General features: G+C 34.2%; 3 protein-coding genes across 11 annotated transcripts; all 3 read left to right on the forward strand.

Annotated features, from left to right (window-relative positions):
* The first annotated feature begins 23,457 nt into the window (after positions 1-23,457).
* On the forward strand, positions 23,458-98,649 carry LOC110109695 (protein SUPPRESSOR OF PHYA-105 1). Of its 9 annotated transcripts, none has more exons than XR_002304607.2 (11): positions 23,458-23,707; positions 23,941-24,127; positions 24,231-25,954; positions 41,529-41,686; positions 44,130-44,958; positions 59,190-59,336; positions 60,926-61,243; positions 61,351-61,410; positions 79,459-79,730; positions 79,847-79,923; positions 80,123-80,314. XR_002304607.2 is itself a non-coding variant. In XM_020840890.2 (9 exons), exons 3-9 carry the CDS (start codon positions 24,359-24,361, stop codon positions 79,648-79,650), a joined length of 3,300 nt encoding a protein of 1,099 aa, XP_020696549.1. In that variant the 5' UTR covers positions 23,458-23,707; positions 23,941-24,127; positions 24,231-24,358; the 3' UTR covers positions 79,651-79,994. The 9 variants fall into 9 exon arrangements, 2 of the variants coding, with proteins under 2 accessions (XP_020696549.1, XP_028547556.1); XR_002304608.2 differs by having other exon boundaries at positions 80,129-80,314; XR_002304609.2 differs by having other exon boundaries at positions 79,862-79,923.
* Positions 90,363-108,849, forward strand: LOC110109697 (ubiquitin-conjugating enzyme E2-17 kDa). Its single transcript, XM_020840893.2, has 5 exons — positions 90,363-90,501; positions 90,585-90,665; positions 92,281-92,408; positions 107,089-107,193; positions 108,435-108,849. Exons 2-5 carry the CDS (start codon positions 90,596-90,598, stop codon positions 108,576-108,578), a joined length of 447 nt encoding a protein of 148 aa, XP_020696552.1. The 5' UTR covers positions 90,363-90,501; positions 90,585-90,595; the 3' UTR covers positions 108,579-108,849.
* A 29,028-nt stretch (positions 108,850-137,877) lies between these two features.
* LOC110109687 (exosome complex component RRP41 homolog) lies at positions 137,878-143,042 on the forward strand. Its single transcript, XM_020840878.2, has 11 exons — positions 137,878-137,984; positions 138,083-138,129; positions 138,259-138,319; positions 138,523-138,561; positions 138,962-139,029; positions 139,118-139,196; positions 139,273-139,309; positions 140,308-140,424; positions 140,516-140,601; positions 141,909-141,998; positions 142,821-143,042. The coding sequence occupies exons 1-11, from the start codon at positions 137,928-137,930 to the stop codon at positions 142,866-142,868; spliced, it is 729 nt and encodes a 242-aa protein (XP_020696537.1). The 5' UTR covers positions 137,878-137,927; the 3' UTR covers positions 142,869-143,042.
* The last annotated feature ends 1,137 nt before the right edge of the window (positions 143,043-144,179 follow it).

The following is a 144,179-nucleotide window of genomic DNA, read 5'->3' on the forward strand; positions in this document are numbered from 1 at the left end:
TTTTTGATTTTTTTAGTTTTTGACTTCTTGTTGGTTGATGATTAAATTGTAAAATTAGGATGATTTTATTTTTAATGTTGTTTAGTGTGAATTTATGAAGTTTCTTTTTTTTTTTCAAAATACATATTACATGCAAATGCAATTTGCCAACTTGTGAGCCATTTAAAAAAGAATGCTATTTAGCTTTTATGTTTTTTAGTTTTTCTAATTACGCTTAATCTTAGCTAGTCAAATCTTGGCCTTTTTACAATAATCTCTCTGGAACTATGAAATATTCATCTATGTTCAATAACCTTTTCAAATCACTGTAAAATGAAAGTATTTTTCTTGTGAATATTATATGATCTTGCTTGATGTGCTCCTTATTGCAGCATTTTTTTATTATGAATATCTTATCATTACTTTCCAGATTTCCAAGAAAAAGCTTTACCATTGATATATCATCAAAAAACTATCTTGATCGGGCACAAATTTTGAGGCAAAAATCAAGTTAGAAGCTTCAAAAATTAAATTCGGGACAATTTAAACTCTGATTTTAGCAAACTTACAGTCAAACTAAACGTCTAGGAAATACAAATCCAATGACAAAAAATTCGACTCAATCCAAGCCCAAATTAGTCCAAATCAAAGACCCGAAGCACATTTGAAAAGTTCAATCCATAATTTGAATTACTAAACAATTTTCAAATATAGCGTGCTTATAGTCAAACTGAGCGTCTTGACGAGACAAATCCATCAAGTCCAAGACTGACAAATTCTAACATCATTGGAGTCTTCAAATTCCTGATAAATGGTCCATGATCAAGAGATTCAATATTGGTTGTCCATTCAAACCACTCTCAATTCATCTTCCTATTTACTGGCAATACCACTCTCAAAAAATTATAAATAGTCCCCTCATTTCTTTTGAAAGGGAACCCAAGAAAAAAGAGATGAAGATAAGAGAAAGAAAAAGAGAAGCAAGAAAAAGAAGAGAAGGAAGAAACTCCTCCTCGACCACCATTGGACTTTCACCCAGCAACCAACCGACGCCGGAATTAAGCAAGGAAGCAAGAAAAGAAGCAAGCGACTCCTCCTTAACCAACTGCCGAAGTTCCATCCAAACTCCAAGTGACGTCGGAGTTCTGCCCGACCTTCAAGTGATGTCGGAGTTCTACCTGATCACCCAACATCGCCAGAATTTTGATATCTATTTATAAATGAACTTCAACTTGAGAGTTGTAATCTGATCATCCTCAATTTCAAGGATAACTTAATCATTTGTAACTTAAGTAAACACTAGTGGAATATTTTCAACTATGCATGGCTCCGTGATTGTTCCCTTTACAGGGTTCTCCACGTAAAAATCATGATGTTCCTTTTTTGTTTTGTTTGTGTGCTAGATATCAATACAATGCTGAGACAACAAATTTTTAACTCTATCGTTGTGTATATTCTATCCCATTATAGTTTGGCAATATCTGTGGGAAACACTATCCCATAATTCTAAGTGTTGCTTCAATGGCCAACAGGCATATTAATCGTATCTTGGGAGCTTCCTACTCAAACTCCCACCAATCCAGGAATAAGTCTATGAATCATGGATACCCAGTATCTGCCTCTTTTTATCCTGGAGGGAAAATGATGTAGAAGAAGGAACCTCAAGACCTTCCTTAGAGAAGAAAATATGATAGGTGGAAGAATCTCAGAATGAGATCCTTCAACTCCTTCGTGAGACTCAACATCTGGTGCTAGTACAATAGGAGGATATTCTTCTCCCTCGAGATCCACCACTAGCCGAAGGGGTTCAACACAACATCTTCATATAGAGTTCCCTCTTCCTTTGTCAAGGAGGCATCTATAATCACATAAAGAAAATGAAGTTGCTAACACAGTAAGTTCTACCCATCCTTTACACACAGGTCGGTAACCTCGCCTCTGAAGACTTAGCCTGATCGCACATTGCTGAGCTCCCTCACAATGTCATTCGTCATGAACTATAAAGATTGGTCCAAGAAGGGTTTCCCGTAGGAGGTGTAAGGAAACCTCTTCATCAGTGGGGCTTCTAGGAGTCATTACGCCTCACTGAAGCCATTCCTCAACATCCCATTATAGCAAGATTCAAATTATCGAGTATTGATTCTTATAATGGGACATCTCACCCGTACGAGCATATTGATCATTATAGAACCATAATGCATATCTAGCAAGCCTCGAATGCACTCCTCTATCATATTTTTCCTTCTACCCTTAAAATATAAGCTCGAATGTAGTTCTATTCACTTCCAGCCAAAACATTCCTTTCATTCATCAAATTGGCTAAAGTGTTTATCAAATAATTTATTGTCAATTGAAGAATTACTAAGGATTCTTCTCATCTCTTCGAGATCCACCAAAATGAAGAAGAATCATTGAAGGAGTATTTTTAATAATTTTCCACTAAGGCTCAAAAATTCTAGGAGTAGATCATGAATTGCTGAGATGAGTCTTTGTTGGAGGCCTTTGTCATAACCCCTTCTATTAGACACTAAAGCGAGATATAGTTCATTCATATGCCGACCTGATCAATCGCGTGCAGGCACAATCTCTACAGATGAAGCCATAAATGCTCATAAAAAGTAGTTTGAGCAAATAAATGAAAAATGTAAAAGTACACATGGGATGGATAATTCATTTTCATAATGAAAGAAACAAGGAAACAATAATCTACCTTGTAAGCCTCCATTGCCACAACAGGAACTTCAGCAATAGAATGAGTTTACACCACTCAACACATCTTGATAGAAAGTGTTGATGTCCATTCAAGATCAAGATACTGTAAAATGACCAAATCCTTTAAAGCCAAATACAGGAAATCAAGATTAATACAATCATTTTCTTTATAGTCATGGCTACACTATCGAGGCCTATATGTAGCTCAAGGATGAAATTGAAAGGCTTATCCACCAAGATTATCTTCAAAAGTTTATTTGAGATCCACCTACCCAAGAGGAAGCTCATCCCACTCGAGGGTAAAATTAACAACAACATAGACAACCATTGAATAATTGTTTAACAGTTGGTGAGATTGAGACCATCCACTATAGGAAAAATGGCAAATACCGGCGGTTTATAGACCGTCGGTATTACCGACGGCTCCGCCGGCGGTTAAGCCGTCGGACTATAACGACGGCCAAATCGGCGGCTTAGCTATGATACACCGCCGGTGTTACCGACGGTCTATAAACCGCCGGAAAACGCTGGATATCAACGTGAACCGGCGGTTTTCCGGCGGTCTACACCGCCGGTGATAAGTGATTTTGTTCCGGCGGTCTAGACCGCCGAAAAATCGCCGGTAAAAGCCCTAATACGAGCCCCCTCGCTCCGCTCATTTCATTTTCACTTTTTCCTTCTCTCTCTCGGTCGCTCGCTCTATCGTATCCTCTGCTCGTCTGATCAGCCCCCGACGAAGGAACTCCGACCGCCGACCTTGAAAAGTTCAATCCATAATTTGGATTACTAAACGATTTCCAAATATAGCGTGCTTATAGTCAAATTGAGCATCTTGGCGAGATGAATCCAACAAGCCCAACACTGACAAATTCTGATATCATTGGAGTCTTTAAATTTCCGATAAATGGTCCATGATAAAGAGATTCAATATCGGTTGTCCATTCAAACCACTCTCAATTCATCCTCCTATTTACTGGAAATACCACTCTCAAAAATTTATAAATAAACCCCTCATTTCTTTTGAAAGGAGACCCAAGAAAAAAGAGATGAAGAGAAGAGAAAGAAGAAGAGAAGCAAGAAAAAGAAGAGAAGGAAGAAACTCCTCCTCGACCACCATTGGACTTTTACCCGACAGCCAACCGACACCAGAATTAAGCAAGGAAGCAAGAAAAGAAGCAAGCGACTCCTCCTTAACCAACTGCTGGAGTTCCATCCAAACTCCAAGTGACACCGGAGTTCGGCTGACCTTCAAGTGACGCCAGAGTTCTACCTGATCACCCAACATCGCCAGAATTTTGATATCTATTTATAATTGAACTTCAACTTGAGAGTTGTAATCTGATCATCCTCGATTTCAAGGAAAAGTTAATCATTTGTAACTTAAGCAAACACTAGTGGAATATTTTCAAATAGGCATGGCTCTGTGATTTTTCCCTTTACAGGGTTCTCCACATAAAAATCATGGTGTTCCTTTTTCGTTTTGTTTGTGTGCTAGATATCAAAACAATGCTGAGACAAAAAATGTTTAACTTTATCGTTGTGTATATTTTATCCCATTATAGTTTGGCAATGTCTGTGGGAAACACTATCCCATAATTCTAAGTGTTACTTCAATGGCCAACAGGCATAGCAATCATATCTTAGGAGCTTCCTACTCAAACTCCCACCAATCCAGGAATAAGTCTATGAATCATGGATATCCAATATCTACCTCTTTTTATCCTGGAGGGAAAATGGTGATGGAGAAGGAACCTCAAGACCTTCCCTAGAGAAGTAAATATGATAGGTGGAAGAATCTCAGAATGAGATCCTTCAACTCCTTCATGAGACTCAACAACTGGTGCTAGTACCATAGGAGGATATTCTTCTCCCTCGAGATCCACCACTAGTCGAAGGGGTTTAACTCAACGTCTTCATATAGAGTTCCCTCTTCCTTCGCCAAGGAGGCATCTATAATCACATAAAGACAATGAAGTTGCTAACACAGTAAGTTCTACCCATCCTTTACACACAAGTCGGTAACCTAGCCTCTGAAGACTTAGCCTGATCGCACATTGCTGAGCTCCCTCACAATGTCATACATCATGAACTACAAAGATTGGTCCAAGAAGAGTTTCCCGTAGGAGGTGTAAGGCAACCTCTTCATCAGTGGGACTTCTAGGAGTCATTACGCCTCACTAAATCCATTCCTCAACATCCCATTCTTGCAAGATTCAAATTATCGAGTATTGATTCCTATAATGGGACATCTTACCCGTACGAGCATATTGATCATTATAGAACCAAAATGCATATCCAGTAAGCCTCGAATGCAATCCTCTACCATATTTTTCCTTCTACCCTTAAATATAAGCTCGAATGTAGTTCTATTCACTTCCAACCAGAACATTCCTTACATTCATCAAATTTGCCAAAGTGTTTATCAAATAATTTATTACCTATTGAAGAATTACTAAGATTTTTTATCATCTCTTCGAGATCCACCAAAATGAAGGAGAATCATTGAATGAGTATTTTTAATAATTTTCCACTAAGGCTCAAAAAATTCTAGAAGTAGATTATGAATTCCTGAGATGAGTCTTTATTGGAGGCCTTTGTCCTAACCCCTTCTATTCGGCACTAAAGCAAGAAATAGTTCATTCATATGCCGACCTGATCAATCGCGTGGAGGCACAAATCTCTATAAATGAAGTCATAAATACTCATAAAAAGTAGTTTGAGCAAATAAATGAAAAACACAAAAGTGCACATGGGATGGATAATTCATTTTCATAATGAAAGAAACAAGGAAAGAATAATCTACCTCATAAGCCTCCATTTCCACAACTGGAACTTCAGCAATATAAGGAGTATACACCACTCAACTCATCTCAATCAAAAGTGTTCATGTCCATTCAAGATCAAGATGCTGTAAAATGACCAAATTCTTTAAAGCCAAATATAGGAAATCAAGATTAATACTATCATTTTCTTTGTAGTCATGGCCACACTACCGAGGCCTATATGCAGCTCAAGGATGAAATTAAAAGGCTTATCCACCAAGATTATATTCGAAAGTTTATTTGAGATCCACCTACCAAAGAGGAAGCTCATCCCACTTGAGGGTAAAATTAACAACGACATAGACAACCATTGAATAATTGTTTAATAGTTGGTGAGATATTAACTTTGGAAGGCCACTCCAGTCAATCCTTAAGATTATCACTTCCATCCCTAACCTTAAGATGGAGTTCCTTACCCCAATAGAAGTTAGTGTAGTATGCGGAGATCAACAAAAAGCATAAACCTGCTATCTTAGGTAGGTTAAATAATGTCCAACAGTTACCCTGAGCATCTTGGACTTTAATCTCCGGAGTGAGGATATCCCTTAGAGAGATTCTCCTATAAAAGACCTCATTATTAAATCTATATCAAAAACATATCCTTCAATGACTGTGAAGATTAGATCCCTTCTCTCAGACAAAGTGAAGAAAAAATATGTATATATTCTATGAAAGAATCAAGATGTTTTTGCATGGAGTTTAGTACATATGCCTAGAATCGACCCTAAAGTGATCGTGCACTCCTTCAAAGTCAACCAGAAGTCCAAGCCAATAATCTATAAGAAATAAAATTTTGAGTTAGATCATCAGCAAGCAATCGAACAGGAAGTGGATAAGCCTTTGGTAGCTAGATTAATACGGGAAGTGCACTACCCCCCATGGTTGGTGAATGTCATCATTGTATAGAAGGTAAGAAGAGCTTTGGATAATATGTGTAGACTATACAGATCTAAATAAATCATGTCTAAAAGATAGCTTTTCTCTTCCTCGTATTAACTAATTGGTCGATTCCACCTCCGAACATCATATGTTGAGTTTTATGGATGCCTACTCTAGCTATAATTAAATAAAGATGGATCTCGTAGATGAGAAGGTAATGCCTTTTCAAACAGACAAAGGGTTATAATTTTATCTGGTTATAATGTTTGAGCTTAAAAATGTTGGAGCCACATATTAAGGCCTTATGAATAAGGTTTTCAAAGATCTTATTAGATGCTCTATGGAAGTATATATTGATGATATGCTGGTGAAAATTCTTAAAAAATCTCAACATATATCTAACTTAAAACAATGCTTCCACCTACTATGACGATACAACATGCGACTCAACCCTTCCAAGTGCACTTTGTAGTTGCCTCTGAAAAGTTCTTAGGATTTATGGTAACCCATCAAGGAATTGAAGCAAATCCTTAGAAAATCAAGGCACTAAGAGACATGGTGCCCCTAAAGAATATTAAAGAAGTCCATATACCAAATGGAAGGATTAAAGCATTGTTTTGTTTCCTGGCTTGTTCAAGAGATAAAAATTTGCACTTCTTCAAGATACTCAGAGGTGCTTGTAGCTTAAAATACCAATGGATCGATGAATCTCAGAAGCCTTCGAACAACAACAAAAGTATTTAGCATCTCTGCCACTACTTTCCAAACTAATACCTAGAGAAAAACTATATTTATATTTAGTTGTTTCAGCCTAGGCAATAAGTTCGGTCTTGATTTGAAAAGAAAATATTATACAATATCCAATATACTATGTTAGTAAGATTTTATCTGAAATAAAAGGATGTTATCCCCTAGCTAATAAAATATCTTTAGCATTAGTTTACTCTTTCAAGAAACTACACCCTTACTTTTAAGCCCATACAACTATAATTTACACAAATCTACGGTTGAAAAGTATCCTGTAAAAGCTAGAAGCATCTGACAGACTCATCAAGTGGTCTGTAAAATTATGAGAGTTTTACATCCACACTTTCCTAACTCTAATATCAAATCTCAGTCCCATATAGATTTTATGCTTAAATGTACCATCCCCATAGCCAATGAGTCACTGAATACTTCTCCTTCCCATGCTGGACTTTATATGTTGATGAAGCTTTTGGTACTTCAGATGCTGGAGCAAGAATAATGTTGATCTCTCCATAATAAATTACTCTATAGTATGGGCTTCAACTTAAATTTCCTGCCACGAATAATGTAGCAGAATATGAGGCCCTTATTACTAGACTGAGGCTAGCAATTGACTGTGAGGTGTAGAACTTGGTCGTTCATACTGATTCATAATTGGTCACCTCTCAGGTGGAGTGGGAGTTTAACATCCATAACCCACAACTAGCCTAGTACTATAATATTATAAAGTTTCTCTTAGCTCGTATAAAATGTTGTGAATCTAAGATTATAGATTAGACTTTTGATGATATCAAACATTCATGTTTTTCTACGACTGTCTTGCCTACTAATTTTTTAGTTCCACATGATCGAATGCAACTCAAGACCAGCTCAAGATTGGGTAGATTTAGTTTAAGTCAGTCAGTAATATTTTTCTTTTTCTTGAGTAAATTATAAAAGTGGTTCCTGATGCTAAGTAATCTTGCACACACACACTTGAGGGATTTTCTTTTTTTATTCTATTTTGAGTATATTGGCCTGGACGATGTTAATATCATCCAGGACGATCTGTCTAAAAATAGAAACCCTAATTAGGGCATCCTGGTTAAGGCAGCCGTCATTAAGCACCTCGTCCTAGACGATCCTTATATTGGCCAAGACGATAGGCTTAAATCAGAAAGAATTAGCCACCATGATTAACTTAGGTATTGTTTATTTCAGGACATCGTCCAGGATGATCTCCACATTGGCCTGAATGATGCAGCACAATTTTGCCTAAATTAATCTGGTAATTATGGAAAGTAATTAAGGCTGATTGATACGATCACATCGGCCCAACCGATTACAAGATCAGTCGTGATGATGTCCTGGATGATTGACATCGACCAGACTCTTTCTGGGCGATGTTTAGGATGATTGTACTTGGATTTGAACTAATCGGCTAGGATGATATTTTATCAGCCTAGACGGTGTAACCAATTTTCTTTTGTTCGTCCCAAATCGTCCCGGCTGATTGAGCTTATTTTGTATTGATCAGCCAGGACGATATTCCTATCATCCTGGATGATAATGTCGGTTCTTGAAATTCTATTTAAAGGACCCGAATTTCTCATGCAAAGTAACCTTTAGTTGATGTCTTGACTAGAGAGAGCCAAGAGGAGAGGGAGAGAGAGAGAGGGAGAGAGAGGGAGGAACTTGTGAGGGGGAGTTTGTGAGAGGGACTCACAAAGGTTGCTCCAAGAAAGGTTCCAATGCATCTTCTCCAGTCTTCGTCCTTGTAGGTTCAAGGGAGGTAAGCTTCATCAATGCCTTCTTCAGGAGGAAGCAAAAGGAGTCAAGGTTCTCTGCCTGCTTCAGGAGGAAGCAAAAGGAGTTAGGTTCTCTACCTGTTTCAGGAGGAAGCAAAAAGAGTTGGGTTCTCTGCCTGCTTCAGGATGAAGCAAAAGGAGTTGGGTTCTCTGCTTCGCCAGGGTTAGCGGAAAGGAGTTTTTGTGAGGGCTTCTCTACCTTGCTATGGGAGTAAATGGAAAGTCACTTTTATAGTCCAATACTCATAGGGTGCCCTCGGGGAGTGGACGTAGGTCGAGTTGACCGAACCACTATAAATCCGGTGCGATCTTTCTTTGTTTTGATTTCCGCATTTATTTTTCCTTACTTTCATTTCTATGGTGATTTTGGTTTATGATTGTGATTTGATTGTAAGAAGATTTTTTTAAAATACTAATTCACCCTCCCTCTTGGTTAGCCTTGGGCTAGTTCTTAAGGGCTTAACATCCCTAACAAACTTTCAAGTGGTATCACAGCGGGATTCATAAAAATTAAGCTTGAAAACCTTTTGAATTTTTATCCATGGCTAACAACGGTAATCATAATGCAACGGAAGGATATTCTATAACACGACCACCTTTTTTTGATAATCTTCCTTTTGATTTTTGAAAAACTCGCATGTCTACTTTTTTACAATCGATTGACTATCGTAAGTGGATGCTTATTAAAGAAGGATATTCTCCACCTTCTCGTGAACTTAATGAAATTAAAATAGAAGTACCTTTTACTGAATGGACTTTTGATGAAAGAGATTTAGCACAACTTAATGCAAAGTGTTTAAATTATTTTTTTGTGCTTTAAAATCTAAAGATTACATGCGTGTTTCAACTTGCACAACTAGTAAATAAATTTGGGATAAATTGTGTATCACCTATGAAGGCACTAATGAAGTTAGGCAATCCTGATTGAACATTTTCTTGTATGATTATGAACTATTTCATATAAAACCTCATCAAATAATTTTTTAAACGTATACAAGATTTATTTAGATTGTTACTTCATTGCATGCATTAGGAAGAGAACTTACTAACTATGAAAAAGTGAACAAAATTTTAAGATGTTTGCCTTCCTCTTTTGATGCTAAAATCATTGTAATTTTTTAGTCTAAAGATTTAAATACAAATTCGATCGATAACTTACTTCGTTCACTCATTGCTTACGAGCAAGGGGTGAACCAAAGAAATCTTGCTGCAGGTGAGAGGAAGAAGGAGAAAACGGTGGCACTTAAGGCGAACAACTCGAACACTGACTCCTCTAGGTCTGAAAGCGATGAAGTTTCCTTCATTACTAGGCAATTCAAAAATTTTCTAAGGAAGAGTCACAAGCATCATTAGAATTGGAGAAAAGGTAAGAATAACAAAAATTTTAAAAGTTCTTCTGATATTGTTTGTTTTGAATGCATGAAGTCTAGACATGTCAGAGCTCATTGTCCTACACTTCAGGATCACTCAAGCAAAGAAAATAATAAGGAGAAACCTAAGTTCATAAAGGATAAGAAGCGAGCCCAAAAAGCTTTCTCGGTGGAGTCTGCATCTGACTCATCTGAGACTGAGCCTGAAGATGAGACAACAAACTTGTGCTTAATGGCTGATGATTTTGAACAATCTGACTAAGAAGAAGTATGCCAACCAACCTATGACCAATTGCTTGAAATATGTGAGAAAATTCATGCATCATATAGAAAACTCGCGCTAGTTTGAAATTGGAGTTTTTGAACTTACAAAAAGATCATGAAATTTTGAGTAAAGTTCACTTTCAAATTGATAGTAATCACATGTCTCTACTTGATGAATTTGATGATTTAAATAAAAAGCATTCTAAATTAATAAATGAGCATGATTCTTTGAAAGCTTCCTACACCTTACTTGAATCTGATTTTAAAGCTTCTACTAAAGAATATGAGCATAAAAAGCACTGTTTAGAGATTGATTTAGAAATTTCTCACTTGAGGTTTAAAGCTGAATTGGATGCACTTAAGAAAAATTGGATGACACTCACATTTGATCCAAAGCTAATAACTAGGAAGAGGCATTATAACCCGAACCAATTAAGAAATCATTTTTCTGGAGTTAGATGTTTTTCATGTGGCATGTTAGGACACATAAAACATACTTGCACCATTCATCGTAGTACATATTGGGTATGGAGACCCAAATTGCATAATTCACTATATAACACTCATGCATCACATTCTTCTTTTCATAAGAAGGAAGCCAAACCTGTTTGGGTTCCTAAATCTGACATTTGATGATTTTGTAGGTGTGCTCTCACCAAAGATCTCGTGAGAGCATATGATACTTGGATAAAGGCTCACGGCTCATAAATTGCTTAAATTTGCTGCTAAATAAAATTTTGAATTGCATGCTAACTACTCTATTGAGTGTTATTATTTTCTACCTTAGTTTTTGTGTTAGCTTTTCATATTTTCTATTATAGTTGCTTTTACTTTGGTTTCTTTCTGCTTTATGATATTTTCACCTTATTTTTATTTTTTGAAGATTTATAGTCAATGTTTTAACATCTCAAAATCAATTAAAGGGACAAACACCATTGATGGTTTCCCTCACTCTAACCTCTTTTAGTGGTATAAATTTCTTTTATAAATAAAAGTCTATCTCAAATTAACAACTAGTTTTTGAAATTAACATCTTTTCTATCTTGCTATAATAATATACCTTATATTTATAATATTCAAAATTTTTATATATCATTCAAGTTAATTGAAATCTTGCCATTGCATTTATCATATAATTACTAAAGTCTGCTTTGTGTTCTATTCTTCCTTATGTTAGAGAGTGAGTTTCTCTTCTCTAATATTTGGAAGATCTACTCACAACTAAAAATATTTTAAGAGTTTTTGAAAAGCGATCTTGCTTGCAATAACAAAAAATAAAAAGGCCAATAACGCCAAAAACAAAAGGATGCTCAATAAAGCCAAATTGAAAAATATACACAAAAAGTGCATCAAAAATCAAAATATACGTAAAGAGCGCCATTCAAATTGACAAGAGGCATAAAATGAGCCCACAAAAGACAAGCTTACCCCTCTTTCAAACTTTTAAAATTTTAGAATAATTCATGGGTTACTTGATATTTTCAAATGCTTGATTTCAAATTTCATGATTGAGACAAATTGCTTTGGTATATTATTCTATAAGATATTTTCTTCGGAGCAAGTTTTGAGCAGATCTTTATTTGCCTAATTAGTTTGTTCTGAGTTAGGTCTTTTATTTTTAAAAGATGATTTGCCCTGAAAGAAGTTCGAGCGAGGGTTAACAGGATCGGATATTCTATCATTTTCAGATTTCGACTTTGTTAACTCATTGATCTTACAAATCTTTAAAATTTAATTATTTAGAGCATTTATCATATACATGTCTTGCTAAACTTTAAAAAAAAAATATGTTTCTTTGCTAGTTTTTATGCCTTTTTTCATATTGTATCGTTGTTGTTCTTAGTTAATTTTATTATTTTTGGGCCTTCTCTGATGATCTACATCCTTCCTCTGAAGTTCAAAATTTTGTCACATCATCCTAGCCGATACCTATATCTTCCCAGATGATTTGTTCTTTTTTTATCAAAAACTCCATCTACTGAATATTCTGACTTTTCTGCTCTCATCATCTTGGACGATCCTTTATCATCCTGGACAATATAATCATCCTCTGCTACAATCATCTTGATCATCCTGGCCGATGCATTTATTGGTAATCGTCCTGTCTGATACACCTGTTCGTCCTGGACGATACACATGTCAGCACATTTAAAATTGATAAATTTGCCCGGGACGATCCATTTTTAGACAATCGTCCTAGACGATCCACTATTCATTCTGGACGATACATGTGGTGCATGATTTAAAATGTTTTAAATTTGGCCGTAACGATTCATTATTGAGCATCATTCTGGACGATCCACATAATCGGCTTGTACGATCTGCTTTTTCGACGGTCGTCCGGCTTGACTCCTCGTGACGATCGTCTGTGTCTAATCATCCCGGATGATATCTGATCATCTCGAACGATTGGACCGCCTTTTTGACCAATCATACTTTGCACAATAATTACACCGGATCGGCCTAGACGATCGTGTGATCATCTTGGATGATCTGGTCATTTTATTAAATTGAGCCCCTTCCAGCCATTTATTTTCACATCAATTTCTTTCTTTGGCTTTCTACTTCCTGTTCCTTGCTTTTTCTTGCTAATGGCTGGCGACAAGCGTTCTCGACACACATCTGGAAGCTCCTCGAGGGGCATGCTGGACACTTATTTTTGGGAAGCAGACGATCAGGCTGCCTACCACTGCTACAAGGAATACATCATTTCTCTCTCCCGAATAATCAATCCAGTCCACCTCTCCTATTCGATACTCAACCTTTTTACTCACACCTCTCTGTACTTTATTCTCACCCTCGCAGTCCCCTTTAATTTTGAACTTCTTTTTGAATTTTACACCAACCTTTGCTTCAATTCTTTCTACACTGCTCTCACCTCGTATGTGAATCGACACCCAGTTAAGATCATATACCAAGATTGTGCCGAACTGTTGCAGCTGTCCACCACTGGGATAAGTTGTATACCCTCATTTCTGATCCTGATTTTAACTAGGCTACGACCAATCACTTTCTTTGTCACACCAATGGCCCTTTTCATGTTGGGGAGACTAGCTCTTTACTTAAAGATGCTAGGATGATCCAGCACGTCCTTCACACCTCTGTGATTCCCAAAGCTAGCGATCGTGTCCATATCACTCCCCTTCTTTCACTCACCACTTTTTACATAATGGCCAATCGTTAATTCAATGCAACAAACCTGATCTTTTGCTACATCGAATATTTGACTAAAATTCAAGATCCAATTCATAGAAGGAAGCCCAATCTTACTCTAGGAGACATCTTTGCATATGTTTTATAATTCAAATACAACCTTCAATATCCTGCTCCTCCCGACCTTCAGCCATCCTTCTACTCAAACAGTTCCTTCAACGTCCTTCACAGTACTCGTCTGCACCTCAGGGATGAGGAAGCTTGGGGGGCCGAGGAGGAGTAGGCTCCCGCTCCTCATCCTGCACCTGTTCATCTCTGCCAGCACTCTCAGCTAGATCAGTTAGTGGAGAGATTTGATTAGTGGGAGACCCACTTTGAGGCCTACGTTGTTGCACAGGAGCAGCAACATACTGAGGACATCATCCGCATGTAGTACCAGCACGACCAGGACATGGCCTGGTTCAGATCTCAATTTGCCACATTGACTAGTTACTTTTCACCACCACCTCCTCCATCTGATGATCAGGGTCCCTCGTTTCTTTTATTTTCTTTGTTTCTATTTTTCTGTAGTTTGTTCTTTCTTATGGTTTTTTAATTTATGTTTTATGTAGTTTATTTTCCTTATGGTTGTTTTAGTTTCTATTTTTTTAGTTTCCACCTCCTTTTTGTGATGTCAAAAGGGGGAGTAGTCTGATGTATCTTGTAATGTGATTTTAGAACTTAGTGAACTTTTTTTTTATCACACTGTTTTTACTAAACTGTCGAAACTACTTAAATTTTTATGATAGAGTTTGCCATCATAAAAAATGGGGAAATTGTTGCAAATCTGAGATTATGGATTAGACTTTTAATGATAGAAAATATTCATGTTTTTCTACGACTGCCTTGCCTGCTAACTTTTTAGGTCCACATGATCAAATGCAACTCAAGACCAGCTCAAAATTGGGTCGATTTAGTTTGAGTAAGTCTGTAATGTTTTTCTTTTTCTTGAGTCAATTGTAAAAGTGGTTCCTGATGCTAAGTAACCTTGCACACACACACACTGAGAGATTTTCAGTGTTTTTCTATTTTGAGTATATCGGCCAGGACAATCCGACTAAAAATGGAAACCCCAATTAGGGCATCCTGGTTAAGGCATCCGTCATTAAGCACATCATCCTGGATGATCCTTGTATTAGCCAGGATGATAGGCTCAAATCAGAAAGAATCAGCCGTCATGATCAATTTTGGTATTCTTTATTTAAGGACATCATCCAGGATGATCTCTACATCGGCCTGGACGATGCAGCATAATTATGCCTAAATTAATCTGGTAATTATGGAAAGCAATTAAGGCTTATTGATACGATCACATCGGCCAGGCCGATCGCAAGATCGACCGTGATGATGTCCTGGACGATTGACATCACCCAAACTCTATTTCGGGCGATGTTTAGGATGATTGTACTCATATTTGAACTAATCGATATGGACGGTATTTTATCGGCCTGGACGGTGTAAACAATTTTCTTCTGATCGTCCCAAATCTTCTCGACTGATTGAGCTTATTTTGTACTGATCGACCAGGACGATATTCCTATAATCCTATATGATAATGTCAGTTTTTGAAATTCTATTTAAATGACCCGAATTTTCTCATACAAAGTGACATTTAGCTGTTGTCTTGACCTGAGAGAGCCAAGAGGTGAGGGAGAGAGAGGGAGAGAGGGAGGAACTTGTGAGGGGGCGTTTGTAAGAGGTATTCACAAAGGTTTCTCCAAGCAAGGTTCCAAGGCATCTTCTCCAGACTTCGTCCTTCATCTTTGGGGGTTCAAGGGAGGTAAGCTTTAGTAATTGGTCGAGGTTCTCTGCCTGCTTCAAGAGGAAGCAAAACAAGTCGAGGTTCTCTGCTTGCTTCAGGAGGAAGCAAAAGGAGTTAGGTTCTCTACCTGCTTCAGGAGGAGGAAAAAAGAGTTGGGTTCTATGTCTGCTTCAGAAGAAAGCAAAAGAAGTTGGGTTCTTTGCCTCGCTGGGGTTGGTGAAAATGAGTTTTTGTGAGGGCTTCTCCACCTTGCTATGAAAGCAAAATGAGAGTCACTTTTGTAGTGCAATACTCAGAGGGCGCCTCCGGGGAGTGGACGTAGGTTGAGTTGACCAAACTACTATAAATTCGATGTGATCTTTCTTTGTTTTGATTTCTGCATTTATTTTTTTGCACTTTGATTTATGTGGTGATTTTGGTTTGTGATTGTGCTTTGATTGTAAGAAGATTTTTTTAAAATACCAATTCACCCCCCCCCCTCTTGGTTAGCCTTGGGCCTGTTCTTAAGGGCTTAACGTCCCTAACAAACTTTCATAAAAGAGCACCAAATCATCCACATTCTATGAGAGCAAAAAGCATGAGCCGATGCTCTTTCAAAACTCGTTACATCATTGACATGAGATATTTATAAGAGAAAGTGTATCGAGGAGATCTACTTTTTAAGTATCCAAGGTCTATGGATCATACAATCAATTGATGAACCAAGAGAGACTTCTTAGATCAATTCCATCTTATCCTTTTTATAGGATAGAGTGCTATCTGAGGAGTTCATGGCTACAACATGACCTCGGAGACAAACATCAAATTTCATTCTTATTGGTGGCGAGTTATACAGATGCACTTTCACTGGATCATACCACAAATGTCTTTAGAAGTTGATTACACACTCCGAGAAGTCCATTCAGGAGTATGTGGAGAACATCTATGAGAAAAATCATTAACCTACAAGATCATGAGGTAGGGATTATATTGGCCTACAATGAAATTAGACACACTTGAGTTTACTTAAAAGTGTAAAAACTGCCAAATACATTTCAATATCATCCATACACCCGTTATGGAGCTTACATCACTTCAGAGCCCTTAGCCTTTCACCTAGTGGGGAATTGATATAATGAGACCCTTCCTTATAGCCAATGGAAAATAAAAATTCATCATCTTAACTGTAAATTACTTCACTAAGTGGGTGGAGGCAGAACCTCTGGCGAAGATTACTGAGGCAAATGTCAAATAATTTTTGTGAAAGAATATAGTATCTCATTTTGGCATTCTTGCAAGTGTCATACTGGCAACTGGATATAGTTTAATAGGAAGATCTTTACATCTTTTTATAAGAATTTTCATATTCAAGTAGTCCACATAGCTATCACCCATCCCCAAGCAAATGGACAAATGGAGGTTACAAACTGGATAATTCTGAAAGGGATGATGACACACCTAGGGAAGGCTGGGGGTAATGGGCTGAAAAACTCTAAAGTGTCCTCTAGGCTTATCGGACTACTACTAGAACTCCTATAGCATAAACATTATATAATCTTTTCTTTGGTACAAAAATAGTCATGCTGGTTGATATTGGAATCCCAAGCAATATAGTTCAGACTTTTAACTTTAGTAATAATGAGAAGAAGCTCAGAAACAACTTAAATCTCCTCTCATAAGTAAGAGATTTAGCCTCACTAACGACTACCGCATCCCACTTAAAGGTTACATGTCACTATAATTGGAGGGTGAAACTTTGATCTATCTTTATTAGGGACTTAGTTCTGCGTAGCATCTAGAAAAGGCCCTCAGCATATTAAGCTCTCTCCCCTCTTGGAGGGCCTCTATTTGGTGGCATCTATGGTCAATCCTGATGCTTTTAAATTGAAGGATGATAATGGGAAGATGCTCCCTTGAACTTGGAATGTTAGCAACCTTTTCAAGTATTATCAATAGGTGTTGATAGTGATGTTTATCTTATGTAATGTTCCCCCATATTGATAGTAACATTTATCTTATGTTATTTTCCCCCAAGTTGTTATGTTATCCTTGTGTGTATCCTTCAAGTATTATTTTGCTGACCTTTTGTACATCCCTTGTATATTGATTAGGTTAGAACTCTTCTAGCCCCTGTATCCCTAAATTACATTAGAGAATTATTGCACTGTCTTATATAATATAGTAATGTGATGTTTACTTTGTTATGATATTATCTCCTCCTATAAAATATAAAAACCCATATAGAATTTAGCCTACTTATTCTCAATTTGAGAAATACACAATTTATACTATATCTTAATCACTTGATGATCAATTTCAGGGGGATTTGATCTGACCTCTTCCATACGGGTTATTGTCATCAAGCAAATACTTCGACAAATAACTTTGGATAGGTCAAATATCCTAGGAGGATGTCTCCAATTTCAAATTATTAGATGATCAATCCTAGGGGGATTTGATCTGACCTCTTCCACATATGTTAAATACCATCAAGCAAATGATTTGATTAATAATATCATATTGGTCAAAACATCTAAGGAAGGTGTCTCTCACACCCACTCAAGTCAAAAGAGTCCACTAAAATATTTTTCATCTTACAAATTGAAATAAAACTAAGTAAATTTCATATATATATGAGAAAAAAAAGAATTCCAACAACTTCTAATACATCACTAGATATTATATACATCATATGAAAACATCAACACCAAATATATATAATTATCATTAAAACATATAAAATGGTACTACCAAACCAGAATAATACTCCAAAATCTCAATATCATCATAATCCTCCTCAAGGGAAAAAGACTTCTGCAACTCACTATCCATATCATCACCTCCAAAATATGAAGAAGGGTCACCAGAAGCCTAGCTAGGTGTCAACCCCTCAATCTCCACTCCAGTCTTACCCTACACTAGACAGACGCCCTTCAAAAAAACCTCTGATGAAGCCTTCCTCCATACACTCCAACACTAATGCCTTCACTTCCATATTATATATATGATCACGAGCTTCCTGAATTTGATCCTGGATGATCATCTTGAAGGTAAAGACTTCTTGAACTTTTTATGACTTTAGAAGATGATTGTTCTGACTTGGACATGACTTCATTCTCAGACAACAAACTTTAGTGTCCCTTGACCTCATTCTTAATGGCTATAATCTTCTCTTCAATGACCTGCTGATCTTTAATATACTGGTTGATTACTGCTTATGCATCCACCAACTCAATATGCTGACAATCCATTTGCTGGTTTTGCAAAGAGGCTGAAGTTGCCATAGTAGCTAATTTTGCCCTACATTTTACTAGTTGATCCCCCACAGCCTTCATCTCTTCGATTTTATTATCATTCCTCTTTTGGTACTCTCCCTGGATGTACTTGACCTTCACAAACTCATTATTCCAATCATTTAAAGTCTTAGTCATTACAATTTCAAGATCCATGTATTTCACGAATTGAAATAATAAAAATATTTCATAAGAGATATATTCTTAAGGGAGCATCAAAAGAAAAAGCAAAAAAGAGACTATAAACTCACCAACTCCTTAGTATATCGATGACCAACACATTTATGCTTTAGAACATCTTCCGGAATGTGTGACTTGGATGGAGAGACATGGTGACTTTTACTAGCAAATGTTAAAATCTCCTCCACTTTTTTCTTCTTAGATGTCTTCGAATCGCCCTCATTTCCTGGTCGTTTTGGAAGGAGCCTTTGAAGGTTAAATAACTACCTATAGAACTTTGGCCAACTTCTTTATCATATGAGCATATGATCTCCATGCATAAGTAGATAATCTCACCTTGAACAAATATTCTTCATCTATATATCTACTAATATATCTTAATTCGTAGTGGAGGGTGTCGATATCAGGGAGATTGAGTATCTTGTGTAAGTTTTCTACTCCAACGTGTAAGGGAATGGGCAAATCCTTCACTTTTCTCCATTTTTTCTTGAGATTCCAGTCATTCTGTACAAAAAAGAAATCACTAACCCAGCTTCTTGATTGATCTCAAGACTGGATATCCAACCACTTGAATATAAAAGAGATACGGCCCTGCGTATCACAAATAAGTTTACCCATCCAAGAAAGGCACTCTTGGGATAATACTGCTCCACGATCTTTGAAAAACAGGATCAAATCCATTATGATTGACATAGATCTATAAGAAAGCTGGGGCAAACTCACTTTATATATCACTAAAATGTCAATTAACTTTGAATAAGGGATAAATCGTAGTCTCGCTTACAAACTGAACTCGAACACCATCAAAAATCCTGTTGGAGGGGAACAGGCAGGAGCGGATCTTTCAGGCACTTTCATCACAAGATCATTAGGGAAGTGAAATTTCTTCCTGAAAATGATCAAGGAATCACCAGTTATGACAGATACGACATCATTAGCCTTGACCACTTTCTGAGTCCTCTTCAGACCCTCAGTTCAGACAGCATGGCGATCTCCTTCGGGTGAAGGAATTTTGGTGGAGGTCTTGTCACCCATTTAAACGTCTACACTAAAGAGGGGTACTAAATTTATTATGGGATGTTACCTACCAAAAGTAGTGGAATGCCTCTAGAGTAAGAATGACAATGGGGGAGAAAAAAATAAAAGGCTACAAAATTCTAACTTCTACATAAAGAGAGGGGCTCTAAATTTGAGTATGGGATGTCACCTACTAGAAAATAAGAGAATGTCTCAACTGTAAGAAGGTTAGAATGAGGGAGGATAAAGAAAATGAATGGCTGTAAAATTCCAACTACTACATAAGGAGAGAGGCCCTTAATTTTAGTCGGGGATGCTACCTACAAAAAATAGGGGAATGCCTTAACTATAAGAAAGTTAGAGGGAAAAGGAAGAAGAGGAGAATGTGCAAATAATTCATTACTCCACGAGGGTATTTATAGGATGAAAAGGATGCAAATTTTTTGAAAAAGAGGGGGGAATATTTTGAAAATGAGAGGCAAGAAGATTCTAGAAGCATTTTAAAAAATTTATGAATTTTTTAGGCCAAAAAATTACATTTTTGGAATTAAAAAAAAAATTAAGGGGGCGGCTATGGCCGCTACCCACTTGAAAAAAAAATGAGCCCCACAACTAAAAAAAAATTCAGTTGAATGCAACCGGTTATTAATTGCCTTCCATGACCGGGTGTGCCAGACGGTGCGCTGTTTCAGCGTCGTCGGCGGCCAGTCGGCTGATCGGTCAGTTCGGCCACCTACACATGCCCGGGCTCTAATTTTGGGCCCGGACAGTTCAAATCAGACTTTTTGATATCATGGACCCATTTTTCTACGTTCCGAACTTAATTTTGACACTTTCAGAGCTCAACAGAGCTTCTGTGATCAAGTTTAAGCAAAATTACATTATTTGGAATGCAATGTTTTGACATAGAATCAATTTGAAGTGTTGTGACATATATTTTTATACTCAATAGGCTTTAATGTCCGAAAATAAGAGACCAACTGATATATCATCAAAAAATTATCTTTGATCATGTACGAATCTCGAGGCAAAATTCAAGTTGGAAGCTTCAAAAATTAAATTTGAGACCATTTGAACTCTGATTTCAAAAAACTTATAGTCGAATTGAATGTCTCGGAAATACGAACCCAACGACACCAAACTCGACTCAATCCGAGCCCAAATTAATCCAAATCAAAGACCCGGAGCACATTTTGAAAGTTCAATCCATAAATTAGATTACCAAACAGTTTTCAAATATGGCGTGCTTATAGTCGAATCAATTGGCTCGATAAGATGAACCCAATGAGTTCAAGACCGTCGAATTTCGATATTACTAGAGCCTTCAAATGCCTGATAAACGGTCCACAATCAAGACATTCAACATCAGCCATCCATTCAAACCACTCACAATTCACCCCTAATCTTCCTCCTATTTACTGGTCATGCTACTCTCAGAAAACTATAAATATACCCTACATTTCTCTTGAAAGGGGACCCAAATAAGAAGAGAAAAAGAGAAGAGAAGGAAGAAAAGAATGAAGAAGCTCCTCCTCGACCACTACCAGACTTTCACCCGGCAGCTAACAAACGCCCGAATTAAGCAAGGAAGAAGAAGAGAAGGAAGAGACTTCTCCTCAACCTCCGCTGGAGTTCCACCTGAACTCCAAGTGACGCAGGAGTTCCACCCGACTTTCAAGTGATGCCGAAGTTCTGCTTGATCACCCAAAGTCATTGAAATTCGGATATATGTTTGTAACTCAATTTCAACTCGAGATTTGTAATCTGATCGTCCTCAATTTTAGGGACAAGTCAACCATTTGAAACTTAAGCAAACACTAGTGGAATCTTTTTAACTGGGTGTGACCCCATGGTTTTTCCCTTTACAGGGTTTTCCACGTAAAAATTCTGGTGTTCATTTTTCGTTCTTTTGTGTACTTAATATCCATACAACAGACGAAAATTTTCTAACTCTATCGCCGCGTATATTCTAGCCCGCAACAACCATCATTTTCCTTGTACTTCTAAATTTGTGTCCGTGACACTCAATAAGGATTTGCAAATGTGTCTCTACCATTAGGTTTGATTTTGTCTGTACATGACTTTTTATAGGTTTTAGTAGAATTGCATGTATAAATTATAAGATCTTAAGAAAAAAATTGGTTTTATTTCTCAACTTAGGACTACAAAGAGTTCAGTTATTCAAAATAATACTATATTTAATTTTAAATTTACTAAATTTATTTTTTATATTTTTTGTTCTTTAGATTATTATTATGTTTATTTATTATTATATATTTATAAATTATTTTGTCATTATTATAATATTTAAATATAATAAGTATTTATTATGTTATTCGGTTTGACTCCAATTTAACCCTAATCAAATCTAATCGAACCATCGAAGTGTTAACCTCTCCTATTCGAGTTTGTTATCCAGTTCGATATTCAAAGCCTTGCTTTTTCATTTACAATTATTTTTTTAGTAAATACGATGTGGTTTGACTTTAATATTAAAATAATAATTATAATGATAATACAATGCAGTCGCATAAAGATTTTTAAACATCTTGTACCAACTGCTCGTCATACCAACCATTGAAGACGTAAAAAGTATATGAACCCGCACACTAAAATTCATTAGCAGAGTATCTGTCAATGATGAATGATCAGATCTTTGTTACGGATGTATGAATGGTTGACTTTAGAAGAGATTATTAAGTGTGGAGTTCGAATCGGAACTATGTCTGAATTGTATCAATGTGACCCCACCGGGCTTAGGTGGGTTGGTGGGTGAGTTTGATTGGGAACCCCTCACCCCAAGTTTGAATCCCCTCTCATACGAATTTTTATTAGGTCCGGTGAACGTACGTAGAGCTACATTCGGCCGGCACTGAGATCGCGCCACATAGCAGGCACAAAACGAGAAATACCGAGCAATACCAACAATAACAAGAAATATCATTATGTGAAGACAAAATACCGAGCAATAACGAGTAATACCAAAAAATATCATAGTTTTTTCTAGAAAAACTCGGTATTTTTTTGTATTACTCGGTATTGCTCGGTATTATTCGGTATTGGTCTTCACAGAGCGGTATTTCTCGTTATTGCCAAGCAATACCTAGCAATACCGAGCAAATACCGAGCAAAAACCGAGTAACTCAGTGATGACCGTACGTAGAGCTACGTCCGGTCAGTTCCTCTCATACGACACTACTCCTTAAGTGGAGAGAAAAGAACCGTGAGTCTTGCACCTGTGGGGTTGGTTGCTGGTAGACTCGCCGAGAGATTAATTATGCTGTCAAGCATTTCTTTCTGGAGGTGGTAGTGGATAAATACCCGTTTAAAAAAAAAGTGTGTACAGTAATTACGTTTTAATGTCTGTTAATAATCTCGGGGATGCCGGTGCAACCAAAGTTCCGCATGCGTGGCGGCGTATAGGGCCACAACTGTAGCGGAAAACCTCGGCCATGGGATAATTTTGAGGAATTGTTTTTAATTCGTATTGTTAAAAATCTTTTAAGAACTGCGGTGGAATGGAGGACAGCATCCACGAGTTTAGATTGATTGGACGCACTGTCATCTTCTTGTGCTGTCCGAAGGGCTGAAGCTTCTTTCCTCTTTTTTTAAGTAAGAGGGAGCCGCTCTGCAACTTGGATTTTCCAATTTTGGAAATTTTAGGGTTACTTTAAGCTCCGCACGCGGTTTCGGTCCTTGAGGATAAGTCTTGCAAGGACTATTGGTGAGCATTTCTTTCTTTTTTATTTTTGCTCTTTGTTCTTACTTTTTATTTATGATCTGTTTGATTGATTTTTTTGGCTGGAGTTTTTAGTAAAAAATAGTTCGAGCGGTGGACTTTCAGGGCTTGTTTGTCTTTCTGCTTTAATCCGCTATGTATCTCATGTTTTGGATTGAATGCTTTAAGTGCGCCTTCTTTTCTTGTTTTGATGTTTAAAGGAAATGGTTTTGGTACAGTTTTTGCGGTGGGTACTGTCGACTTGGAGCTGAATTATGCGTTAGTTGAAGAGGAATCTCGCTTTTATGCGGCTTCTGCAAGTTTTTTTGGTTCCTTCGTGCTGATTATTCCGTGTGAGCCCTAGAAATAGTTTCGATGACGGGTTGATGCTAGCAAAAAACGAGTTGAGAAAGAGATGATTAACAGGTCAGATGCATGTTTTTTTCTTGTTGTTATACACCTTTTGAATCTTTTATATGAGATTTCTTCATTGCTGATTTATGCTGATACCTGTGAGTGATATATGCAGCTGCGGTTTTGATTCAGTTCGAACTGAATAATGGTTCTGATGGGGAAATTACCGACCTCATCCAACCATGTTGATCTGCTTTATTAATTTAGCTGATTTGGACGTGGAAAGCCTTCTCCTTGGTTAACATGGAAGGGAGCGCTGAACTTAACGAGTCTATGGAAAACTCAGCCGAGACTCCTCATCTTAAAAGAAAAGAAAATGATCAATTGCACTCTCAAACGGATTGCATTGCATTTCAAATTCAAAACCCAGCTCCAGTTATCTCAGAAGAAACTGGTTGGACTGAGCATCTTTCATCATTGAGATCACCTGAAATGCTACTAGAGACTTTAGCAGGTAAAGGTTCACATCATGATTTAGGACGACATTGTGTTTCAGAACCTCCTGCAAGCTCTTGTCCTTCAAACTATCCTGGAACAGTTATGGAAAAGTTAACATTGAGGAATGTCAATTCTCCCAAAGTATTGTATACTAGTGGTGTCCCTGGCTCTGTGGAAGATTCTCCTATTAGGAAAGGGCTGTGGCACAATTTGACAAGAATAGTGGGTGGATCTAGAACAGATTCAGTGCCCAATGAATTTTTGAGAGTTGGGGATGGAGGAAAAGGTGTTGGATCTTTTATGCCTCAATCTATGGTGAAAAGGAATCTTCAATTCACACAGTTAAACTTAAATCATTTGAAAACCCCTAATAATGTAGTAGAAGGTGATAGCAAGGATTTTTCAAAGAGTGACATTGCTCGTCATCCTACTGTTAATAGTACAAAAGTTTTAAGTGCATCAGGATTTAGACAATTTTTAATGAAGAGCACCTTGAAGGGTAAAGGCATCGCATATAGCCAGCAAAGAACAGATAATGATTCTGGACCTTTTACCCAAAGCCAAGATAATGTTGGTATAGATGATCACAAGATGAAAGCTTCTGAATCATCGCACAAACCAATTGCAAAGGCAGATGAAATGGCCTTACTTGGTGGCAGTGTTGAGTGTGTTGATTCAAATGTCCAGCATGATGGGACTACTTTGAGGGATTGGCTTAAACAAAACCATCGTATGTCTAGCAAATTTGAGAGACTGCAGATTTTTAAGCAGATCTTGAAACTTGTTGATGCTTCACACTCTCAAGGCCATGCTTTACAGCATTTAAAACCGTCACATTTTGTAGTACCTTCGTCAGGATTTGTTAAATATATAGGCTCAATAAATGCTAAAGTGCAGGCAGGGAGTTGGTTGTTTTCAATAAATCATCAAGATATTGGACTGGAGACACATCTTAAAAGGAAGAGATCCATGGAATATGATACAAAGTTGCAGGATTCTTTATCACATAAACAATTAAAACTAGGTTGTGATCAGGAGTTGCAGGGAACTTTATCACGAAAACATCAGAGACTACGTGGAAAGAATCAAACTGTTGTCCAGCTCCAAAAATACCCCTCTAGAACTGCTGATCTGCAGGGAAGTCTAGCTGAGGAAGTCTATGATGGTGATATCAGAACAGCAAGTTTTGATGAAGAATTCAGTGAACAAATTCACTTGGTTGATTTGTACAAGAGTTCTAAAATCCCTGCACGTAAAAATATCTTTGACTTTAGTTTTCAAGAACCTGCATCTGGAATTTTGAGTCTGGAAGACAGATGGTATGCCAGCCCTGAGAAGCTGAATGCAAATTCTTGCCCTTTATCTTCAAATATCTACAGTCTAGGCGTTTTGTTCTTTGAGGTACCAAAGAAAATATTTAAATTATTCATTTTATGTTGAAGTTCCCTGGCAGTCTTTCTCAGTATTGATCTGTAACCATTATGCGTGAACCAACTGTTGGGCAATTAAGGCATGAGCAATTAGTTTGTTTGATAGTTACAGCCTAGCTGTTGGGGTGTACATTTTCTATAATTTCCTTAGTGAGATTGTCCTGAACATTTTTTGTATAACTTGGGGCTTATTTAGCATGGCAATGATGTTTTTGAATGCCATGCTTGCTATTAGTTTTCCTGTGCAGACTTGATTGCAGCATGATAAATTTCTTCTACTAGGCTAGCACTTTGTGTTGCCCTCATTCATATACATATTTCTTACAATGGTCATTATAGGTAAGGTATAGTCACTTTTCTTAAACATAACACCCTCTTGTTTCTTTAATTTGGCGCAATGTAGGGTGTGAAGTAGTTTGTAACTAGTAGATATATTTAGAAATAAGTTTTGATGTAAGATCACTTTTTGCAAATAACTGTTCTAAAAGCTTGGATTGATAGAGAAGACACAACGATGGCTTTATAGCCAATTGCCTAGGCAGCCCATATCCATGTGTGTATTACACTGCTTATGACTCAGTCGTCCACTGAAATTGAATGCCAATTGTGCTATCAAGGATTTCAACCAGTGACTTGTGCTCTAATATCAAATTTATGCCAATTGAACACAAGAAAAATGATATTAGAGAATTATGAGTAGAAGAGAAGAAAGAAGAGATTGTTTTAGGTAGTAATTTTTTATTTCATTCAAAGATAAGATCTTATATCGTACTTATCCTATTTATAGAAAATAGGAATACATTTGACTTCACAATAAAGCAATCATAATGACTAAAATCATAAATAATTCAAATCCCATCATATTATAATCCAAATGGATAAAATAAAAATTAAAAATCATAAAAAAATTAATTAATGGAATACAAATAAGTATCATGAATTAATTTGTTTCAACATTGACTTGAAGTAGGTAAAGAGAAGCATAAAATTAAGTTAAATGTTGAAGAGATGTGGATGCTCAAGTGGATGAGTGATTCTACTCTTAGAGACAAAATGTGAAATGAGTATATTTTTGAAAAGGTTGGAGTAGCTCCACTGGTAGATAAGATTACAGAGAGTTAGATAGTTTGGTCACATAAAACGTCGGCTTTTTGATGATCTGGTTAGAAGAGTAGATGTATTAGATCTAACCTATGTTTATAAAGGTAAATATAGACCTAAAAAAACTTGGTTAAAAAGCATTAGAATTTTTTTTTAATTAGATTTAAATGAGAATTTAACTCTTAATAGGATAGAATGGAGAAAAATGATTCATGTAGCTGACTCCACATAGTGGGATAAAAGCTTGATGTTGTTGTTTTTGACTTGAAATGGGTCATAATCCTTTATTTGTGCTCTTGTGCTGCTATCTTTTTATTTCATAGGGATGAAGATATTATATTAACCTAAATTTTTGTCTCAACTCTAGCCTGTTAACTTAGGTCATCCAAACTTGAACTTTCTAAAAAATTTATCCTCTCAACACCCCTATGTTTTTGCAAGGTTGTTGTATGCTTCCCTAGTGTGTATTATATAATAAGGTGTACAAATTCACAACTTTTAAAAGCTCATGGCTTGCAACATTGTTTCACATTTTCACTCGCAATGGAAGCACCAAACTCACATGTCTTGAAATTGTCCACTTATATAGACATTACTAATTTATGTTAATACTTGAAGTATGTTGTAAGTCATGGTCTTAGATGTTTGGTGTTTGTTCAGGGTATGTTTGGAATCACCATTGTTTTTATTTTTATTTAAAAAAAAACATGTTTGTTTAGTATATATTTTCATCATTTTTAATTTTTTTGGTTTTTAAAAATAAATCATTTTATTTTTTATTTACTCAAAATAACTGATGAGGACATCCGACCTTGGAAAGTTTATCAGAGAAGGAGCCGAATATCTACAGCCATGATTGGACCATTTTATTTTTTAGTTATTATTTGTATTTGATTTATTTAGACATCTTTTATGTGACCCCAAGGAGCACTTTTTTCATTTGATTTGTTATTGTATTTTAACTATTTATAGCCCCCTCATCTTCTTTTTGAGGGATGATGAGTATTATGAAAAGCTATGATGCACCGACACGGACACGGCGACACGGACACGACACGACACGGACACGGCAATTTTTAAAAATATAGGACACGGGTGCGGCGTGGACACGGCATAATAATTTTTTAATATAATATATAAAAATTAAGGTGACATTATAGTAAAAATGTCAAGCAATAATAAATCGAATTTCTCATGATAAGTGAATAACCTGTTAGCTTATACTGAAAGATGTTAGTAACAAAATGTCGTTAGTACAACACTAAATCTAAGCAAACTATTTATTACAACCATGAAGTGTCTCCTAACTACTCAGATAGAGGAAGATAAATCTTAAGATTTTCAGGATCGTTTGGTCTTCGGCACTTCAATATCATCATGCATTGAAGCATATCATTGCTTCCCAACTCTGCGGTTCTCTAGAGAAAGATTGCAACCTTCCAATATCCCATATATCAAGGACAACTCTGAAGACCCCCATCCAGCAACATCCCACTCTCTGTCTATCACCTGTCTATTATAAGTAGTGGGGTTTTCCTGTGATAGACGAGAACGAAGATTATGTCATGTCACAATAACTAAATTCTTCGAGCACATTGTGACCGTTATTTTTAATTCACTTCTTCTGATTTGATTGAATAAATGAGTATGTGCTCCAATTTTTCTCACAACAGGAAGGATTGAATACCTTTGACCAAAAGTTTTATTGCTATGTGTTGAAAGAGGTGCTGAGAGCTCGATGAATCAAACCATCATCATTTTGATCAATCCTGCCAACTACTCACCAAACATTCCTTGATCACTCAATTGGCTTAATATCCAAAGAACTTTGCAAGGTTCTATATTAATTTCTCTCTCTCCTGCATTTGAAAATATCTTTTTTAAGTGCATTATCTTTCTCCTATTTAAAACTTCTAAAATCTTTTTGTGGGTGAGACCGTTGATGTTCTTCTTGAAGCCACTTCTTTAACTTGAATACCTTCAAATAATAAAGCATAGTAAACAATTAAATATTCATTTACCAACAATTTAAATTAAATTATAAAATTAATATAATATACCTTGGATTTATGAATGAGCTAAACATGCAACGGTCGTTTGCTTTTGCTCACCTTCTTCAATGAATATATAGATCAATGCTCCAGAAATGAGTCTTCATCATGTGACTGTTCTTTCAATGCTGTATATAATTTCTTCACTTTGCTAAAATAGAGTCTCACATTCCATAAATCAAATGATAGACAATATTTATCTGGTGTCAGGCCTCTTCTAACATCATCATAAATTAGATCATCGGTGAAAGCCAATGTAGTCTATCATTATCCCCCCAAAAATCATCTAAGACCTTTTCTTAAGCATACCTTGCCTTCCCACACCTCTGCGATAGCAAGACCATTAGCTCACATTAATCACACATAGATTGAAGAGGCATATTGTATCATTTGGTTTGAATCTTCAATGCTGATATTCCGAGGCACAAACGAAGTTTCAGCACAACAGCGAGCATTTTCAATGGAGAAAATTCATTAACATTGAAAGTCTCAATAGAAATGATTCATAAATAAATTTTTTGATCAGAACAGCTATCATCGTGCAACCTACTGTTATCGCAATCGCATTCAGCATAGGATTCATAGCCTCTGTAATCTTGTTTTGTAATCAAATATTTTTATAGAGCAAGATTTATAAGGTGCACAACACAGGGGTTCCAAAATATATTGGGGATGAGAGTTTGCTTCCAATAATCCTCCAGCTCTAACACACGGTGCATTATCTGTAATACCTGCACAACATTTTGAAGGCCTCAATCATGGACTTCACGTCTTTAATCAATTTGGCACTAAAGTTTATCTGTATTCTCCTTCCAAATTCACTGCTTTAATGAACATTGGGTAATCCTCTGTAATGGCCATGAATTAATAGAGGGGGTCTTCTTTGAGGAACTGTCCAAACATCACACACCAAACTAATACCTTTTCTTTCCACCTCCTTTTGTTGGTTCAACGCAATGTCTCAATATGTGCTCTTTTCTCTTTCCAATATTTTGATTAATAAGTGCATTGTACGCCCGGTGACATATCCTGCGAGGTTGTTGTTACATGCAAAAATGAATGCATTTTTATAATGAGGATTTCTTGCAAGGTTGGAAAGAAGTCCCGCTGAAAAAAACATCCTTGCTATTTCACCATCCAATTCCTCTCGCTGCTACAAATTAAAAGACTTCTCTTGAGGACTACTGGCTACTCCTTTTCTTTTCTTTGTTTCATATCCTTCACTTCTAAATGATAAAACTTGATCAACTCTCACAGATGAGGAAGAAGTGTGAGATGAGCCATGAGTAGATGGCAAAGGTACCTTTTTAGGGAGTGTCCTTTGGATCCTAGATTCAGCTTCATCAACTTGTTTGTTCAATTCAATCAACTGCGACGTAGTAATCTTATGACACATTTTTATTCCATGGCCAGAAATTTTAAATAGATATGCCTTCACCCTAGAATAAGATCCTTTACTGGTGTTCAAATGTATTATATTTTTAAATCTTTAGAAGATCTCATCATTCTTCTAAGAAGATCTCATCATTGTGGTGCAAGCAATTTGTGATTATCTTTATCTGAAATCAGGCGGCTTGTTTTCATTCTATCAATAAGATTTTATACTAAACCCTGTTTGAGTTAATAGCCTTAAATTCTGAAGTAAATAACCAAATAGTTTGATTTAATTATTTTAACTCTCTGTCATTCCAAACAGCTTTCAGGACTTAGTAAATTTGGATTTAGAGGATTTAAAATACACTACTTGAGTTATATCCTACTTGCAGTCCAACAACCTATTAATAAAGACTATGAATATGATAACGATTTGTGAGTTGCCGTTGAAGTTTTTTGTGCTTTATAGGAATAGTTGTTAGATTTCATTGTTCAAGATTGTTTATATAAACAAAATCAATTCAATCAACTGAGCGGTACCGAGCATGTACCTAGCGATACCGAGCGGTACCGAGCATGTACATCAGGTTTTTCAATAATGAAGAGAAGAAATGGCGAAATACACTTACAGTTCTTGGCTCTCTTGCACGTAGAAGGTGCTCTGTTTGGCCTTGATTGCAAACTTTGCCTCGAATGACAGCAGAAATAACGCAAGAACGAAGGAATGGGAAAGACGAGCTCTGCTTGGTCGAGCAGAAATGACGAAGGAATGGGAGGCGAAGGCAGCGGGCTCCGTTTGGCATCGACTGTGAGCTCTCCCGGTCCGCCCTAGTAGATTTCTTTCGTAGATTGGAAAAATAGGGCTTCTCATTCGCGAAAAGGCTAAATACAACGGAGGATTTTATCATTTAATAACTGGACACGCGTGTCCGATTTAAATTTTAATGTTTTAAATTCCGACACTCCAATGCCGTGTCGGACACGTGTCCATGCCGTGTCCGACGCGTGTCCGTGTCCGACACGTGTCCGGCACTGCATACCCTCTTTAAGAGGCATGTCGGTGCATCATAGATGAAAAGAAAATTCTGCACTTTGTGTTTGAGAGCTTAAGAGCTCTTGTGAGAGTTGAAGTCCCTAGGTGAGGACAACATATTGCCCATCAGCCGCAAGAAGCATCCGAGATCATGGTCCATCTCTTCCACCAACTTTTTCTCCCTCTTTCTCCTAGCTGCCGCCCATCCTCCTTTCTTTTCCTTGGCCGAAATTCCCCACCCAAACACTTGGCCGACCCCCACCTTCCCCCTTCCTCCCTTGGTCCATCCCAAGCCCTAGGCTGATCCCATCCAACTGCCAGCCCCACCTCCCTTCCCTAAGTCGCCGACCCCATCAACCCTTCCCTTGGATCCAAATTCATCCAAGTATTCATTTCTTTCCTAAATTATCTCATTGTAAATTTGGAAGGTCAATTAATTAAAATTTGAATTTATTTGATTTTGAAATACCTTCTTTAAATAGGATGAGTTATTTTAGGAAAGTTCCTCCAATCAAGGCAATTTAAATTTGAATTTAAATTAGGGAGATAATTGCATTAAAGTCTTTTTCTTAATTTAAATTGGCCTAGATTGATAACCCATGTAAGTCAATTCCCTCAAATCTTCATTAAAGCATGCGGGCCCTTTCCCTTTCTTCCTTGTCCGTCTCTCTCTCATCTAATTATTAAGTTCATTAAAGCTCCCCAATCAATCCATTAATTTCCCATCTAATTGGGCCACCTAGGGCTGCAAGCAAACCAAACTTTTGACGAGCTACTTGTTGCTCGGTTCGATTAAAGCTCGTTTGTGATCATTTAACTAACTAAATAAACAAACTTGAACAACATTTTTAATACTCGATCTTAAATAAACAAGCTTGAATACTAATGTGTTCGGTTCATTTATATTCACGAACAACATCATTTAAAGCTCGTGAAAAAGCTCAACATTATGCTCGATAAGAAGCTTGATAAAAGTTCAATTCGTATTCGATTTAGAACTCGTGAATAAGCTCGATAAATATATTCATATAGATTAATCATATTTTCATTTTAAATAGACAATTGCTTTTATTATAAATTTAATTTAATTTATTTTATACCTTCAATAGAATGAATTTGTTCATAAACAAGAGACATTTCACAAATGGCAATATTTGCTAGATTGTTTGTGTAAGATGTTCATGAACAAATATAAGATGAATCATAGATCGTTTGTTCGTGAACGAGCTCATTTAGTAGCTTGAAAATACTAGTTATGTATATATTCATGATCTTGCTCATTTGATAGCTCAAGAATACACATTAGATTTGCTCATGAATGTGCTTGTTTGATAGTGTTAAAAAATCGCTAAATATGTTCACAAACATAGCTCGTTAAGACTTGTTTGTTCAAAACTCGATAAGCACTAATCAAACCGAACATGAACCAAACATGAACTTAATTAATTTAAACGAATCAAACATGAACACAAAAAATAAATCTGGAATAAAACATGAACCGAACTTGAACAAGCTAATAATAAATGAACTCAAACATGAACACTAACATATTCGGCTCGGTTCAGTCCATTTGTAGCCCAAGCCCCTTTTTTGGCCCACCCCCCCCCCCCCCCCCCCCCCCTTACTTTTTTTGGAAATTCAAAGTCAAATTTCCCAATCACTTTCACCCTTTAAGCTGGAATTAAATTTCAGAATTTTGAGTTGATTTCCCTCCCTTAATCAACACACAAAAATCTGAAATCAATTCCCCTTTCCCTCCTAGCTTTGGCCGCCCACTTAGCCCCACCACCTTCTCTATTTATTTCTTCTCTTGTGTTTGATAGTTCATCTAAGGAAGAAGTAGATCCTCCTCCCTTGAACAAAGACATTCAAACTCCTCAAGCATTGCAACCCTTCAACGACGACAAAGAGTGTTTGCTCCAAGGCAAACCACAGATGAACATCACTCCGATCTTGAAGTACATCGGAGCACAAGTTCATAAGCTTGACGAAGTTTCACATCAAGATTAGAAACTTGACGAAGGTGAATTCTCCTCTAACCCTTTTTTCCTTCTAAACCTCTCCTCGATCGTGGTATCATTAAAAATCATGAAAGCTTCTCTGCTTAGCTGTTATGATGAGAAAGCATGAGGGATTTTAATAGTGACTAGTCTTATTGTTAATCAAGGGATTTCTTTTGAGAACCCCCACGTTAAGCAATGTTGGATTTTCTTTGATTATTCCGTGCTCCAAATTTTATGTTGTAATCAATTGCCTATGCCTAATCATTGCTTTATTGTTTTCAATCTATTGTTTAATCCATGGTAAGTTGAATAACTGCTATTGATCCGTCACAAAGCATGTAATTTCAAACTAATACATTTGCCTATGCATGTAGTTCTACATCAATAACTTTTAGGTGTTTTTAAAAACTACAATCACCATCAATTGATGCCACCACAAGTCGCCGCCACAAACGCCATACTATGTCACCATTGGCCATTGCCATATCGCTGCTGCCGTCCGCCGCAGCAGCTACATCACCCTTGCATAAATAAACAAAAAATAACTCTTTTCAAAATATAAACAAAAGAAAATAAATATAAAAAATAAAAACTAAAATGGGATCCCAAACAGCCCCTTAGTTATCAATAGAACAAGCATTTAGTCAAGTTGTAAAATATAGGTAATTCAAATATACTGTTTGTTTATTTATGTTTATTTACGTTAGCATGCTTAGTGCTTTCAGATAAAGATGGTTTAATATGAACATAAAAATATGATTATTTATAGTTTGATTGGTATCTCAAATTATTAGCTTTTTGTTAAGTTGTATATACATGTTTCCTTTACCTATGCTTAACGATGGGCTTATTAATAGCTGCATAAGTGGAATAGTTGCCCTTGACAAACAGGTTATGTAGCTCGGTCGGTTCATTTGTGCCTTTCCCTTTAGTTTTCAATTTTCAGAAAATTGGAGGAATATACTATTTAAATGTAAGGGTATTTGAATAAAGATAATCGCTCTTACATATACTTTATTTGAATTATTTAAAGGTCAAATGCAACTTAGGCTTGATAAAGGAAAGCAAATAAGATTGTGTTACGCCGGCCCAGGAGGGGCCGGCTGGACCAGGATCGGTCCAGGTTTATACCAGGCGGGGCCTGGCTGAGCGGAAACATCAGGGGGGGGGGAAGCTCCTGTGGGCCCCACTTGGGGTTAAATCAGTTTTGGGAGGGAAATTTTTGAATGAGGGGCTGTTTTAGGGAATTTGCAATATTCCTTTGTCTTTAATTAGGAGTTATGATGAGAGTTTGGCTTTTATCTTGAATTTGAATTTTATTTGAGATTTAGGGTTGTTCTTCGACTCTTGGCATTGTTGGAGATTGTGGAGAGTATTTCCTTCATCTTGAATTGAAGTAAAATTGTATCTTGCAAATGCTTTTCATCTACTATTGGAATAGAAGTGTTTGCTTTGATTTCCTACGAATTTCTATTAAGTTTTTCTCATATTTCCCACTGTTTGGGCTGTTTTCTCGCTGCGAACAGCAATTTTCTTTGCTTAGGTACTTAATTTGGGTTAGGTTTACTTGTGCATACAAGTATTTTCTATCAAATTGGTATCAAAGCATCGATTTGGGACCGTTGGCGGCTGGATTTCTGAATTTTCAGCGGTAGATTTGTATCAATCGGAAGAAGATCTCTCAAGTTGTAAGAAGGAACTATGGCCGGGAGAAAAGTTAAAGTCTTGGAAGGAGAGCTAGGACAATTGAAGACAGATTTCGAAGAGAAGATCTCAGATTTTCAAAATCAGTTTTCATCAATCCATGAGAAGATGGATGGAAAATTTGCCACGCTAGAAGAATTAATGAAAAAAAATGATTGAAGAAAAGCAAAAACCGGCATCATCTGAAACCATCGGCGACCATGGAAGGGGAGGAAACCTTAACCCATTTAGGGGTAGGAAAAATCCGGAAGTGGAAGTTTTAGAGGGAGAAGATGGGATGCCTCCGCTAGAACCGCTTTCGAGGGAGGAGATGAGTAGGGGATACGATAAACGCGAGGCTAATTATGTCGGAAGAAGGGAAGAAATTCATCGCCGAGGTGCTGAATTTGAAAGAATCCAGCGTTGAGGTACTGATTTTGAAGGGGGAAGGGAAGAATTTCATCGCCGAGATGCTGAATTTGAAAGAATTTAGCGTCGAGGGGCTGATTTTAAAGGAAGAAGGGAGGAACTTGATCGTCGAGGTGCTGAATTTGAAGGAATTCAGCGTTAAGGTGATGATTTTGAAGGAAGAAGGGGAGAGTATGAAGAGGGGTTCGAGTATAATCGTCGGATGGATGATCGGAACACTTGGGGAGCGCTTCCCCTTCGAGGAATGAGAGTTTATGGATGATCCCGGGGAAATGGAGGAGATCCAAAGGTGAGGGAGCTGAAGATGCCCATCTTCGAGGGTGAGGATGGCCACGGGTGGATTTATAAGGTGGAGCGATATTTTGCTGTCAATAGACTGACAGAGGAGGAGAAACTGACAGCTGCAGGATTATGTTTGAAAGGGAAAGCATTAGCGTGGTACCAATGGCGGGACATGAGGAGACCCATTCGGAGCTGGAGGGAGTTCAAGGACTATCTGTTAGAGCGTTTCCAAACCAGTAGGGGAGGAGACTTCTACGAACAGTTCTTTGCCCTGACACAGGAGGGGACGGTAGCCGATTACCATGACAGTTTTGAGTACCTCACGAGCATATTAGACCGTCTCTCCGAGACCGTGCTGGAGTGGAACTTCATGAAGGGGCTTAAACCGGAGATCAGGGCAGTCGTCAGGGTAATGAGACCACGTGACTTGGGGGAGGCCATGGAGTTGGCATAGCTAGTGGAGGATCAGAAGCACGTGGAGAGGGGAGCTCGTGGTAGTAGTTCTAGGGGATCCTACAAGATGACAACTACCTTCCTAGCCCCCAAAGGAACTGCACAGGGAGGACAGCGAGAAGCACCAAAGCAGAGGATAGGAGAAAGGGGGCCTGGAGGAAATTTTAAGGGGTTGTGCTTTAGATGTGACGAGAAGTACATGCCAGGGCATAGGTGTAAGGACTGAACTCTTCAGGTTCTCACCGTCTGTGATGACGAGGAAACTGAGGAGGGAGGCGAGAGCGGGATAGGGGAGGAAGAAGAAGATCAGCTACATCTGGATGTAGCTGAGGTTTCTCTAAACTCTGTGGTGGGATTCACACCAAATCACACCATGAAGGTGAGGGGAGAAATAGGGGATCAGGAGGTGGTGGTGTTGATCGACAGTGGATCCACCCACAATTTCATCTCTAATAGATTGTACATCTGTTAGGAGTGAAATTAGTGGATATGGGAGGATATGGAGTGATGATGGGCACGGGGAAGGTGGAGATGGGGAGAGGAGTTTGCAGGGGAGTGGTTTTGTCCATTCAAGGGATCCAGGTCATGGAGGATTTCCTTTCCTTAGAATTGGGGAGTATCGATGTCATCCTGGGGATGAAATGGCTATAGACTTTGGAGGAGACCAAAGTCAATTGAGGTGCTCTGAGGATGGAGCTAATGGTGGAGGGAACAGAGGATGACGATTTAGGGTGATGCAGGGCTATCTAGGGCAGGAGTATCTCTCAAATCCATGATCAGATCCATATAGGAGGTGGGAGGGGGATACTTAATGGAGCTGCAACGCTTGGAGAGGGTCAGTGTGGGGGAAGAAGGAGACATTCCACGGGTGGTGCAACCACTCATACAACAGTTGAAAGTGGTGTTCCAACCGCCATAAGGCCTGCCACCACCCATAGAGCAGGAGCACGCCATCCTTCTGAAGGACGGGGTGTCACCGATTAGTGTTCGACCTTACCGCTACCCTCAGATTCAAAAAGATGAAATTGAGAAGCTGATTAGGGAGATGTTCGAGGCAGGGATTGTCTAACCTAGTGTGAGCCCCTTCTCCAGTCCTATCTTGCTCGTCAAAAAGAAGGATGGGAGCTGGAGGTTTTGTGTGGATTATAGGGCGCTAAACAAGGAGACAGTACCAGATAAATTCTCTATTCCAGTGATCGATGAGTTACTAGATGAGTTGAACGGAGCTATAGTATTTTCCAAGATGGACTTGAAGTCTGGCTACCACCAAATTAGAATGAAGGAGGAGGACATTCAGAAGACGGCATTCAAAACGCATGAGGGGCACTGTAAGTTTTTGGTGATGCCGTTTGGGCTCACTAACGCTCCGGCTACTTTTCAGTCCTTGATGAATAGAGTGTTCCGTCAACATCTGAGGAAGTTTGTGCTAGTCTTCTTTGATGACATTTTGGTGTACAGCCGAACAGAGGAGGAGCACTTGGAGCACTTGAAGGAGGTTCTTAGGATCCTACAAGCCCATCAGCTGAAAGCTAACCTAAAGAAGTGCAGTTTCGCCCAGTCTAGGGTGGAATATTTGGGGCATGTGGTCTCTGAAGAGGGAGTGGCGGCCGACCAGTCAAAGATTGAGGCAATGCATAAATGGCCAATGCCTTGAAACATAAGGGAATTGAGGGGTTTCCTAGGATTGACTGGCTACTACAGAAGGTTCGTGAAGGGATACAGCACCATCGCCTGGCTATTGACTGAGCAGTTGAAGAAGGACAACTTTGTATGGGGGGAGGCGGCAACCCAAACTTTTGAGAGATTGAAGAAAGCTATGATGACAATCCTGGTGTTAGCTCTTCCAGATTTCAATCAGATCTTTATAGTGGAGATCGATGCGTCAGGGTATGGCTTAGGAGCAGTGTTGATGCAAAATCACATACCTATAACATATTTCAGTCAGGTGATATCGACCAAGGCTAGCTTGAAGTATGTGTATGAGAGAGAGCTGATGACCATAGTCTTGGCCATTCAGAAATGGCGCCCTTACCTGTTGGGTCGACATTTCATTGTCCGTACAGATCAGAGGAGTCTGAAATACCTGCTGGAGCAAAGGATGATGACCGAGGAACATCAGAGGTGGTTGTCAAAGCTGTTAGGCTATGATTTTGAGATCCAGTAATGGCCTGGGGTGGAGAATAAGGCAGCTGATGCCTTATCTAGGTGTGTGGGGGAACTTCATGAGGTGGCAGTTTCAGTACCCCTGATGGTTGATTGGGGGGCCATCAAGGAACAGAGCATGCAGAACGAAGAGTTGAAGAAGATCAGGGAAAGTTTGAAGAAGGACAGTAGCAGCCATTCAGGGTACTATCTGGAGGGAGAGAGGTTATTTAACCATGGAAGGTTTGTAATGCCACGAACATCAGTACACATTCCTCACCTAATGCAGGAATTCCATGGCAGTGCAGTTAGGGGTCATTTAGGAGTGCACAAGACATATAGGAGGTTGGCATCATAACTCTACTGGAAGGGGATGCATAAGGATGTTGAGGAGATGGTGGCAAGGTGTGAGGTGTGCCAGAGAAATAAGTACATGGCAATGGCACCAGGGGGATTACTCCAACCATTAGCACTTCCAAACAGAGTATGGGAGGAAGTGTCTATGGACTTCATCGACGGCCTACCCCGCTCAGAAGGGTTCACAGTTATTTTTGTTGTGGTGGATCGACTCAGTAAGTATGCACATTTTATCCTCCTACGACACCCTTACACCGCAGTATCAGTGGCGGCAGCATTTATCAGGGAAGTGGTTCGATTACACGGGATTCCAGAACCAATTGTGTCGGATAGAGACAAAGTGTTCCTCAGTCAGTTTTGGAGAGAACTTTTCAGAATGCAGGGCACAATTCTCAAGAGGAGCACCGCGTACCACCCACAGACAGATAGGCAGACATAAGTGATTAACCGGAGCTTGGAGACATATTTGAGGTGTTTTGCTTCTGAAACACTACCGAAATGGGCTAAATGGTTGCCTTGGGTGGAGTACTGGTATAACACTTCGTACCATTCGGCATCCCAGATGACTCCTTTCAAGGTGCTCTATGGAAGAGACCCCCCACACTTAGTACATTATGGGAAGGGAAACACACCTGTCTCTTCAGTCAAATAGTACTTAGAGGAGAGGGATCGAGTGTTGGAAGAGTTAAAGAAACATCTGGAGAGGGCACAATAAATAATGAAGAAGCGAAGATTGGAGCAGTAGCGTATCGTCTGAAGTTACGCCCCTCCGCTACTATACATTTGATGTTCCATGTGTCACAGCTGAGGAGAGCTCTGGGGGAGCATGCAGTTAGCGCCGAGTTACCAGCAACAATGACGGAGGATTGAGAAGTGATGTTAGAACCCCTAGAGCTTATGGGGGTAAGATCAGATCAAGAAGGCAACAAGGAAGTGTTGATTCAATGGAAGGACCTGATTTCGATGCGACTTGGAAGCCGTCTGAAAGAGTGAAAGAGCAATTCCCCTCCTTTCACCTTGAGGACAAGGTGAGTTTTTGGGAGGGGAGTAATGTTACGCCGGCCCAGGAGGGGCTGGCTGGACTGGTCCAACCAGGACTGGTCCAGGTTTATACCAGGTGGGGCCTGGCTGGGCGGAAACATCAAGGGGGGGCGGAAGCCCCTGTGGGCCTCACTAAGGGTTAAATCAATTTTGGGAGGGAAATTTTTGAATGAGGGGGCTTTTTTAGGGAATTTGCAATTTTCCTTTGTCGTTAATTAGGAGTTATGGTGAGAGTTTGGCTCTTATCTTGAATTTGAATTTTATTTGAGATCTAGGGTTGTTCTTGGGCTCTTGGCATTGCCGGAGATTGTGGAGAGTATTTCCTTCCTCTCGAATTGAAGGAAAATTGTATCTTACAAGTGCTTTCATCTACTATTGGAATACAAGTGTTTGCTTTGATTTTCTACAAATTTCTATTAAGTTTTTCTCAGATTTCCCACTGTTTGGGCTGTTTTCTCGCTGCGAACAGCAGTTTTCTTTGCTTAGGTACTTAATTTGGGTTAGGTTTACTTGTGCATACAAGTAGGAATATTTCCTATCAGATTGAACATTATTTTGAAATCCTTAGAGAAGTTGAAGCTTGGTTCCAGCTTAATGAATGATAACCAAACTGAGCTTGAGCAAGGCAATGAACTTCTCAGGTTATTAATAGTTCATTAACATATTAATTACTAGTATGAAAAGTTGGTTTGATACGAGCATGAAAAAAGATGATAATATATAGTTTGTTTAGTAGTTTAAATTATATCTGCTTTCTCAGTATTCTTTTATAAGTCTGTTTCCATTCTCTGTACTTTAAAGTGGGCATAGTAATAGAGTTAAGTGGCATGGTCACTCTGTAGCTCTGTGACAGCTCATTTGTTCCTTTTCCATTTGATTTTCAAATTTTAGTACAACAACAACAACAACAAGCCTTTATCCCACTACGTGGGGTCGGCTACATGAATCTTTTTTCTCCATTGTGTCCTATTAAAAGTCAAATTTTAGTAAGTAATAAAAAAATGCTATTTGACATACAAAAGATCAATAAGGAATCACTGTAAGCATAGCTGAAAACAAATAGTTCCACTTGCATATATAACTTTTACCTTGTTTGAAGGTCAAATGTAACTCAAGCTTGATAAAAAGAAACAAAACAAGATTGAACTCGGCTTGAAATCTTTAGAGAATTTCAAGATTAACTTCAGCTCAATTAATGGTACCAAGCCAAGTTTGAGTGAGGCAATGTCTTGCTCTGGTCATTACGTTTTTCAGAATTTTCATGGTCTTGAACTATGTAATGTTGAATAATCTAGGTTCAATCATATGTAGAATCCAAGCTTCAAGTTTGTAATAAGATATCTTGAAATTCTTACGTAGTTGATATTGGATCATATATTGCGAAGTAATATGATTTTGTTCAAAGATAACTTAAATTCTAGTATACTTTTTTATTCATGATTTCTGAGAAGGGTTATTGTATGGTTCTTTGTTTTCTCCACTATTGCTTTCCACATTGTTTTAAGAAAAGAGGTTTATTTGCTCATTTAGAACATTTTCCACCAGAAAGGTGCGGGTCCCATCAGCTCTTGACTATACTTCCTAATTATTTGTCAGCTATTCTGCTCTTTTGAGACAGAAGAAGTGCATCTTGCTGCAATGTCTAATCTCCGACACAGGATTCTTCCTCCAAGCTTTTTATCGGAGTGTCCCAAGGAAGCTGGTTTTTGTCTTTGGTTGCTTCATCCTGATCCTTCTGCCCGGCCAAAGTCAAGGCAAGTAGCTAACGTCTTATCCATGTTGGAAACTCATGAATTTAATGGTCCATGATATGCAGTGCAGACAGTTTTTCATCAAGTGGAAAATTTGTTGAGAATTCATGCTTTCTTTCCATGCTTCCATTTTGATGGCTTTTTATCCTTTCATGCTTTTGAGGTATTTTAGCCTTTTCTTATGTTGAACAATTGGCAAGATGACAGGATAAGCAACACTACCGTTTTAGGATCCTTTATTTTAAGGAAAGTTATGATTAACAAGTTGAGTTTCAAGCTGTCTAGCAGATTGATTTTGGGGACTGTTTGCCTTTGGATAAGGGTGATGAAATGGACCATTTTTTCCGTTCTTTTCCTATCCTTTTTTTCCCCTTGATATTATGGCATTTTATATTAAGAATGTTTACTTACTATGACCATTATCCTATCTCATAAAACTATTAAGTTTAATCACTTGTGGCTACTAGCTAACATTTTTTTTCTTTATATTGACTAATGTTTGTCAATGCCGAGCCCATGTAGTGGGATAAAGGATTGATGTTGTTTATGTTGTATTGACTAATGTTTGTCAAAACAAATTTGCATCTTTTTGTTGTCTATAGTTTTAGTTGAGATTTCATTAGGTGACACTAAGGACTGGTTGTTTTATAGTTTTATTCAGTTTCAAGAAGTCAATGACTCAATTGTTACCTACATGTTAGGTTGCAGTTCAGTGTTATATGTCCAACTTCTATATTGTAGTGCTTGCTTGCTTGCCTTATGTCTGCAAGTCAACTCTATTTCTCAGGCAAGAAGAGCATATACTTGATGTATTTCTCATCTTCTTTATTTGTTTTGATTATCTATGTCTAGCTTGGAACTGCAAAAGACAAATAACTAAACCTGAAATGCACCAAACCATTCGATGTAGATGATTTTGGCAGGTCCTTGCAAGGTTGGCTGACTTTCTTAAATTCCTAGAAATCTTTCCTTGGTTGGTACTCAGGATTTTTTGTTTTTGGTTCACGCAACCAGCATAGATTGAGCACCTTTCCTGTTTACTTTTGAAATTATTTTTTCTAAAGGGTTTCTTGGATTGGCGTACCAGTACATGAAGCTTCTGCCAATAAATGTGAGGTTTGGGAGGTTGTTGATGTAGTATGTAGTCTTACCTGCATTTGTAGAGAAATTATTTTTATGACTCAAATTCGTGGACACCAATTTGCAATGGAGACAACCTAACCACGGTTCTTGGAAAAACCTCCAAGTGATGCAACCTTCTAGTCATTTAGTATGACTATTATATAGTATTATGCATTAGGTTAAGTAATAAAGTTTACATCAGCCGTGCTACATTAGACCTGATAAGTCACAAAATAAACTTAGTTTGAATTGCATTGATTTGACAACTATTTCATTTGAAATCTGCTTCCAAGTTTTGAGTAATAAGAAGGATGGTATTTCTTCTTGGTTTGCAATCAAATGCACTCTACTCCCCTCAGCATTGAATCAATTAATCTATTATTGCTTCTATTAATTCTTGGATGTTAGATTTTCTGTCATAACTTCTACCCATTTCATTTTGGGCCCACCTCTCAAATTAGTCAACTCTTATCCACTTCAAGTTTGCCCCATTTGTTATGTTCGTTTTTTTGCCATTTCTTCTTAGTTTACACAATTTTTTTTCCTAAATGCTACTTCAAACATCCTCCGACATACCATCTCGTTTTATTTCTTTTTCTCATATTAGCATTTTCATGTGCACTTCACTTAGTTTGTTTCTTTAACCAAGTGACCTCTTTCTTTGTGCCAGACATAGCGCTCCATACAAGTTGCTAGTTTGTTCCTTTGAACAAACCAAATCTTATATTTATGAAGCCTCAGATGTCAAATAATACTTCAGAGGGAAGCCAACTTTTATATTCTGTTATTTTCAAGCTAAACTAAGCTAGTTAAACCACTTGGTTGTGGTATTACTTGATATACTGACGTAAATGCACAAAATTTTCATTTTATGCATTCTAAGTTTATCAATTACGTATTCCTTTTTTCTTTGGCTCATTATTCCTTCCTTATCCTTTAAAATTCTCTTTTTTTCTTATTTGTTGTAGGAAAAATGCTCTTTTTTCGTTGTTTTTTGTTTCTAGTGATAGACCCTCATTATTTTTATTGAGTCGGTAGAAAGTGTTAAATTTTTAGAGTAAGTGGCTGCTAGCTCCACGTTTCAAGCAGTCTTTTTCTCCTCCCCTTCACCCTATATGCATCAACCTATGCGTGTATGGTGCACACGCCAGTACATGCAGGGCTTTTGCTTTTTATGGGAAGGTAATTAATTTTTTTTATTGGTTTGAGTTTTGTTAGAATCTAGATTAATAATATATTTTCTTTAACTTCATTGTTTGATGCAATTACACAATCCACTGTGTGCTCTATTCGTCATAGAACCTGATTATTTTGTTTATTTCAGGGAAATCTCGTCAAGCAACTTAATATTTGAATGCAACAACGTTTCGGCTATAGATCAATTATCAGTATCTATAGATGAAGAAGATGCTGAAGCATACCTCTTATTACAGTTTCTTTCATCTTTGAAGGACCAAAATGAAAATCAGGCTGCCAAGTTGGTGGCTGATATTCATTGCTTAGAAACGGACATTGCGGAGGTTGAGAGGCGGTATTTATCAGGAGTTGAGTCTATTTCTAATGCCAATGGTTTGCCGGCTAGCTCTAGAGACAACTCAGATGTGTCAATTCAGATTGGAACAATGCTTTCATGGTCTGTATCAAATGTAAACGAAGAAAGATTGATGAAGAATATTGAGCAGCTCAAACACGCATACTTCTATATGAGATCCAATGTTAAACTTTCAGAAACTAATGTTGCAACACGATCTGATATAGGTGTCCTTAGGATTCGTGATAATTTCTCTCAGTTCCAGGATGCGGCTGGTATAAAGGAGGAATCTACCGACTGCCTTGGTTCTTTTTTTGAAGGTTTATGCAAATATGCGCGATACAGCAAATTTGAAGTTCGGGGCAGCATTAGAAATGTGGATATCCTTAATTCTGCAAATGTCATCTGCTCATTGAGCTTTGACCGTGATGAAGAATACTTTGCTGCTGCTGGGGTTTCAAAGAAAATTAAGATCTTTGAATTTGGGGCTCTTTTAAATGAGGCTTTTGATGTTCACTACCCATTGATTGAAATGTCAAGTAGATCAAAGCTCAGTTGTGTTAGTTGGAATAATTACATCAAGAACTACTTAGCATCAACCGATTATGATGGTGTTGTACAGGTGTGTCTACCATCTGCCAGCTTGTCATTTTTTTCTAACCTTCAAATCATTATTGCTTTTGATGATATAGAGGATGAATGCATAAAAACGAAATTAGTTGTGAAACTAGAAATATTCTCTATTTTATCCAGCGTTTTTAAGTTTTCTGAAGTGTAGAAGTGCTATTAGAAGTTGTTCAGATGCGCATTCTCATCAGCTAATTGAGCTCTCTTACATCACTTGAAAGCCCGGTTCAACAGTGTGCTCTGGAGCAGCAAAGTGTTTCACGTAAATAGCACTGAAAATAACCTCTTAATTTTTTTTAAACTTTTTTTTTTTCATTATAGTTTTGGCATGCCACAATTATTTTGTTAAATTTTAGCAAATAATGGATCCATTTTTCTTGCTTCCCATTCTGTTATGATGTAGCTGTGATCTTTTTTTTAGGTTGACTGCTATTATTTCTGCTGGTTGATATGTGCTATTTGGATTCTCTAACTCCTATTTTTTTTTTTTTTTTGAAGTTTTCTATTTTCCTTTTCCGTTTTAATTCTTCTCTACTCTGGTTTTGAACGGCGACATGGTTGTGTGAAATTGGAATGTGCCAGCAGCTCCGGTTTCTTAAATGTATGGTTCTTTATAACAATTCTTGTGCTGCTTTTGATTTTTGAGTCTCTGTTCATGTCCTTGTAAATTCTTTTCTTTTCTTACAAGAAAATTAGATCGTTTAGATTGCAAATATTGTAAAGTTATTTCGAGTGAAAATTTATATACTCAACATCAATTATTAGTTTTGGCCTTTAAGATAAAGGGGCAGAAAAAAAAAAAGTAAAATGATATTCTAGGACTAGATTGAGACATTTAAAAAATATTAACAAAAATATTTTTGAGAATAAGATTTTAGATCTTAAGATTTTGTCTGTGCATGAGTATGTTAATGTTATGTGAAAAAAGTGGCTAGTGATATTAAAAATATTGCAAAAGTTGTGCTTGGAGTATTAAAGTGAAAAACTCCTAATTGTAAAAATAGTTGGTGGAATTCAAATGTTCAAGAAAAGATATAAAATAAGAAGATTTATTATAAAATTAGTTCAGATGTAAAAATTCTGATAATTAGGAAAGATATAAATAGGCATATAAGGATTATAAGAAAGCAATATGCGATGCAAAGATCTTAGCTTTTAATGATTTATATAATAAATTCGATATTAATGAATGAGAAAGATATATGTATAAGTTAGTCAAACAAATAGATAGGAGTAGTAAGGATTTAGTTCATGTGAAGTGTATTAAGGATGAAGATCAAAAAGTATTTTTCTTAAAAGATGATATTCGAAAAAGGCTGATGAAATATTTTGCTAAACTTTTTAATGAAGAATGTGAAAATACAGTTGACTTTAATGACCTTAGCACCCTAAATGAAAATAAAAATTTCTGTTTTTATCGGTGTATTAGTAAAATCGAAGTTAGAGAGACTTTAAAGAAAATGGAGTGTGGAAAAGCTGTTGGACCTGATGATATCCTAATAGAGGTGTGGAAATGCTTAGGAGATAGAAGAAATTTCTTGGCTCACTAAATTTTTTAATACTATTTTGAAGACTAAAATCATTTTGGATTCATGCCGGGTAGGTCTACTATGGAAGCCATACATTTATTGAGAGGTTTGATGGAGAAATATAGAGAGAATAAGAATGATCTACATATGATATTTATCGATTTAGAGAAAGCATATGATAAAGTTCCAAGATAAGTGCTATAGGGAGTTCTTGAAAATAAATGAGTTAATAACACTTATATTCAAATCATTAAAGATATGTATGTAGGCTATTACTTGTGTTTGAACACAAGGTGGTTTGACCAAATATTTTCCTATTTTGGTTGGATTACATCAAGGATTTGCCTTAAGCCCATATCTTTTTGCTTTAGTCATGGATGTTCTCACTAGACATTTGCAAGAGGATGTACCATCGTGTATGCTTTTTGCTGATGATATTCTTCTTGTTGATAAGAATCAACGATTAAAAAGGCAGAAGAGGCGTACGTACTGAGATGCGACTCAAGGCGAGGCAAAGCATTTGCGCGTTGAGGCTTACGCCTCGTTGGATTCGGCGGAGCGTGCGCTTATTTCTCACAGGGCGTAGGCTTTGGTTCGTAACGCCTCGAAGCGAAACGAGGCACCGCTTCGATTTGTCAGTATATAGACCGAGCGGTTGCATTGAGTCGTATAAGTAGGGTCGAGTATTAGGGTTAACTATACGTGCTTCTGCTATCGGTGGAGAACTGAAAGGCTGAATTCTCCGTCGACTTCGATGACACATTCGGTCGTTTGTTTCGAAATCAACTTGGATGGGATCGATTTATGGTAACGAATTATTTCTTTCTCTTTCTTCTTGTAGATCGTTTCCGTCATTTGCTTCATGTCTCGCTTCTTCTTCTCCAGTTCTTCCTGGTATATCGAAGGTCTGGTTTCCGGTCTATGGTAATTGTTTGATCTTCTTTCTCGTTATTTTTGCTTCATTGTCTTGCTTCATCAGTATTGTTAGCATTGCCGGTACTTGCTAGTACATGCTCGGTACGAGGATACGTTTGCTCGGTACTCGCTCGGTACTGAGGCGGTATCATGCTCGGTACTAAGCAGTACATCTCGGTACACACTTCGTACTGAGCAGTCATGCTCGGTACATGCTCCGAGAGCGGGTACATGATGTACACGCTCGGTACAACGCTCGGTACTGAGCAGTAACATCTTCGGTACAACGTCGGTAACGATGATGGAATTGGGTTTACTCTAAGAATGCTGATGTTTCTGAAGTTGAGTAGAAGGAGAAACTCATGTCAATGGAAGATAATGAAGCAACTGCCAAGTATATAAAAGGAAGAAACAAGTGAAGTATTGAGCTTTCAAAAAATTCAAAGGTATTCTTTAATATAATGACTTATTTTGTATGTTTCTATTGTTTCATTTAATAGCTAATGAAATATTAACTGATATATGAGATCAAAAGGAAAATATATTATAGATGAAGAAGAGTTTGAGGATGACTTTGACATTAATTATGAAGATTCTTCTGAAGACAATCAAAGTGATGATGAGCCTGCTTTGGGTCTTGATCCTAAGGGGATGTTTTATTTTTAAGTGAGTTTATTTTAAATCTTGTATTCTAGTAATATTATCTTAAAACAAATCTTCAAATTCATAGTTGACATAATATTTTGTTATTTTTTGTCATTATTTATAATTTTAAATTAATTTATTTTAATCATTTTGAGGCTTACGCCTCGCCTCGTTTAGAAAAAACGCCTCGATTCCCGATTTCGCCTTTTAAAACCTTGATAAGAATAGAGAGGGAGTTGAAGGTAAACTTGAATTATGGTGGTCAACTTTAGAGTCTAAAGGTTTTCGCTTGAGTAGATCTAAAATTGAATATATGGAATGTAATTTTACTATTAATAGATCTAGTGAGGGGATTGTGACTTTGGGTGATCAAGTCATTAATAAGAGTACACGTTTTAGATATCTTGGATCTTTTGTTCACAGTGATGGTGAAATAGATGGGGATATTATCAACAGAATTCAAGTGGAGGAATGCATCTGTCTTGTTGTGTGATAGAAAAGTCCCCCTCAAACTAAAGGAAAAATTCTATAAGATGGTGGTGAGTCTTGCATTGCTTTATGGTGCTGAATGTTGGCCATTAAAAGAGAAGCATAATATTATTAAGTGTTGCAGAGATGAGGATGCTCAGGTGGATGAGTGGCTTTACTCTTAGAGATAGGATACAGAATGAGCATATTCGTAAAATGGTTGGAGTAGCTCTAGTGGAAGATAAGATTAGAGAGAGATGTCTTAGATGGTTTGGTCACATAAAACAGTGGCCTTCCGATGACCCGGTTAGGAAAGTAGAGGTATATAGATTTGACTTATGCTAAGAAAGGTAGAGGTAGACCTAAAAAGACTTGATTAGAGAATATTAAAAATGATCTTTCCTTATTAGATTTAAACGAAAATTTGACTTTTAACAGGATAAAATGGAGAAAAAGGATTTTAATAGCGGACCCCACATAGTGGGACAAAGGCTTGATGATGATGTTGTTGTTGTTGTTATTGTTTTGTCCTTTTAGCATGATGCCTTGAAGATTCAGGACTTATTTTGCTGTAGTCTTATTGATTGCCTTACATCCGTACTTCATTTTTGGTTGTAATTGTGTTAAGTATCTGGCTTGGAAGCTTTGCTTGATATTTTGAACTTCATCATGCTTATTAAATTAGGTTGTTATGCAATGTTTTGAATTGTGATTATACTATACATGCTTAATTATCTATGAAGTTTTTATATAGATGTGCCTTCCCAATGGGTAGCATATTTGACCTTTCTGGATAAATCCCTATTCCAACCAGACTAATGAATAAATTTAACTCAACACGTCATTTATGTTTAATATCTAGAAAAATATTTTTCAGCATTCCAACCTCTTGAACATTGGGCAAATGGACAAAAGCATTTATTTTTTTAATTTTGATGTATGATTATCATTTAATGGTGATATCATTGTCATTATTATTTGACCAAGTGGCTACACTAATCAAATGAGAGTATTAAGGGATTTTTTTGTAAAATTTGGTAGGATAAGGGTGAGAAATGATTATAATAGAGAGCAAGATATTAGTATTTCTTGAAGATTTGAGTGTGGAAGATAGACTTAAGGGCTTCGGGAAATGTATAATAGATGTTAGAAGATGCATCATTGATGAGTAGAAAGAATTAATGTGAAAGAATTTAACAATAGATATTGACTACGTAACAACTTTGATGTTGACTTAACTGAATATAGTGAAAATGATGAGTGAAAGATGCAATGCTGCGTGAATCAGATCTGAAATGCATTGACCAAAAGTAAAAATCTCCCAAATAGCATCCATTTAATGAAATGGATTGCGCCTAGGTGTTCAAAAAAGCAGAAATAGCTTAAATAGACACCAGTATTGCTCAAGTGACCATGTAAATAACTTTAAAAAATTGGAAAATTCACATATGTGCAAGGTTTTGCTGCCAATTTGATTTGTGCGAGATGAATAGAAATGCATTGACCAAAAGTAAAAATCTCCCAAATAGCATCCATTTAATGAAATGGATTGCGCCTAGGTGTTCAAAAAAGCAGAAATAGCTTAAATAGACACCAGTATTGCTCAAGTGACCATGTAAATAACTTTAAAAAATTGGAAAATTCACATATGTGCAAGGTTTTGCTGCCAATTTGATTTGTGCGAGATGAATATATATATATATATATATATATATATATATATTTATGATTATATTATAGCCTCATCAAAAAATTACAAGATAATTGTAAGGGTTTTAAGACATCATGAAAGGGCTATAAGGGTGCAAAAGATCACCAATTCAATTCTAAGAGAAAGACCATTCACTTAATCCTCAAAGCACTTGAACACAATAACATATAATTTTATCACTTCATAATATAATACTCTTACTTGACCATTTCTTATATGAGAAAAATTCAACTGAAGGAAGGGAGTGGTGGCCCAAATATGGATATGTAAGTATTTGAACCAATTGCATTGCATTACAAAGATTCATGACAAGGATGAATGCAGTGGAGGGAAATTGATCTAAATCAATAGTCAAATACAATCTTACAAAATCAATCATGTTTGATTTAGAAAAAAGAGTTCTCATTATTCCACATTGTATTTCCTACCTTGAAGAGAAGGAGGCACACAAGACTTACATGGAAGGTGGATTGCTCTTCAATTAAATACATATTGAGTTCTAATAAGAGAAGGGATGATAATGAGCTTGTGCAATTTTGATTGAAGCTAACTTGCTTGATTTTTATTCTTACATTATTAATTTTTTGAGGTGGTGATTAACCAGACAAATAGGGCTTGGTGATCCAACCCCTTATTCTGTCCACATGCTCCATTTGTTTTAAGTAATTGAACTTTATGCATTTGAGCCTTACATTTTGTAGCTTAATTATTATGTCTTTACTTGGGATTTGATCTTTGTGATGCAAACTTGACCAACTCTACCTATAATAGAACTTCCCCTGAGATAAAATCAATTCAACAACTAGAATCTATGATCAAATTTTGAGTATTTGAATTATTATTTTGGAAGCACATTAATCAAAATTATCAATTTAATAACATATTTAAAATAGCAATTATTATATTAACCAATTCAAAATAATTGTAATGGAAATCATAAAATTAAATTAATTTTATCAAGTTTTTAAAATAATCAATAATAAATCATAGAATTTTATATTAAGTTTTCTGCCATTTTTTAGTTTTAAAATTTACCCCTCCAATTATTTTTTAGGTTACCACAGTGATATTATTATGAGAGATTTTAGTGAAAAACTTTTTTGGCGTGAAAGTAAAAAATTCATATTCCACACGAAATGAATGATGTATAGATTTTGTAAGGGTCTGGGAATCTGAAATCTGAAATCTGAAATCTGATGTTTGATATCTGATAATCTATTCTGTGACGTATCTGCTCTGTTTTATGAATTATCTGATTAGAATTATCTGAGATGAATGTGATTTTATCTGATTTGAGATATGTTCCGTACGATCCTATTATTCTGTACGTTTTGTTCGTTCTGTACGATTTCTGTTTACTCCGTACGATTCTGTCTGTGTTGTGAAATTTGACTCGTGAATTCTATTTTTCTGTATCAGTGATTTGATTTCTGTTGATCAAGTATTTGTATTCTGATGATTATATGATTTCTACATGATTATATGATTTCTGTACGGCAATTTGAATAACTGCTTCTGGTGAATTATCTGATATGTTTTGTCAATTATCTGATATATGATTTCTGATTTCTGTATGATTCTGTTTGTTCTATACGATTCCGTTTATTCTGTTTGTTCTGTACGACTCCGTTTATTCTGTATGATTCTGTTTGTTCTGTACGAGTCCATTGGTTCTATGAAATCTGACTTAAATATTCTGCTATTCATTCTAATCAAGTATCTGAATATCGTATCTCATTTGATTATATATGATTTCTGTGATTATCTGAACGCTGTACGGATTTATGAGTTTCCTGTCATTGCACGATTTCATTAATTTGTCATATTTTACCCGTTACTGAACACAGATACTGATATGGACATTGATACTGCATCGATTCGTTGATACTACCGATACTGATACCGATACTACTGATTTATCGATACTGATAATTGTACTGATCTTATAGCACGTGATACATCGAATGCTGACCTATACGTGTGGTACATGTGATGCACTGACCATATAATATAGAATACGATGTTTACTGTATTGATTGTTCTATGTGATTTTATACCGTTTGATACTATTAACCGGAAGTGAATTCTTTATTGATCTGATTGATTCTATGGATATGGTTGAGTGATGTTGATCGTATTTGATTTGACGGATTTACTAGTACGGACTTAATTTCTGTGTGGATTTATTGTTAATGTACGGATTTGCTGTTACTACATGATTTCACCGTTATAGCATAATCGTTTATGTCGTCATTGGATTGTTACTGATATTGATACATACACTGCTACTACTGATTCACTGAACTGACTTTATGCACGTGATATACTGAACAAGTGACATGTGACTCATTGAGCACGTAATACCAATTACTGAATTGTATATGATTTATTGAGCAAGTGATAAAGAACTGGAATTTGGAAGTATATGTTGGTATGCTGTGATACGATTCTATTACATTGATTCGACTAATGTTATAGACTGATATGATAGATAAGACGACTATTAAAGAGATTTGATGCACGAACTGATTTCTGATTTATTGAGCTTTATGGATTTTCTACTGTTCACTGATTTTATCATTGATGATTTTGGGATTCTATTGTTCATGCATTGATTCTTGTTTCTGTAGCAATTTCCATATCTGCATAGATTCACTGATCATGTGCAACTGACTGTTATGGATTTGATTTGATCATTTGACATGCGTATTACTTTCGTGCCAAGCTTTGATTTCAGTTATAGGCTTTGGTGACCTGCTGGGCTATTTAAGCTCATTATATGTGGTTAACAATTTCAGGTGCAGAGCCTCCCGCGTGAAGCTCCTTTCAGACGCTAGTATGAGTTTTCGTAGTTTATGTTCTGGCTTTGTTTTGTAGCCCGAGCGGCTATTGTACATGTTCTTTTGGACTGTGTATATGAAATGTTGAAATGTGAATTATAGTATTTTGATGTATCTGGTTTCTTTAATGCAATTATCATTTCTGGATGTCTGTATTGGTCTGAGCAAGAAAAGAAAAAAAAAGAAAAAAAAGAGGAAGAAAGTAAGACTGTCAGACGAATCCTTTCACTATGGATGCCTGGGACGTCACACTCTCTCTCTCTCTCTCTCTCTCTCTCTCTCTCTCTCTCTCTCTTTCCTTTTATCTTACTTCTCTCCCTCTCTATTTCTCTTTCTATATCTCTCTATTTATCTAACTCTATATTTCTCACTTCCTTTCTCTCTCTTTATATTACTCTCTCTCCTTCCTTCTCTATTTCTTCCTCTCGTATTTTTTCCTCTCCTGCATTTTCTCCTCTCCCCTTTCTCTCTTTAAAAAAAGAGAAGACTAAAAGAAAAGAAAACTTAAAAAAGAAAAAAAAGGAAAAGGCAAAAAAAGAAAGAAAAGATAATATATATAATATTGCAAATTCATCTCGTTGCCTCGACTGCCCCATCGTTATTGTCATCACCTTGTGTGCAAATGTATAAAACTGAAAACATCCAAAAAAATATCAAAGTCTAGATTGTTATGCATTTGGCATTATGAGTGGAACTTGTGCATGCTTTTCTTAGCACCATAGGAAAAATCGTAGGAGACACTCTTAATGTAGCAGATCCACAATACAAGCACAAAAAGGACAAAATGCCAGCATCAATAAACTCAAAATATAAATGTGCACATTTCAAGGACAAAACATTCACGTGAATAATAGCTACTAGGTCAGGCCCCTAGACATGTTCAATAGTTGAGTTCATGTGAATGATTTCCAAGAGTAGTCCAACCTATTAATAGTCATGGGTTGTACAAGTACCCTAAGCGACACACATAATAAGGAAATCATACACCTCGTAAACAAATAGTATGTCCCATGAACAAACAATATACCCTATGAAAGAAAACTTTTCCAATGTGACAAAACGATGCATCGTTGCATGTTATGGGTTGCACAATTATTTCGATGGGGTGTGTTTGACACATCAAATTTTCAAAAGCAATTTTGTTCGCATGTTCTTCAGATGTATAGTGTAAATGTACTCAGAGTATGCAAATGCTCAAAAAAAAAAAAAAATTGCAAACATACTGATGGGTAGGCATGTGCACTGTAAAAATACTTCAAAGATCATCTGAGCATGTAAGTGTATAAAAAAAATGTACAAGTGCAAATTGTACAAACACCTGCACGTGATTTGATAAATATATTAATTCCCAAACTTGGAGGTTAGAATGTTGATGGGAATAGAAAGAAAAAAAAAATCCAAACTCTTATTCCGAAGAGCATGCTATTGCTATGTAAAACCTACAATCTTTTTTAAAATCGTAGACTCTATTTACTAAATTAAATTTGTCCGCATATGCTTCAACGAACATGCTAAATGCTCATACGTAAAGTCTTAGAACGTTGAGAAGACTGAGAATAAGTTGAGAATAAGTTGAATGCGAATTCATTCCACCCCAAGAGTCACACAATTGTTCTTGAAAAGAGTGCAATCACTTTGAAAATTTGCAAAGTCTCTCTTAAAAAATCAAAATCATTAACATAAATATATGATACTCTCAAGTGGGTTGCTATGTCTATAGGATAGAGTTGAAAGTCTCACATTTCAAGTTTGAACCTCCTCCTTGCAAGGAATACAGTTGATAGAACTTGAAGCTTCTAAGAGATGCCTAAAGATTATATTTTAAATATTTCACCATACATCCTATTATCAAGAAGGACATACGATTACAAAATTTATGGAGATATTTTGTTTTATGTTTATATTAGATCTTTAATGCTAATTACAAAGAAAATTCATTACAATAACTGCAAACTCATGTGCAACACTTGTATGGTAGCTGACATTGTTAATACTTGAGCCTGATCCTCTTTTAGTAAGCTAGCATTGCTAAATAATAAAATAAAATTATTCAAATATCTTGATGATAGTCATGTTGACAGAAAATATCAACCAAATCAGACAATATTTTGAGATGCTCTCAAATCCTTGGACAAATCATTTTTGGCTTCATGTTCAAGAAAAACATCAAAAAAATTTTATAAAATTCAAAATGTATAAGTGAAATCTATCACCTTAATACTAAAAACAATAATCTATTCATCATTTACAACAGTTTGACAATTATGATAATTTTGATGATAAACTCTGTTCACAAAGAATTTATAAAATTTAAAATGTCTAAGTGAAATCTATCACCTTAATGCTAAAAATGATAATCTATTCATCATCCACAATAGTTTGACAATTGTGATAATTTTGATGATAAACTCTGTTCACATAGAGCTAATGTCTTATTAACTATATTATTGTGATTTATTCTCAAATGAACTCTAACTAGTACAGAGGTCACACGATCATTTAATCGGTGATTGTCTCCAAATGGTACCACAGGTAAAGGTCTATGACCGGGCCCCTCTGATTAGGTGATTTTGCCACAAAAGGATACAATTAAATTATGGTTACGACTAGAGTTTACAAACTCACCTGATTAAATGATCGTGTGACCTCTTTACAAAGTCACTCATCCACCTAAGCATCCTCATATCTATAACACTTAACTTAATATTATGCTTCTCTTTTAATGACCAACATTCTGCGCCATAAAGCATGGCAGGGCTCAGCACCATCTTATATAATTTTTTCTTAAGTTTGAGGATTACTTTTCTATCACATAATAAGCCCGATGAATTCCTCCACTTCAACAATCCAACTTGATTTCTAGTTTTCTACTAATAATATCCCCATCTATTCCACCATCACTCTAAACAATAGATCCAAGATATCTAAATATCCTCAATCATTGATTTTAATTCACATTTATTACAAATTTACTTCATATATAAATTTAATATAAATAATTGCTAATTTCTGTTATATATTTAAATATAATTTATGCCTATAAATTATATATATATATATATATATCATAAAAATTTAGTTTTTATATTATATAATTAAATGAATAAATAAATAAACATAAAATATTATTAACTAAAAAGTAAATATTATTTACATTATAAAATAAATTTAACTTATGTTTAAAAATATCTAGTTATATACTTGTTAACTTGAGAAGAGTTACTGTTAGTTCTTTATTACCACTCACCTAGACACTTTAGGTTAGTAATTATGTAATATAGCTTTTTTTAATTGAATGAATAAAAAGTCATATGGATGGTAATGCCATGTGCGTAAGCTGTTGGAGCTTATTTAAAATGATTATTATAACAATTTAAAATTGATTTAAAATGTAAACATATGAATTTGCCATTTTATATTAAATTTATTATATAATTTATTTAATTATAAAATATATAACAAGGTTTTAAAAGGCGAAATCGGGAATCGAGGCGTTTTCTAAGCGAGGCGGCGTAGCCTCGAGGCGGATCGAGGTTTAAGCCTCAAACGATTAAATAAAATTAATTAAAATAAAATAAACAAAAAATACCAAAATATTATGTCAACTATGAATTTGAAGATTTTTCAAGATAATATTACTAGAAATACAAGATTTAAAATAAACTAACTTAAAAAATAAAACATCCCCTAGGATCAAGACCCTAAGCAGGCTCATCATTACTTTGATGTGTTTCCAGAAGAATCTTCATAATTAATGTCAAAGTCATCCTCAACTCTTCTTCATCTATAACATTTTTTCCTTATCTCCTATATCAGTTAAATTTCATTAGCTCTAAAATGAAACAATGGTAACATACAAAATAATTCCATTATATTAAGAATACTTTGATTTTTTTTGAGGTTCCAAATCTCATTTTGGTTTCTTTCTTTTATAATACTTGGTAGTTGCCTTCATTTGTCTTCTTCATTGACATGAGTTTCTCCTTCTACTTCAACTTCAGAAACATCAGCATTCTTAGGAGTAACCCATTCATCATTAGATTGTAACTCATCAACAAGCAAATGGTCAATTTCATTCTCATATTTCCTTGATTCTGCAATTTGAGAGTCTATCTTTCAGTTTTTTGTTAAACATAACATAAACTAGTTTGTTCATTTCGATCTGGCCGCAATCGATTTCTTCTCTTTGTATGAATTTGATTGAAGATGCTCCAATTACGCTCGCATTGCAGAACCCGAACATGTTAGGCTAAGAAACTTTAAACTGCAAAAGCTTTCAATTCAGGAACATCATCTTCAAACTGAGCCCACCAACGTTCTACATGAAGACAAACATGTATTTATGAATATTGTTTGTATGGAAAGATACCGAGTGGTACCGAGCATGTACCGATCGGTATAGAGCATATATTGCTAGTCCGAGCGGTACTGGCTCGGTACCAAGCATGTACTGCTCAGTACTGAGCAATACCTAGCGATACCTAGCAGTACCGAGCATTTACTGAGCGGACAAATGAAAGAAAGCTGAATTAGGAGTTATTCAAGCTTTCGTTATTGCGCGTCAAAGTCAAGGCCCACAACACTGCTCACCTGCTCTTTCGACCTAATCGAGGCCTGAACGTTTCCTGCTTTCGAAACCATTATTGCTTTCGGCTTTGTTTCCTGCGTCGTCTCCTTCCGACTTCGTCTCCTGCACTCACGGCTTCGTCTCCTTCCCTCACAGCTTTGTCTCTTTCCCTCACGGCTTCGCCTCTAGTTCGCCTTTCAATTCTCATTGGAAGCCCTAATCCTATACGCGAACACGAATCGGCTGCATCGTATTTACATATATACCGAAGAAAAAATTTTGAAGCGGTGCCTCGTACTGCCTCGAGGCGTTACTCTCTGATGCGTACGTCTCGTGTGAAAAAATCGTAGGTTTCGCTGGATGGTTCGAGGCGTAAGCCCCGATACGCATGACTTCCGCCTCGACTTGAGGCGCGACTCAATGCGGACGCCTCGTCCGCTTTTTTAATGTTTGATATATAACAGAACATTCGGTTCTTAACAACCAGGACTGGTACACCGGTTTAGTGGTTAAATAGCTAGTTTGAACCGGTTTTATTCGGTTCGGCTCATTGCAAAGCCAGTTTTAGAGAAAATTTGAACCGGGTAGTCAGCCGCTTCCAGGTTGAACCGGTTGGTCCGGACCAGTCCCCCGCACCCCCCCCCCCCCCCCCCCCCCCCCCCCCCCCCCCCCCCACACACACACACACACACACACACAAACACTTTCTTTTTTTTTCTCAATAGTTTGTAAGTTGAAAATCAACTTTGTTGGAACGATATTTTAGGTATGTTCCTAGGGAATTGCTTCCATGTATTTTAGTTCTTTCTTATTTATTTATTTGTTGAGTTTAAGATGTTGTGTTATAATTATATGAATTCATTTTGGTCATCCTATCAACTTCTATCAATGTTTTGACAATTGTTTACCAAACAGTTGCAACTCAGAGAACTGGCCTTTGCATGAAAGATGCCCCTAAAACTCCCGAGTAAAAACTAGTGCTAGCAACTAAAACATGCATCTAAATGTACTTCCAGAAAGTTTTCATTTTATCCCCGCATAGAGATTTCCTTAATCCTTGGATAATCAGGCTATTGCTACTCTATTATATACCATTAGAAGATTTAAAAACATTTGAATCTCCTTTCTTTGTCCTTATCACTCGATTGTCTTCCAAACAAAAGAGCATTTCTTGTTATCTTCCTGGTACTATATTTATGAAGGCGGTAGGAAATATCAGTTCCTTACAACTCACTTGATTGTTGAACCTTTAGTCGGTTAGTGGTATGGGAAGGTTCAATTATTCCTGCATGTTTACTATCTCAATGTTGAGCGGGAATTTTTTGGCTATGTATTTCTTGGTTTAATTATTTTCATATTTGCTATACTGGTTTATTTATTTTGCTGACATTGGCATACCTCTTTACAAATTTTGAGCTTCAATTTTATAATTTCAACGTCAGTCATTGACACTGAAATTTTGCCATGAAATTGGTTGCAATTTTCTCATTAATAGGTAATTAGGTATGCTTTGCAAGGTATTATAATTTAATTGGCTTGGATGCAATGCAGTTATGGGATGCAAACACTGGTCAAGGGTTTACACAGTATGCAGAGCATGAAAAGAGAGCTTGGTCTGTTGATTTCTCTTCAGTGGATCCAACTAAGCTGGCAAGTGGGAGTGATGATTGTTCCGTGAAGCTCTGGAGTATTAAAGAGGTATTCTTTTCATACATTTGAAGAATTTTGCAGTTTAAAGCAATTAGTTGATCCGAAGCTTTAAAAGATAGGCTTCTCTAATAAAAGAATATTTTTCAAGTCGGCTGCATGTTCTTCAGAAGTCCTTCAAAAAATGCACTGATAACTGCATTAGACGAGTTCCTTAAAGCAAGCAGCTATGCCTGAAGCTTTATTTTCTATTACTTGCACTATAAGTTCTTCTTGGTTTGTTATTTTGTTGATGTAGCATCATTCATTTTGTTTTTTTCATTTTTTGTCAAACAGCTGGGTCCTCCACTTGATTTTTTTTTCTTGGCATTGTTGTTTTTTTCCTACGCCTTTAATCTTGATATAAATATTCATAATTGACTTGACTTGTTCGAATATGTATTTCTTGGCTTACTAAACTTTTTAATACTGTTTTGAAGACTAAAAGATGTCAGATAAGTGAGAATGAGTGTGTTAATTCCTATTTTTAAAAAATAAAGGTGATGCACAGGAGTGTGCGAATTATAAAGGAATTAAGTTAATTAATGTGTCATACTTTAAAACTGTGGGAGTGAGTTATGGAGCATAGGTTGCGGCTTCATACTAATGTTTCTCAAAACCAATTTGGATTTATGCCGGGTAGGTCTACTATGGAAGCCATACATTTATTGAGAGTTTGATGGAGAAATATAGAGATAATAAAAAGGATCTACATATGATATTTATTGATTTAGAGAAAGCATATGATAAAGTTCCAAGAGAAGTGCTATGGAGAGTTCTTGAAAAGAAAGGAGTTAATAGCGCTTATATTCAAATCATTAAAGATATGTATGTAGGAGCTATTACTTGTGTTAAAACACAAGGTGGTTTGACCAAGTATTTTCCTATTTCGGTTGGATTACATCAAGGATCAGCCTTAAGTTGAGGAATGCATCAAGCTTGTTGTGCGATAGAAAAGTCCCCCTCAAACTTAAGGGAAAATTCTATAAGATGGTGTTGAGACCTGCAATGCTTTATGATGCCGAATGTTGGTCATTAAATGACAAGCATACAAGCATAATACTAAGTTAAGTGTTGCAGAGATGAGGATGCTTAGGTGGATGAGTGGCTTTACCCTTAGAGATAGGATATGAAATGAGCATATATGTGAAAAGGTTGGAGTAGCTCCAGTTGAAGATAAGATTAGAGAGAGTTGCCTTAGATGGTTTGGTCACATTAAAAGGAGGCCTTCCAATGACCCGATTAGGAAAGTTGAGGTATTAGATTTGACTTATGTTAAGAAATGTAGATGTATGCCTAAAAAGAGTTGGTTATAAAATATTAGAAATGGTTTTTCTTTATTAGATTTAAATGAGAATTTGACTTTTAACCGGACACAATGGTGAAAAAAAAAATTATGTAGCTGATCCCACGTAGTTGGACAAAGGCTTGATGTTGTTGTTGTTCTTGTTGTACTAGCGTTATGGATTCAGTAGGTTATAGAATTTAAAGCCTGTTTTTTATAACCAACTCATTTTTGTAAGTTCATAATTTGTATTTTATATTGTTTAAAGACCTTATATTTAGTTTCTATTGATGGACAACATTTCCATGTGCTGCAGAGAAATTGCATTGCTACAATTAGAAATGTGGCTAATGTGTGCTGTGTTCAATTCTCGCCTCATTCGTCTCATTTATTGACCTTTGGCTCTGCTGATAACAAGATATTCTGTTATGATCTGCGGAACACTAGAGGTCCGTGGTGTACTTTATCTGGACATGGAAAGGCTGTGAGCTATGTGAAATTTGTGGACTCAGACACCCTTGTCTCTGCTTCAACTGATAATACGCTCAAGTTATGGGATCTTAACAAATCCAGCACAAGTGGGCTGTCCAGTAATGCTTGCAGCCTGACCTTTACCGGTCATACCAATGAGAAGGTTGTATAGTTCTATTTTTTTTTTTTTTCCATTTCTAAAACTTGAACTTACTCCACTTTCAGTATTAATTGATGTATATTACGTTTTCTTTGGCTGCTGGACTGCAGAATTTTGTAGGTTTAACAGTTTTAGATGGATTTATAGCATGCGGTTCAGAGACAAACGAAGTAAGTTTATTAATATTATCTTATAGCTCGCACTTTCCAAGTTTTAAGTGTAGCTTGTGTTTACAGCGTATTGAGTTTCAACGTTCTGCTTGTCTGCTATAATGTCTGGATTTACTGTTTTTTTTTTAAATGTTACACTGATTTGGCTAACATTTGGCAGTGTTTTGTTTTGCTCCTTACTGTGGTAATTGCACCTTGTTCGGTTACCAATCCCAACCATCAAATCCACTTTGGACTGTTGGGATCAACTTTTCACAACTAGACTTGAAAAATCTGGGTGGGATTGATTCCAATCTTTTAAAGTGAATTTTGGTGGCTATAGTGATTGGATAAGATCCGAGTTTCCTATTTGAAGCCTTCCACTAATTATTGTCAATCAATCCACTCATGCAAGTCCTCAAGTTTAAAATGCACAAACCCCTATGACATATTTGAATGCCCTCAAAGACCCTCTTATGCAATTCCCCATCTTGTCAATTGGACTCATTGCCCTCATGTGGAGGGTTCTCATCATAATATAGAAAATAATTGCAAGACTAAAATTCAGTGTTTACAATTATCATATCTAGCCTAATATGGAACCTACCATTAGATTCTTAAAAACAAATACTTATTTCTATACTACTTAATGCTACATATTTTATAGCCTTAATTATGAGCTATAATCTTGCATATATCCAACTAATATCTCCCCTCAAATTAATGTTTGTTGTTTAAGAAGAATCAATTTGCTAAAGAAGGAACCAATGATGTTGTTGTGGTGTCATTACTTTCGTAAAAATATCAATAATTTGAATGTTTGTAGAAATATGAGAAAGAGAAATAATATGACTATTGAAAGATTTTTTAATTTTGATGATAAACAATATTAGCAATAATTTGAATGTCTCTAGGATTATTCGTGTGGAGTGAGTTTATTTAAAAAAATCAAGTTCAGATAGAAGTTCAGAAAGCCAAATAATTTTAGGAGCTTGGTATTCAATCTTAGCAGATGATGTAAACTAGTGGTGTGATTCAAGAGGACTTGTGAGCTGGTTTGAACTCGGCTCAATAAATGGTTTGTGGGTCAAGCTTAGCTAGCCTCTGCTCGACTCGTTAGTTTGCGAATTGGTTCATTTAAAAGATATTAACATAAAAGATACATAAAATATATTATAATTCAGGAGTTTAAATATAAAGTTGTTAAACATATCTAAAAATTCTATCTTATTTTCTTTTTTGAAGTGAATTTTTATTATTTATCTTCTAATTTTTTATTTATTTTATAATTTTATTATAATAATTAATTGAATCACAATTATTTTCTCTTTCATTATGAAGAAGCTTGCTCATTAGCCGATTTGAACTCAATTAATTAATCAAGCTCACGCGTAGTCTAGGGGAGCTTAGCTCGACTCGTTTATACCCCTAATATAAACAAGATGGGTTTCTTGTTACTTTTTCATAAAAATAAGAGGCACTAAGAAACATACACCAGCTCGTAACAAACTGTCAGGTATCATGATAGTCTGTTATAGGATAAAGTAAAGAACTAGTTGGAAAGAATAAATCACAATTAATTATCCCAGTAAGATATCGAATGCTTCAACAAACGACAGCTAAATATCATGATGGGTAGTTTGCATAAATTGATGGACTTGCTGAACAATGAAGGAAATATCAAGTTGAGTAATCATCCACTCTCAAAATGCATAAGGATTAGGGAGAAGATTACCCTTTTCATTTTGATACTTTATCTTTACTTTTAATCTATCGGAGTATTCTTGAAAGAAGTGTTTTGAAAGCCTACCAAAGTAATAGATCATGTGAATACTTGTGTTGGTTCAAAAAATATCATAGTCATAAATGTCAACTTTCAAACCTAATAAGTAAAGGCATCAAAATGCTTATGTGGCCTAAAGATGACACAAATGGGTAATGAGTGCTAAATTTGCCCTAGTGATAACAATATCATCAACATAAATCAGGAGAAGATCAATATCACTAGATGTCTTGCAACGAAATAATGATAAGCAATATTGGCTTGGCTAATGATAAAGAAAAGAAGGCTACATGAAACTTATCAAACCATACTCATGTTTCATTTGTCAATCCGTATTGAGAGCGCTTTCGTTTTACATAAATTTAAGGAAGAGGAGGAAATGCCAAGTACAAAAATCATATAAATTTCCTCCTCAAGATCACTATGAAGAAAGGTATTTTTAACATCCATTTAGTAGAGTATCCATCCTTGTGAAGCAACAATAGAGCTAATCATTTACATTGTTGTCATTTTAGGTACATGAGCAAAAAAAAAAAAATTTGTCGTCAACCCCATTTTTTTGTTTGTTGCCAAAAACAACTAAATATGCCTTATAGCAATCCAGAATACAAGTAGAGTGAAGCTTGATTAAGTAAGTTAATTTGTAGTTAATAATTTTAGCATTTGTAGGACAATGGACAACTTCTCATATGGGTATCCTCGAGGACCCAAAGTTTTCAGCCATAAGGCTCAGCTAGATGATCAATTTGCACAGGCTTTGATGACGGGTCTGGCTGAAGAGGTGATTAGACATTTTTGTTCATGCGCAAATTATGATCTAAATCCTTCAAGACTGGTATCAATGCTAGGAAAAACATGTATCTCTTATAAGGCTCAAGATGAGCAGGGAAGAAAATGATGTTTGAAGAAAATAACATGATGAGATACAAGATCTTTTGGCTCATGAATAATAATGAACATATGATGCACATTTAACAAATTAAGCAGAATATTTTTTGCATTCACATGATTGGTAGATAAACTAAACATACAAGCAAAATGCATATTATGGTAGTTGGAATCTCTCTTATGAAAGCATGATAATAATAGGATTCAAACTTTAAGATGAACAAGGTAATATTTTAGTCAAATAGACTATCATGCCCAAGGCTTCATCCCAAAATTTAAATGGAATAGAAGATTTAAGCAACAATGTTTGAACATCAAATGCGTAGGAAGAATACCTAGGAAACAATTCCCATCTTTTGAAGAAAATCATGAAATTCATGACAGATATTCATCCCAAAATCTGATCTTAAAAGTAATGTTGGGAGGATAGTTAATACTTTAGAATTATGGTGAGGAAAATAAATTTAGGTATACTTGTAATCATCAGTGAATGCCACAAAGGATATAAAGTGTATGTGGTATAACATGAGTAATACCCCAGACTAATCAAGTCAAAATAACTTAAGCACAACTACCATGTGATTGAAAAAAGAAGAGGCTTGCTTTTCTTGATTTTACAAGATTAGGCAATAAAAAAGGATAAAAGAGAATTTATCTTTATTATTCAAAGAGATTTGAGTTTATTAAATTAGATAAAATAATATCATTTGGATGACTTAAATGTTTGTGCCATAGTTCATAATTTTGATTTATTGTTGTACAAGACAATGAGACAACCTTGTAAATTAAAGAATAGAAGGGAAATCATTGTCCAACTATAGGTCCCTTCACAAGTATCGTTCAATTCACCTGATTCTTTATAATGCAGCCATTATAAAAAAATCAAATATCACAGTTATTATCAATTAGTTTATATACTAAAATAATATTAGTACAAAGCTAAGAAGACTGTCTTTTTTATCATATAATTTATGCCTCAATAAAAATTAATAGGCAATTGACTACCCTTAACAATATAAATAGAGGATCAACCATGATATGGTTCAATATTGAAGATGCGATGAATGAGTCATGTGATCGGATGCAGGAAAACCCACAAACCAACTTGGAGGTAGGAGGTAGAAAAGATCTATAAATTTTAGCCCTAAGGCCGTTTGGGCTTGATGATTATATGCTGAACCATTTCAAAAGATGTTGAAGTGACGACTTGATCATCAGCAACCGTTTGTTTGGCATATGTTTGGCAGTTATAGGGATGATTAGAACATTCTTTAATAATGTGATGCTTCTTACAACAACAACATCAAGCTTTTGTCCCACTATGTGGGGTCGGCTACATGAAGCCTTTTTCTCCATTGTGCCCTGTTAAAAGTCAAATTTTCATTTAAATCTAATAAAGAAAGATCGTTTCTAATATTTATGACCAAGTCTTTTTAGGTCTACCTCTACCTTTCTTAATATAAGTCAAATCTAATATCACAACATTCTTAACCGTGTCATCAGAAGGCCTCCATTTAATGAGACCAAACCATCTAAGGAGACTCTCTCTAATCTTATCTTCCACTGGAGCTACTCCAACCTTTTCACGTATGTGTTCATTTCGTATCCTATCTCTAAGGGTAAAGCTACTCATCCACCTGAGCATCCTCATCTCTGCAATACTTAACTTAGTATTATGCATCTCTTTTAATGGCCAACATTCGGCACCATAAAGCATTGCAGGTCTCACCACCATCTTATAGAATTTTTCCTTAAGTTTGAGGGGGACTTTTCTATCACACAACAAGCCCGATGCATTCGTCCACTTCAACCATCCAACTTGAATTTTGCTGATAATATTCACATCTATTTCACCATCACTCTGAACAAAATATTCAAGATATCTAAAACATGTACTCTTATTAATGACTTGATCGTCCAAAGTCTCAATCCCCTTACTAGGTCTATTTTTACTAAAATTACACTCCATATATTTAATTTTACATCTACTCAAGCGAAAACCTTTAGACTCTATGGTTGACCTCCATCATTCAACTCCCTCTCTAGTCTTATCAACAATAAGAATATCATTAGTAAAAAGCATACACCAAGGTACATCCTCTTGCAAATGTCAAGTGAGAAGATCCATGACTAAAGTATAAAGATATGGGCTTAAGGCTGATTCTTGATGTAATCCAACTGAAATAGTTGGTCAAACCACCTTGTGTTTGAACACAAGTAGTAGCTCATGCATATATATATCTTTAATAATTTGAATATAAGCGTTATTTACTACTTTCTTTTCAAGAACTCTCCATAGCACTTCTCTTGGAACTTTATCATATGTTTTCTCTAAATCAATCAATAGCATATGTACATCCTTCTTATTCTCTCTATATTTCTCCATCAAACCTCTCAATAAATTTATGTTTTCCATAGTAGACCTACCCGACATGAATCCAAAATGATTTTGAGAAGCATTATTATCACGCCACAACCTACGCTCCATAACTCGCTCCCATAGTTTTAAAGTATGACGCATTAACTTAATTCTTCTATAATTCGCACAATCCTGTGCATCACCTTTATTTTTAAAAATAGGAATTAACACACTCAATCTCCACTATATGGCATCATTTGAGTCTTCAAAACAGTATTAAAAAGTTTAGTAAGCCAAGAAATTCCTTCATCTATTTTAGTCTGATTCTGCGTAACCCAAAAACTCAAAATTGACCTAATTATCATTTTTTTCGAGTGAACGGGTTATTTTTCGAGCTAACCGACTCGAATTTGTATCACAGGAGTCTTGTTGATCTAAACAAATTATACTTATTATATAATAAATAGGTCAAACGGGTTAGGATTGGGTTAGGCAATTTCCAGTCTAAAATTTTGACACTATGATAAACTGGTAGATTTTAGGTCAAGCATATTTGGATCGGGTCATCTTCGAGTTAGACCAAAATGAGATATGTCAACCCGAATTAACACCCCTAGTTTGCAGCGATATGCATGTAGTCAATTCAATTAAACCATTATGCTTATCCTATCTCTCTCCCTTTGGCTTCCTATTGATTTGCATAAGCAAATGCATTATCTATCATACATTAAATGTTGTGAAAGGTATTTAGTGTCGTAAGATGCGCTCTTCACAAAATAATTATTTAAAGCCCACATTTATAATAGATGGGTTATGATACATCAGATTGGCACGATTATCCTAAAATTCAAGATGAAATTCCATAAAAATTTTGATCTCTTCTTTTGTTCATGAAACTTTAGCATAAATGATTTTAAAAAAATATATTTAATTCATAAATTTTGAAATTTGGAGAAATAATATTGGATGGAGATTGTCATTTGTATAAGTAGCAATCACAATTTAAATGGAAATGGTTAACTGCATTATTTAGATTATAAATCTTTTGTAAATATATTTAAGTTGATTGATATGGTTGACATGATATCCTTAGAAGATATTCTATGGAGAGAGGAGTTTCTTCAGTAATAATCACCTATATGAAAGCATACAAATTTGTATCCAAGTGATGTCAGTGTTTTCTTGCTCAAGTAAACGATACAAATAAGGAAGTTAAAGAGTTGAAAGTTATACCTGTAATCAGAGAGTATCTATAATTATTTTTTGATGATTTACCAGGATTTCCATCAGAAAGAGAGATAGACTTCACTATTGAATTGATACCGAGTTTAGAACTAGTGGCAAGGGCACCTTACAGGATGGCAGTCAAAGAATTACAGCACCATGGGGAGCTCCAGTACTGTTTGTAAAGAAGAAAGATTGGAGCTTCAGAATGTGCATAGATTACAGAGAACTGAATAAGCTTACTGTTAAGAATAAATATCCATTGCCCAAGATTGATGATCTTTTTGATCAACTAGAAGGAGCTATAGTTTTCTCTAAAATTGATTTGAGATATGGATAATATCAGTTACGGATTAAGGAGAAAGATATAGCAAAGACAGCTTTCAGAACCAGATATGGCCACTATGAGTTTGTAGTAATGCCATTTGGAGTGACTAATGCACCGACTATATTTATGGATTTAATGAATATAATTTTTAAGTCATTTATGAACATTTTTGTGATTGTGTTTATTGATGATATTCTGATTTATTCAAGAAAAGAAGAGAACCATTCTAATCATTTATGGGCCGTGTTGCAGACATTAAAGGAGAACAAGTTATATGCAAAATTTTTAAAGTGTGAATTTTAGCTGAGCATTGTAACATTTCTTGGACATGTGATTAATGGTAAAGGTATTTCAGTCGATCAGAATAAAATTCAAGCCATATCAGATTAGCCAAGGTTAACGATAGTTTCAGAAGTGAGGAGTTTTCTAGGACTTGTCGGTTATTACAGGAGGTTTATAGAGGGTTTTTCTCATATTGCAATGCCGTTATCCAGATTAACTCAGAAAGCAGTGAAATTTGAATGGAGTGATCAGTGTGAATGAGCTTTCCAGAAGTTAATGAATTGTCTAGTGACTGTCCCAATTTTGACAATTCCATCAGGTTTAGAAGGGTTTCAAATTTTCTGTGATGCTTCCTTAAGGGACTTGGATGTCTACCGATGCAGCATGGTAGAGTGGTGGCTTATACTTCAAGGCAACTAAAAATTCATTAAAGAAATTACCTCACTCATGATTTAGAATTGGCAGTTGTAGTTTTTGCACTTAAAATATGGAGACATTACCTATATGGGGTCAGATGTGAAGTGTTTACAGATCATAAGAGTCTCAAATACATTTTCAAAGAAAAAGAGCTTAATTTGAGACAAAGAAGGTGGTTAGAGCTCATTAAGGATTATAATTTGGACATACAGTATCATCCTGTAAAGGCAAATATAGTTGCAGATGCACTTAACAGAAAAGTTCTTGGAAATGCAAATTGGCTAATCACCCAGCAGGAGCAGATAATCAAAGATATGAAAAAGTTAAATATTTCAGTGGTCAATCAGAAAGAGACTAAAGATATGTTTTTAAATCACCTAGTGATCAAATCTACTTTGAAAGATATAGTGCTCAATTTATTATCTCAAGATGAGAAATTTCAAAACATCATAAAGAAAGTATAAGCAGGACAGAGAATTTTGTTATGGATGGAGAAGGATTATTAAAATATAAAGACAATATCTGTATTACAAATGTTGGAAGCTTAGGAGAAGAGATATTGCAAGAAGCTCACCTCTCAACATATGAAATTCACCCAGATAGTACAAAGATGTATCAGGAACTTAGAGGATTGTTTTGGTGGCCACGAATAAAGAGTGTTGCAGAATTTGTAGCAAAATGTATTCCCTGTATGATGATTAAAGCAGAACATCAAAAGCCAACTGACAACTACAACCTTTATACCTGAGTGGAAATGGGAAGACATTGCAATGGATTTTGTGATTGGATTACCCAAGTCAAGATAGAGTCGAGATGCAATATGGGTTATTTTTGACCGATTAACGAAATCAGCTCATTTCTTACCAATCAGACAAACAAATTAGTGGAGAAGTTGGCAAAATTATATGTTGATGAAATTGTGAGATTGTATGAAATTCCAAAATCTATCGTTTTAGACAGAGATGCCCGTTTCAATTCTAAATTGTGGAAAAAAATTTAGGAAGCTTTGGGCACGCGACTAACTTTCAGTACAGCATTTCATCCACATATAGATGAGCAATCAGAAAGAACAATTCAGACTTTGGAGGATTTAATGTGATTATGTGTTTTAGATTTTGGAGGAAATTGGGAGACTCATATACTATTGATTGAATTTTCTTACAACAACAATTTTCAAGCTAGCATTGGAATGGCATCATATGAGGCTCTTTATGGAAGAAAATGCATAACACCCTTGTGTTGGGTAGAAACTAGTGAAAGAAAGGTAATTGGAATTGAACTAGTAGATGAGGCTACTAGAAAAATCAGATTGATCAGAGACAGGCTAAAGGCAGTTCAAGACAGGCAACTGAAGTATTATGATGCAAAGCACCGACCAGTAGAATTTGAAGTAGGGGAATTTGTTTTCTTAAAAGTCAGTCCAATGAAAGGTGTGCAAAGGTTTGGAAAGGCGGGAAAATTGAGCCCAAGATTCATAGGTCCCTATGAAATCATTGAAATGATTGGAAATATGGCATATAGATTGAATCTGCCAGGACACATGCAAGGAATTCATAATGTATTTCACATATCAGTGCTTCGGAAGTATGTCTCAGATGATTTAAAGAGAATCCAGTCCAAATCAATTGACTTGCAACCTGATTTGAAATATGTTGAGGAACCTGAATGAATATTGGATTATGATGTAAAACAGTTGATGCATAGAGCAATACCTTTTGTGAAGATTTTGTGGAAGCATAGATCAGAAAGAGATGCCACTTGGGAGAAAGAAGCATAAATTAAAAGTCAATATCCTCATCTCTTTAACTAAGGTACGTTTCCTTTTACTTCATTTAATTTCGAGGACGAAATTTTTTTTTAGGAGCGGAGATTGTAATGAACCGGTTTGGGATGACCTGATCAACCGAACCAGCCAAACCCTTATATTAATTCACGACCCAACAGAGAGGGAGTCGGGATGGTTTTCGCGAATGAAGAAGGGCGGGCGGACGGCCGATTTCGCGCGAAGGCTTGGGGAGATTTTCTTACGCCATTTTAAGCAAGCGACCGTGTTAGAGGATAAGATTAAACAACTCTTTTTCGTTCATATTATTATAGAAGCAAAGGTTTGGGAGAAATGACGGTGGAAGAGAAGAACAAATTGGGAGGAAATAGGGAAAAAGTTTGTTTTCCCATATATTTTATAAATTGTTCCTAATATTTTCTCTAAGTAGTGTAAACATTTAATTTGATAATAAGGAAGGCATTTGGAAGCGAGGAAAGGAGATTTGTGAGGGAGAAAGAAAGTTTTTTTTTTGGATTTGGAAGATTCTCTCGTTGTAAGTAAAATATATTTCATATAATTTTTCTTTGTCATTTATGTTAAAGCATAATAGTATTATGAAAATTTATATTGTTTAAATTCTTAGAATTTGAGAAAATTTAGAAGAGAAGAGACCAAGTTAAAGGAGTTGGGTGCTTCAAGAATTCAATAGGAAAGAGAATCTGTTACGAGGTATGAAAGAAATTCAATACTTATTGAATTCAATACTTATTCAAATTGAGATTTAACATTAATTAATTTGTTATATTCTTGTGAACAGTTAACGACATCCAAACTGCACGATTATTGAAAGAAGAACTAAAGTGGGTATTTACCAAAGTTTAAATTTTCTTTATTTCATTTTCTATTTTCATTTTGAAAGAAGTAGATATGTAATTGTTTAGACTTATGATTTCTTCTACTGTTAGAAATGATTACCTGAAATAAGTAACGGTATGTACGAGTACAAATATGTGAATGAAAAGGATATTTATAAATGAGTATGTCAAAGAAATATAAAGTAAAGTTTAGAAAGCAATCATACATATGTATATGATTCGTACATGCAAGTAAAAAGTATATATATATATATAAACACATTATACATGAAGGGATGAAGAATAAATAAAAAAGAAAAAAGGATATACATGAAAAGTACAGGAGTCACCCCCGTATGGTACTGGCTGGGGAAGCAATGTATCCGTGCACGAGAAATGGAAATGGAAATGAAAAAGGAAATAAAAATGGAAATGGATGTACATTTGGTATATTAAAACGGTGCTCATGTACAATTAAATAGGAAAATGAATGTATATTAAAGTAAATCTTTTATTATGTAAATGGAAATTTTATAATGTGCATAATAGACCGTATGAAATAAAATGAATAGAAATTAAAGAAAAGTATGCCACTTGTTAAATGAATAGACTTACAAAACTCATAAATTGTATTATAATGTTTATGTTAATTGTTAATGATTACCCACTGAATTTACTTAGTAAACTCAAACCATAAATTTAAATGTTCCAGGTAAATCCCCAAAGAAAAAGTAATGGGTGAAAGAGAATTCATCTATAGAAGACGAGATGCAAATGACTACATGTAAAATAACTGATGAAAATGTTTAGTTTGGTTTTAGATTTATTAAAATTTTCTTTGTGATTAGTGGCTCTTTAGTTAATAGAATAGTTTATGTTGATGAGTTATTATTATATTGATGGAAATGTAATATCGTCTGACTTTTCATACCTGCCTCGTTAGATCAAGCATCTGGGCCAGGTCGTGACATCTATTGGGCTTGGTTATAAGACCCACAACTCGGGCCACTTAGCTTATAAGGCTAAGTTGCAAAATTCATTATTAGACAACTCCTAAGGAAGCAATAAGACTTATCTAACTAAAATCTTTGTGCTATCCTTAGTAGAGGCCGTAAGTCCTTACCCAAATCTAGTCAAAAGGACAACTCTTATTGAAAAATTAAGGCAAAAGCTTCGAGAGAGAATTTCATCTTTAAATAATGCTTTGAAATACAATAATTATAATTCCTATGTTGAAAACATATGAAATTGCTATTGTAGGATCTCCTACCCAAGTAATTAAAGACTTTGGGCATCCTAGCCTATAAGGTTAGGTTGTAAGACTCATTATCAAGCTACTTCTAAATGAAGTCGTAAGACCTACGTTTTAGAAAAATTGTTAAATAAATATCAATGATCATAAACCTCAAACAATTTAATTTAAACCTATGGGCATCTTTAGTCTAAAGGATTAAGTTGTAAGACCCGCTTTTCAGGCTACTTCCTAAGGGAAGCCATAAATCTTACCCAAATAATTAAAATTCTCGTGCAGCCTCGCTGTATAGTTAGGTTGTAAAACCCATCATTGGGCAACTCATAAATAGAATAGTATGCCCCATTCCAAATTAAATCCCCGGGCTACTTTCTACGAAAGTCGTAAGTCCTAACCTAAATTTAAATCCCTGGGCTACTTCCTAAAGAAGCCATAAGATCCACTCTAAACTAAATTTATGGGTTACTTATAAACAAGGTTTAAAATTTCGTAAATAAGCCTCGATGCGTTTTTTGTCCGTGAGGCGAGGCGTAAGCCTCAAGGCGGTGTGAGGCGTAAACCTTACGGACGCAGAATTGTGTAAATGAGAATTTAAGGATTTTAACATGTAAATAATAGCAAGATTCTATCATACAATAAAAACATCAAAATGACAAGTGGAATTAGTGAAAATTAAGAAAAGAGATGCAATAAAATCATGTTTTAATGTACAAAATCACAAAATTATAGTCTATCAAAACTGTCAAAGTACAAATAAGAATTAACATATATAATCCAATCATATCCCATCACTAAATGGTTCTTCCAGAGAATCTTCTTCTCTAATTGTATATATGAATGTCATATATTCATCATCTTTAATGTGACTTACTTTTCTCTTCCATGTTCAATAAGAATGATCATTATCATGTTACTTGCTCACTTGATATAAATATAATGTAATAGCATATAAGAAGTTGTGGAATACCTTTATTTGGATGTTGTGCTGTAGAGCTAGTGGATGTGTGTGGTGTGGTACTAGTGGATGTGCCCACTTGATCTGCTTCGCCCCTCAAGACATCCACATTTAGATCTTCTAGTTGCAATTCTGATAATGGCAAATCTGTCTCATCATTTATGAACCACTCATTATTAGATGCCACGTCATCACACACCAAAGGGTCCTCATCATCCTTCAATCCCTTATTTCTCAACCTCTTTTCTCTCAATCTCTTGTTGTGCATAATATACACAAGGGAGTTCATTCTAAGTGTTGAAAGTCGATTTCATCTTTTTATTTGCACTTGATTATATGTACTCCAGTTTTGCTCACACCCAGAAGAAGAATAAGTGAGGCCCAAAACTCTGCAACTCAGGGGTGGAATCATCAAATTGGATCCACCATTTAACTATTTTCAAGAAGAAAAATGATAATCAGAATATATTAAAGTGTTATGCATTTAAAAAAATAAGTATACTTGGAGACCATTTGACAATAGTTGATTTTGCTACTTGCAGACTAAAAAATCCCTCCTTATTTTGAAATAGAACAAGTTGTAAATCTGCAAGCTTCCTAACGGTCTGGTCCGGTATAAGACGTTCCATGCAATGATACAAGCCAAGCTTCACCTTCGGGTTTGAGGATTTCCTCTCTGAATATGAAATTGATGATTGAGATAATATGTTGTTGCAAGTAGATGACGGTGTAACTGTACCTCCCACCGAGCATCAATGATATCCCAAATATCTCTATAACTTGCCTCCTCTCCTCCCAAATTATGTGCAATCAACTCCTTCACCTCATCCATTGCATTATAAATAAAATTCATGGCTGATTTCTTCTTGGCATCCACTAAATTTAGGACTTATACCAAGGTGTTGCAACCCATGACTCCGAGTTTGAGATTTTGATGATGACAAATAATGATTTTCTGAACTATCTATTCATTGAATATCATTTGATTTCTGCTATTGCCTGTGAGTACTAACATTTCAAGAAAATCACAACAACAGGAAGATTCAAGACTAGTTAGATTAGGAGTGTGAGTCTGAAACAATGTAATTTTATATATATATTTTTAGTCTGGCCACAAAATGTATGTAAGTCTGAGCAACCATGCACACACAGGGGGAGGGTTTTAAAAGTAAAAATGTAGATATTCTTTCTATGGTGATCGTACTGTACGAATTTATTTCGCATTGTATGATCTGATCTTGCAAAACGTTTTTTTGTGAATAGATCGTACTATACGAATACAATCTTATTGTACGATATGTTACAAATTCAAAACCCTAGCCATCAAATTAACTTAAGTTATTCTCAATCGTTCGTACTGTACGAAACAATTCGTACTGTATGACGTATTTTAAATACTTAAATTAACCCGTGATTAGTGGAATAAATCAAGGCCTAATTACTGATTGATAATCGTACTGTACGAACACGTTCGTACTATACGATGAACAGAGACGAATTCTGATCGTCCCAGAGATCGTTCTGGACGATCCCTTGTTTTTGCCTCATCGTACTGTACGATGTAGATCGTACCATACGATGAACAGATACGACATTTGATCGTCCCGGAATTCGTTCTGGACGATGCCTTGATTTTGACCATTCGTACTATACGATGTGGATCGTACCATATGATGTACAGAGATGACTTTTGCTCGTCTCGGCTATCGTCCTGTACGAGCAGTAGTGTTGAGTATCGTACCGTACGATTTATTATCATACTGTACGATTATATTTTGAACTGTTCGTACACCTTCGTACCAGGACAAGGCATATTATACATATCGTACTGTACGATATGAAATCGTACTATACGATAGTAACAACTACTTCGAAAATTTCAGGAATTTTGGAGCCCGATTTATGTGTCAAAATTGTTATGTTTTGACAGAGACAAAAAGAGGGGAATGTGATTAGAGAGGGAATCCTTGGGAGAGCTCTTGAGAAGTTTTTAGGGTTTGAGAGAGGAAGGAGAATGTTAGCTTGGTGAAGGAGAAGAGGTGTGAGGGAGATCAAACGGTTGCTCCGTTCTTGCTGCATCTTGCTCTTCCTGTGGCCTGGGAAGAACTTGTGGGAGGCTCTATGAGGGGGAGACTCTTCTACATCCGGGACCTTGAAGGTGCTCTGCCTTCTCCAGGAGGGAGAAAAACGAGAAGGTAATCTGCCGTCGCCAGGAGAGTGAAAACAGCGCTTGGCACTCCGCCACGCCGGGTTGGTGAAAGTGAGTCTTGTAAGGGCTTCTCCGCCTTGCCGAGGGGGGCAAAAGGATAGCTATAGTTTGTAGTGAAATTCCCGGAACGGAGGACTCCGGGGAGTAGACGTAGGCCATGGTTTGACTGAACCACTATAAAATTCTGGTGTGCTCTTTTCTTATTGCTTTGTATTTTTTGCTTGCACTTTATTTTCATAATATTTTCTTGGTGAAAACTATGAAAGAAAAAGGATTTCATTGTTGCACGTTGAGTTCAATTATTTGCCTTCGTAGTAGTTAAAGTTTTTATGTTAAAAATTTAAAAATATCAAAAAAATTAGAACTCTTGCTTAGGTGTTTAATTATTGCTATACCTTGAAAGAGCACTCTTATGTTGAGGTAAATCACCAAGTTCCTCCAATATAAGATCAATGCAGTGTGCTGTGCAGGGGATCCAATACAGGTGTTTCCTCTTCTCCATTAACATCTGACCAGCTGCTTTGTATGCAATAGCATTGTCAGTCACTACCTGAACAACCAATTACTCTCCAATCTCCTCAACAACCCCATCTAGTAAATTGAAAATGAATTCAGCATTTTTAACCTCATCATAAACACAGTCCTGTAGGGATTGTTGACAAGGATATTAATCAAGTTTCTACTCTTCATGTTAGACCACCCATCTGACATAATGGTAACACCAGTCTCAATCCATGTTCATTTAATCTCATCAATGTTATGTTATGTGTTCTGCAGCTCCTTTAAAATCCATGTTCGCAACTCGTACATGGAATGTTTCTTAAACCCTCTCCCATACACCGCAGCATATTGAAGTAGGCCGGTGATGTCGCAACATTAAATGGTATGGCATTCTCAAAAAAAAAAATCTGCCAATATCCACGCTAACCTGCCGTCGACCCTCTCTGGTACCAGCCACAGGCATCATCTGTGCTTGTCCTCTATTCTCTCCTGGAGTAGTCATATATTGGTTCATAGGACTCCGCGCACCTCTATTATGTATAGTGAAGGAAGAGCCCTTTCCATTCTTTCTCCCAAAGTAAGCACCATGTTCGACCCTTTCCTCAAATTGCTCCTATTGTAAATGTTTGGTCATCGTACTCTTTTTCATATAAGCTGTAATTTATTCCTTCATGTTATCCGGAACATTCGCACAAGGTGCTACATTCTTATGTGAGCCGGATAAGTGCCTTCATGCAAGTTACTCCTCCCTTCATCACTTTATCACAAAAATTGCATTTTAAATAAACATACATCTTCTCGCCGCCTCCTACATCAACTTGTACACTGTACTTCCAAGAAGGATCATGCCTTAATGATGTATTAGACTTCTCCTTGCCCCTTACCATATTTCCTAAAGCACAAATGCAAAATAAAACAAAAAATCTCAAAAAAATTAAAACCCTAAATTTTCTTTCATTTGAAAAATCTTTTGTTGAAGTAAAACAAAATACCTAAAATCATTTGTAGACTTCTCCTAGAGGGCGGCCGGACAATTCAAGCTCGCCGGAGTGAGGCGGCGCTGGCAGGAGAAGCGGCGGGTAGGGAGGCCGAGCGGACGTGCGGGTTTTTTTGCCTGCTTGATTTCGGGTAGGTTGTATGAAAGGGGAGGAAGAAACTTATTTCACTTAAGTGTGTGGGTCCCGGTTTATATAGGCGTGCACCTCACACGGAATTGCGTATTTCTTCCTTGAGGCGTGCCCACAGTGGAAGAGGCGTACGCCTCATGAGGAACCAGAATTTCTTAGGTAATGAGGCGATTTTGCCCAGAATTGCGCAGATGATTGCGCAATTTTAAACTATGCTTCTAAACGAAGTCATAAATCTCAAACTAAATAAATCTCTGGGTATTCTAATAGATGTAAATCTCAAAACACTAACAAAATTAAAACCCACATTTAACCACTTCAGTCTACTCGGGATCCCTGAGAGGAGGTAACTTATGATTGCTAATCAGATTCCATAGACACTGCGCTCAATGATTGTTATTGTTGGTAGACTGAAAACTACGGTATACCCGGGACAACGGAACCATGGGATTTTGATCGGGTTTATCTCCATTTCTCCTACAATTGAGATTAAAATTACCTAAAAGTTATTCATCCTTAATCGAGAGTTCTCTCTTACGTAGTAAGAAGGGTAATTAATTATAAGTGCTTGCGCTTATAGGAAATAAGGATCCCAGTTTTATAAACCCTGACATTACCCTCAGGAGAAATTTGTTTAATTTCAATCTGACTTAAGGGAAGTGGAATCCTACGGCTGTAAAACATGATTCTTGCATTTGTACCATTTTTCTTGAGCCAACAGATGTCGAGCATCGTCAGGTACTGGATGCATTGGAGGGCAGAGCTCTTGGGCAATTGTCGTGCTTTCAAAAATAATGTAGAGTTGCAAGCATCTCCTTGTCAACTTTTTTGGATTCAGAGATAGGCGAGATTGATGTTGTTGAGTGAGATGACTGGAGACATAGCTTTACTTGTGGTAGAGAAGGTTGATGAGAAAGGGTTATTGAATGACTTGCATTGGCAAGCATAAGATGGTTCTTATTCTATGTTAATCGAATTCCTGACCCACATCATTAACAAGGCTAAAATTCAATTATTACAAAAATTATAATTTAGCTTAGGGGTTGTTTGGTTTGCTGAAAAAGAAATGCAGTGTAAAGTAAATACAGTGTAAAGTAAATACTTTGAGGTTGTTTGGTTGTCTGTAAATTTAATGCATAAGAATTTTTATTTTATTTCGTTGAGCGTATGCATAGTAAAGTAAAATCCTACTTGAGACATTTAAATCATGATTAATTTGCGAATGCACGTAGCAACACAAACAACCAATATGCAGATCCAAAGTAGTAAAAGCTTACTCTCAGTTCTTCAATCATCCAAACTAGTAAGCATCGGTATAGATCCGAGATCTTGAGGACGCCATTGCTTCTCCTGCTTGAAATATCGAGAAAACATAGCCAAATGCCATAGAGGAGAAGAGCACCGTCGAAGCAACCGGACTGCTAAAGGTCCCAGAAGTGGGTATCGGAGCCAAAGTATTGGTGGTTGTGTTTCTCCTGCATGCTTTCTCTTGTACCGAAGCGATCGGAAGCGGGTGCCGAAGCGACTGGACCCGCCATTGCTTTTGCTTGTTTTCTCTTCAATTCCCTAAGCTTTGCTAAAGTTTGGAGAGTGAAGGGCATTGAAATAAAAAATGAGGATGAAGAGACGAAGATGGTTCCGCGGGCTTCTCTCTTTTCCCCTAGCGTGATTTCCTTTTTCACTCAAAAAGAGTGGGTTTCTTTTAAACGAAAAATGGTCTGCGGCGTGGGATTTGGAATACACTAGGTTTTCACTTTACATTTTTTCCAGACAAGCAACAAAAAATAAAAAAGCTATGCATTTAGTTTATACTTTGCATTCACGTTTACTCTAACCAAACACCCTCTTAATAAAAAGCCCACAACTATATACCTAAATACAAATGTTTATAACTACGATGCTTAATTATGTAGATTCTGTAACTTAAAGTTCACAATAATTAAGACATATCGCCCCCCAACCAAAAAAAAATACAGAAAAAGAAGTAAATATCTTATTAGCTGATATTCTATCATTCGCTTTCTCCAATAACCTCTGCGTCCTTTTTGCCGTAAGATTATTATCATCATTAAGCCTCTCTATTGCCATCAAGTTCCCAACTAACGCATTTTGATTTTCTCTGTAGGTTTATGCTTACCACAAAGCTCTTCCAATGCCTATTACTTCGCACAAGTTTGGCTCCATTGATCCAATTACTGGACAAGAAACTGGCGATGATAATGGACAGTTCGTATCTAGTGTCTGCTGGAGGACCAAATCAAACATGATAGTTGTTGCAAATTCCAGTGGCAGCTTAAAGCTATTACAGTTGGTTTAATTGAAAGAAAATAAAGCGAGTCGAGTAATTTAACACCAGTTCTGACTGGAGGAAACATTCCAATATTACCATGTTCAAAGGTCACTTAACTCTCCTCCTAACTTCATATATATATATAAGATTATTAGTTTATGACACGCTCCCATAGTGATGAAGATCGATTCTATTGATGATAATGGCATTTTTCTACGTCAAGTTTTTGCCATGTCAGGTTTATCACTGAGAAAGAATTAAAAGGCATTTTACCTTTTGGAACTTGAAGAAACCAATATGGTATGTACAGTAGAAGTTTGTGTATGATGAAGTTTTCAATCATGCCATTGTTTTATATAGTTCTGCTATCAGCTTCGTGTTCTCCATTTTTCAGTTTAGAGAATTCATTTTGTAGAGATTTTTTTTTTCTAAGCATAGAATCTTACAATCTTATTTGATTTATGAAATTGTTAGTATCTTAATAATTCATCATTTAAAGATGCAGAAACTTGTATGTTGACAAGGGCTTGTAACTGTTATCTGGTGAAGATTATGTCCAAAGTTGCAATGAGAAGCCAACTAGCAGCTACAGCTTATTTTCATGGTATCCTTTTGATACGATTGCAGATATCTGTAAAAAATATATAGAATTGTTATGATGGAAGTAATTTTCTTAAAATTATTATGAGTATTACAATTTTTTTTAGAAAGTAGAATAAGAAATTTCTTATAACTATCATATTATAATAAATTTGGTTAAAAACTATTATAGAAAAGTTTTTGAAAATCAATGATATAGTGCAAATTACAAACGGTTTTTTTTTTTTTTTTTTTTTTTTTTTTTTTTTTTTTTTTTTTTTTTTTTTTTTTTTTTTTTTTTTTTTATGAAAAGCCTTAAACCCTTATCTTTTTGCATTAGTCATGTATGCTCTTATTGGACATTTGCAAGAGGATGTATCTTAATGTATGTTTTTTGTTGATGATATTCTTCTTGTTGATAAGACTAGAGAGAGAGTTGAGGGTAAACTTGAATTATGGAGGTCAACATTAGAGTCTAAAGGATTTTGTTTGACTATATCTAAAATTGAATATATGTAGTATAATTTTAGTAGTAATAGATCTAGTGGAGGGGTTGTGACTTTGGGTGATCAAGTCATTAATAAGGTACACATTTTGGATATCTTCGATCTATTGTTCAGAGTGATGATGAAATAGATGGAGATATTATCAATAGAATTCAAATTGGATGGTTGAAGTGGGGGAGTCTAAAGGATTTCGCTTGAGTAGATCTAATATTAAATATATGTAGTGTAATTTTAGTGGTAATAGACCTATTGGGGGATTGTAACTTTGGTTGATCAAGTCATTAATAAGAGTACACATTTTAGATATCTTTGATCTATTGTTCAGAGTGATGGTAAAATAGATGGAGATATTATTAGTAGAATTTAAATTGGACGGTTGAAGTGGAGGAATGCATCGGGCTTGTTGTGTGAAAGAAAAGCCCCCTCTCAAATTTAAGTGAAAATTCTATAAGATTGTGCGACTTGCAATGTTTTATGGTGCAGAATGTTGGCCATTAAAAGAGAAGCATAATACTAAGTGTTGCATAGATGAGGATGCTCTGGTAAATGAGTGGATTTACACTTAGAGACAGTATACGATATGATAATATATGTGCAAAGGTTGTTGTAGCTCCAGTGGAAAATAATATTAGAGAAAGTCGTCTTAGATTGTTTGGTCACATAAAACGATGGTTTTTCAATGACCCGATTATGAAAGAAGATGTATTATATTTGATTTATATTAAGAAAGATAGAGGTAGACATAAAAAGATTTGGGTAGAAAATATTAGAAATGATCTTTCTTTATTAGTTTTTTGACTGAAAATTTATAAGATTAAAGAATTGATTAATAATATAAGATTAAATGATTAGTGATAATTAATGTATTATTATTATGAGATTAAAAAATGAAATTTTATTAAGTAAATTTTAAGTATCATAATAAGGAAAATTTTATTTCAGATAATAAAAATAATAATTAGATTATGAACTTTTCATTAATTTTAAATTAAAATTTCGGTGTATATATATAAGAGAGAGAGAGAGAGAGCATACATTTTAAAACTCAATAATATATGAAATTTTAATTGTATCAAATTAGAGAAATTAGAACGGTAAGATTTCATTTAAATTTTAACGGTAAGATTTCATATAGGTGTTTAATCTATCAACGTCAGAGTAAGAAGTGTGAAGTGCCACAATGCCTTGATTTAAGCAAGTACTCACGTTTTTAAATTATAGTAATGCTTTTATTTTCTTTTAAATTAAATGTATTAAAGGATATTAACATATGCTTATTTAGTCTTTATTGCAAGTTAGATCACAATTTAGCTTTCTCATATCTGGTCATTTTGGATTAGATGATAATTAGCATGCTTTGTTTAATATTATTATATAAAGTTAATGGATGCTAGATGAATGAAATGGATAGATAGATATGCTTGCATGTGCATGATTGATTGATATAGTATGCTTCCTTATAGTACTAGCTGGGGACACAATGTACTCACGCATGTGAAATAAATTTTTTTGAAAAAGTTTATAAAAAAATGAAAAATGGAGTAACTTAATTAGTGTTATTTAAATTGTGTCTCATTTGATGGCTGTATTTGTTACATAAAATAATATAACATGATATAATTATTATATATATGCATCTGATATGATTATCACAAACACGCATAAGATATGATTGATGGTTATTTTCAAATTTAAATATTATTAAATAAAGTTATTTATATTTTCCAACAAGAATGCATATTGTTCCAAATGTATTTTATTAATATAATATAGAAGCACGACATGTTCACTGAGCTATATTATGATTTACTTCTATATTTGAAGACATTCACATGTTTTAGTATTCAAAGAAAATGCATATAAGTGGAAGAAGAGAGAATGTATATCATAAATATAACGCTTTGAAAGAAATGTATTTATAGAAATAGTTATAATATACTTTTGGTGCCTTTGACATTTTAGTAGCACTTTCACTATATTAGAAATATTTATTAAACAAAAAATCTTTAAATAATCAACCCACTATCTCTTTGCGTCTTTTTCATACGAGCTTTTGTGCCAAGACATTACAAAAATACAAATACGTATTGAATAAATTTTAAGAGGAATATAATAAATTTAGAAGTAGCGAATTAATTTTGATTATCAATTATCAACATGTCATTTAACCTCATAAATTAGACTCAGTTTAGAATACTTATTAACCCTATGACCATCGATTGTGTTAGTACTCATGCATGTCACCCTTATGACCTATAGTGGTACTATTACCTATTCTTGTTATCCTATGATTCATAGGTGACATTACAACCCATTCATAATTTTCATATGGTCTATAGGTGATAGTAACATCTTTCAAATCATCTTATGATTCATAAATGGTATTGAAGTAAACAAAACATTTTGTTGCCAATTTAAATTTAAACCCCTAGGTTCGACAAATATTGTTCATAGATCATGCTTCCACCTAAAAAAAAAAAAGATCATGCTAAAAACATGGGGGACCTCAAGGGGATTTAGTGACAAAAATAGGTTGATTCGAACTCATAGATAATACATGTCATTATCTTACTGTTAAATGATCAAGATACTTGAGTTGATTTTATAATATATTGTTAATCATCTCATCACTTGCAAATGGAATATTAAATTTGTTCACTATAAAATATGCTCAAATATTATTTTACTTAAAGATAAAAATCTTCAAGAAAAATGTGTTGAAAAATAAAAGAGTAGCAAAGCGAGATTTAGAGAAAAAAATAAACTCAAGACATTTAAGGGAAGTTGTTCGATTAAATGTGTTCAAACTTCTAAATCGGGGAATTGATCATGCAAAGATGTAGAGCACTTGGAATGAAAATCTAAATTTTTACCATAAAACAATTAGCTTGGAAAGAAAATAAGAACAATGAAAAATGTGTTGGAATTTTCAAATTAAAAGAAGCCCTCACACAAGGAGAATGTGATGTATTTATAAAAATAATAATTTAAGCTTTTTTTAAATAATAATCTAATAATATTTTATCAAATAATAATATAATGCAACAATAACAACATCAAGCCTTTATTCCATCACATGGGGTCAGCTTAATTAATCCTTTTTTTCTGTTGTGTTCTATTAAGGATTAAATTTTTATTTAAGTCTAGTAAAAATATCATTTCTAATATTTTATAACCAAGTATTTTTAGGTATACCTCTACCTTTCTTAACATAGGCCAAATCATTAATTCTCCTAACTGAGTCATTAGAAGGCCAATGTTTTATGTAAACAAACCATCTAAGGCAACTCTTTATAATCTTATTTGTCATTGAAGCTACTCCAACCTTTTCACTTATATACTATTTTGCATTATGTCTCTAAGAGTGAAGCCACTCATCCACCTGAGCATCCTTATCTCTGCAACACTTAACTCGATTTTATGCTTGTCTTTTAATGGCCAACATTATGCCTCGTAAAGCATTACAAGTCTCCTCACCGTCTTATTTCTCTTATGTTTGAGGGGTATTTTTATATCACACAATATGCCTAATGCATTCCTCCAATTCAACCATCTAACATAAATTCTACTCATAATATCTCCATCTATTTCACCATCACTTTGAACAATAGACCAAAGATATCTAAAATATGTACTCTTATTAATGACTTGATCACCCAAGGTTACAGTCCCCCACTAGATCTATTACTACTAAAATTGCACTACATGCATTCAATTTTAAATCTACTCAAATGAAAACATTTAGACTCTAAGGTTGATCTCCACAATTTAAGTTTATCTTCAACCCCCTCTCTATTCTTATCAATAAGAAGAATATCATCAACAAAAAGAATACAATATAGTAAATCCTCTTGCAAATATCCAGTAATCACATCCATGACTAGAGCAACTGTGTTTAAAGCTGATCCTTAATGTAGTCCAAGGAAAATACTTTGTAAAATTACCTTGTATTTGAACACAATTAATAGCTCCTGCATACATATCCTTAATGAGTTGAATATAAGCACTATTACTCTCTTTCTTTTCTAGAAATCTCTAGAGCACTTCTCTTGAAAATGTATCATATGTTTTATTCTAAATAAATAAATAGCATAGGTAGATCCTCCTTATCTCTATACTTCTACATCAAGCCTCTCAATAAATGTATATCTTCCATAGTAGATATACACAGCATGAATCCAATTTGATTTTGAGAAATATTAGTATTACATCGTAACCTATGCTCCAACTCGCTCCCATTGAGTTAAAGTATGACATATTAACTTAATTCCTCCATTATTCATACACTTGAGCATCACTTTTATTCTTAAAAATAAGAATCAACACACTCCTCCATTCATCTGACATCTTTTTAGTCCTCAAAATAATATAATATTTAAAAAATAGTTTATAATAAAAAATATTAGATTCAAGTGGCAAGAAAATGACTAGTTACATAGGCATATCAAAAAGTCTTTAGATACCTCCAAAAATTGTAAAAATAACTAACTAGCTTATAATATTAAAATCATATAATATTTAAAATCAAAATAAATTCAATTTGAATAAATAGGATGATTGGTGACGATCGTACTGTAGGACCCGAGTGATGCATGGGATGATAATTTATCATCGCTTATCATACAAGATGAAATACCATAGTTTTTTAATTAATCGTACATAATGACCCCCCAATTTCGTACTGTACAACCTGAGCAATACATTAGATGATAATTTATCATCGCCTATCATACTGGAGCAGTACAAACTCTTGAATTATTTATACAAGATAATATAGTTCATATTTATTGTAACTATTGCTCATGAATTTATATTTTTGATGATAAAAAATATTATGGCTCATATCCTAATGTCTACTTATATTTGCAATATATTTTTATTTATATGTGTACTAATATTTTAGGAACATCATGCACCATCTGACAAAGATTTAAGACTCAATATTAGGTATAATAGGTTATATTGTAAAGATTTTTATAATATTCACTGATGTATTTTTTATTTGTTACGTCAAGTCCTGTAAAGGTGTATGCTAGCTTGGTAATCATGCACACACACACTCAGGGGAAGTGAGATTGAGTCAAAATTAGAAGTTTAATTTTTGTACTAATTATACTATATGATTTATATCATACTATACGATCCGCTCATTTAACTAATCATACTAGAGGATTTAGATCATCCAAAATGATCATTTATGATCTTGAAAAATAGCCGTCAATTATAATTTATGCAAAATTTTGATTTTTATATTTTATTCTAATCATCCTGGATGATGCACATCATGCTAAATGATCTATAAAAATTATGTCTAAATTGATCCTATAATTAGTCAATTGAATCTGCTTAATTTTGATATTATGATCGTATTATATGAACTGGGCCGTACTGGATGATTTTGGTCATCCTAGGTTTCATTTTGAATGAATTACATTTCGATTGAACTAATCATCCTTAACAATTTCAATATCATACTGGATGATCTGTTCATATACTTGAACTAATCGTATAGGTTAATGTTGATCATACTAGCTGAATGAGCTATTTTAAACTAATCATATAGGATGATCTCAGGATCATATTATACAATCTTCATCGACATAATTAAATTTTTAAGGATTTTAAAGCCCTCTATTTAAGCTTTCTCCAAAGATATTGTAAGTGACTTTGGTAACCATTGTATCTTCATTATTCTAGAGAAAATTTAAAGAGAAAACTTGAAAGGAATAGATGAAAGGTTAGAGTTTGTGAGGGAGAAGATCATTGGAGGGAGTTTCAAGGGAGTGTGAAGGGGATTTCATACGGTTGCTCTAACAAGCATGCACCTTAGTACCATCAGATTCAAGGTTCTTCTTGAGAAAAATTTTGAGAAGAAGATCTCTTTAGTGTCAAAGGATATGTCTACTCTGCCGCATCAAGGAAGGTGAAAGGGATTCATGGTTCTCTATTATCTCTCAGAGGGATAAAAATGAGTCAAGGTTCTCTGTATGTGAAAGGAGTTTTGGTCCTCTACGGCACCGATTTGATGGAAATATTTTGTAAGGGCTTCTCTGTCTTATTATGGGAGAAAATGGAGAGACTAATAGGTTTTAGTGCAATACCTGGAGGGTGCCTCTAGGGAGTGGACGTAAGTCAGGTTGGATCGAGCCACTATAAATCTAGTGTGTTCATTGATTCATTCCTTTTATTATTTATGCACTTTATTTTCTTCATTTATTTTTATGATAATTGCATGGGTGAAATCTCAAATTTATCTTTTTGTTATAATTCGTTTCTACATCAAGTTATAAGAAGATTTTTCTATTCAATAAAGAATTTTTTAAAATACCAATTCATCACCCCCCCTCTTAGATTTAGCCTTTGGGATTGCTCTCTTTAGGGTTTAACACCCCTCACAAATTTTTAATACTATCTAAAAGAGATGTTTTGTACTAATTATACATGATGATTGTAGAATCGTACTAGACAATCTTAAATGATAGTTTAAAACTTAGGGCTTTTTAAGAGGCTATCTATTTAAACTCTCACTTAGATATGTTCAAGAGCTTTTGGCTGCTAAGTGCCTTGAGAGGGAGCATAGAGAAGGAGTATGGGAGAGCTTTGGGAGAGAAGTGAGGGAGAGCTTTTTATGAGAGAGAGTTGTGAGGGATTCATAAGGTTACTCTAACAAAGTTCTTACATGTCTTCTTCTAGCTTCTACCTTAATTCTTTGGTGGCTTCGAGGAGACATTCTATAACATTAGACCATGGTTCTCCACTGTCATCTGAAGGGTGAAAAAGTATTCAAGATACTCCGCCTTTTACTGGAAGAAGAAAAAGCTTTGAGGTACGTTACCGTCACCTAGAGGGTATGAAAAGATTTCAGTTCTCCGCCGCACCAGGTTGGTGAAAGTGATTTTATAAGGGTTTATCTGCCTTGCTGTGGGGAGAAAAGGAGAGACACTTATTTAGTGCAATACCTATAACAGAGGTTTATAGGGAGTGGATGTAGGTAAGGTTGGACCAAAATATTATAAATTATGGTGTATTTGTTATTATTGTTTTTTTCACTTTATTTTTCTATGATTAACTATGTGGTTGAAAACTATGATTTTTTTTTTTGTTATTGTGAAATTAAGTCACTTCCGCATTAAGTAATAAAATTGCCTATTTGAGATATTGAAAAATTTATAAAAAGATTTTCTTTTTGTTAAAGAAAATTTTAAATGATCAATTCATCCATCCTCTTGATTAGCCTCGGGCTATTCTTTGAGGTTTAAGAACCTTCATGAATTTTCATGAATATCATACCCCCAGGATCCATTACTACCTTGAAGGAAATTCTATGTTTAAGGAGTTGCCTTGAAGGAAATTCAATTATTGGATCTTTTACTACCTAGATAGATAATAATCTAGATTTTTGATGGTTTTTAAGAAATTGACCATCAATATTCCATTTGTATAAGTCTTAGAAAAGACTCGTAGCTATGCCAAATTTATGAAGGACATCCTTAACAAAAAAAATGAAAAGGAAAAAAAGAAGTTGGGAGACTTTGAGATCGTTTTTCTCACTGAAGATTGTAGTGTAATTTTATAGAAGAAACTCCTTCAAAAGCTTAATGATTATGGTAGTTTTACTATTCCTTATGTTATAAGAAAATTATTTGGTGGGAGAGCACTATGTGATTTAGGAGTAAGCATTATTGTTATGCATTTTCCATCTTTAAAATACTTGACTTATGAGAAGTTCAACCCACCACTGTTACCCTTCAATTAGCATATAAGTCATTTATATACCCTAGGAGGGTGATAGAGGATGTGCTAGTGAAAGTTGATAAATTTATCTTCCTCATTAATTTCATTGTATTAGACATGGAAGAAGATGGGGAGATACTGATTATTTTTGGAAGACCTTTCTTAGCCACTGGAAGGGCAATGATAAATATTTAGAAGAGGGAGTTAACTATAAGAGTGTAGGATCAAGAGGTGACCTTCAATGTCCTTAAGTATATGTTGTTCCCCAAAGATCATAGTGAGGACTAGTGTTATGAAAGAAGATAGGGAGATACTAATTATTTGGGAAGACCTTTCTTAGCCATTGGAAGGTAAATGTTGAAGCAAGATCAAGAGGTGACCTTCAATGTCCTTAAGTCTATGCAATTCCCCAAAGATCACAGTGAGGATCAATGTTATAGAGTTGATTTGGTGGATTATAACTTTGAAGCATTCATTTCTTGAGGATAACATAAGAGAGATTGACAAAGATATTATTCATGTGCTAGGTGATACTCCTAGAATTTTTAAGGAGAGGTATGAGACATTGCACACATCATCTTTAAAAAATCATTAAGTCCATATATCTTAGAGGCCCCAGCTTTAGAATTGGAAGACTTATCAACACATTTGAAGTATGTATTTCTAGGAGATGGGATCAACCTTACTTGTTATTATATTTGCTTATTTAGAAGCGGATCAAGAGGGTAAGTTGATTAGGGTTCTTAGAACTTATAAGAAAGTATTTGATTAGACAATAGTTGATTATAAGTGGATTAGTCCATCATTATACATGCATAAAATTTGGAATGAAAGAAGACTCCCAACCAAATACGAACTCACAAAGAAGATTGAACCCTATCATGAAGGAGGTTATGAAAAAAAATATTCTCAAATGGCTTGATGCAGGTATTATTTACCCTATTTTCGACAATGCTTGGGTTAGTCCCATTCACTTTATACCTAAGAAAGGGGTTTGACAGTAGTGACCAATGAAAATAATGAATTAATTTATACTAAAATGGTCATAGGAAGGAGGATATGTATTGACTATAGGAAGCTAAATAAGATCACTAAGAAGGATCATTTTCCTTTGCTATTCATTAACCAAACACTTGATAGATTAGTAGGACACTCATTTTTATTATTCCTTAGATGACTACTTAGGTTATCAATATATTCTTACAGCATCTAAGGATCACAATAAAAGTACATTCAGTAGCCCATATAGTATATTTGTCTATTGTAGAATGCATTTTGGATTGTGTAATACCCCTACAATATTTTTAGAGGTGTATGATGTCTATCTTTTAAGATTTAACTGTGCGGGATATTGAGATTCTCATAAATGATTTTTTTAATATTTGATACTTCATTTAATTCTTACCTTAAGCACCTAATTGTGGCTTTAAAAAGATGTGAAGAATTAAATTTTGTGTTGAATTAGAAGTGTCAATTCATGGTATCAAAGGGCATTCATTGTCTAGGACCATAAAAGGTATGAGAAGGGTTTGGAGGTGGACAAGGAAAATATTTTTAGTAACAGAGAATTTTTCACCCCTAATATAGTCCTCAATTTGAGGGCAAATTATTGCATCCAGTCACCAGATGAGGAGATATGTTTGGATATTAATAAAATATTATTTTAAATTAAGTGCATCAAAAGCGTAGGTAAAGCACAAGAAAAATGCAGGTAAAGCGCACCTAAAGCACAGTCAAAAACGCATGTGATGTGGCATATTCTTATTGGATGTTCAAATATATTCTGCACGTCTGGTGACCTGATACAATAATTTGCCCAATTTGAAGGGAACAAATATCCTGTTAGAGAACGAGAAGATCAAGACCGCCCAATATCGATTCCTCGCTAAGAATTATTAAACAAAAAAAATTACCACGCCATATTTACACTTTTGCCCTCAAAATAGATTCCCTTTTTAACGCATGTCGACATCAACCGAGTAAGGGAAATAGGATAGTCCATCGTGTTCTTTCTTTTTTTCAGCTTTCTTACGTCGCCGGCGGCTTCAGAAAGCTTTAGGTAAGCGCTTCTCTTGCTTACTGCCTTGCAGTTTCTTCCTGGATTCAAGATCTCAGTGTTTTTGTTTTTGTTTGCGTGGTTAGTTTGTTTACCGATGGCTTCAAAGCGGATCTTGAAGGAGCTGAAGGATCTGCAGAAGGATCCTCCGACGTCCTGCAGCGCAGGTATGTTTGATTGGAAGTCCCTTTACACTCTATTCGTTTTTGTTTGATTTCCGGGGATTTTGTAGAGTTTCTTTGCTTGCCTGAGGTTAAGGTCTGGATCTCGGCGGTTATTGTTGGACCTGTGAATCCGTAGCCTACGATTGCGTATTTAGTTTCAATTTTCTTTTTGATTAGGAGATGGGTAGTCGCTGTTTGAACTTTTTTATGGGGTTTGTAGCGGTTTGTTGAGGCGAGGGAAATTATTTTTTCTTAGGCTTAATTACTTATTTTCATGTTAAGTGGGTGTGAGAAATGGAGCAATTTTTTTATTTCTTTTGGATATGTGGAGGCAGGCACATGCCGAGTTGGTTTGGAAATGGCTAGGGTTGGGTTATCTCATTTCTGTATCACTCAGATGGTTGTTTGCGATTGGTGGAAGTTGGTTTTGCATAGCAAACTAAATAAGATATTTAGACTGAGGTGACTGGGACTGCTTCACCAAATCTTCTTACTTTATATCGTTCTTAGGTACAGCGTAATTGAATGTCATAGGGTTTTGGATTATTATGTAATTTTACAGAAGATGTGGTGTATTTCAGTCGTTTATAAGAATTAGACTCATTAATAAAGCTGGATTGTCTTTAATTCCTGTAGATTTTGCTAGTTTATGTTTCTACCAAACTTGTACAGAGATATTTCAGATTTTGTTGCAATGGCTATTGGTAACTATGGTGGATGTACCATCTTAGCATGGGTCTTCCCATAATGTCTTTAGAGTGCTTGAAAGTGTGAAAAACCTGTTGCATTAGAGGTTTTTTCCTCTCAGTTTTGTTTCTCATTTTGATGATGAATAAAATGAATATAATGATCCTAGTCGACCTGTCAATGTTATTGTGCATGCCAAATATTAGCAGTTGGAGTGGTTTGAGAATGTTTCTTATCTCTAGTTTCCAATTGATCTATCAATCAATAAAAGACACCTTTAGCACTTTCCTGCTGCGGATGACTTCTTTTTGATTTGGCCTCCGCTCTTGTCGTTCCTAATTAACTGGCACACTTGGATTGATTTTTATCTTTGATTTGATGGTTAGACCTTTTGATTGATCTTTGACCATGTTCTTTTAAGGAAAAAAAGAGTTCTCAAATAACACTAAAGTTTTGGTATCTTAGAGTTTCTTTTTCTAATATTTTTTATTTTAGAAATTGGGTTACTTAGAGTTAATGTTCACTGAGAATGTCATTTGTAAGGAGAAATGTTACTTCTGTGATAATCATATCAAAGACGACCTTACTACCTGTGAACCATGTTTTTTTTTTTTTTTTCAATTAGTGGCCATTCGTCTTATATATAGATTATTTACTTTGCAATTCGTCTTATAGATTATTTAATTTGCAATGTACGTTGTTAGGATTGCTTGAAAATTGATACTTTGCGAGGCTAGATGAGAAAGGTTGAAGGATGATGTTATATTGATAGTCAATTGTAAATATAGTACATGGATCATAGTAAACCTTTTTTTTTTCTTTATCTCTGACCTTAGTTGCTTTATGAAACATTTTATTGTGCTCAAGAATAAGTCTTCTAATGGTTTGAATGTATGTTAGAAAATGATTTTCCATGTATTTTGTTGTACAGGTCCAGTGGCTGAAGACATGTTTCACTGGCAAGCAACAATAATGGGTCCTCCTGATAGCCCATATGCTGGAGGAGTTTTTCTAGTTACCATCCATTTCCCCCCAGATTATCCCTTTAAACCACCTAAGGTATGCTTTGGGGTACACATTCTTTTAGTTGCAATCTTTATCTGCATGCCTTATGGTAAATGCAATCATACGAAAGTATTCTTGAATCTTGATATATTTTTTTCCCTTAAGCATCCTATAGTCTACAATTTAAGCTTTCATAATGGTGCCACTAGATATCCTCATTCACCCATAGCACATCTATTAGTTGTGCGTGCTTTTTTGAATTAATATTCATTTTTATCTATCATTTTTGGATTATTGTTCTCTAGAATTTTTACATAATGTCCATTTTAACTATAATTAACTGATTGTTGAAACTTTTCTAACAAGGAAGGTCAATTGATGTTGATATGTTTTGACAATGGTTTTTTCTTTAATCAATTGGAAATATATCTGATATCCTTTGGATTGTGGGTGGCCGGAGTGTTGCATGCACATCTTTATGCTTCGAGAGAAATCTGAACTTAGTTTGTGATCTATGCTCCTTTTCACTAGATTATGCATGCAAATCCACTTTTTCCATGGCCTCTATCTCCATATTTGCTATTTTTTAGGAATTTTGTTGTTTACTTGTAACTGAAAGGGGTGGGACCTTGTGGACTTTCCATGCTTGTAGCGCAGTTTTGTTGAGTATGCTTTCCAACCTTGGGTTGGTTTGACCTGGACTAAGGATTGTGTTGAATTTTATCATCCATTTCCTGGAACCAATTATGCCTTAATCTCTTTCCATTGTGTGTGCTGGCTCAGCTCAATATGGAGTTGGTTTTTGATCTAGCACTCTAGAGACGAGCCATATTGAACACCTAAAACCCTAAAATAAGCTAATCAAAGATTTAGCTTCATCCGTCTTGTGATAGAGAAGATAGGGAAGCTATGCTTATGTCATGGATAAATAAATAGATGACTAATATCAATGATGATAAACAATCATCACCAAAGAATTCAGGTAACCTGCTCACCATACCAATGCCAAGGAACAAAATCACCAAAGTTTAATTCAACAGAAGTTAAGATTCTCAAATTTTATTTTGATTGCATCACTAATACAACTTTATTTTTATATAATATGACATATACAATCTAATAATGTTATATCATTATAATATATAGCATAATGTTAATATTCTATTAGAGGAGGCATTCCATCTAGCCTCATAATTGCCCTCCATTCTGTAAGATCTTCAAAAACTTCTATAAACTTGCACTACTTCACCTTGCCAGGGTGGCAAATGCCATTGGTAAAGCATTGAAGTTTGTGGAAAATTTGAATTGAGATGATTCTTGAAAAGAGGGAGATAATTATGTGTTCTTTAATGAGTAGTTTGAATAACTAGAGTAACTTTGATCAACCACGTTGGCTCCACATGTCAACATTTTTTTACACTAAGAAAATACAATTTATAATGCCATATCTCGCATGTTCATTGTTGTAAATTAAATTATTATAGCATATTTTTAACTATTTTTAACTAGCCATAAAGGATGAAAATATTAATTAAAACTTAAAAGCATTCTCAAAGTTGTTTAATTTGTAAGTCAATATTTAATATTTCTATGTTATGTTTTAATTAATTATTGACCACTTATTTGCATATTATTAAACATTTGATGATTTTGAGTCGGTTCAAAGTAATTTGAAATTGATTCAGGACAGTTCATCTTGTCTTGAGACTACTAAATTAGATTATATTGTATTGTACAAATTTGAGTTTAATATGTCTTAACTGGCCGTTAATGTCGAGTCAACCAACATATTTTGAATTACTTGGATTTGATTTGTTCAAAGTGATTTGAAATTGATTCAAGGCCGTTCATTCTTAAGACTACATAAATTAGATTATATTGTATTGTGTGAATTTGAGTTTAAGATGTCTTAACTAGCCATTAATGTCGAGCCAACCAACATATTTTGAGTTCATGTTGAGAATGAATTACTTGAATTTGATATGTTGCCACTTTTTTATTCAAGATAAAATACAAATTGTTATGAGATATGAACACATATGTAGGTGAATACTTTCTTGTTGGATTGTTTAAAAGTTACATGAATTTTGGTTGAATGGTTAAGATTTTCATTTAAGGTTAGGAAAGTTGAGATATTAGATTCGACTTATATTAAGAAAATTAGAGGTAGACCTAAAAAGACTTGGTTAGAAAAATATTAGAAATGATCTTTCTTTATTAGATTTAAATGATAATTTGACTTTTAACCGAACACAATGACCAAAAAGGATTCATGTAGCTGACCCCACATAGTGGGACAAAGGCTTGATGTTGTTGTTGTTGATGTTGTTGTGGTTAACATTTTCATTTAAAATAGGAAAACAACATTCAATGTTGCCACCATATAAATGCAAAGCCCAATTGTTCCTCCTTTGACCTTCTCTTTGTAGTATGCTTTTACTTCTACCAATATTTTTTTAGGCAATGACAAAGTCACCCATTTTAATGTCTAACCATTATTTCATCAAACTCTCGAATGCATGTTTTTGAAAATTCTTGCACACTTAAATTGCCCACTTGAAAGTCCCCAAACATAGACGTGACTGCAAGTTAATAAAATAAAGGTCAAATTTTAATAGTAGGCCTAGTTATTTTTTATTAAAATTGCCAAATTAAAAATAAAATTTAGAAATCGTCAAAGTTGGCATTTAGACGGGCGACTGGCTCCCAACATCGTCGCTTGCCATGACTATTAGCATTTTTTTTTTAAATTAATTATGGCCAGTTGCCCCCACATAGTGGGAATTTAAATGAGAATTTAACTTTTAATAGGGCACAATGTAGAAAAAAGATTCATGTAGCCGACCCCACATAGTGGGATAAAGTCTTGATGTTGATGTTGATGGCTAGTTGCCCGTCTAACAGGCTACTGACTATACTTTAATTTTTTTAAAATAAGTGTCCTGATAGTTGCTTGCATTTTTTTAAAACAAGCGATTGGCTTGATTTTATTTTTTAGAAAATGTTTCAGAAATTTCTATTTTTGTGCATTAAGAATAAAAAATTAGAAGAGTAATAATTGTTTTTTTGGTATTAATATTAGGTTAATAGTTCGAGAAGTTCAATTTTATGAATTTTATGAATATTATATTCATTAATTATAATCATTATGTTATTATTAATTTATGTAATTTATTATGTTATTATTTTTAGTAATTATTGTTATGTTTGGCAATGCTTTTATTACCTAATTTTGTATTTTTTTAGTAGTGTTTTTTTTTAATTTTAATTTGGAGTATGAATATGATTTTGATGATTCTTCTTCTTATTTTGTCATTAATATTTAGTAAGGCTCCTATGATTATGTTAATGAGTACTATTGTTACGATATTTTGGATTATTATTACAGATTTTATGATTATTATTTAGGCATTTAATTTTCTTTTGCGTATTGGATTCTTGACATACGTTGTTAAAGTTGTTACAGAAGCATTGTTTAAAATTGCGTATTCGGGTATTGAGGCGTTTTTCATTCGTGAGGCGAGGCGTAAGCCTCAAGGCGTTTTGAGGCGTAAGCCTAAAAAATCAAAAGATTGCGTAAACATAAAATGATAAATTTTTTTATATACTAATGAGTGAATAATATAAAACATAAAAAAACATAAGATATTAAGTGAAATCAAAATATCCCAATAATAAGACAACATGAAATATAGTTCAACTCAAAATTTTATCTTTCCCAAATCCCAATATTCTTTTAATTAACATATAATTCAAATTTCCAAAAATAAATAGCAATGACATATTACATAAGAACTCATAAGTCATCAACACTGTCATCACTAAGGGGTTCTTCATTTGAATCATCATTATGATGAACTGCTCTCTCCCCTTCCTCTTCTCCTATAGAGTCCAATGTCGGGCATTTACTTCAAGATTTATGTAAGTTTTAATATATATAGCGTGAGGCGTAAGCCTCATGCCAGTGAGGCGAGGCGGGCCTCAACCAAGTTGAGGCGCAAGCCTCATAAAAAAAACTTGAGGCATAAGCATCGAGGTGTTTTTTACTGGAATTGCGCAAAGGTGGGCCTCAAGGCGAGCCTTATATTGCGCAATTTTAAACCATGTACAGAAGTGCATCATTTGTGTGGTGTTAAATCATATCAACATGTATGCCCATTGGATTTTGTTTGTTCCTATACAGAATCAGTGATGGGAGGCCATGTCGGGGAAAGCAACATTGATTACTTATATTAGTGTCAGAAAGCTCTATGAAGGTCTTTATCAGATATTATTGTTGAAAAATTTTGAACGCGAAGTTGAAGTTCAACTATTTAAGTGGGTGTTGTATCATTTGTTGATGAACATTGAGTGTAGTTTCCCTTAGCAATTATTTTGCATTTTTTCATCTCCATCTATTCTTCGTAATGCATTGGCCGGATAATGAGAAGCCTCGCGGTATACCGATGAAGGAGTTAATGGACATCACTAATAGATGAATTCATAAGTGTATGACAAGGCGTTTTAGTAGTTCGCTTGAACAATAGGCTTGGGCTAATGAGATATTCATATGATGCGTGCATGTATGGACTGAAGATAGGGATCATGTACTTTGGTATTTGCATGCAAAGGCTATGAAGATAGAGGCTAATAGGACTGAAAATTTTCTAAATGCCGAAGGATGGGAATATGTGTAGCAAAAGTTTTTTGTGTGAGATAATCACCTTGTTGGTGCTCACTTTCTTCAAATATGTTTTCATAAGGTACGTCGTTAAAGGGTGGGTGGGACATCGAACGTTGTTGAAAGGCCACCTTGTGATCTTGAATATTCTCCCACAATGCAATGAAAACCTAGTGGTATTGCATCCAATATGTATCCGCCTTTCCTCGACCATCCACGTGAACAAAGCTGGGGACCATAGAAGGTGCATCAAGCATTGAAGCGTACCCAAATTGGCGGATAAATCTATCAGGTAAGTGCCACTCTACCCTCTTCCGACTGATCAAGGGCACCCAAGCTAACCATATATTCTCACCTGCCAGACATATGTCGGCCACATGTGAACGTATCTTAGCTGAGTATGGATGCCATATCTCCTACATAGGTGAAATAATGATTACTAAGTTGGTTGGTGCAATTTGGAATGGTTGGAATTGAGGATATTAATTTGATTTTATTAGCTAACCTGACTATCAAGTAAACCATCTAGTTCATCCCTATGGTTGTTGATGGTTCCTACTGCTAATCGGCAAACATGACCCCTCGTTCCACCTGAAAATATATTCAACGTTAAGAATTACAATTTACTTAACAACATGTACTATTTTCACCCATTAATAGCTTATTGAAATGCCTATGCCCCATACGGAACTTAAAGCTGACTCGGTGATCCAAAGGGTTATGGTAAACCACCTGGGGCAATGGGTGAGTGCCCAGTAAATCATCCTAGTATTATGGCCAACTAGCCCACTGTCTTCCTGGGCCAACCACTTGGTTACCGACTAAAGGGGATCCATTAATCTGGAGGCCCAAAATCATGGCCACATCCTGGGGCGTAACCGTTATCTCTCCAATGAAAAAATGAAATGTATTTGTTTGGGGGGACCACCTCTCAACCAAAGCAGTAAGCAATCTATGATATATCCTAAGATATCTGAATTGGCTAACATAGTTGAGCCCTGCTGTCTTAGTGTCGTCCATGAACCTAGGACAATTCATAGGTCACTCATGAACCATTAACAGATGGGAGGTTGCTTCTAGGATGGTGCCCTGCATATTCGGTAAAAGCAACAAGATAAATGAGGAGGAATCATCACGTTCATAAATATTGAAAATGACAGTCGTAGAATATCAACCATACTTCATCTGGGTGTGCTGCTCTATGGGAACCCCTGAGGGATGTAATGCGTGGCTGCAAATTATGTATTGGATCATGGGTAGACTCTTTAGGTGGACGTGGTCGTCTAATGTGCCGCCTGCATGTGCTTTGAGGGAGTCTCCATGGCACTTGTTTTAAAGAAATTGTGTCGATCATTAATATAATTTGTTGGAAAAATTAAATAAAGTACATTAGATTATAATGTTTATCTAAATAAAAATAAACTCTAATTAAAATTACATTTTAATGTTAATCTCACAATCATTCTAAATAAATCTAAACAATTTAATATGACATTTGTAAGGTTTCTTATCACATTCTCTCACGCAGGTGGTGCATTATATATTTTTTGAGTTTCTTAGGAAGACTTCATCCGTTGTGTTATTTTTACGTACAACATATATATATATATATATATATATAATATGTTTTTTTGAATTTTTTTTTGGAAAACTTCATCCGTTGTCTTATATTTACTTATAAAAAAATAACGTTTAGCTAAATAAAAACTGAGCAAACTCTATATTGATCATTCTCCTCTCATTCTCATTTGGAAAATAATGCTTCAAACATGTCTTTCTCATATTTGAAATTTCTAAATCTTTATGAGGATAAACTCATTAAGGATCCTCTTGATGCCATTCTTTATTTGAATATCTTCAAATAATAGTAAAATAAAATAGAATTAGATAATTATTATTCAACAAATTGAAATTAATAATGAAAAAAAAGTTTAAATTTACCTTGGATTGAGTGACTGAGCCAAGCAATATAGAGGTGTATTATTTTTGCTCCATGTATCTTTTAGAATAGAATAGATAACATCCTATAAACTTGAGTCTTTATCAAGCACCTTTCTCTCATGTCTATATATTATTTTTTCCACCTTGGCTAACATAGAATACTATATCTCATAAATAAGATGTAAACAAGAATTATATGTATCCATCACTCTTAACATCTCATAAATTGGATCAGTGAAACTTAGGATGTACTCAATGTCACCCATGGTTTAAAATTGCGCAATATTCTCTTTTACATACCTCGCCTTTCCAACATCATCTTCTCAATATAGCATTGCTCTTAACCTAAACATGCATAAATTGTACTAATTGAAATTAATGAATTACGCAATTTTAAACCTTGATGTCACCTCATCATAAATCATCTAAAATATTCTCTTTTACATACCTCGCCTTTCCAACATCATCTTCTCAATATAGCATTGCTCTTAACCTAAACATGCATAAATTGTACTAATTGAAATTAATGAATAGGTCTCATGAAAATCAAGCAAAATACTTGAGGCACATCAAATATAAAAAAAGGGCTAAGTTGCACCCAGCACCCAATAAATTAACAAATTATGGATATATAAATTTTGATTGTATTATTATGTATCTTTCAAAATTTAATTTAGCATCTTCATATTAAATTAATTAGTTATATATAAATATTGATTATATTGTTATGTTTCCTAAAAAATTTACTCTATTTTACTATTACTGTCAAGAAGAATTTGAAGTGAATGTTTACTTGTATGGAACTAAAGCATTGCTCTTAAGTCTTAACCTAAAATATGCATCAATTATACTAATTCAAAGTCATGAAAGGTTGCTTAAAAAACAAGCAAAATACTTGAGCCACATCAAACTTAAAAAAATGACTAAGTTGCTCCCAATCAATTAACAAATTTTGTAACCAAATTAAACCCAAAAAAGTAGCAAAATACCTTTTGGAGTTTATCTTGCTTGTTGAACTGTAATTGTCAAGATAACAAAATCTTGAACCATAAGTCTGTAACTCTCCTCTTATTCGACAACTGGAAGGAAGATAACCCCTCAAAACACACGAAAATAAAAAGAGAGTGACGTTCGTCTGCTCGAGAAAATGAAGAAGGCAGGAATACGAACCTTCAATGCTCGTTTGCCTCGCCTGCCATTGAAAATAAACTCCTTCAACATAGACACAAGCTCCTTTGGCCTCGTTGCTCGCATTTGTTGGCTATTCTGCCTCGCCTGCTCGTGTGTTTCTCACCAAGACGAAGCAGACGATGAAGAGTCGAAGGCGCAAATGATGAAGAGTCGAGGAAGAAGAAGACGATGGAAGACGCACGCTCCTTCGCCCTTCTGCTTGCGTATCACACTCCTTCGAAGTTAACTATTTGCGTAAATGAAAATATGGAAAGCCCTAGCTCCCTTCTCGTGCAAACGAAATATTGGAATACGATGTGGATTGTGTTTTATTTAACTTATTTTTTTCATCATTTAATAGGATATGCATGTCTGATACGTGTATCCTTTTTAATTTAAATATTATTTTATTGGGATACATTTTTGTCGTATCAGACGCATCCGAGCTATATTGGTTGTGTATCCGTATCTGACACGTGTTTGATATTGCAAGCCTTCATAAATGGGAGTATCGGGCCATCAATTAAATGTTCTTTCATGACCCCACCACTTCATGTTAGTTAATACTATCTACAAAACGAAAGAGCTATATAAACCATATAAAGAGAAATATCTCAAGTGACGTGGGATTAAATAGCTAATTATAAGTTCTCATATTTACATCACATAAACTATTTATTTTTAAATAATATTTTAATTAATTTTTATAATATTAATAAATATTTATTATTTTTAGTTAATAATATTTAATTTTTTATCTATTTAATTAATTTTATATATTTAATTATATGCATGAATGATTTATATATTTAATTAAAATAAATTTTATTATGTATGAATTTTATTTATTTTTAATCACAAAATTATATTATTACATCATTATTATATCATTTATATCTTATTTAAATAATTTTAATATTTATTATGTTATCTGATTCAATCATGATCGAATCATTGAACCTCAAATTTATCATTTTCTTAGTTCTATGTTCAGTTCGGTTGTCACAACCTTGGGATTAATATGGTCAGGCGTAGGCTCTTATTTGTGTGATGCAATATCAATCAACGGGCTCTATGATTTTGGAAACTCAAAATGACCATTCAAAGATTTAAACGATTCAAACTTGTTATCAGGAATGTTGGGGGTGCAAAATTTTTGTTTACTAGGAAGTGTCCTAAGAGGATTCTCTTATATAATTCCAAAAGAGTAAAATATGAAAAATAGTTTTCAATTGCAGGATATTTGAGATGAGCAACCCATGATTGGTAGTTAGGCATCTTGGATGTTATGATTTAAAGCTTTCTAATGTTGGCAGATTGGGTCCAGTGGTATGTCGAGGATGATGGAATAGTGAGATTTTAATTGATCCACCTCCATCCTTCACTCCTTTTCCCATTTGTTAACTTCGAACCTATATATCAACTTTAAGTCTAAAATTAGAGTCTATGGTGAATTGAGGGATAATAATTATTGGGCCGCCCATAGAAATATTGGTCCCTGATCTTAGCAAAACCTAATATAATGGTAAGGGAAATATGGATAAAACAAACTTAATCTATCTCAAGGAAAATTACTTACATGCCAAGGAAGCACACAAGAAAGGGACTATCTTTTCTTGAGCAATTAGTAAGTCGCAAAGACCTTGTACCTTTGCAACTTACAAACCGTAGCTTGGTCAAGAGTCTCACTATTGCTGGAATGAGCCATTTCAACACTGAAGGTGAAACTTGAGGGGGCCTTGCTAGGATAGAGATGGGAGAGTGCTCAAGGCTGGAGAGGAAATGGTGAAATCATTTCAAGGGTTGATTGGGAGGACAAGAAGAAGGGTGAGGTTAATTGAAATATATACTTCATGTCAGCATTTGCTACTAAAGAAAATGAGACGGTGTGAGGTGTGTAGAAGAGTGAGGGATTAATTGATTATATAACTCAGTGTTGGGTTATATTGCTAAATAAAATGCCAATATGAAATTAATTATAATAAAGAACACTTGCAAACCACCTAAATAATTGCCATTCGATTAGTTTCAGTTAGAAACTCAAATCGGAAACAGAATATGCTTATGTATTGGTTCTTATTAGGGGCTGGAACTTGAATCAGATACGTAGGGGATGTTTTCTCAACCATTTAATCTCGCGGTAAAATTGCATAGCTCAAGCATGCATGCGGCAACACCATTCATTCTTCTCGGTGATATAATGTGAATGGTCAGTCTTCTCAGAGAAAAGTCCAACTCATGTCCTTCTATACCAATCATTTCATATGATAAACTCAAGATCACATTATTAATTCTTAATTTGTGATCTATTACATGAAATTTATTTATGGATTAAGTTTAATCAACTTTTGTCATAGTCCAAGCTTTTATCAAGCATATAAAAACCAAGGATGATCATACTACAAATAGTAGCATGTTTAAAAGTCTTATTTTTACTCCTATGTTTTAACAATCAAAAGTATCGAGGACACTAAATATGATAAACAAAGAACTACCCATTGGAAGTTCTTTGTTGTATTTGATTGATTTGAGTAGTTTTTGAAATTTTTTTATGCTTTATAATTTTTAAGATGTTATATAAGCATGTTTTTTTTTTTTTTTTTTTTCATTTTTGGAGATGGAATCTTTATTACATCTTATGACTAAGGTGCTTGTTTGGTGAAATGGGCTTGGCAAAGGAGTTGATTTGGGCTTGGTTAAAAGGCTGTTAGGGGGGGGGGGGGGATTTTAGTTTTATTGTTAATTATTTTCCATTCATGAAAAATAATATTAACTTGGAAATATTTATAAAACAAAAATTATTATGAAGCAACTAAAAGAAATTGAGAAATGCAGCACTTAATTTATGCTTCTCTTTTAATGGCCAACATACTGCGCTATAAAGCATTGCATGTCTCACCACCATCTTATATAATTTTTCCTTAAGGTTCGGGAGTACTTTTCTATCACATAATAGACCAGAAGCAATCCTCCACTTCAGCCATCCAACTCTAATTCTATTAATAATGTCTACATCTATTTCTCCATCATTTTGAATAATATACTCGAGATATCTAAAACGTGTACTCTTTTTATTGAATTGAGCACCCAAAGTCACAATCTCCCCGTTAGATCTATTACTATTAAAATTGCACTCACTATATTTAGTTTTATATCCACTCAAACGAAAACCTTTAGACTCTAAGGTTGATCTCTATAATTTAAGTTTTCTTTCAACTCCTCTAGTCTTATCAACAAGAAGAATACCATCAATAAAAAGTAAAGTTTTATCGGTTCAATCATGAATCGGTCTAAAGGCCGGTCTGGTTCAGCTTGCAAACTGGTTTTGTATCAAATTGGGATGAACTGGCTAGAACCGTTGGTTCAATTAGCAAACCGGTCCTGATTCTCTTGAACCGGTTGGTTCAATTCTTGAAATATTTAAATAACTAAACAAATTAATTTAATGCATCAAGAATAAAATATTAAATTATATTTCTAATTTAACAAATTAATTTAAATTTAAATGCCTAATTTTTAAATAAAAAAATTCAGCTAAGCATTTAACATGGCTCCGTCACTTCACATGAGTTTCCCCATCTAAACTCAAAAGACAATATAATATATAAATATTACCAATAGGAAGTTCCTCAAGTGATGTGGGACTAAATAAGTTGAAGTTCTTACTTCTTAAGTTTACAATATATGCTTTATATTTTGAAATAAAATTTTAAAATAAAATTTTTATGATGTAAAATAAAAAATTTATGTTATTATATGATTATTTTATCATTTAAATTTTATTAAAATAAATTTTTTATTTATTACATCATCTTGTTCATCTCCAGTTTGACCCGGTCGAACCATTGAATCCTAAACCTATGCTTCTAGTTTTTTGTCTGATTCGATTTTCACAAATTTGGAAAAAAGCATGCATCAAGGAACATCCTCTTACAAATGTCTAGTAAGAACATCCATGTCTAAAGCAGAAAGATATGGGCTTAAAGTTGATCCTTGATGTAATCCAACTAAAATAGAAAAATATTTGGTCAAGCCTCCTTGTGTTTAAACACTTGTAACAACACCTGCCTATGCATCCTTAATGACTTGAATATAAGTATTATTAACTCCTATCTTTTCTATGATTTTTCTAAATCACTTATCTTGAAACTAAATTATATACTTTTTCTATATCAATAAATATCATATTATAGATCCTCTTTACTTTTTCTATATTTCTTTGTCAAACCTCTCAACAAATGTATAACTTCCATAGTAGACCTATTCGTCATGAATCAAAATTGATTAGTATCATGTCATAATCTATGCTCAATAACTATCTCCCATAATTTTAACATATGACACTTTAACTTAATTCCTCTAAAATTCATACACTCTTGTGCATCATCTTTATTCTTAAAAATAAGATCCGACATACTCTACTATTCTGACATCTTCTTAGTCCTCAAAAAAATATTAAAAAGTTTTGTAAGCGAAGAAATTTCTTCATCTCCTGAACATTTTCACACCTTTATTTGAATATCATCAGGTCCAATGGCTTTTCCACACTTCATTTTCTTTAAATCTTCTTTAACTTATATTTTATATATTTTATTAATACGACGATAAAAATAAAAATATCTATTTTTATTTAGGGCGTTAAGGTTGCTAAAATGAATTGTACTTTTATAGTCTTCATTAAAAAGCTTATCGAAATATCTCATTCACTTATATTGTGTATCCTCCTCTGAAAAAAATACTTTTCAATCTTCATCCTTAATGTACTTCACTTGAATTGTTACTTCACCTATATCTTTGCTTGGTGTATACATATATCTTTCACCCTTCTTAGTATCTAATTTATTTTATAAATAATTAAAAGCTTAAGTTTTTATATCATGTATTAATTTCTTAAATCAATTTTTATAATAAAACTTCTTATTTTTTATCTTTTCTTAGAGACAGGATACTAAATGAGCATATACGTGAAAAGGTTGGAGTAGCTCTAATGAAAGATAATGTTAGAGAGAGTCGCCTAAGATGTTTTGGTCGCAAAAAATGTTGACCTTTTAATGACCGAGTTAGGAAAGCAAATGCATTAGATTTGGCTTATATCAAGAGAGGTAGAGTAGACCTAAAATGGGTTGGTTAGAAAATGTTAGAAATGACATTTCTTTATTAGATTTAGATGAGAATGACTCTAAACAGGACATAATGGAGAAAAATGATTAATGTAGCCGACCCAACATAGTGGATTAAAGGCTTGTTATTGTTGTATTGTTTTCTTAGACTCTTTATAGGCCTCTTTATATTTTTTCCAATTTTTTGACCTTGTATGTTTAAATCAATTTTTATAATAAAACTTCTTATTTTTTTACCTTTTCTTACACATTTTGATTCCACCACCAATTATTTTTATTATTAGATTTTTCTGTTGATATTCCAAGCATATATTTTACAACATTCTTAATATCACTAGCAATTTTTCATCATATAATATTAGCTTTCTCCTGTGTAATCAAAATCTTAATATCTTGAATTTTATTCTCAAAAATATTTTTGTTAGCATTTTTTAAATTCTCTTATCTAATCCTAAGAAAATATTTTACGTCATTTTTTGTATTTCGTCCATTCATCTTAAAGTACAAAACTAATAAGCGATGCTGGGTAAATAAATTTTCACTCGAAAAAATTTTACAATCTTTGCAATCTAAACGATATCTTTTTTTATAAGAAAATAATCAATTTAAGTTTTGCTATATCCATTCTTATAAATAATGAGATGTTCATCTCTTTTTTTAAATAAGGTATTGGCAATTATAAAATCATTAAGTCTTGAGTAAAATCTAATATGATCCTACAATATTCATTAGTTGCTCTAAATTCGTAGCCACTATGAATGTTTTTAAAATCTTATACTATTCTACAAACATGTCCATTTAAATCTTCAATCAATTTTTTTAATAGATATCATTTATATTAATTCTTTCTAGTCATTTCAAAATTTTAATTTTGGACACATATTTAAACTTATGGAGCATAATAATTTATAATATTAATAATCTTAGCATCAACAATAATATTGAAAACTATAATTCTATCTCTATTTTTATTAATTTCTACAATATTATCCTTCAAACATTTATCCATAAACACACTTATATTTTTAATATGACTTTTATATGGATACCATAATTTAAATTCTAAACTATCAATTTCCTTATTCTTTTTTTTAACCATTTAATTTCTTGAATGCGTAGAATATCTATCTTCCTATGAATCGTGATAGCTATTAATTTGCCTATAAGAGAATATATATATTCCAAGTTTCTATCTTAATTCTAGTTTTATGGAGTAACTTCTTTGCCCTCATTCATCTATGATGTGAGAATACTTGCTTATTTAACACTGCACCCGAGTATTGGTTTGAATCCCAGGGATGTTTTGTTTGGGGGATCATGCCACTTAGACCTCTACTATAGATCCACTGGTGATCAGGTTGAAGTTTGTATAAACTCGCACTCTATAAAACCATGATGATAAAAAAAAAATGAAATGGAGAATTAGCAAAGTGATTTGAGATTTGCTATATTTGCATCTCCTGGTTTTGCGCCTCTCTGCTGAAGTGAGCATATCACAAGTTAATAAAAGTTAGAGACAAAATATTCCCTTCCACCATCCTATCTCAGTGAACGTTATATTATGCAATTGCTATTCCTTCGTTGGATAAATGCTTCCACTACATCTTAGATTTTGTTTGCTTGATACTAATTTGATACTAAACTAAAGGAATTGTTCCAGCCTCATCAAATATATATTTTTTGTTTTATCCTGCAATGAGATCTTAATTGTGTTGGGCAACAATTTGGTCATCTTAGATTTATATCTTGTTTTGTGGTAAAACATTAATGTTTTGAAATCATATGGGGCCTGATGATGACTCAAGTATGAAATGTGCTATAACTTTTAATTGGAATATTGCAGGTAGCTTTCAGGACAAAGGTCTTCCATCCAAATATTAATAGCAATGGGAGTATTTGCCTAGACATCCTAAAGGAACAATGGAGCCCTGCTTTAACCATTTCAAAGGTTAAAAATCTGCAGTATCTAAATCTTTTTATTTTATTTTTGAATGCATGATTAGTATTTATTTATAAATCCGCTTCCTCCACTATTAAAAGCATTAATACTGCTCTTGCTTGAGTATACAAAGCTGACTCTTATTTTATTCAGCCATAAGTATCCTTAAAATTGTTGCTAATATTTCAATGTTGACTATGAGTAGACCATGTGTTTTTTTATATGCATTAGTTGAATTATTCATAAGATGGTGTTGAGACGGGCAATGTTTTATGGCATAGAATATTTGCCATTAAAATAGAACTTAAGTTAGGTGTTGTAGAGATGAGCATGCTCAGGTGGATGAGTGGCTTTACTCTTAGAGATTGAATACGAAACGAGCATATATGTGAAAAGGTTTGAGTAGTTCTAGTGAAAAATAAAGATTAGAGAGGGTCGTCTTAGATGGTTTGGTCCCATAATATGTCGGCCTTCTGATGACCTGGTTAGGAGTAGGGGCATGAGCCGGCTCGAGCTCGACTTGTTTATTGGCTCGAGAGCCGAGCTTATTGAGCTTTCGAGTTCAAGCTTGAGCCGAGTGAGCTTGTGAGCCGGCTCGAATAATTATTAATATTTTTAAAAATAATTTAATTTTTTAATTAAATTTAAGGGTAAATATATGTATGCATGAGCTATTACTTGTGTTCAAACACAAGGTGGTTTGACCAAGTATTTTTCTATTTCAGTTGGATTACATCAAGGATCAGCCTTAAGTCCATATCTTTTTTCTTTAGTTATGGATGTTTGCACTAGACATTTGCAAGAGGATGTACCTTGGTGTATGCTTTTTGCTATGATATTCTTCTTGTCGATAAGACTAGAGAGGGAGTTGAAGGTAAACTTGAATTATGGAGGTCAACCTTAGAGTCTAAAGGTGTTCGCTTGAGTAGATCTAAAACGGAATATATGGAGTTAGAAAATATTAGAAATGATCTTTCTTTATTAGATTTAAATGAGAATTTGACTTTTAACATGACACAATGGCGAAAAAGGATTCATCTAGCCGACCCCACGTAGTGGGATAAAGGCTTGATGTTATTACATTAGTTGAATTATCATATGCAATGAAAATCCAACATAGCTTTTTTGGACGAACTTAATTTGTTGCTTATTTAATCGCAGTTTGGCCAAACAAATGAAATTCTATTTTGATGTATGCTATTATACCTTAAATTTGAACAATTGGGAAGATTTTTCTGTCCTTTTCTTAGGTTCTGCTGTCGATCTGTTCTCTGCTTACCGACCCGAACCCAGATGACCCACTGGTTCCAGAAATTGCCCACATGTACAAGACAGACAGGGCAAAATATGAGACCACTGCAAGGAGCTGGACACAGAAATATGCGATGGGCTAACAACCTAACCTACTGAAGCAGGCATTCATTCATGCAGGCTGATTTCCTTTCCTTTAAATTAAAATTTGGCTGTATGCGATATTTAATTTTCATCTGTCCTGTTATAGAAATATCAAAGGAATGCCTCAATTGACATTTTCTAGGAAGAAAGTTGTAGAAAATGAAAAATACAAAGTTGATGGATGTTTCTAGAGTGATTTGACATTTATTCTTCCTAGGACTGGTAAGTTCTCATGGAAAATGGCTTGGTTTATGGTGCTTGTTTTTATTAGATGGTGTTTTCCGTTGAAGTTTTTTTTTTTTTTGCGTCGAGTTTGTTGATAACATAAGCATTTTTCCAAGTAGAAAACTTGGCCATCACAGCTGTTTTTGTCCTAAAGCAGCTGATTTTGCCAGATTTTTTGACATTCCTTTCTCTTCATAAGTAACATATGTAGCATGAGATTGTCATCAGATGAGCATTTTTCACATCCAAAGAGTAAGGCTACGTTGTGGACAGCTTCTTTGCTGCTTTTTAAAATGACTTTTTAGTATAAAAATTTCTTGAATAGCAGTTTTATAAAGTAACAAAGAAGCTATTTCAAACAAAACCTAAGTGTCAAGAGAAGAAATAAAGTCAAGAATCCAACTAATGTTCAGTCTCATTAGAAAGGAGTCTACTATTACAATGAGGATGGTTAAAATTGAAAAGGAGACATCACATTCTCATTCTCAGAACAAGTATTGCATAATTCACAAATAGGATTCACATGAATGTTTCTAATGATCAGGACATCAACAGTTTTAAGACCTACCACAACAGCCATTAATGCAAATATGATAGCAAATCAATTATGCCAAATTTGCCTCCCCCTGTCCCTCATAACACCTCCCAATGCTAGTTTATATAAATAATAAAATCTTTAAGTTTAGGCTTCAATTTTCCTGAGCATGAAATAGGTCAGGAAATAGATTCATGTAAGTCCAGTATTTCCTATTTGGGAATTCCAAAAGCTAGGAAGAATCTAGGCTTTATTGCATATTATATCAGAGAATTTGCTCCCAATTGCCATAAAAATTTGTCATCTTTAATATAGAATTATCACAAAGCCTAGGATTCCATAAGAAAGAGATGTTGCAGTTATTATAAATCTTAAAATACCGTTTTGTTGTGATTATATTTAGCAATTAAAATAATGGTTTTCTAATATTTAGAAGCTTGAATTGGAACAGGCTTCCAAAGGAAATTGTATTTATGTTTTTCCACCATTCAGCCAACAAAGTGTTATAAGAAAGAAATCTCAATATAAGAGAACAATGGTAAATAAAAGCCAACTAAATTTCAAAGGCTTACAAGTTCTTTTCCCATGAAAACAAATGAAGTTTCTTGGCATTAATATCTTCATGATATAAACTATAGCACATATTTTATTTAGAAATTTAATGCAAGATTTAGGTAAGATACTTTCCCTTATCCAATAAGGAATACAACTCTAAATAGACAATCCTAGAAATTTCAATCTACAAGCAAAAAAAAGCCCTAGCTCTTCAAACATCCAACAATAGTGAAGCATTTTTAAAAAATATTTGGAATTGAAAAAATCAAAGTCTTTATGGGCGCAATGGGAACACAAAGGTACATGAACAAGGCGCAGATATGTTGAAGATCCAAAATATCACATAGTTGACCTTAATTGAGAGTATTTTTTTAGAACAAAATAGAACTCTTGGATGGACTTATGTCAAAGCCAGATGAGCATTTGTGTAAAATTTATTTGAGAGTAAATAAGTTGTTATATTTATTTACACAAAAACCTAGCAAGTCATTGGCATATAGAAAGTGTGAGATTTATTTGTGCGCCATATTTATGCCTTTAAATTCATCATTGGAGGTGGGAGTTTCAAGAATATTGGAGAGACCATTCATGATTATACATAAAATATAAGGGGAAAGTGGGCATCTTTATCTTAGACCTGAGGAATGTGAGAAGAAACCTTTTAGAAACCCATTGATAGAGATGATCAAGAAGTACACATTTTCAATACATGCTTTAATCGACCCAATAAATATAGCTAAATAACATTTTATCTCAAGTTTAATGATAAGGTCAGGTCTTGAAAGTAAGTCAAAATCCATGCGAATGTCAAATTTGGCACAAAAGGAGGCTCTTTGGTTATATGCTAGAGCTCATATAGTAGTTCTCTCCGAAAATGATGCTATCAGTATAAAGTTTCTTAGTAATGAAGCCTGATTGGGATTGGTGAGTAATGAAAGGCATAACGAGCTTAATTCTGTTGGCTAGGATCTTGACAATTATATTATAAAAAGTGTCATATAGAGAGATGGTTCTGAAGTTATAAATGCGCATCACATGGGATTTTTCTGGTTTAAAGTAGTATCACTGACTTTGATTTATTTGAAAGATAGGTGATTTTGAAAAAGAGCTTGATAACATTTCATAATTGATTCTTGATAATGCATCAGATTGAAGTGTAAAAAGCAAAAGTGATGATATTAGGCCCAAGGATAGAATTCCTCCCAAAAGTGAAGAAAACATCTTTGATTTCATTATTAGAGATAGGTGCTAAAGAGAACATATTAGGTAAGTGGGGACTTTGTTGTTAGGAGGAGAGCAGGAAAATAAAGTTTCCATTTTGTTTTTGTAAAGAGTTTTAAAGTAATATAAAACAATTTTATAGATATCAGCCTAGGAAAGGTAGTGTTGCGGATCAATGGTTTATGATTTTGATGATAGCAAATATTCTTATTTCTCTACGACTGCCTTATGTACTGACATTTCAGGTTCACACGATCGGACTACAATTTGGAATTAGCTCAAGATTGGGTAAACTAGGTCTGAGTCAGTTTGTACTCTTTTTCCTTTCTTGAGTCTGTTGTATTTGGTGAGGCACCGGATGATTTGTAACTTGGAATATTCTATGTTGGATTTCTGTTTTTGGTAACATCGTCCTGGACGATATTTATATCGGCCGGGACGATCTGTTCAAAAGTAGAAACCCTAATTAGGGCATCCTCATTAAGGTAGCCGTCATTAGCGGATAGGCCTGCAAGATACCTGTATCGGCCAGGACGATAGTCTCAATTCAGAAAGAATCAGCCGCCATAATCAGTTTAGGAATTCTTTGTTTTAGGAAATCGGTCAGGACGATATTCATATTGTCCAGGCCGATCTAACTCAATTATGCCTAAATTGATCTGGTATCTTTGGAAAGCATTAATGGTTGATTGATACGATCACATCGTTCGGGACGATCGCCGAATCGGCCGGGACGATGTCCTGGACGATCTACATCGGACAGCTCAAATTCAGGGCGATCATCAGGACGATTGAAATCGATTTTAAACTAATCGGCCTGGACGATCATGATATCGGCCAGGACGATCTAACCAATTTTCTTCTGATTGTTCAAAATCGTCCCGGGCTGATGAGCTAAATTTGTACTGATCGGCTAGGACAATATACCTATCGTCCTGGACGATAATGTCGGCAACTTGCATTAATGAGCTTGTTTTGAGCTTTTCTATTTAAGCTTGGCATGACACTTTGTAAGTGTTTTTGGCAGCCATTGTAGCTTCGTTCTTGTGGGGGATACTTGAAGAGAGAGCTTGAAAGGGAGTGAGGAACGGGTGAAGTCTGAGAGGGAGAAGATCCTGTGAGGGGGGACTCAAGGGAGTATGGAGGGGATTCCACACGGTTGCTCCGACAGGCTTGCATCTTAATACCGTCGGATTCAAGGCTTGTCTCGAGGAAAGTTCACCAAAGAAGAAGTTCACTTTGATGTCAAAGGACCCGGCGACTCCGCCGCACCGGGGAAGGTGGAAGTGATTTTGTAAGGGCTTCTCCGCCTAGCTGTGGGGGCTAAAGGAGAGACACTTAGTTTAGTGCAATACTTGGAGGGTGCCTCCAAGGAGTGGACATAGGTCAAGGTTTGACCGAACCACTATAAATTCGGTGTATTCTTTCTTATTATTTGCTTCCGCATTTAATTTCTACATTTGTTTTATTTGTGGTGATTTTGGTTTGTACTTTGCTTAAAGTTTCTTCTTTTCCAATTCACCACCTCTGTATTTAGCCTTGGGCCAGTTCTATAGGGCTTAACATCCCTAACGAACTTTCTAGTGCCATCAGAGCACTTTCAGGTAGATATGTTAATTAGTAATGATTTCTTTAAGGAAGTTGTAATTTATTCTACCCTTAATTTTCCCATAAAGGAAAGTAGGGTCATCTTACCCTTTTTTCATCCATTTTGTTTTTCCTCTCTAAATAATCTAATCTGCCCACAAAGAGTAAGCAAAAGTACGAGCAACATGAACCCATTAGCATGGACATTAAGATAAGAATTAAAAGAGTCTTGGTCAAGGAGGTAGTAGATTGCCTTTGCTTGTTTTCAAGGTCTTTAATTCTCATGAGAAGATATGTAGAAGAAATTCAATTCTTAGCCTTTAATGTGGTCTTGAGAGTTTTGAGCTTGTAAAGAAAGGAGTTAATAGGGTTTTATCAAGAGAACTAAAGAAAATATTGTGAATTATGCCATAGAACTGAGGGTGTCTGCACCAACAATTTTTTAAAAGAAACTTGTGGGAGAAACTTGTAGTGAGATTAGAGTGGAGAATCAAATGCGAGTGATCTGAACACCCAGAATTTTCTACACTTTTGAAGCACCTAGAGAAAAAAATCTAGCAAAAGATCATTAATAAGAACTCTATCCAGCTTAATGTGAATCAAGGATTCAATTCTAATGTTGAACTAGTTAATTTTAGCCCCACAGAAGTAAGTTCTTTTAAGGAGGTATTGAACATCATATTATAAAACTTCTAAAATTAACTATTAGGAATAGGATTTCCTCCCTCTTGTTCTTTATGATGACTGTAACAATTGAAGTCTCCTAAGACATCCATAGGATAATAAAAAAAAGTAGAAGAGCCATTAATCTTCCTTAGGGAATCCTAAAGATGGGATCTTTCAGCATGAATATTTGATGCATAATCAACAAATATAATAAAAGGCTACACATTGTCATACTTCACAATGCAATAAATGACTTGATTCTCAATCAGAAGGGGTTTAAAACTCAACATAGTTGCATTCCATTTAATCCAAATTCTCCCAAGTTGGGAGCAGCAAAAGTTGTGGAAGGAACCTTCCTCCTCAAAAAGTTTAAGAGAGTTATGAAACCATATGCCATTCGCGAGAGAATAGTTGATCTTAGCTTCCAAAACACCAATAAGAACCAGATTGAATGAGTAAATGAGCTTTATATAATGAAGAACCATATCCATCCCATTGAAGCCTCTAATATTCCATAAGGAAATGTTGGGAAGGTTCATTGGGATTTGAATGATTAGTTGGCCAATGTTTTGGCCTTGGTTTGGCTTGTCACTTTGGCTGTGGGATTAATAGAAGGATTTGTCTTAAGAGTTGAGGTTTTTCTTTATTGGATGATAGAATAAAGTTCTTTGCAAATGCTAGAATTGAGATGTTGTTGTTAAGCGTAATTGCATCAATCACATGTTCAAAGATGGGGTTAGAACATTCTATAGTGAAGGATTTAGTGGGGATTTAAGGTTGGGAATGTCTCAAAGTTTCGACGGGGTAGAGGCGATAAAGGTGCTTTTTTAGTTGGTGTTAATAATTTTTTGTCTTTATGAGAGAGAGACTCATCGGTATGGGTGCGGTTAGTAGTGTGATAAGAGCTGGGAGAAGGGTTAGTGTCGGATGGGACAACTTGGCTAGGTATAGGTCTAGATTGAGCTTTCCTACTTCTACTTCTGCCACCTATGGATGTGAAGTTGGGTGCCTCAGATGGATTTTTTTGACAAAGGTTTTGTTGATGAACTAGGGATCTCCATCCACCACATGGAGTAAGCTTGCAGTTATAGCGAACTTTGAGATTCAAAGGCTTACCATCAATGAAGATGGAAATTTCATTCACAAGCCTAGCGTTCTTATCCACTTTAATAGAAACCCTAGCAAAAGTCAAATGAGTTTTTTCTATAGTAATAGGATCAATTGTTAAGTGTTTCTCTATCAAACTTGCTATTTTTGAATGCCCTTCAAGGTTCCAACAACTCAAGGGAACATTATAGATTTGTATCCAAAGGGGCATAGAGACAAACTCATCATGCTTAGGTTGGAAATTAGATGACCATTTGTGTAGGATAATGGGTTTTCCAAAGAGAAATTAGGGACCACAACACCAAACTAACTCAAAATCTTCTAGAATGGAAAACTTAAACATGAAAGCACCTTCATGTAAATAGATCATAGAAAAGTTACTTTTGTGCTGCCATGTTTTTTTAATAGCTGAGAGGAGGGCTTCATAGTAGGGATGTTTCCCAATAGAATAACCAACCAAACATATTTCTCATTCTCCGGAGCCTTCAACAATTTCCTTAGCAGAGAAGGGGAGAGAGAGAGGAAGGGGAGAGAGGGAGTTGAGCAACAGCAAGGAGGAGGAACGACTAAGGTTTTTATGCCCTAGTTGAGAATACGACTATGGTATCTTTGCTCTTCCATTTCACCAATGAAGCTAGTTGTTACACATAAGTAGTGCTTTTGAGTTATGAAGTGAGGGTAGGAGATTATAACTAAAGAACAAAGCTTTACTTTACTAGCAAAATAATTATAAAAAAATAATTAAAAAAATCTTCATAGATAATCAAGAAAAATAAAAGTTGATTTAAAAAAAAAATTAAAAGAGATTATCATAGATAAAAGATTAAAATGTGATAAATGAAGGGAAAATAAAATAATGCAAAATGATTAGATATTCAACTAGAAAATATAATGATCACCCGTAAAGACCCCGTCCAGGTAAATATATATTAGAAAACTTATCAGCATTCTTGATGAACAGGAGGAGCGGAGAAGAGCGAAGAGCAATCTTGGCAATTTTGACCGAACGACGGCATTCAGTGGTTCTCCGTCGGCCTGGTATGGCCGACGAAGGTCCTTAGTGGTATTTTGGTATAGAAGCTATCCATTTGAAGTGGATTTGGGCGAAGATGTTGTTTCTCCGTCAGACTGATTTAGCCATTGTTCGTGTTTGTGGTTTTTATTCTTTTGCCGTTAGATTCTTGATTGATTTCGGTAGGATTTCAAGTCTGGAGTTGATTTTGGAGGAGGTTTCTTATTTGCTCGACATTGCCTTTTGGATTTCTTGGAATAAGTTTTCCGCTCGGGGGCTGAATTTTCCACTGTTTCTGATGGTGAAATATTTGATTGAATTTTGCTTGGGTTAGGATGTTATGCTGGAATTATTCTTGAAATTACCTGTGGTGATTGCTGTTTGAATTTGGTTGGTTTTCATGGATGTCTGGAATTGGTGCTTGGAGCAAGAAAATATTTTTTATGATTTATTGTTGGATAATGAGAGATTCTTGAAGTGGAATTGTTGGTTGTTCAAGAAAATTTGGTGTGAATTTTGTTCTCTGAGATGCGAAATATTTTGTCCTAAAGATTTGTTAATGAAGGTTATGGGATTTGAGGTCGTTTCTTGGCCTCTTGAGGTTGGAGCTGTTGTTATGGCTTTGTCGACTTTGTTTGGTTCATCTAAGGTGTTTGTTTTTGGACACATAGGTGATGTATTTAGGTGGGATCATATCCCAACTAATTCAATGGATTCTGGTGATTCGATCTTTGAATATCTTGGCGTGATTGTTGAAGACTGGAAGAGAATGGAGACTTTTGTTTGGTCTATTGATTCTCAGCTGTTCTTTGAAGTTCAAGTTTTATTGGTTAAAGACTTGAAGGGTTTAAAGTTTATTGGTTTGTCTCCTGTCAGTGTGATGAGGGTGGTGATGATTATCAGTTCATATGACTTTGGCAATGATGAGGCCGATTATTGGCCACTTGAGGTGGGTGTCGGTGTTATTGCATCATCCACTTTGCTTTGTTCATCCATGGTGGTTGTTATTGGAAGCATTGAGGTTTCAACGGATTCATCGCTTGATTGGAGCTCGTTAGCCTCTAAGGATGTTGAAGATGGTCATTTTGGGGATTTGACAGCTATTTTAGTTGCTCCTTTTCTTTTTGTAGTTTGTTGTTTTTATGGTTTTCTTGTAGGGTTTTATGTCCTTCTTGAAGTTATTGTAATGAAATGTGGGATTTTTACTAGGTTTCATTTTTCATCTATTGGGAACTCTGGGATACTAACCAACCTTTTAGGTTGTTTTAATATTTGGTGTCCCTATCACCCTAATGGATTTAAAATGAAATTTAGTAGATCGCATATCCATTACGATTATTTTAAAGGGTTGTCTTTGCTTTCTAGTTTGTAATAGTTGTTTCTTTTTTAATGCAATTTGCATTTCTTCAAAAAAAAAAAAAACTAGAAAATATAAAAAGAGTTTGTACAACAAAGGAGAGAGCTTTAATTTCCTGGCAATTTTAAAAGGTAACATGGTATGACTAGATTACATTAGTTTAACATTAAACTAAAGGCAATAGGTAATCCAAAACATTCTAATAAAATAGAATCTATGATCTAAGATCGCCTGATTAATATTTGCAAGAATGTTGGATTTCATCATTGCCTTCCAAAAGTAGAAACACAAAAATCTCATAGACAATCAATAAATCCTAAGTAGCTGCTACAACTGAAAGACATAAAAAATGAAGTATAGTTTCACAATGCCATATTCGATATACCCTTCATCTCAAGTTTAAGTTAGTAAAGTTAGGAGGTAAAGCACTTTTAAAATTCCATGTTATGTATTGTTAGAACTATCACCACTAAAAAATTATTATTTCACTCGGTCCAGAAGTAGAAGGCTAAGATGCCATTGGCCTGAAGTAAAAAAATAAAATAAAATAAAACTTTTTAATGATTTTATAAGTGAAATTCTCAATATGAGTCAAGATTTGTGTAAAAGTGCAACCCATATGAAAAACAAAATCCAAAATATAGTGTTGTAAAAGGCCAAAAGAGACTAGGCATTCAACAAATAAATATGCATGAGTTTCATTATTAGAGATACATAACACATATACTTGATAATATTAAGATCACTACATATCCATACATCTTTAGGTTTAAGTTCCTAAATTTGGATTGTCTAAACGAAAACAACATATTTAAAGGAATGACCTTTAAACCAAATAAGTCTTTTGTAGCTCACCATTAGGGGTGCAAATGAACCGAGCGTTCGACGAGTTACTCATGACTCAGCTCGATAAGAGCTCGTTCATATTCATTTGATAAGGTAGACAAACGAGTTTGAACACTCTTCATAAATAATCGATAGCTATGTAAATGAGCTTGAACAACTTGACATTCAGTTCATGTATGTTCATGAATATTATCGTTTAATGCTCATGAACAAGCTCGTTAAGAAGCTCGATTAGCACTTGACTAAGAAGCTTGATTAGAACTATATTTGAATTTTAATATATATATATATATATATTATTAAATTTCATAATTTAATAATTTATTTTTACTAATCCTGTAAAAAAATATTTAATAATTTGTTTTTACTTCTTGCATCTGCTTAAAATCATGAACAATCTGCTCTTTGAAAATATAAAAGATAAATCATAGATTGTTTGTTCTTGAACGAGCTCATTTCATAGCTCAAAAAGATTAATTAGATATGTTCATGAACGATCTTATTTTATAGCTCAAGAATACTCATTAGATTTGTTCTTGAACGAGCTTGTTTGATAGTTTAAAATTTTTGCTAGATATATTCACAAACACATTAGATGTAATTGTTTGTTAAAAGGCTCGATATGGCTCGTTTGTTAAGTTAATACAAATCTAAAAGTATAGCTCGTTTAAAGCTCCATAAGGCCCATTTGTTTTAAGCTTGATAACCATGAAATGTACTGAACACGAACCAAACATTAACCAAACATGAACACCAATTAATTTAAACGAACCAATCTTCAATACAAACAAAAAGCTTGAATCAAATTTGAACCGGACTTGAAAAAGCTAATAACAAACGAACTCAAACATGAACACATACATACTCGGCTTGGCTCAATTTGTTTGGAGCCCTACTCACCATCTAAAGATTATGGTGAAGTGTGGTATAAACCTATTTATCTGGAAAAACCTCTTTGCCCATATAACCATAATTAATAGAAGAATCTTTAATTAGACTATTTAAAATTTGAAAAAGAGCATTATTATTTAATAAATTAGCATTAAAATTGAAGCATGAGAAAATAATCTCACCATAGCTATCATAAAGAATATTTAGAGAGCTGATTCCTACCCTAGCACTTTCTATCAATTTTGGATTTTCATTGGCAAAAAAAGCAAGTGCATGTGTCATGTCTAGTAAGGTAAGTTAAGTATCATTCCCACGAGGATAAGTATGATCACAATATAACTCTAGTACTATTCATATGAACTTCTTAATTGATCTTATTGCAAAAATTAGAAGGTCGTGCTAATGTAAATAAACTACTAAGACTATCAAAAGGAAATTCTATTTTTAAGATACCTTGAACTTATGATAATTAAGAATTCATGTATATAAAGATTGGTCTCTTAGTTTTTTTTGTTGTGAACATGAGCATATGTAACTCCTCATCTTTGTCGAGCTCATTAGAGTTAGCAAAGATACACTTCACTATGATTGTTCTATCTCCTTAATAATCCCAGACTTCTATCCATTATATGTCTATACAAGGTATAACTCCATTCTAATTCCCTTACTTGATTTCACTTTGCCTTCATCAAGGACATAGATCACATGAGGTTTTAACTTTGTGCAAGGCCTATACATAAAATAAATTAAGAACAAAGCAACTAGAAACAACAGTATATTATTGAAGGATTTGAGATATAATCTATGTAAATATAGATTCTAAACATACCATAAGTTTAGAAAGAAAATTAGCTTGACATTATAATTTAAATAAACATAAAAAGATTCATTTCAATTAAAACAACATTCAAAAGAATAGAAAAAAGAGAGATATAACTAGATTGTCTTACAATAATTAGTACAAACTCTTCTTGCCACTTATTCCTCTTCCCCTTTCTTACATGCACTCTCTCCTTTCCAATGGACATTACTTAAGATTGAGTACAAGTGTAAAAATGGACATCCCCACATAATAAATTTGGCCATGCTATTTATATTAAAAAAATAAAAAATGACACTCGTGATGTGATGCAGATAGTGGTGGCACTATAGTGCTCACATTTTGAACTAAAGTTGTGGTGATGCTATGATTGAATCAATGTATTGTTCCCTAAGAATAATTGAATTAACTGCTTTGTCGTGGCTCTCTGGTAATTTTACACTATCGTGCCAAGGTCAACACTATGATGTCATGGCGATCTAATGTTGTGGCATTTAGATGGAGCTGCGACTCTTATGAGTTGCATTTTGTAATGCCTTGCTCTCTATCTTGAGTTAGATTTTGGTATTGAATTATGTGACGTTCCAGAGTTTGACACTTCAGTCTTGGATATTTATCTTTATTTTTTAATGCTTTTATATGAATTTTCTTGCACAAAATCAAGTGAGGCAACTTTTGTCACGACCCGACCCGACCGGGACGGATCCCGCCCATACCGGGCCGCGACCAGCCAAACAAACAGACCAGGATCTGGCTTTGGAATTTGCTTCGGAACTGATTCTTCCAAATCTTTCAACTCAAAACAGACAACACAGAGCTACTATGAAATATCAAATGCAGCGGAACAAATCATCTATATTTTTCTTTTTCTCAAAACAATCATCTATAAATACAGTACATGGCTGACAGAAAGAACAAAGAAGAAAATCCATGACTGTACAAAAATCAAAAAGTACAAAATACCTATAACTGATCAGACTCTGAACTCTAGTCCAAGACCTCCTTCCCTTTCCCAGATCCTGAAAACCACGCAGAAAAACAAGGGTGAGCTCAACAGCTCAGCAAAGCAACAAACCTCCAATCAAAACTTCCAGAATCCAAAACCAAACACTTCAAACCAAATCTGTACCGAAACCAGAACAGAACCAGACATATATCAAAATTGTGCAGATCAGAACAAAACAGATCAAATCAGAACAGATACGGACATATATCAAATCAGAACAGATACGGAACAGCTCAAACAGAATTGTACAGAAACAGAAGTCATATCAAATCAGATATCATATAATATTGTAATTAATAGCTAAATTCCCTGACACTGACAAAATCTCTACGGATTCTGGCCCCTTATGCCTCCCTTTTATGCTCACGGCACCAGAACAGATGTGCTTACAGCACTAGAACAGATGTGCTTATAGAACCAGAACAGAATTCATCGAATCCGGAACATAACAAATATCAGATTTCAGATTGAGCTCATTTCAGATTTCCCAGACACTAACTGAATCTCTTAGGATCCAGGCCCCTTATAACTCCCTTTATATAGCATATACAGATAGCATATCAATTCAGAAGAAATCCGGACGAATTCAGAAATCAGACAAAAATCGGGCAGCACAACGGCTGTATACAGAATTTACACAATTTTTCCTGAAAAATCACAGAATACCAAATTCGCACATAATATAGATAACAACATTGCAAGACTTTAATTCTACTGCCACAACATTTAATCTCATCACAGAAAAATATAGGCGAAATAAAACACCGCCGAATTCAAAATACCCGGACAAAAATCTCCAGAAAATAACCAAAATGTGCACACTTGGCACGTCAACAACATACGGAAACTTACGCGGTAAAAACTGAACCAGTCGGAAAATACGGACGAAATTAGTTAACAAAAATGAAATCCGGACAGAAAAGTCGTTCAAATTGCACCGTTCTAAAAATTGAGAAAGGCAGAATGTGCCTTACCTTGCGTATAACACTTTACTGAACTGTCACGACGGACGAAAACGGCCAGTCGTCGTCCGAAAATCAACTTTTCCACAAATCTCCTCGAGCTTCTCTGTCCTCGGCTGATTTTAGATATTTATTTTGATTTTCTCTCTCTTCAAAATGACCTGATTTCAGCTTTAAAATACTCAGATAGTCCTGGCCGATCGCACGATCGTCATGGACGATCAGACCAATTTCACATCGTCCTGGGACGATTTCACAGGACGATAATTAATTTCCAAAAACCCCTTGGTCTCTGACTTGTGCCATCCACTGATCGTCCCTGGACGATGCCTCGATCGTCTTGAACGATCAGACCAAAAACCCATCGTCCTGGCCGATTCCCTGGACGATCCTCAGGACGATAATTAATTCTGAAAAAGTCCTGCTCTCTGTCTTTTGCACTGAACTGATCGGCCTGGGACGATGCCCCTATCGGCCTGGCCGATCCTGGGAGAAAAATCACCTGGAGTAATCTGGGCAATTTCTGGAGCAAATTTCAACTGATCGTCCCAGGACGATCCTGGAGCAGAAACAAAACTTCACAACTTTAAAGAAAAAGTGGATAGTATAATACATAACAAAATTTTTACAAACAAAATCTCCCAAATTTACATTATTACTAGTACTCAAGTATTCCACATGCACTTGATTAAGATGTTACTTTATTTTGCTAGAATGTAAACTTTTGAATTTTTAAAATTAAGAAAAATTAAGTTAATGGTGTTAATAGTAATATTTCAATGATTAATAACTTAATTATTACAACCTATAATAGATAGCCTAACAATTCATCTCAACTAATATTCCTTATAAGTCCAACTCCTACATGTGTAAGTGAGAATTTTAACTAGCTTACCTAAGGTTAATGATCTTGGGCTTAGGAGAACTTCATATTTATTTAATCTTTTAGTCAATTTATAAGCTTCATTATGTACCATATTTAGACTTTCAAGTACAAATTTTTGATATTTCACTAAGATTTTTGCCTTTTTTTTTCATTTCTTTTTTTCATTTTCGTTTCATATTTTTGCTAAGTACTTCTTAATGATTTTCAATACTTATTTTTCTCTTCTCCTTATGATCATATAAGTTATCATTTTCTATGGTTCATCAAAGGTTTATGATTTGATAGGTACATGCTTATATTACACTTTGAAATTAATCTAAATACTTCATTCTCACAAAACCTTTAATAAATTAATACTAAGGTAATTTATCAAGTGCTTAAGTGCAGTTTAGGAGTTTTATTTATTAGCAAGTATTTAGTTATAATAAAATTTATTAGTTGATATTCAAGTTATTTAATTTTAAATATTTTTTATCTTATATATTATTAATAACCTTAAGTTTTTATTTTTCTTATTATTATTATTTTTAATTTCAAGATATACATTCATAGTAATTATAAGACATAACAGTTGATATTTTAAAGTGCAATACGAATAAATAAAGCCAAATAATAAAGTCAAGCTTACAAGAGATAACAACAAATGATTTTTTTATTAACACCCCCAAACTTTCATACAAAAATACTTTTAAATAAAAATAAAGATGTCCCTCCACCTCTTCTCCTTCATCCTCTCCCTCCTTTGTTTCTGTTGTTGTTACTAGTGCTACTTGATCAAGCCTCTTGTAAAAAATTGGTATTGCAGTGAACACTATCAATTTTGAACCTTAACATAGTTATAATTTTCTAAACATACCAACTAATGCTTTATGAAAATTAGTAGCATAGTCGTACTGCCTATGTTGTATGTCCATTATATAATCTATCTTGTGACTCACTCCCTATTGCCACTTTATATTTTCATGCAGATAATTATGGATGCATATAACCTGTTCCTTAAGATCAGTTGCCTAATCTTGTAAGGGCCTAGGGGCTCTAAGTTGGGCTATAAAGTCTGGCAAGTTCCTCCCTAGTTCCCTAGTAGGTGTCTTACAGGATATGATTTTATTCTTAGTAAGTGCATAAATATGGAAGATCTACTCCTCCCCTAGTTCCCCTAAAACCCCTAGCTTGAATATAAAGGGAATATATTAGAGAGGGAAGCCCGAATCCTATAGAAGTAGAGCCCTCAACCATACCTTAGAGGAAACAAATATATAATTTTCCCTACATATATGGTTAGGCCAATCTGTATGGCATAATTAAGAAAGACCTTGTCCTTAGTGACCTCACTTATATTGATTCTTAGTATTAACCTCACTGAGATGAAGTAGTGTTAAGCCTTGGAGACTTGGGTGAGCGTAAAAATAGGGAAATTTACTAGTTTATCCTCCCTAATCTTCCATTGTGCATTGAAGTTGGCGACAGTGAAGGCTTTCAAAATGTCATCATAATTTACTGGGGCATTTATAAAGGTTGTATAGTCATCAAATTCAAAATTTTGGGTTCCATAAATCCCTTTCATTGTAACAGTATCAAATGGGACTCATTTCTCCCTAACAAAGACTCTGATGAGTATTTTTTGCATTAGTAAGGAATTCTCTGATAATAGGGATTATGCAGGTAATGGGTTTTGCACAAAAGTATCATATATTCTACCTATCCCCATAAACTTCTAAAGCCCCTGGACATATCTTTCTTCAAAAGTTTTTTCTAACAAATTGCTTCTTATTATAAGAGGAAGAAGATAAGGATGTCCTTTTCTTTCCTACTATGGTCTTTGGAACTATTATCTCCTCCAAGAATTACTTCTAGACTTAGGCTTGAGTGCTTTTAAATCGCACAAGAAATGAAATAAGTAGTCATCTTTTTTTTATATATATAGCTAATAGTGTTAGCCTCACGAGCATTATAGTGCTAGCTAGTCAAAGGGTCAACTGGTCAATTGGAAGGACTGACACTATGATGCTATGATCAGATGGCTCCGCGATGCTCTTCTTGGGAACTCTAAATACCAAATTTTTAATTGGTCCTCCATTACAGAGTTTGACATATGGGAGTGCTGAGGAAGACCACCATTGCGATGCTCAACTACTCGAATATGAGGCTTTAATAGGGTGCTATGGCGCTTGAGGTTACATCACAATTATCTTTGAAATCTGATAAAAACTTGAGAGCTTAGTGTTGCAGTTCTTGGGTGCTGATGCTACATTGCAAGATGGATGATTTATTGTAGAGTTGTTGATTTCCTACTATGTTGTAGTGCTCTAATTAAATAATAATTTTTAGAAAGAGCATGCAGTGCAATGCTCAGGGACAACACTATAACTCTCTAAGTCTTATTTTCATATATGAGGTCTAAACTCTAGGCAAAGACTAATCACATCCTATTAACATCATGCACATATTAAACAACACAGTCACACTTCACAATATAGATTTGGGTTGTCCAACTCAATTATCACTCTATTGTGTTTTATATCTCCTCCTATGTAAGGCTTAAGTCATAGTTTATTCACCTTGAAAATTTGGAAATTTTTTTTTATCTTGGATTTTTATAGTTCCATATGGATATGCTCTAACTTTAGTGAATGGACCTGACCACATGGATTTTAACTTCCCAACAAATAATTTCAATCTTGAATTACATAAAAGAACTTCTTATCCAAGGGTAAATTCCTTCTTAATTAGCTTCTGATCATGATATCTTTTTAGTTCTCCTTATATATCTTGACATTCTAATAAGTTTCATTTCTAAACTCCAATAGTTTATTAAGCTATATTAATCTTCTCTCCCAAGCATCTTTTAAATTATAATTCACTTCCTTAACTAACAAAATGCATAATGTTCCAACTCTACTAATAAATTATACGCTTTAAAAAAAAAAGTTTATAGGGTGACATTCCTATATGAGTTTTAAATGTAGCCTTATAAGCCCATTTAACATCATCCAATCTCAAAGACCAATCTTTACTATTAGGGTTTATAGTCTTCTTTAAAACTCTTTTAATTTCCCTATTACTAATTTTTGCTTGTCCACTAGTTTGGGGACGATAAGCAGTTGTTGTCCTATGTTGAATTCCAAAATTTGAAATCAATGGTCAATGCACCAGTTATTCTAAGTCCAACAAAATAATTTTCTTTAAGAATTTTATAACTACTTGAGCATAATTTTTGGGTACATCCACTCCTTCAATCCATTAAGACACATACTCAACTGTTATTAAAATGTATTAATTCCTAAAAGATAAAATAAAGGGACACATAAAATCTAATCCATACGCATTAGATATCTCGAACTCCAACATATAATTTATGGGTGTTTCATTTCTCTTTATAATATTACCTACATGTTGAAACTTATCATATTTTTTAACATATTCATTAATAACCTTAAGTAGAGTAGGCCAATAAAATTCAAATTGTAAAATCTTAGATGTAGTTTTATATACTCCAAAATGACCTCCTAATCAAAATTATGACACTACTAATAATGATACCAGTCTCGTCTAAAGGGATACATTGCCTAATAATTTGATCCTTATATTTCCTAGAAAGATATGGCTCATCCAAAAAAATAGAACATAACATCATGTATGAATTTATGCCTTTGAGTATGTTACATGAAATGGTAGGATACCACTAACAATTTAGTTTACTATATCAACATACCAAGGCACACCTTCATTACTTATAGTAAATAATTTCTCATCAGGGGAAAACACATAGATATCAAACTTGTCATGCACAGGTTTTACTAACTCTAGTCTAGATAAATGACCGACAACATAATTTCTTATTGCTTTCCGATTTAAAATCTCTAATCAAACTTGTGTAATAATAGATTCATCTAATTAACATAGGTTTTGCATCTTTCTTTATTACTAGGCATTTGATTACAAAATGATCAGTGTATATTATAACTTTTGTGTCAATCAATTAAGATCTAAACTTGTCAATAACAAAGACTATGGCTAGTTGTTCTTTTTTAAGTTGTGTTGTAGTTTATTTTGGGCTTCATTTAAGGTTCTACTAACATAGGACTAACATGATTTTTCTTATCCGCTCTCTACCTTAGACTGCTTCTACAACATATTCACTTGCATTACACATAAGTTCAAAGTTAAGTCACCCATTAGGAGTAATAATAATGGATACTAAAATAAAATGCTTCTTCAAAGTTTCAAAGGCTTTTAGGCACTCATGATTAAAGTCAAAAGGGACGTCCTTCTCTAGTAAATGGAATAATGATTTGGCAATTTAATAAAAAATCCCCAATGAATCATCTATAGAAATCAACATGTCCTAGAAAACTCCTTACTTCTTTAACATAGGTATTCAGGAAAAAATTAATATAAATATTATATATGCAAAAATATTATAATAAAATTTATATTAGGAAAACAATTCTAGGAGGAATGATGGGCTTTAAGGATCTTAAATTTATATATTACTATGATATATAACATTCTAAATTGCATTAACTTTAAATTTCTTTAGGGATAGTTTTTCTATTACTTTCTAAAAATAATTTTTTAGTGCAAAAATTTCAAGTTCAAGAAATATTTGTACTAAAAAATTGTTTTAGAAAACAGTAAAAGAACTGTCTCATACGAAGCCTAAGTGTAAATATAAAGACTTTGAAATCAATCAAGATGTAAATTATATTATAATATTCTGATATAATTATTTTTCTAATATTATTATTAGTTTGAAAATCATTAAATATCTTAAATTTGGTATTATATATTTAATTCCATCATGATATAACTAGTTTAGGTTTCATGGCATATTTTTTTTGAAAAAAATTTGGGTAATTGAAATCAATTAAATTTCATATAAATTAAAATTATTTTGATATGGATGTAATATATGAATAATTAATTAAAATTTATATTATATTTATGTTAAAATAAATTTTATGAATTTGAAGATTTTTTTTTTTTGGAAAATAATGTGCATAACATCCAAATATAATTTTTTATTAGGACGTGCTTGAAAATTATTCTAATTTTTTTATGAATGAAAGCAATGTAAATATGAAATATGGTTCTAACCTCAGAGCAAGTTCAATGATTTCAAGGTTAATCATGATCAAATTTGTATCCAAATATCCTAACAAATTATTTTTAATCTTTCATATTTGTTTTGATCAAAATATACTTTTTTTTCTTTTGCATTATGGACTCATTTTTTTGCATGTCAAAAAAATCTTCTTGTTAACATTATTAGAATGATTCAAAAAATATATTTGAATTTTGACCTAAAAAGCAGTCAAACAGACCTAGGTTATCTAAATATAAACTGATTTGGCTATTCCACAACACTCTCCTATCCCTCTAAGTGAAGGGTAGAGGTGTCAAAATGGGTTTTCGGTTACCCAACGCGATTTTCAAATGGCTAAGGAATTTCAAACCAGACCAGACCCACCTGTTGCCGGGTTGACCTGACTCTACCCATTTAACCTGGATATGGTTAATCCGAGCAGGGTGTTGTAGAACGTGCGGGTCTAGGTGGGGCTCACAAGTGCAGGTGCGGTACACTAGATGCGATCACACGGGTGGAGTGCGGATGCTAGGCGCAGCAGCTGAGCGAGGATGCGGTCACGCGGGTAGAATTAACATGATTTTTTAAAACACAGTTTTAGTACATTTTCGTACTAAAATTTAATTTTAAGAACCAATAAAAAAGTAATCCCAAACAAAGCCTTAGAGTTTATTTGAGATCGCTTATGCTTTTTTGCTTCTGTTTTTTAAAGAACATTTTTCAACTATAGTTTTAAACATACTTTTCAAAAATAGCTTTTTTAATACAAAATAAAAAAAAGCAGTTGAAAACCTTTTATTGAATATTTCTTCTGACTCAAAAGCAGTTGAAAACCAGTCTCAAACGAAACATTAGTCGTCGTAATAACTTTATTCCATAGGTCTATAATCCTATGGAATAAGCATAGTCAGACTTTGGCTTCTAAACTCTGGAAAAATATTTATAATACCGCTGTTCAAGTCAAACACTGCTTCAAGTTTAAAGTTACTCAATGTGCTCCTATATCTCTTATGTGGGATCACTGGTTCCAAAATACTACTATTTCTGAGTATTTAGGGGGTTTCCCTACTGATTTCCCTGATTTGCCCCTTATGGATCTCATTTCTGGATTTCAGTGGATTTTCCCTGAGTCTCTTCCTTTGAACCTGAGACATCTGCTTGAGGGTATTACTGATATTGGGGTTGCTGGACCTTGTTTGTTCTGGAAGAACGATAGCAAATACAATTTTTACCGTTTCATTAAGGAATTTTATTCAGATTTTCAATCTTGTTCATGGCACAAACTGGTCTGGGCTAAAAGAAATGTTTTAAAGCATTCGATATTTATTTGGATGGCTTTAGTTGATGGTTTAAAGACTGCAGATGCTCTTCATTTGAGAAATAGCATGGTTTCGAGCACTTGCAGCTTGTGTCACTCTTACAATGAAACTATTTCTCATCTGTTTTTTGATTGTACTTACAAATTCTCAATTCTCACCTCTTTAATTCCCGGTATGAAAAGTTTCCTTCTCATGCCATCTATTATGCAGGTTTTTGAATGGTTAAAAGTGCATTATAAAAGTAATGGCAAGATTAGAAACTTCTATTATATGATTGTTTGCTGTATTATCTACCATATTTGGAAAGAGAGGAATGGTAGAAGGTTTGGGAACTCTTCTAACTGTCATACGACGTTGCTTTATAACGTTAAGAGAAACATCTATGAGAAATTGGTTAAATGGGAGAATTCTCTGGATTTGATGGCATTATTGTAAGTTGGCTACTTTCTTACTGTTGGTATCTCTTTGTGGCCCTTTGCTGCACCCGTGCCCATTCGATTTCACAAAGCCTTCCTGGACGATGATGAAGCTCCTGTGTTTTGTGTTCCCTTGGACGGCCTATGGGAAACCAGGGAACTGTCCCCATGCTGAACTTCAATTTTGTATTGCTGAGTCCAAGTTTTTACAGGCTTGGGAGCTCTGTTTTGCGGTATCCGATCCAGTTCACAACCTGCTATTTTGTCTCTTCAGCTCAGTATCTGCGACTTGTTGCATCTTCTTTTACTATTATGAGCTATTCCAACTTCCTTTACTGCTTTACTACTTTACTGTTTCACTGTAGTAATGTTTTTTGGTTTTTCTGCAGCTAAGGCTGATAGAAAGTTAGAGGTTTGTTTTTGTTATGCAGCATTTTTTATGCTGATAGTTTTGTTGACTATTTCTGGTTGGTTGTGGTTATAGTCAACATTTTTTTTTTCTGTATTCATTTTGATGATATAATATGGGCTTAGGCCCCAAATTTTCCCAAAAAAAAAAAAAAAAACTTTATTCCATAGAGATGTAGGCTCAATAGTCTGATTCCAAGTTTCTACAACTATCTTTAATATCAATCATATTATATTCTTCATGAGACAAATAATTGAGAAATAATAAAACAGGTAATTTATGGTAGTTAGAAAAGACAAATAATTTATACTTTGAACTTTTTTTTTTCTTATTTTAATCATGCTTCATTAATTCTCTCTCTTCATTAACTCAATTCTCATTTATAATGGTTTACAGTGGCACAAGCAAATTTTAAAAGGAGCATATAACATTTATTTGATTTTATTATTAATTATATGTTATTTAGAATGTTATAAATTTTGGAAAAAAATATAATCATCAATGTTGCGCTATACTTCAATTTAAGTGCTTGGTTCACCTTAGGCTTCGAGTTGTTGGTCGACTTCTTGTGAAAACTCTCACCAATATCAATGGACATTTCCTTCTATCTAAAGCTTGACATTAAAGATATCAATATATATTCAATGACATTGATAATAAAATTATTTTAGAATGATTTTAAAATATAAAAATGTAAGGAGACTGTAAACATTAAGTGTTTTCACTTGTAAGTTTTTTATTTTATTTTATAATTTATCTCTTTATAATAATAACTCCAACAAAATATTTTTTTGAAATCATCAATATGGGTCCCAAGCCCAAATAGAAAAGGTTGAGGATATTTTAAAATGAAAAATTTGTGGCCCCATAAAAAAAAATATCTTGGCTTTGTCACTGCTTATTAGTTAATGATAGCAATGGTTGAGAGATTGTCAAAACTTTTTTAGAACTTAGTATTCCTGGAGAGTTATCTCTAAGTGCTATTATATTTGAATCAAATCTCACATCTCCAATAATGATGATAGCATATTTATTCTATGATGAAACATCAGAGTTTGATTCAATGAATGAGTGGCAAGTAGAGGTTTTTTCATATAAATGTATTTCCTTATAAGGCAAGAACTCCAATTTTCTCTTCTCAAATGCTTTATCTTCAATACTAACTCAAACTTTGTAGTTTAGGTAGGAGTAAAAGACTTAAATGATCTCTTGAAATAAAGCTTCATGGGAGTAGTAGTCTAAGGCTTCGTTTGGAACAACTTTCCTATTGCTTTTTAAAGCAGCTTTGTATTACAAAATTTTTCAATTCAAGAATTTTTTGTACTAAAATTAAGATGCTTTAGAAAGCAGTAAAAAAGTCATCTCAAATGAAAACTAAGTTTTCTCTTCCTTAACTTTCTTCAATTTAGATTTAAAATTCAAGATAATGATTATATATTTTAATTTAAATGGTGGTCAAAGGATCGTAGTCAAGTGATATAGGTTGAAGAATTGTAATCAAGTGATAATGGTCAGGGAATCATTGTCAAATAATGGTGAATAAAGTACAATAATTTGCAAGGGAGGTCGAAGGACCATAGCTAGGACAAAGTGGTCATAGTGATGTTCCAATTGTAGTATTTGGGTAAGTATTTAATGATAGCAATTGAGCACTTGATCGACAATGGCTATTAGACAAAAATTGGAATGCGGTGTTCTATATGACATTGTTTAGATGGCGATGTTCCAGTTAGGGTGGTCCCTTAGTGGTGTTCTATCGATGTTGGTCGAATAATAGTGGTAAGATGGAGCTTTAAGAATCTTCATGACTCTGAACTCTCTTAAATCTCAAGCAATGGTCCCTCTCATGCAGAGAGTATGACTTTATTTATATTTTTAAGGACATAATGCATAAAAATAGTCAAAATCTAACATACTCTATTAGACAACTCATATTGATTTCTTTCATCAAAGACTATTCTTCATTATTTGGGTGTCTTAATGATGTTAGAATTAAACAATCTTAAGTGATTTGTCTCATTGAGATTCTCGATTGAACTATAAGCATGCAAGATTTTGAGATCATTTTGTCATCCAATTAGTATTCTAAAATTTCTAAATATACTTCAAGTGTTTGATTTGGACTTAGATTGGACTATTCTTATTTTTGATGGGTTTCTCACATCAAGATGTTTAGTTTGACTACAAGTTTATTGAAATTGATGTTCAGGTGATTCTGATTATGAAAGTTTCTAATTCAAATATGTATTACGAATCATGATTATGAAAGTTTCTAATTCAAATATGCATTAAGAATCATGCTTTATTAGGTCAAAATTTTATGACAAATCTATAAAAAATAATTCATAATGACATGGTTGGATTTAAAAAAAAAACATTAGTTTGTATTTATCTATATCTACAAAAATACTAATCTCTTATGACATTAATACTAGTTGACCCAAAATTGTTTGGGTATCCAAATGTATGAAGTAAATATTATTTTAAAGTATACTTCACTGAGGACTGATTAAAATATTTGGTGAAAATTTAGATAACATAAGTTCAAAAACTAATCATCAGAATAGATAGATTCAAATCAAAACTTGAAACACATGGTATGAGGTAATATATTTCAATATAATTATAACACTTTTTTATAATTTTTATTTGTTTCTAAGATTAGTTATTTTTCATATATTTTAACCAAATTTACTGTATTCTTATGTGGTTTTGTAGAGTAAATTTTTTATTAGTGCTTAAACTGATTTTACTCTCATTTAAAATTGTTATCTTTATAATCATCATCATATTATTTGTGGACGCTCACTTGTGTTTTTGATGTTTGATCACCTAGCTGAATAACTCATGTAGTTGAGTTAGTTATTTACAATGAGCATAATAATTTCAATAAAGTGTTCTATTGCTTATTCAAATTATGACACTTTAGATAACTTCCTTGGTGGCATTAATATGTTGAGTTGATTGCTTATTAGATCTTATGCTATACAAGTGAAACATTTGTTTTAAATTTTTATGTCTAGTACTCATTTTAGCATAATTATCAATATGTCACCTGAAATTCCATTTGATTAAGTATGTATCTCAATGCAATAATTGAGTTAGAATTTCTAGTATTAAATTCAGGAATATTAGAACTCTAATTTCAATAACTTTATAATCAAACTAAACATATCAATAAGATGAACTCAATGACAACAAAATTGATTTGATCCAAGTTCAAACAAGCTGCATTAAACACTCAAAGCATACTTGAAAACTTCATTATATTAATTGAAGATAAAATGATGTCCAAATCTCACATGCTTATAATTATATCATGCATCTCAATATGACAAATCAAATGACTATAATATCACTTTAGTTAACATCATTAAGACACTTAAATACTAAATGAAGTGTATATAATTAAGAGAACTAATAGAAAATTCTTGATAGAGTGTTCCAAATATTTACTATATTTTTGGAATATATACCACTATAAAAATTAAAAATTGACCCACACTCTCTGTATGCAGGGGATCATGACTTAAGATTTAAGAGAGCTCAAAGGATTGAGGAATCCTAAAGCTCTATCAGACCACCCAAGTTAGACTATTGCCTTCAGATCATCATATTCCAGCTACCACCATCCAACTAATGTCATTTTACCATTGTCATTAAACCATCATTATTCGACTAGTACCATTTAACCTTCATTGTCCAACCTCTATTATATATGTAACATCTACTATTTCGAGACTCAGGTAACTAACTTAATTTTGCATGAATGTTCACTTAATCTTGATCTAATTATGTATTTTAAGTCATGTAGTGTTTAAATTAGCTTAAAAAGAATTAGAATTGATGAAGGGGTAGAGAAAACAATATGGAGTGAAAATGGCCCTTTGAGCATTGTGGGGTTGGGAGAGTTGGCATTGTGACTTTATTATCTTTATTTAAAAATGGATTTAGGGGAGAGCTGTGGTACTATATGGCACTATCGTGTTTCTCAATTCTTAGGTAAGAGGAATCTGGGATAATCTAAAATATTATGGGTGAGTCGAATAACACTAGAGAGGTGAGTACTGCAACGCTAGATGCAAAATGAGGTTCATGTACTAAATATCTAACCCTCACCTTAGCCCTCACTTACCAGAGAAGAAGATGAGGGGAGGGAGAAGAGAAAATGAGAGATAAATGTGAAATCCTAGGACCTAATAGAACGATTGAAACCCTAAACATATACTTAAATAACTAAACCATTAATCCAAGAGAACCAGAGCTACAAAAATCTAACTAATAAAATAATATATATATATATATATATATATATATATACTTTCATCAAAATTTATATACAATAAAGAAAGTTCGTAAAGGTTGTTAAACCTCAAAGAACTAACTCGAGGCTAACCAAGATGCGGGAAGGGGTGAATTGGTAAATTAAAAATTTCTTAAAAAAAATCTTTTTATAACTATTTTAATATCTAAAAATAGACAATTTTATCAATTAATACAAAAGAAAATTAATTTTATAATAAAAAAAAGATTAGTGTTTTCAACCACACAGTTATTTATAGAAAATAAAGTGAAAAAATAATAAGAATAAACACACCAGAATTTATAGTGGCTCGGTCTAATATGACCTACATCCAGTCCTCAAAAACCTCCATTCCAAGTATTGCACCAAAATAAGGGTCTCTCCTTTTACCCCCATATTAAGGTGGAGAAGCCCTTATAAATCACTTTCACCAACCCGGTGTTGCGGAGAACTAAATGCTTTTCACACCCTTCAGGTGATGGCAGCATACCTCAAAGTTTTTTTCTCCTTCTAGAAGAAGGAAGAGTGTCTTGAATCGCTCGGGTCATACATTATGAAATTGGGGGGTCATCATGTATGATCAGTTGAAAAACTATGGTATTTTGTCTTGTATGGTAGGCGAAGATAAATTATGGTCCTATGAATTGCTCTGGTTGTACAGTAGAATCATCACCAATCATCTTGTATGATTTGATCAATTAAGTTAATCATAATTGTTCCCCTAATAATAGGATCAATTTAGGCATGATTGTTATATATTATACAGTACGATGAATATTATACAGTACGATTAGAACAAAATTTGAATTTTAAAATATTGTCTAAATTATAATTAGCAACTATTTTCATGATTATAACTGATCATCATCATATACAATAAGGATCATTCAGTATGATTAGTTTAATCAATCTTAATTAACAAAAGTTCTCCAGCTAATGATTTTTATGTTTAACTGATCATCCAATATGATGTAAATTATATAATACAATTAGTTCAAAAAACTCATATTCTTCTTAACTCACCCCCTTGAGTGTGTTTGTGCAATGTTACTCAGTTTTAGGATCCACTAAAATACATGATGACTCAAGAAAGATAAAAGGTACATAAAGACTGAAAAATACAGACTTTAATCCTAGTCTATCCAAACTTGAGCTGATAGAAGTTGCAAGTGAATAGTGGACCTGAAATGTTAGTGAGTAGGATAAAATAGATATGAAATAAACTCAATTATAAAGAGATAGTATAATAAGAAATCCAATAATATTTGTTATCATCAAATCATAAAACTTGAGTCCATATTTGAAACAATCTTCCTCTTTTTTTATAATGGAAAACATTGTTGGTTTATGTTTGAAAAGTGTTCTTCTATTCCTAAGCTCCCCTTCACAAAGTAAATTCTTTCAAAAATAGGGGAGGTGTTGGTTTATTTTAAAATGAAAAAATAACACATAACAAAAGAGCATAAAATATTAAGAGACAAACATATAATTAAACATTTCATAATAAAATAAAATCTACCAAAAACATGCTACTCCCCCTTTTGACATAAAAAAAAGGGGGAAACAATAATAAAAATAGGAAACTATAAACAACAAAAAGTACAAGAGTAAACAACGATCATAAAATAAAATAAAATAAAATAAGGAGAGATCTTGATCAGGTGGAGGTGGAGGAGGTGTGGTTGAAAGCACTGGCAGGGTGAGGTAGAAAAAAAATAGACCAGGAAAGCTCCATGAAGGAAAATATATCAAATCACAATAAAAAAAATTTACAACAAAAATCAAACAATCAAGCAAAAAGAGAAAATACACACCAAACACCAAATTATTTTTTTATATTGTCAATTAATTTTAACAAATGATAATTTTACCTCATGATTAGATTAAAAACTCAAGAAAAAAATGCATTGACAATGCTTAAACCCAAAAAGGCTAGAGATTTAAATTTTGTTATCCATAGCTTAAGCTCCTTATAGGTTAAAATCATTTTAAACAAGAAAACTAATTCAAAAAATAAATTAGAGATGAAATGTGTTCTTTTCAAAATGAAACGTGATCTTTTCAAAAATCTTTTTAAAAATATATTGAATAGAATAGCATTGCAAAGTGATGAATTAAGAATCATGATTTTTAAATTCAAGTGTAAAAGATATCAATTGACACATGAATTTTTTTAAGATTTAAATATTTGAAAGAAAGGGAAGTTAACTCATTGTGAATTGATTTTGCGCCTCTTTATCAACTTTTGGCACACATTATGCATTTTTTTATTTTTAATATACTTTGTGCATCTTGCAATTATTTGGCAGAGTTTGTACATCTTTTCAGTTTTGGGCTCATTTTATGCCTCTTTTCATTTTTGTAAACTTACTTCCTTTCTAAATCTTTAAAAAAAGAGTCTTCTCAGTTGTAATATTATCTTTTAAATATAAGAGAAGAAAAACTCACTCTTTTATATAAGGAAGAGTAAACCACAAAGTAAAACCCGATCCATATGATTGAGATAAATAACTTGATTATGAAAATTTGAACTAGATTCATTGACTTGAAAAAAATATTCATATAAGATAGAGGACTGTATGAAGCTAAAGCAGATCTTAACTTTTAGGTCCAATTTTTAATTTGAAATAGATTTTGATTTAAAAAGAAATTATGCCACTAAAGGAGTTAGTGGAAAAAATATAATCACCATTTTTTTTCATTTACTATTTTAGAGGAGTCAATCACTACGTACATAATATTATAAAAAAATATGTTAAGATTTTCATTTAAAGAAAAAAGTTTACTATTGAAGTGAGTAGTGATCAGATTCTTAAATTTTAATTTTTTTTAAAGAATAATACAAAAAGAATAAACAAACATATGCATAAAAGCAGAAAAAAAAACATACAACACTGAAAGATAGAATAGAAAACAAAAACATAATATTTAGATTTCAAACATTTAAAGCATATAATTTTAGGCTTGAATATTTATGGCATATAATCTAGTTCTTAAGATATTGAATGTCTCAAAAGTACATAATTTTGTAAAGATATCTGCAAGTTGATTTTCAATGGCTACATGATGTAGCACTATTTCTCCTTTGGTGACATGGTCCCTAGTGAAATGGTGTCTTATGTCTATATGTTTGATCATGGAGTATTGTATTAGATTCTTTAAAATTTATATAGTATTAGTTTTATCACACAAGATTGAACGGGGCCTACAGGTAGTCCTAAATTTAATATTTATTATTTTAACCAAAGAACTATGCCACATAACTTCCAAAGGCTATATATTCTACTTTAGTAGTGGATATGACTACTGAGTTCTATTTTCTATTAGAATAGGAGACTAAAGATTATCCTATGAGTTGGTAGGTTCTAAAAGTATAAATACTCCAATGAGTTCAACCATCCAGCTTAATAAAGATGTAGATGAAAAATCAATTGATCAGAAGAGGTATAGAGGGATCATATGATTATTACTATATTTAACAGCTAGCAAACTTGATATTATGTTTAGTGTATGTCTATGTGCTAGATTTCAAATTAATCTAAAAGAATATCGCATGACTACATGAAAATAATTCTTAGGTACATCATAGGCACCCAAAACCTAGGCATTGATATCCTAGATAAATCACCACCTTTGAAATTATAAATATTAAGATTTAGGTAAAATTAAATTTTAATAATTTCTTTTAGATTTTTAAAATAGTTTAATTAAAAAAATATTTATTCTTGCTACAGTGATAGCTAAGTCAACATATTTGAGTTGGCAGCAAGTTGCATATTTAATAGATAACTTTATATTTTAAAATTTTTATACTTAATTACATAATTAAAATTTTATTATTACTTACTTTAAATTTTAAATTTTGACCTTCGTGATGTGGAAAAATTATTCTGTCCGGACAACGTACCAAGCAGTACCCAATGTATCGAGCACGTTACCGAGTGCAGTACTGAGCACCTACTCATGTGGCACTTTTTTATTAATCTCTAGACACATTCCGTGTCCGTACACAATAATCTATCTAGCATATAACATAAAATTTTCATTTAAAAATATTTTATTGATTTATCTTTCAAATGAGTACTTAAAAGCTTCTCAGGGTTTAAGCCTCTCCTCTCTCACTCTCTAGGGTTCCGGCCATGGAGTACGTGAATCCTCTCACCGGATTTCGCTTAGATGGCCGACGCCCCAACGAAGTAACCTTTTGCTACTGCTTCTCTCTCATACAGCCGTACACTTTTTACAAATTCAAAACTACGATCGTAATCGCAAATACTAATAATTTGATTTCCAGATGCGGCAAATCCGCGGGGAAATCGGTGTTGTTGCCAAGGCTGATGGGTAACTTCTTCTTCCTTTTTGCATTCTTGAGCGCTTTCCCTTGGGTTTACTGGTTTCTTGAATCATTGGAGGTTCGAAACATGCATTTTGTTGTGTTCAGTTCTCATCTTTAGTCATTGTTAAATGCAGCTCCGCTCTCTTTGAAATGGGAAATACAAAGGTCATCGCTGCTGTGTATGGACCTAGAGAGGTCTTATCTTTTCTCTGTTCTCCATGATTCGCTGATTGCTTAAATTTTCTTCCTTGTTTCCAAATTATAAATTTAGTTTGGTGGCTGATTTCGCCTGAAACCGACGTTATTGATCATTTCTTCTATGGTATCTGTTGATTTTGTTGGGGCATTATATTTTGAATTGTTTGGGCTGATAAAATGCTTGTATTGACATGTCTCAGGTGCAGAATAAGGGCCAACAAATGGACGGTCAGGCATTGGTACAGTTTCTTCATATTCGGTAGACCTAGGGATTGCTTAGTAACAAGTGGGATTTAGTAAATCCTGGAGGCGTGAAATCCTTAAAACTGTTTAGAGAAGTAAATGTTAAATCTAGTTAACTCTTACTAAACTGTTTGATGGATGTTCTTAAGATTTAGAATTTTGATGAAGGAGAGTCTTGTAAATATTTCCTAAATCTGGGATTTAGCCTAAAGCAGGAGGCAAAACAGATTCAAATAGGTGGGGTGATTATGTGGTTCAAAAACTTTTTTGAAAGAATTTAGCCCAAATCCTGGCTAAATTTTGCTAGCAAACTACCTCTTAACTCTGTAGTCTGCATTAATTGGTTTTGGCATTGGAATTCGTTAAATATGTATAAGGTTTTGAATGTTCTTACAGGTGCGTTGTGAGTATAGCATGGCTAACTTCAGCACAGGTGATCGTGCCAGGAAATCCAAGGGTGACAGGTGAAGCTTGCTTAAATAATTTTCACAGTTTGTCATAACATAGTTTTGTCAGCAACATTGTTAAAAATAACTTTGATGTGTATTATAGGAGATCCACAGAAATATCTTTAGTTATTAGGCAGACGATGGAAGCAAGTATATTAACACATTTGATGCCGCGTTCTCAGGCAAGATTCTGAAACCTGGCATTATGCTTTAAATGATAGTCATCTGACATTAATAGCTGCTTTATATGATTAACAGATTGATATATTTCTTCAAGTACTTCAGGCCGATGGTGGTATGTATTTTCTCCTATTTATATCATTTATTTTTTTCTGCACATGTAATTTCTCTAGAATAGAGTAATAAATAAAGGGGAAATGAGATAAAATAGTTATGGTGAGAGAAAATGAGGTCTATGGACTTAGTCAAGAAGGGTATTTCGGACTTCACTTTGTATTGGATTTTTTCTCTTAAATGACATGGGATAGGGCTTAGTGGAAATTTTGCTAACAAGAGGATATGTTCCATCAGGGAGTAATTGAATGGAAATTTTGAGTGCTATTTCATTTCTGATAAATTAAGAGAACGAAATATGATATTAATTATAAACATAACCATAAAGCAAGTAATTACTTAAGAAGGGTAAAGCTAAGTTAGCTTTTAGGAATTTGAAAATATAAAATTTTAAGGATAGATAAGGTATCAATTGAGATTTGGGGAATTATGATGGATATGATAGTGATATTTTTAAAGTATGTTTTTCAGTAAAGCCCTGGAGTTAAGTGCATGCATATGATAGGAGAAGTTGTTTGATATTTTTCTCTATGAATAAATGAAATATTCTCAATTTTAATGGAGAATAATGAAACAAAAGTTGAAAAAAAATAACATATTGAAGATTTAATTTGGTTTGTGCCTCAAGGATTTTTATGAATTGAGGAAGATTCATAAAGCAACTCCAAACAACTGAGAATTTGATTAAAGTTAATGATAATGTTGATGATGTTTTAATTTCTTATGATTCATATCTAATTGAAGAATAACTTTCTATTTTACTTTTGTAAGTTTCTGTTCAATCCCATGCTTTGAATTTTTTTTTGTAAAATACCTTTGGAGCTATTAATCTGTGCAGACACCGGACGTCCGGTTAAGTGCTGGGTACCGAACGCGGGTACCCTGCTAGGTACTGAGCAATGGGATGATGTGGCGCATTTTTATTAGTCTCTGGACGCCGTTCGGACTCCGCATAGAATAATAAATCCATCCTTTGACACTAAGTTGGTTTTGCTTTAGGAACGAGGTCGTCATGTATCAACGCTGCAACTTTAGCATTAGCTGATGCTGGGATTCCAATGCGTGATCTTGTCACGTCTTGTAGTGCTGGATATCTGTGTAGCACTCCTTTACTGGGTCTGACTTGTTTTATTCAGTTATTTTTTTAAATCATTATGAAAAGGAATTTATAAAATCTTATGGTTCAAACCTGAATTTCAATCTTCAGATTTAAACTATGTTGAAGATAGCGCTGGAGGTCCAGATGTCACCGTGGGCACATTAGTAAAGATGGATAAAGTGACTCTGCTTCAGGTGATATCTTATTGCTGATTGATGATTGACTTTTTTTTTTTCTTTAGTTGCATGCGTGTTTTGCTCAAATTTTAATTGATCTTTTGGACCAAGGTTTTGCTGAACTTCTGTACTTGCAAATAATTGTAATTTATGCTGAAAATTATAAATATTATAGAGAAGGAATGGTAAGTTAAGTAAGACTGCTTCCATTGTGATATGGAGTTTCTAGGAAAGAATTAAAACACCACGTTAACTGTAGAAGTAAGGTTGTGTGCATCAACTTCTCTTTCGGGCCTGCATTGGTGAGGGCCACGTGCATTATATAGGCCCTTTGTAATGCTTATGACGGAATTTCCAAGCAATTGTAGTCTATATGAAAAACAACGAAGCATCATAAGTGAGATTATCACAGAGGGCAAAGTGCTATTTGTCATATGTGATTGGATTGTGTATTTTGAAATTCGGTATTTGATATTTAATTTTTATGGATATGATATTAATAGCTATTTATCAATATTATTAGAAGTTAAGTAATATTTAAGTGTGATAGTTTTAAATATTTTGAATCTACTATAAATAATGGGTTAACATAACTTCTAAACTGATGATTGAGTGGTTAAAATGAAGAGATGCTTCAAGATTTTATGTGATAAGAGCAAGTATATTATGAAAACATAAACAGCAAATTCTAGAAAATTGAAATTAGGCTGGCTTTATTGTATGCATCCTAGTGTTGGATAGTAAGAAAGTAGTTGATTGTGAAGTCTTACATGACAAAAATATGAGTATTGAGATGGATGTGCGACAAAATTAGGAACATAAAATAAAAAAATGAATATATTAGAGAGTTGATTATAGTGCCAACTATTAAAAATAAGTAATTGAAAATAACTTTAGGTGATTTGGATATATAGAATGAAAGACAAAATATGCATCTATTTGATATGTAGATAAAATCAATATTGAGGATCAAGAAGAAGGGTAGCATGGAAGTTAGTTGTTCAAAATGATTTGCAAGGAATAGATTTAACTTATACTTTGTAGGAATGAATGAAAAATAAATATTTATAAATCCTATCCACAATGTTTGGGAGAAGGCTAATGGTGATGATGATTGATGACTATAGCTTGTAAACAAGAAGATAAAAAAAAAAACTCATCAGTTGGTGTAAGCCATGAGTAGAAAATGCCATTGTTGTAGTTCCTAATTAGTTATTAACCATTGATTTTTTAGTTTTTTTTTAAATAAAAAGATTATTTTACTGTCCATAAGCTTCAATGTTGTTTATCTGATGTGGAGCTCACTCTTACTAATTGATTTACAGATGGATGCGAAATTACCAGTAGATATGTTTACAGATGTGTTGCAACTTGCCATAGAAGGATGCAAAGCAATAGCAAATTATATTCGGGAAGTAAGAATCTTTCAAGTTTTTTGCAATCCTTCCTTTGTCATTCTACTGCTCTACCTTTTCATTTACTGAGAGTCTGAGATATGTATGGGAATAAAATTTTATTAAGTATCTTAATATATTTTATATCAGGATGGGAGTATTATTATTTCACTTCTGCTTAATTTCACATGCCATGTGCTTTTTCATGAATATGAATAAGTTATTAAACAATTCCTACTAAACTTATACAATCATGATAGACAAAATAATACGATTATAATTGGGAATGTTTAATAATTAGTTTTATTTTTCTAATAGTTTAATTGTTTCATCTAATAGTTTAGTTATATTGAGGAATAACATGTTATGCATGAAATTAATGTCGCATTTGATAAAAATAGGCCTATCTTGATAAAAAAACATATCTGGATATATTGACAAATCTTTTCTCCTTTTTTGGTGGATTCCCATCATTTTTGCAGCTGTGGATCACATGATCATTAACAATATGGAGTTTTTTGTTGAAGAAAATTGGCTCAAGATTTTATTATTAAATTCTTAAATAGGATTGGTCTTAAAATCGTTGGATTTGCTTTGAGATGAGTGTAATATATAATTTAATTGATTTTATATGTATTATGTTTATCTTGAAGTAAATCTAATAACCATAAGATTCATTCTAACTAATATTTACTCATGATATTTTATCCCAATTTTTTAACCTTTTTCTGCTTTAGGTTCTCTCAGAAATGAATTACCTTTTTTTTTTTGAGAAATGAATTACCTTATTCGGTGCTGCAGGTTTATTGACAAGTATTCTGCCTTGATATCTTTTATGTCCAGGTTCTTTTGGAGAACACAAAGAAACTTGAATGTATGAGGGGAAGTTAGAATAAAGGCAAAGATGGAAGGTATATCATCATTTTCTTAGATTTTTTGTTGTCATTTTACAATTTTGTTATGCTCAATTGCCACTCTTGTGGAATGTGAATTTTTCGAGGTATTATAAAATATTATAACTATCGTGTTATGGGTGAAAGAATGCGATGACAGAGCAGTTTAATATTCACAAATCATTCAGGTTTAATAATGTAAAAGCATGAAGTGAAGTTCAGAGGTGGTGGCTCAATGGTTGGGAGGTTTCCTCTGTCGCATGCCTCATGCTGGAGCTCACTCTAACACACTTGGGTTTCGTTTGGGATGGCTTTTTTTGTTACTTTTTAAAACAATTTTCTAATATAAAAATTAGAGTTTTTGTACTAAAAAAGTGTTTTAAAAAGCAACAAAAAAGTTGCCCCAAACGAAGCCTAAGCCTTCGTTTGAGACAGCATTCTTACTGCTTTTCAAAGTAATTTTTAGTACAAAAATTCTAATTTAAAAAATTTTTATACTAAAAACTGTTTCATAAAGTAGTAAAAAAAATGTCCCAAACAAAACGTAAGTGTTAACTTCCAATTAAAATTATGATTATTTTTTTCTCAATAATAAAAAAAAAATCTCAAACACTAGCCGAAGAATATTTAGAATCATATAAATGTTGATAAATGAAAGGTTTATTCATAAGTCCTACTTTTCATGAAGTTGTAATGGCATTTTATATCATCAATATTGTTGAAAAGGTTTAAATAGAAGGTTTGTCCATAATTATGAATGGCATTTAATGTCTTATAGCTTTTTCCAAATCTTTGGATGAATAGTTAGAACATCATGAAGTATTTAAAGTGTTAAATCTTACAAATGAACATGTTATCTCTCCAAAATGAAGTTATTTCAAATAACTGCTTGATGTTTTGGACAATACTATGACAATCATTTTTATTGATAGATGTGTTGAATTTGCATATAAATTTTTTTAATGAAATTTTAGATGTTAAACAAATTGTCATGTATAAATTATGCATAATAATATGAGACAAATAAAGTTGTAGCCTATAATAAATGTACCATTATTATCTTTTATATCACAAGGATTAGGTGTTAAACTTATTTCAATAACGATAATAATAATAAAATATAATTAAGATATAATTTTTAATTATTAGTGTTACATATAGGATCTGAGGAAATCCTTTTATATTAAAAATTTAAAATGCCAACATTTATGAATGTTCTTGATAATGAAAGATACCATCATAAAGGAAATTCCTACCTGGTTTTACCAATGGTGGGAAAATATGACGTTTGGTTAGAAATTTTGTTCAA

The sequence above is a fragment of the Dendrobium catenatum genome, unplaced genomic scaffold, assembly GCF_001605985.2.
Source record: "Dendrobium catenatum unplaced genomic scaffold, ASM160598v2 original_scaffold_59640, whole genome shotgun sequence".
NCBI lineage: Eukaryota > Viridiplantae > Streptophyta > Magnoliopsida > Asparagales > Orchidaceae > Dendrobium > Dendrobium catenatum.

Coding starts and splice junctions, on each gene's coding strand:
- LOC110109687 (XM_020840878.2), top strand. CDS start 137,928: ATGGAGTACGTGAATCCTCTCACCGGATTTCGCTTAGATGGCCGACGC. Junction 139,197..139,272: donor ATTTGATGCCGCGTTCTCAG/GCAAGATTCTGA, acceptor TATGATTAACAG/ATTGATATATTTCTTCAAGT. Junction 141,999..142,820: donor TAGCAAATTATATTCGGGAA/GTAAGAATCTTT, acceptor TTTTATGTCCAG/GTTCTTTTGGAGAACACAAA.
- LOC110109695 (XM_020840890.2), top strand. CDS start 24,359: ATGGAAGGGAGCGCTGAACTTAACGAGTCTATGGAAAACTCAGCCGAG. Junction 25,955..41,528: donor TAGGCGTTTTGTTCTTTGAG/GTACCAAAGAAA, acceptor ATTATTTGTCAG/CTATTCTGCTCTTTTGAGAC. Junction 59,337..60,925: donor AGCTCTGGAGTATTAAAGAG/GTATTCTTTTCA, acceptor CATGTGCTGCAG/AGAAATTGCATTGCTACAAT.
- LOC110109697 (XM_020840893.2), top strand. CDS start 90,596: ATGGCTTCAAAGCGGATCTTGAAGGAGCTGAAGGATCTGCAGAAGGAT. Junction 92,409..107,088: donor ATCCCTTTAAACCACCTAAG/GTATGCTTTGGG, acceptor GGAATATTGCAG/GTAGCTTTCAGGACAAAGGT. Junction 107,194..108,434: donor CTGCTTTAACCATTTCAAAG/GTTAAAAATCTG, acceptor TCCTTTTCTTAG/GTTCTGCTGTCGATCTGTTC.